Below are 144179 nucleotides of genomic sequence, written 5' to 3'. Positions count from 1 at the left end.
TACAGAATTATATCTAGTAGTTACAGTTTCCAGACTTTTGTGTGATGTGACTTCTATCAAGGCAGATGCTATCAAACTCACCTTGGAAATTATACAGCATCCATCTGGTGAGGGGTTTTTATAAGATATTGTTTTAATATTTCAAAACAAGTTCTCCATTCATTATATAATTAAAAGGTAACATTATGTGAGACTCTGTTACCATTGTATGCATTGTTGGCTATTCCATGAGTGCAAAGTGATCCAGAACCTCATGGAACTGAGGGCATTGTTTGTGGGGGAGTAGATTGAGTGAGACTGGTTTTCACTAATAAGTGCTTCCAAAGACAGATTTCAAAAAGTGATTATAATAGCCTTTCATTTAAGTAGCATCTTTCATCCTGAAGGATCCCAATGTGCTTTGTAAGATCTAGCACAGAGGTTCTCAAACTGGGGGTTGGGACCCCTCAGGGGGTCATGAGGTTATTACATGGGGGGTCGTGAGCAGTCAGCCTCCACCCCCAAACCCTGCTTTGCCTCCAGCATTTATAATGGTGTTAAATATATTTAAAAGTGTTTTAATTTATAAGGGGCTTGCTATGTGAAAGGGGTCACCAGTACAAAAGTTTGAGAACCACTGCTCTCGTGGTCCCTCACACTCTAGTAGGGAGGATTTCTAATAAGGCCTCACTACTGGTAGACTGCAAGTAACAGTCTTATAGGGGAGAGCTCCAGCCCCCTGTGTGGGGTGAGGCACAACACTCCTTAGCCCACAGACACCTGGCTGGGGAAGACAGTAATTAACAGCCTATAATTAGCCATCTGTGAGGGAGCTCTGGCCCTCTGGGCAAGGCAGAACCACAAACAGTCTTAAGCCCTCAGCCACCTGGCTGGGGCAGACAACACACAGGGCCTTCTGGCCTAGGAGTGAATAGGCTGCTACCTAAGGGGTGGGGGCTGACAGCAGGGGGTAGGGGAACCCAGGCCCACCCAACTTCACCAGGTCCCAGCCCAGGGCCTTAACAGTGGCTGAGTGCTCCACCACTGGGTCAGTGGGGAATCCAGACAACACACTGACTCACACTCCAGCAGCAGAACTGGACTAGAGTCTGGTCCCCTTGGACTATTTCCTACCACAGTCTGGGTGTAGGGTCCCACGGTCCAAAGATCCCCTGTCTCCTCAGGATATTCAGCTACTGGTAGCTCTGGCAGCTCCTTGGGGTCCTCATCTGCCTCCCCTGATGGCAAGGCGGCAGGGCTAGGCTAGGCTCTTGTAGGGGCATTTGCTCCCTAGAAGAGACCTCCACTCTCCTGTGGCTCAGCAGCAACTGAAGTCCAGGACTCTCCTTTTCTATTTCCTGTCCCGCCCTGGTACTTCCGGTGAGCAGGGGTGGGGTAGATTTGGCTCTGCCCACGCAGGGAGGGAGGTCACTCTGTCTCACTACATAAACTTAAACAGCGGTACAAATTATACTCAGAGCATTTTCTCCACCACTGAAGTGCAGCTAACTCTGGGGTAGAAGGCAACAACTGCTTAACTATGCATATCACACTAAACTGTGGGTTCAGGAGGGTCTGAAATGAAGAATAATAAATTGAAACTGTAAGGAAAATTTAGGAATGGAAAATGTAATTACTATGTAATAATAATACCAGAGTCAGAATTTGGCCTGGATTCCATGGCTAATACCTCTGCTCTTCTGTGTAGTGCTGTTGGATTTTTAGTGGCCAGAAGTGGTCAGAACTTGGTTTGTATCCTCTAAAAGATTCTACATTCCTTCTGTCATTATTAAACCAATGTCCCAGAGAGGGCCCTTAATTGCACCCTGGGACATTGGTTTAATAATGACAGAAGGAATGTGCTTCTTACTTCCCCAGAAATACTTGCAGCAGCCTGCTTTATTTTTTGGCAATCTCTGATTCAAGTAATTGCCCAAGCCTCACCAGGCTTAGATGGTGAGAGCTCTGATTAGTCTTTGGTGGTCTGGCTGCAGGCAGAGTACTACTTGTCAGGAAATCACATTTGCAGCCGTGGATGCTAGTAGTTAAACATTCGTGGCCTTTATGTTAGCCAGTGTTGCATTAGAAATCCAGTGAACCATCAACTTTCCAAAAATTTTAAAGCGATAAATTGAAGTTGAATATGCCTTAATATTTCAGCATCAACTTATGGCAGACTGAAAATTCTCCCTTTAAGATGCAGATAGATAGTGGAATGTGCAAAAGTAAAAGCTTCTTGCTTACATTTCCTGGTTCCATATTTGCACTGGAAAAACAGCTTTGACTATTTGATAAAACGTTTCTGGTGTAGCTCCTTTGGAGTAAATGAAGATGAAATTAATAGGCAGCAGGTTTAAAACAAACAAAAGGAAGCATTTCTTCACACAATGCACAGTCAACCTGTGGAATTCTTTGCCAATCAGTGGTTATTAGCCAGGATGGGCAGGGATGGTGTCCCTAGCCTCGGGAGCTGGGAATGGGTGACGGGATGGATCACTTGATGATTACCTGTTCTGTTCATTACCTCTGAAACACCTGGCTTTGGCCACTGTCGGAAGACAGGATACTGGGCTAGATGGACCTTTGGTCTGACCCAATATGGCCGTTCTTATGTTCTTATACAGCAAGGAGAAATTTAACCAACCTTGTGTTTATAGTTGGTGCAGTGATCCAGTAACTATCACTATTTTGTTTTGGCTACAATAAATACAAATTTAATTAAAAATAAAATTGTTTGGTGGGATGCACACTCAAATTAATTTCTCTTTTTGGCTTTAAACAGAATGAATGCCGCATGTTTCGTATTCAGTTTGGTGGAGATTCAAAAGAGCAGGCGCTGGAACACTGCTATAATTGTGTGCAGAAACTTGCAGACTATGTAACAGTTCAGGTAACAGATGAACAAAGCCAAGAGCTGCACCAAGGTCATAGTCAGCTGGCTAACAGTGAAAGTCAAGTGAAGGACTTTGAACAAAATACATCGATGCTGCATGGAGTAAGCTGGCAGAGTGTGTGTGTGTGAAACTAAGAAAAATAATGGTTGCCTTCTTTAAGTGCCATGTCCATATTCCTTTAGGCCAGTGGTTTTCAACCTTTTTTCATTTGAGGACCCCTACAAATTTCAAATGGAGGTGCGAACCCCTTTGGAAATCTTAGACAGATGTCTGTGGACCACAGGATGAAAACCACTGCTTTAGGCCCACAGCTTAGATGTGTAGTCTAATAAGAATATGGTCCTTGTGTGGTTGTTGGGTATGAGAGATCACTATTTTAATCCTGTTTCATAATACAAATTTTTGAAAAGAGGCATTTCATCTATGCATTTGTTCAGAAACAAAACTATGCTATCTGCTAATGTAGTATCTAATTGACAAGCAGACCGATATCAAGATAAATCCTTTATTATGAACAAGAACTACGTATAGCAATGAGGTAACAAACTTCCTACTACTCTGTGTAGCTTCAGACTGTGACTCCCGGATCCTGGGCTTCTTTGTTTCTGCCCAGCAGGAACTATGTCACATGACACTTTTTGATACTGTCTCACATGACCTCATAAACAAACTAGGGAAATATAGCCTAGATGAACCTACTATAAGGTGGGTGCACTACTGGTTGGGAAAGCATTCTCAGAGTAGTTATTAATGGTTCTGTAGCAAGGCGGTGTGGTCCCCTGCCCCCACCCCGGAGAGGGACGAGCCCCTCCAGACACCAAAGTGTCAGTGTGTTGTGGCCAGGATCCCCATTGACTCAGTAGCAAGCCTTCTGCCGCTGCTAGGGCCCTGGGCTGGGACACAGTGGAGTGGGTGGGCCTGCGTCCCCCCTGCCACCCAACTTGTGGGTGGCAGTCTCCCCCTCTCCCAGGCCCCTCTGAGCCAAGAGCCTGGGCTTGTTTACCTGCCTTTCCTCAGCCCCTGCCTGAGGGCCTGAGCCATTGACTCTCTGCTGCCCCACTCTGACCTAGGACCGGGGTCTGCAAATTACATAAACTGTTGCTCAGCTCCTGACTGAGGACCTGAGCCCTTGACTCGCTATTCCTGTCGACCACGGGCTGGCACGAATAACTGTCTGTGTTTGCCTTTATTACTGCCGTGGTGAGAGACTCCCACGGCCAGGCTTATTCCCGTCAACAACTGGAAGGACGTAGCGAGGCGGTGTGGTCCCCTGCCGCCCTGGATAGGGACGAGCCCCGGCCAAACCCCTCTACACATGGTGGAGAATGTGGGCAGTGGTCCCCCAATCCCTGTGAGTAGGGGGTCTTAGGAGGAACGTGCCCAGGACGACCATGGATATGGACCAGCTCATTAAGTTCCTGGCTGAGAGCCAGCAGCAGGCAGCCCAGCTTCAACAGCAGCAAGTGGCAGCCCAGCGCCAACAGGAGCAGCAGCTGGTCCAACAGTTAGGGGCACAGCAGCAACAGCTGATTTTGGAGCTGGGACGCCAGCACCTGGATCACCAGCAAAAATGCCTGCAGCAGTTGGCGACTCTGCTCCCCTGTCCTGCGGAACCCCAGCTGGGAGACGCTGTTGGGCCGTCCAGCATAGCCCCGCCGATCTGGCTGACCAAGATGGGCCCCAACAATGATCACGAGGCCTTCCTCGTGACCTTTGAGAGGGTGGCATTAGTCGTGGGGTGGGTCCGAGATCAATGGGCCACCCTCCTGGCCCCATATCTGACCGGGTCAGCCCAAACTGTGTACTGCGGGCTATCGACGGAGGAGGCTCGGGACTACACCCGGGTAAAGGCGACGATCCTAGATGCCTTGGATGTCAGCCTGAAAACCTTCCAGCAGTGGTTCCAGAGTCTGACCTTCCCTATGGGCGCCTGACCTCGGTTGGTGGCCCAGGAGCTGAGGGAGGCGTGCAAGCAGTGGCTACAGCCCGGGAGGCGAACCCCAGACAAACTCACTGAGCAAGTTATTATGGAACAATTCATCGACATCCTCCTGCGAGGAAGGGTCTGGGTGCTCTGCCATCGGCCTGCAATGCTGGCCGCCACCGTCACTCTGATGGAGGATTTCCTCATGGCTGAAGCCCTGGGGGTGGCCGGCGATTCAAGCCCACCCACCAGGGCCTGAGTGCCCTAACCTAGAGAAGAAGGGGAGCGCCCGGACCAAACTGCGAAACTCTTCACGGGGCAAGGAGTCCCAGTATAGACGACCTGAGGTGCCGGTTCGACAAGCCCAGCGACCCTTGAGCCAGGGATTAGGGGGACCAATTGAAGCCCCCCCAGGGACCCCATGGGAACGTCCGCCCAGCCTTGACGTCCAGAGCTCCGGACCCTGTTTCTACTGCGGGAAATACGGACACCTGCAATGTGACTGCACTGAGATGGACTGCAGCTTCGGTCACACGTACACGGGAGAAACCTGTGCCCAACGGCAGTACCCCACCAAGATTACGGTGCCAGTAGTCATCGGGGATTGCCTGACCCTGGCCCTGGCCCTTACTGATTCAGGCTGCGGCCAGATGCTAATCCGCCAAAGCTTAGGCTGACCCGCACCTGAGGATGATTCAACTGCAATGCATCCAGGTGATGTCCGGCCCTACCCCAGTGCCCGAGTCCGGCTAACCGTGGACGGGGTCACATGGTTGATGGTGGTCAGCCTGGATTCTCAGCTAGCCTACCCGGTGATCCTGGGACATGATTGGCCCGAGTTCCCAGAGGTCCTTCGCTCGAGTGCTGAGAAAGGTCCTGAGGTCACCCCAGCGTTGGAAGGGGGCTGCCCCGAGACCCACTCCGAGGAGGGGGAGGAACCAGACCCCAACGGACAGGGAGGAGAACCTGAGGACTCCCCACCGGGGCCCGCCATTGAACCCATGCTTAGCACTGACTTTTGTTGGGACCAAAGGGAGGACCCCACCCTCAGTCAAGCATATCAATGGGCCGTCAATGGGACCCTGATCGATCAGTCCCGGGCAAAGCAGTGGCCCCATTTCGAGTTGCGCCGTGACCGTCTCTATTGGGTGGAATGAGATCCCCGCACCGGAGAGCTCTAGACCCAACTTCTCATGCCTCGATGTTACCGATGAGCTGTAATGAAACTCGCCCACGGCATCCCGGCTGTAGGGCACTTGGGCCATGAAAAGACCCTCGCCCGAATTCTGACGCAGTTCTTCTGGCCCGGTGTACACCAGAAGGTGAGGAACTATTGTAGTTCCTGTCCAGAATGTCAGTAGCTGCTCCCTCACGGACGCCCAAGGCCCTGTTGATTCCCATGCCCATTGTAGAAACGCCGTTCGAGCAAGTTGCCATGGACTTGGTGGGACCCCTTCCGAAAAGTATTGCCAGATTTCAGTACGTACTGGTCATCGTGGACTATGCCACCTGTTTCCCTGAAGCAGTATCGCTACAGAACATCACCGCCCAAACCATCACTGACAAGCGCGTGTAGGTCTTCACCCGCGTGGGCCTGCCACGGGAAATCCTCACCAACCGGGGCAGCAACTTCACCTCACGGCTGCTGCGGCAGGTGTGCAACCTCCTGGGGATTAAGCAGCTGTGCACCTCCATCTACCACCTGCAAACGGATGGCTTGGTTGAACGGTTTAACCGTTCCCTGAAGGACATCCTGTGCAAGTTTCCCCCAGATGACCTACACCGGTGGGATCAGCTACTCGCGCCCTTGCTTCTGGCCATCTGTGAGGTGCCCCACTCCTCCATGAAATTTCCCCCCTTTGAGCTATTGTATTGACGTCGCCCGCAGGGGTTGCTGGACCTCATGTGTGAGACATGGGAGCAAGCCCGGTCACTGATCCAGTGCCTCCTGAAGTACGTCCTCCAGCTTCAGGAATGCCTCGCTCAGGCAGGAGCCCTAGCTCGGGAAAACTTGAAGGCAGGAAGCTCAGGCCCAAGCCTATAACCAGGACACACAGATCTGCGACTTCAAACCGGGTTCTGCTCCTCCTGCCCTCGAGTGAGTCAAAGCTACTGGCCCATTGGCAAGGGCCCTATGAGGTGGTCCGAAAGGCCGGGCCGTCCCCTATGAAATCAACCAGCCCGACCGGCACAAGAAAACTCAACGATACCTGAAGCCTTGGTGGGCGCGAGAGGGCCTATTAATTAACCCTTGCCCACCAGAGCCAGAGCTGGGCCCCCGTGCACCCCTGACAGAGGACCCTCCCTGTGGGCTCCAGCTCGGGAAGACACTTACCAAGGAGCAATGTAAGCAGACCAGTGCCTCCTGCAGGCGTTCCCATGAACCTTCACAATCCAACCGGGCTACATGACCCTAGTCCATTATACCATTCAGACGGAGCCTGGGGTGGTGATCCGGGAGCCGACCAGGCCCTCACCACATTCGGCAAGTCGTCGAGCAGGAAGTACAGGCTACGCTAGACCTGGGAGTCATCGAACCATCGCAGAGCGAATGGCGCAGCCCAATAGTGCTAGTACCCATGCCCGATGGAACACAGCGCTTCAGTATCAACTTCTGATGTGTCAACGCCATTTCAAAATTCAATTCGTATCCTATGCCCCATGTAGATGAACTGCTGGGCCGTTTAGGGGAGGCCCGCTTCTTCACCACCCTCGGTCTGAGCAAAGGTTACTGGCAGATTCCCCTCGACCCCGACTCCAGGGAAAAGACTGCATTTGCCACCGCCACAGGCCTGTATCAATTTACTCGGATGCCCTTCGGCCTCCATGGGGCACCGGCAACGTTTCAACAGCTGATGGACCGCATCCTCCAACCCCACCGAGACTACGCTGCAGCATATCTGGATGATGTGGTTGTTTACAGCTGCCATTGGGAGGACCACCTAGAGAGGGTAGCTGCGGTCCTGAGGTCCCTGTGGGCAGCCGGGTTGACAGCCAATCCAAAAAAATGCCGCCTTGGATGGCAAGAGACCACGAATCTTGGGTACACCATCGGGAGAGGACAAGTGAAGCCCCTTATGGGAAAGGTTCAGGCCCTGGCAGCCTGCCCGTTGCCCATCACGAAGCGCCAAGAGCGCCAGTTGCTGGGACTTGCCGGCTACTATCAGCATTTTATTCCCTGATTCGTGTCCATCACAGCCCCCTTGACTGGACTTTTAACCAAGGACAGCCCCCAGTGTCTGGTTTGGACCCCAGAGTGCGAAGACGCCTTTCAGACACTCAAAGAGAGTCCCTGCCACGAACCTGTTCTATATAGCCCAGACTTTGACCGGGAGTTCATCCTCCAAACGGACGCCTCGGAGGTAGGACTTGGGCCGTCCTGTCCAAGGAGATCAATGGAGAAGAACACCTGGTCATGTATATTAGCCGGAAATTGTTTCCTCGGGAGAAGAACTACGCGGTGGTAGAGAAGGAGGCCCTTGTGGTGAAATGGGCTTGTGATGCCTTGTGTTACTACCTCCTCAGGGACCCATTCACATTGGTCACCGACCACGCCTCACTCCAGTGGCTGGACAAAATGAAAAATAATAATGCAACAATAATGCAATGGTACCTGGCAGTACAGCCCTATGCTTTTACTGTTCGCCATAGAGTGGGTAAAGACCACGTGAATGCAGACTTTCTGTCCCGGCTGGGAGGTATGGAAGGGTCTGGCCCTGACAAGCGGGAGCCAGACTTGATGTGGATGTGTGTGTGTAGTGAGGCGGTGTGGTCCCCCACCGCCCCAGAGAGGGACGGGCCCCTCTGGACACCAAAGTGGGTGGAGCCAGCGAGTCCTGCACCCGCCCCTCAGAGGTCAAGGCACAGGACGGGAAGTATAAAAGCCCATCCCAGAGCTCACTGGAGGAGCAGCCGCCAGAGAGGCCAGATGCCTGCGACCTAGTTCCCAGTTGGGAGACCCCGCCAACCAGCAGCAGACCCGAAGACTGGCCTGCCCGACCAACACTTAACGCTGACCAGAGCCCAGAGGAGCTGCCAAGTCTGTCCCTCACCAGTTACCCAGAGGAGCTGCCAAGCCTACCCTTGCCAGTTACCCTGAGGAGCCCATGGTACTTGACCCCCCGGAGGACTCCGTCCAGAACCAGATACCTCTAGAGGGGGAGTTAGGAAATAGCCCGGGGGCAGCCGACCCGAGTCTGGCTGTAGCACTGCCAGAGCCTATGTCAGTGTGTTGCGGCCAGGATCCCCACTGACTCAACAGCAGGCCTTCTGCCGCTGCTAGGGCCCCAGGCTGGGAAGCAGTGGAGTGGGTGGGCCTGCGTCCCCCACTGCCACCCAACTGGAGGGTGGCAGTCTCCCCCTCTCCCAGGCCCCTCTGAGCCAAGAGCCAGGGTTTGTTGTTTACCTGCCTTTGCTCAGCCCCTGCCTGAGGGCCTGAGCCATCGACTCTCTACTGCCCCGCCCCGACCCAGGGCCTGGGCCTGCAAATTACATAAACTGTTGCTCAGCTCCTGCCTGAGGACCTGAGCCCTTGACTCGCTATTCCCGCTGACTACGGGCCGGCATGAATAACTGTCTGTGTTTGCCCTTATTGCTGCCGTGGTGAGAGACTCCCACGACCAGGCTAATTCCCCGTCAACAATTGGAAGGAAGTAGCGAGGTGGTGTGGTCCCCCGCCGCCCCGGAGAGGGACAAGCCCTGGCCAAACCCCTCTACAGGTTCACAATCAAACTAGAAGGGCATATCAAGTGGGGTCCTGCAGGGATCTGTCCTGGATCCAGTTCCATTGAATATCTTCATAAATTATTTGAATAATGGCATAGAGAGTACACTTATAAAGTTTGCAGATGATACCAAGCAGACGGGTTGCACATGCTTTGGAGAACAGGATTAGAATTCAAAATGATCTTGACAAACTCAAGAGATGGTCTGAAATAAATAGGATGAAATTCAATAAGGAAAAATTCAAAGTATTACACTTAGTAACCAATAATCAATTGCTGAAATACAAAATGGGAAATGACTGCCTAGGAAGGAGTACTGCCGAAAAGGATCTGGGGGTTATAGTGGATCACAAACTAAAAATGAGTCAACAATGTAATACTGTTGCCAAAAAAAGTCAACCTTGTTCTGGAATGTGTTGGCAGGAGTGTTGTAAGCAAGACACGAGAAGTAACTCTTCAAGTCTACTCAGCACTGATAAGGTCTCAACTGGATTATGATGTCTAGTTCTGGGCACCACACTTTGAGAAGGCTGTGAACAAACTGGAGAAAGTCCAGAGGAGAGCAAGAAAAATGATTAAAGTCTAGAAAACATGACCTATGAGGAAAGATTGAAAAAATTGGGTTTGTTTGGTCTGGAGAAGAGACAAGTGAGGGTGGATATGGCAGTGTTCAAGTATGTGTAAAAGGCTGTTACAGAGGAGGGTGATAAATGGTTCTTTTTAACCACTGACGACAGGACAAGAAGTAATGGATTTAAATTGCAGCAAGGGAGATTTGGGTTAGACATTAGGGAAAACTTCCCAACTGTCACGGTAGTTAAACACTGGAACAAACTATGTATGGAGGTTGTGGAATTTCTGTCATTGGAGGTTTTTAAGAATGGGTTAAACAAACAACTGTCAGCAGTGCTTAATCTGAGAGGTGTCGGGCTCAAGCTGGGTGGCCAGAGAGCAGTGGCCACTGGCTGAGTGTCCAGCTCTGAGGGCAGCGCTACTGCCAGCAGCAGTGCAGAAGGAAGGATGGCATGGTATTTCAGAACTCTTAACAGTGGTGCAGTGCTTGGGTTAACCTGTGATTAGAGGACAGAACATACCATTTAGTTTCTAATGAATCCAACTAGTAGGGTGCTCTGTGTTCTGCAATTCCAAGACCATGGCATTTGCCACAGAAGTCAGCACTTTTGTAGAATTTCCCTTTTTGCTTCAACCAGGTGTGCAATATTTTGTTCTGTCTTCCTGCTCTGTCAGGATCTGTGTCTTCTCCACTTTTCCCTATAAAGGGGAGTTAGATTACTGTTCCTTGGAACCAGGTAGTAGGAGTTTGGAAACTTAGACTGGAGTCCCACTTACAGACAAGTGCAAAGTGCAGGAAGTTCTGAGGCAGGCTGCTTAGAAATCTTTATACAGTAACTCCTCACTTAACGGTATAGTTATGTTCCTAAAAAATGAGACTTTAAGCGAAATGATGTTAAGCAAATCTAATTTCCCCATAAGAATTAATGTAAATAGGGGGGGTTAGGTTCCAGGGAAATTTTTGTTGCCAGACAAAAGGCATTATATACATATACAGTATAAATTTTAAACAATTTTAAAGGAACAATTTAATTCTACAATCATCATTGCTGAGTATGAAGCTTGGTTGAGGTGGTGGAGTCAAAGTGGAAGAGGGTGGATTGTCCAGCTGCTCCTCTTGCTGTTCTTGCTGAACTTTACAAACTCGAAAAAACACATCTAGAGATTGGTTTTTTTTATTTTCTTTTTTTTTCTTGGTAAATTTCTTTATAGAAAGTCATTAGATGACCAACTCCCCTAATCACTTTGGAACTGCGTTCCCTGTCAGGATCGTCATCACTAAGGATTTGCAAGCCAGCTTCAATCATTTGGAAAGCTTCTGTGAAGGCTGATTCCCCACTCTGGCACTTCGAGTGCAGAAGGTGGGGGACCGCAAGGATTCTAAAAATTAATACTGGCCACTCCAGGCTTGTATTAAATTCCCAAGGTTACAGCTTTACTTTGACCTTGGATTGGTAAATGCTGCCACCACCCAAGAGCAAAACCCCTTTCAGAGCCCAGGAAGGCGCACTTGGGAATTCCTTCCTGTGGGGTTCCCTTAAGCCCTTTAACCCCCCTTCCACGGAAGAGCTGAGAAAGAAAAAACAAAGGAAATCAGCTGTTGCCACCAGCTAATTTAAACAACATGTGCACAAACCTCTTAGACACAGAAATCCAATCCTGTTCTTAAAAAAGTAAAATTTTATTCAAAAAAAAAAGAAAAGAAAATACAATTGGAAACTCAGGCATTTACTAGATTTAAAAAAAAACAAACTACAAGGATTAAGCATCAAGAATAGTTTTCTTGAGGTCCAGGTTAAAGGTTACAAGCAAAACAAAAGAACCTGGGGTTAGCACAGAGGAGTCCATAAGACGTAAAGAAATAAAAAGAGATAAACCTAGTCGCGTCTTCCTAGACATTTCCCGATCTACTTACATATCTGGGGTTTCAAATGAGTAGTTTCTAGGTATGATACCGATGATTTTTTCATACCTGACCCAAGATTCTTACAGCATAACTCTGCCCTGTCTGCCTCTCCCCTGGAGAACAACAGCATACAGACAAAAGGGAAGTCTTGTTTCAATTTTAAAAAGTTCTAGCCTTCCCCATTGGCTCTTTTGGCCAGGTGCCCACTCACTTCCTTTTACCTATGTATAGCAGTGAGACTTTTTAACCCTTTACAGATAGAGCAATTAGAGAACAGCTACTAAGAGGGATTTTATAGCTTCTGGCTGGCTGGGTGTCCATAAAATGGAGCTTCCCCCCTTCATTTATCACAGCTTCAGAAAGACGTTTGGCAGTCAAATTTCAATGGGTTGGTTCTTCTTTTACTTCTTAGCCCCCTTCTTCCATTGCTCTCGTCACCTCTAGTTGCATCAGATCTTCATTGGTTAGCTCTTCTCCATGTGATTGCAGAAGTTGTGTAACGTCGGCTTCTTCCACCTCATCAAAACCTGCTTTCTTGGCCAAGCCAAGGATATCTTTCTTCATAGCGGGGACAACATCTTTAAATCCTTTTAAGTCATTGACACATTCAGGCCACAACTTCCCCCACACACCATTCATGCATGCCTGAGTAACTTCAGCCCAGGACTCACCAGTGTTATTGATCAGAGGGGTAGCCGTGTTAGTCTGAATCTGTAAAAAGCAACAGAGGGTCCTGTGGCACCTTTAAGACTAACCGAAGTATTGGGAGCATAAGCTTTCGTGGGTAAGAACCTCACGTGGGTAAGAACCTTCGTGGGTAAGAACCTCGTGGGTAAGAACCTCACTTCTTCTGAAGAAGTGAGGTTCTTACCCACGAAAGCTTATGCTCCCAATACTTCGGTTAGTCTTAAAGGTGCCACAGGACCCTCTGTTGCTTTTTACAGTGATATTGATGCACTTCAGGATGTTGTAGTCACGCCAAAATTGCCGAATCGTAGGTTTGCCTTCCCCATCGGTGCCTCTGATGAGCTGGTTGAAAGTACGGCGTAAGTAATACGCGTTAAATGCAGCGATGGCTCCTTGGTCCATGGGTTGGATGAGTGATGTGGTGTTAGGTGGCAGAAAGACAACTTAGACGTTTTCGCACAGGTCATCCAGGTTGATTGGATGAGCCAATGCATTCACAATAAGCAATAAAATCTTGATTTCAAGATTTTCCTTGGCACAGTATTCCTTCCATGCAGGGATGGCATAGAGAGTCAGCCATTCTGAAAAAATAGCTCCAGTTATCCATGCCTTCTTATTGGATCTCCAAATGACCAGAAGATGTTCCTTTTGAAAATCCCTTGAGAGCACGTGGTGTTTCAGATTGGTGCACTGTCAGCGATTTCACCTTCATGTCTCCAGCAGCATTACCACCTAGAAGCAAGGTTAAAGAGTCTTTAGCTGCTTTAAATCCGGGCACTGTCTTCTCCTCTCAGGAAATGTAAGTCCGCTCAGGCATCCTCTTCCATTACAGGCCCATTTCATCGACATTGAAGACTTGTTTAGGGGAATAGCCACCTTCCTCAATTATTTTCTTGAGATAGTCGGGGAATTTTTTAGCTGCTGCAGTGTCAGCATTAGCCGTCTTGACGTTATGCAGGTGGAAGTGCCTCTTGAACCGATCAAACCATCCCCGACTTGCTGTGAAAGTCTCTGTCTGTGACCCTTCACCTTGGTCTCTCTTCAAATTATCATACAAACTTTTTGCCTTAGCTTGTATCACTAGCAAACTTAAAGATATGTTCCGCTGGTTTTGGTCCTCTATCCACAGTGAGAGAAGATGCTCCATGTTTTCCAGCAAACTACTTCTTGATCAACTTATTGTAGTAACACTAAGCGGTGTTACACACCGAGCACTAGCCCTGATCTTGTCGGCATTATTCCGAATTGTTCTCATAGTGGTCGGAGTAAGACCTAGAGTGATGCCTATGTCTACTGCACGCTCGCCTACATCAAAACGCTTTAAAATGTCTAAGTTAGTACCCATACTAATGATTTTCCTGGTTTTCTTGGTGCTAGTGGTACTGCTACTGCTAGGCACTCCACTATCACTTGCTGGATGTTTTTGACTCATGATGCTGGGTGATGCTCCTCCAGATGGCACATGCATGTACTACTCTTCACTCCCTTCAGCCTGGAGTGGCCGGGGTCATACAGCATCAATCAACTATTGCAAGGGAAAGAATTTGGATAACCCATGTCATTCTTCATGGTAATCTGCTCCCCTACTGGAAGCCCTGTGGATTTAGGCTAGGACTAGTTATGGAGGTTCTTACTTTCACAGAAGCCCTGCTGGAGGACCAAAGGCCTGTCTTCCAGGGTGCCCTGGAAAACTGGCCCTGCTGTATCTCCCCTAGAACCATGCACTCAGCACCCAGGCAACATTGCAGCCAATGTAGTAAGAGGAGGAAAATAACATTTGCTGCAGGGCTGTGCCCCTCCCTGCTGTGTGCATGCAGGGGCTAAGAGATGCAACTGGCATTAAAGTGAATGGCAAAGCTCCCTTGGATTTTCACAGACTTTCATGGGTTCTGTGCATCTCTTTGCCGCATCTCCCTCTTGCTACAGCGAAGCAGGCACTGGAACGCTATTACTGTAACTTGCTTTGGGCAGGCTGCCACCCCCTGTGTTCTTACCCCCCTCCAGCGAAGAGTGGGGAGCGGATGGAACATTGTTTATTCAGCCGCAAGACAGCAAGGCAGGGCTGCTGCTGTGCACCCCCTGCAGCTGCTTTGCAGGCAGCTGGTGGCCTCGCAAGCACTTCGTGTAGCGCCCTATTCCTGAGCAGGGCGGCAGCTGGGCCATGAAGCAAAAGTGAATCGCTGGGGAAGGGGGGGGGGGGTTAGCGTGCACGTGGTGTGTGTTTACAAACATACATACTGTACCACACTGCACTGTAGTAGGGAGGTGCCCCCGCCTTACCCCACACAGTCACAGCCCACTGCAGACAATGAGGCAGGCAAGGAGGCTGAAGGTGTCATTGTAGGCTAGGAAATGCCTTGAGCAGCAGCAGCGGCAGCTTCCCCTACTGTGCAAGCACAGGCACTGACTTTGCCGGGGGGTGGCTCAACCTCTGGCTCTGCCCCAGGCCCGCCCACTCCACCCCTTCCCCCAAACTCCCACTCTTGCCCCACCTCTTCCCAGCCCCGCTCCACCTCCTCCTTGGAGCACACCTGGTCCTTGCTCCTCTCCCCCCCCCCAGCCTCCTGAATGCTGCAAAACAGCTGATTGCTGTGGGCAGGAGGCGAGGGAGCAGGGGGAAGGTGCTGATCCGTGGGGTGTGCCGGCGAGCGGGAGACACTCGGGGGGGGGGGGGAGGGAAGCTGATAGGAGGGCTGCCAGCCCACCCTGTTACAAGTTGTGCAATTGCTGCTCTTCTGGAGAATCCTGCAAGCCATGGACAAAGCAGGCGGCCAAACGATGTTATAAGGGAGCATTGCACAACTTTAAATGAGCATGTTCTCTAATGGAGCAGGGACGAAACATCAAAACAATGTTAAGTGGGAGCATGTTAAGTGGGGGCTACTGTAGTAGCCAAGGCTTGGAGAGTGGGGTAGTGGAGTGAAGTTCTCTGAAGAATATAACAAAAATACTCAAGTACCAAAAAAAACCAAAAAAAAACCCCGAGTCTGGTTAGTTTTTTTTTATAGTGGTCTTTTTACAATGTTCTCCAAGCAGCCTAGTTCCACTCTCCTATCTTCAGCACCATGGTGCTTTCTGGGTGGCTCAGTTCACATCCTCCTTCCCCACATGCATGGAAGGGGATGGGAGAGCTTGTAGAGCTTCAGCTGCTCATCTCCCAGGCTCATGTAATGTTCTATAGATAGCCTATACTTCTGGTGTTTCCCAGTCCCTGACTAATTTAGGTTAATGGAAATACAGTGGAAATGGACCTGGGGGATGAGGGAAGGGAACAAAGGGTATTTTCATTGAAATATTATAATGATGTTGAATTTAGGAGTTCTTGCCATGGAATATGGGGTCAGTATGCTACAGCATACACAGGGCTCGGTCTATCAGTACCACTATAACATCAGACAGTAATTATGCTCCTGATTAGCATATGCTCAGGTTAGAGGTGTAACTGTTTTGGTTCTTCTATGCTCATTACAGTGTGGGTTATTTCAGCCTGTGTTTCTTTTTTTCTTTTCTTTTGTTCTTTTTTTGATGGGGCTACAGTAATTATTTTGGTGGATCCTTTACTTGTACTTCTGGGAAGAAAAAATAGCATTGGCATTGGTACCTCTCTGAAAAGTACGTGGTTCACTAAAAATATGTAGATATAAGTAGATGAGTTAGCAAAGTGCTTTTTTGGTGCAGAGTACCTTAGATTGGAGATGTTAAAGTTTTGAACTGGTATAAAGTTTGGGCTTGTTATTTACCTGGTAAAATGAAAATAAAGCTTTATACATCTGTTATGCTGATACAATCAGGCTTTGAAAATTGGAATATTTTTCCTTTCAAAATTGATGTAGACCCCATATCTGCCTCTGGTACGCTAAGCACAAGGAGCAATTTACTTCAGACCATTTCTCCAGTTTGTCCAGATCATTTTGATTTTAATCCTATCCTCCAAAGCATTTGCAACCCCTCCCAGCTTGATATCGTCCACAGACATTATAAGTGTATTCTCTATGCCATTATCTAAATCATTGATGAAGATATTGAACAGAACCGGACCCAGAACTGATCCCTGCAGGACCCCACTTGATATGCCTTTCCAGCTTGACTGTGAACCACTGATAACTACTCTCTGGGAAGGTTTTCCAACCAGTTATGCACCCACCTTACAGTAGCTCCATCTAGATTGTATTTCCCTAGTTTGTTTATGAGAAGGTCATGCGAGACGGTATCAAAAGCGTAACTAAATTCAAGATATACCACATCAAATGCTTCCCCTCTATCAACAAGGCTTGTTGCTCTGTCAAAGAAAGCTATTCGGTTGGTTTGACATGATTTGTTCTTGACAAATCCTGACAGTTACTTATCACCTTATTATCTTCTACATGTTTGCAAATTGCTTGCTTAATTATTTACTTCATTATCTTTCCGGGTACTGAAGTTAAGCTGATAGGTCTGTAATTCCCCAGGTTGTCTTTATTTCCATTTTTATAGGTTGGCACTATATTTGCCCTTTTCAAGTCCTCTGGAATCTCTCCCGTCTTCCATGACTTTTCAAAGATAATCACCAATGTCTCAGATATCTCCTTAGTCAGCTCCTTGAGTATTCTAGGATGTATTTAATCAGGCCCTAATGACTTGAAGACATCCAACTTGTCTAAGTAATTTTTAACTTGTTCTTTCCCTATTTTAGCTTCTGATCCTACTGATCCTATCTTCTGATCCTACACTATGTTAGACATCCAGTCATTACTAACCGTTTTGGTGAAAACAAAAAGTCATTTAGCACTTCTGCCATTTCCACATTTTCTGTTATTGTTCTCTCCCTCCCTCCCTCCCTCCCCCCCGATTGAGTAATGGGCCTACCCTGTCCTTGGTCTTGCTTCTAATGTATTTGTAGAATGTTTTCTTGTTACCTTTTATGTCTCTTCCTAGTTTAATCTTGTTTTGTGCCTTGGCCTTTCTAATTTTGTCTCTACATACGTGTGTTATTTGTTTATATTCATCCTTTGAAATTTAACCTAGTTTCCACTTTTTGTAGGATTCTTCTTTGAGTCTCAGATCATTGAAGAGCTCCTGGTTAAGCCAGGGTGGTCTCTTGCAATACTTCCTATTTTTCCTATGCAGTGGGATCAAGGTGCCCTTAATAATGTCTCTTTGAAAAATGGCCAACTCTCTTGAACTGCTTTTTCCCATAGACTTGCTTCCCATGGAATCTTACCTACCAACTCCCTGAGTTTTCTAAAGTCTGCCTTCTTGAAATCCATTATCTTTATTGTGCTGTTTTCCCTCCTACCATTCCTCTCTACCATTTCATGATCACTTTCACCTAAGCTGCCTTCCACTTTCAAATTCTCAACCAGTTCCTCCCTATTTGTCAAAATCAAATCTAGAACAACCTCTCCCCTAGTAGCTTTCTGTACCTTCTGAAATAAAATAGTGTCACCAATTCATTCCAAGAACTTGTTGGATAATCTGTGTCCTGCTGTGTTATTTTCCCAACAGATGTCTGGGTAGTTGAAGTCCCCAGTCACCACCAAGTCCTGTGCTTTCAATGATTTTGTTAGTTGCTTAAAAAAAGCGTCATCCATAGGTCCTTACCAAACTCATGGCCATGAAAAACGCATCATGGACCGTGAACTCTGGTCTCCCCCTGTGAAGTCTTTTCTGCGCTTTTACCCTCCACTATACAGATTTTGTGGGGGGAGACCAGCGTTTCTCAAATTGGGGGTCCTGATCCAAAAGTGAGTTGCAGGGGGGTCACAAGGTTATTTTAGGGAGGGGTCATGGTATTGCCACCGTTACTTCTGCGTTGCTTCAACGCTGGGCAGCCAGAGAGCGGCGGTTGTTGGCCAGGTGCCCAGCTCTGAAGGCAGCATCCCGTGGCAATACCATACTACGCTTGCTTCTGCCTTCAGAGCTGGGCGGCCAGAGAGAGGTGGCTGCTGACTGAGGGCCCAACTCTGCAGATAGCAGCCTAGAAGTAAGGGTGGCAATACCATACCATGCCATCCTTACTTCTGCGCTGCTGCTGGCGGCAGCTCTGCCTTCAGACCTGAGCTCCCAGCCAGCAGCCACCGCTCTCCAGCTGCCCAGCTCTGAAGGCAGCGCAGCCGCCAGCAGGAGCGCAGAAGTAAGGATAGCAGTACCGCAACCCCCCCTACAATAACTTTGCAACCCCTCCAGAACTCCTTTTTGGGTCAGGACCCCTACAATTTCAACACCGTGAAATTTCAGATTTAAATAGGTGAAATCATGAAATTTACGATTTTAAAAATCCTATGACCGTGAAATTAACCAAAAGGGACCATGAATTTGGTAGGGCCTTACTCATCCACTTCTGCTTGGTTATGTGGACCCCTATCATGACATCATCCTGGTTTTTTATCCCTTTTATTCTTACCCAGAGACTTTCAACAAGTCTGTCTCCTATATCCATCTCAACCTCGGTCCAAGTGTATACATTTTTAATATATAAGGCAACACATCCTCCCTTTTTTCCCTGCCTGTCCTTCCTGAGTAAGCTGTATCCTTCTATACCAATATTCTAGTCATGCGTATTATCCCACCAAGTCTGTGTGATTCCAACTGTGTCATAGTTGTGTTTATTAACTAGCATTTCAAGTTCTTCCTGCTTATTCCCCATACTTCTCGCATTAGTACAGTAACTCCTCGCTTAACGTTGTAGTTATGTTCCTGAAAAATGCCACTTTAAACTAAACGATGTTAAGCGAATCCAATTTCCCCATAAGAATTAATGTAAATGGGGGGGGAGGGGGGGGTTAGGTTCCAGGAAATGTTTTTCACCAGACACATATACACAGTATAAGTTTTAAACAATTTAATACTGTACACAGCAATGATGATTGTGAAGCTTGGTTGAGGTGGTGGAGTCAGATGGTGGAAGAGGGTAGGATATTTCCCAGGGAATGCCTTACTGCTAAATGATGAACTAGAACTTGTCTGAGCCCTCAAGAGTTAACACATTGTTGTTAATGTAGCCTCACACTCTACCAGGCAGCATGAATGGAGGGAGGAGACACAGCCTGGCAGAGAGCAGGGTGGATAAAAATCAATGATTTAAAAAAAATGATTTTTTTATTTAAATCAGATTTTTTTGATAAAATGCTTTTTGAGGGAAAAAACCTATCTAAAGATATCTTAAAGCCATAATAAATCTTAATTAAAACTATCTCATCATGGAATGGGGATTATAATTTCTAATTCTATAGTATGAGACAATATATTCATGTAATATTTAAGAAAAGTTTTGTAAATGAGTTCCAATGGTTCATGGATTATGGACCCAAATTTATGGGGTTCCAGGGGCTTCTGTATAGATTATTTAGGTTAATCTTTCTATCTACCCAATAGGACTCAGTGCTCAGTCTAGAAGATACCATCAGAGATGCTTAGTTTTGCAGTTCTCAAATTCTGGATTTGTGTCTCCAAAGATAACATGCTTGTTAACAGCAAAAATGTTTTAAAATAAATAAATAATATAGAGAGGTGAGAAATAATAGACCTCAACCCTATTGTCCCTCTGCAAATTTGTGCACACAGAGTCAATCCCTTACCTTTCTCTAAAAGTGAAAAGTTTCAAAAAGTTCAATGAACAGAAGATTGTTGGTGGCGGAATAGATCTGGACAAGGAGAAGAAGTCTGAGATAAATGTGAGAAGGGAGGGACAGGCAGTAGAAACAAAAGTGAAACTGTTTGAGCAGCATATTCCAGGTCTTGAGGTCTTTCTGAGTGTAGCAGTCATTGATTTGAGATCTACCGTACCATTCTCTCACTAGAAGGGAAAACCTATAATGGCAGCAGGCCATAAAAGAGACCCAGTTTGGGAATATTTTAATGAAGTTCCTTCACCTGTGGGTAAGGCAGGCATGCGTGCAAAATGCAAACAGTGCAACAAAGAAATGCAAGGCCTGGTTGCCCGAATGAAACAACATCATGAGAAGTGTTCCTTCTTAGGAGGAAGCTGCGTTGAAGATGATGAAAGGAACATGTCTGAACCTGCAGGATCTTCAGGTTGGTAAACTTTTTCATTTCATACTTCTTTCTTAAGGACTGCCTGTCTTCCTTCTGGACTATTCTTGAATTCTCATGTTTGAGCAAAAACTATAGTTGTTACTCTGTGGTTCTATCATTTCAGATGCAGTTGTGATTAAAAAATAAATAACTGAAATAGGCAGATCTTCCTTTTACAATTTCACCTTTAAAGTAGTACTGAGTGTTAGTGAATGAAATGAGTAATACTAAATGAGTAGTATGGTAATAATAATTAAATAACTGCATTGACTTATTTTGTTTAGGAGAATCCATCCTCAACATACAGGATTCTGAAGACTATCCGCCTTCAAGATCACCATCATTTTCTATAGTTTCAGAGTTATCTGCCAATGATAGTGTTTCAGTCACATCATGTATGTCACATAGCCACAGTATATCACCTGTAGCAAAAAGAAAAAAAAATCTCCATCATCCAGAAACAACCATAGATAAGTTTGTGATAAGAACCAGCAGATTACAAAAAGGTAATTGATGAAAAAATTGCCCAGTTTGTTTATGCAACAGACTCTCCTTTCCGTATGATTGAGAACCCACACTTCATTAACACGGTTCAGTCATTAAGACCAGGATACAGTCCACCCAACAGAGCAGATGTTGCAGGCAAATTGCTGGATAAAGTGTATGAAAGAGAAATTGAGCAGTGCGCAAAAGATCTAGAGGGTAAAATTGTTAACCTGAGTCTTGATGGGTGAAGCAATGTCCACAATGATCCTGTTGTATGTGCTTGTGTGACAACAGAAGAAGGGAATGTCTTCCTTACAGAAACAATTGATACATCAGGAAAGGCACACACAGAATACTTACAAGAAGTAGCAGTAAAAGCTATAACAAACTGTGGAAAAATTGGTCACAGACAATGCTGCAAATGTATCCAAGATGAGAAGAAATTTAGAAGAGAGTGAAGAAAGTCCCAAGCTAATAACATACCGTTGCAGTGCTCATTTGATGAACCTCCTAGCCAAAGACTTCAGTGTTCCAGAAATAAAGGCTAATGTTGTTGAAATTGGAAAATACTTCCATAACAACCACTTTGCAGCAGCTGCTCTGAAAAAAGGGGAAGGACCCAAGCTAACTCTCCCACAAGACATGCGATGGAACTCAGTAGTGGACTGTTTTGAGCACTACATCAAGAACTGACCTAATCGGATGACAGTTTGTGAACAAAATTGTGAAAAAATAGATGACACTGTCACAGCCAAAGTTCTCAACATTGGGCTTAAGAGAAATGTTGAACACATGCTGAGTACCCTGAAGCCTATTTCTGTAGCCTCGAACAAAATGCAGGGAAATAGCTGTTTTATTGCTGACGCTGTTGAAATTTGGAAGGAACTGAGTGAGATCTTAAAAAGAGAAATATGCAATGACAGAGTTAAATTACAAGCATTAAAAAAACAAATGGGACAAGGACTATCTCCAGCTCATTTTCTTGCAAATATTCTCAATACTCGGAACCAGGGTCAAACCTTAACTGCTGAAGAAGAGGAGTTGGCTATGACATGGACATCCAGCAATCATCCCTCCATAATGCCAACTATAATAAACTTCAGAGCTAAGGGTGAACCATTCAAGAAATATATGTTTGCTGATGATGTTTTAAAGAAAGTCACACCAGTGAACTGGTGGAAGACACTTAAGCACTTGGATTCAGAGACTGTTGAAGTGATCATCTCACTTTTAACAGCAATAGCTTCTTCTGCCGGTGTAGAAAGAATATTTTCTTCCTTTGGACTAATTCATTCCAAATTGAGAAATCATTTGGGACCTGAAAAAGCAGGAAAGCTTGTTTTTCTTTTCCAGATTATGAACAAACAGGACAGTGAAGGTGAAGACAACTGAGTTAGCTGCAGAAGCCAATATTTTAAGTTTCTCATGTTGACCTGGCTGACATAGTCGATTTAATTTTTTTTTAAATATTTCATTTAACTATTTTAGTTAAAAACAATTTTAACAAAAACAAACCTGATTTTAAAAAACTTGAACGTTTAACTAAATTCAAAAATCATATGCTTGTTTTGTTAAAATATTGTATGTTTGCTGTTGAAGAAAAAAATCCAGAATACATAACGTTGTTGTTTTAGTTAAATAAAACAATTTAAATGTCTGTCTGGTGATGTTCTTCTCCTAATACAGCATGGCAAGAAAATCCTCAAATATTAATGATTAATCTGTTGAATTGGAGATAGTTCACCTCCCAGTGACTTCATAAATATCTGCTTCAATTACCTTTGGTAAATGAAATAACCAAACAATCATTCATTTTTTGATATAGCTGTAAAACTAATCTGAAAAGTTTTCAAAATAAATCACTTTAAAAATGTATAGTGTGTACCTTCTAAAAATGAAACCTACACCTATCTCTGAGTTGTGAAGAATATGTATTAAGGTTATAACAACCAACAAGAATGCACTTTTATGTAGAAATCCATGATTAAATCGAGCGTTCCTGACTAGTGATTTAAATCATGATTAAGAGATTTAAATCAAATCCACGAGTGATGTTTGCTTTTTTTGCTACAGTGTTACACTGTTGACTCATATTTAGTTTATGGTCCACTATAACCCGCAGATCCCTTTCTGCAGTACTCCTTCCTAAGTAGTCATTTCCCATTTTGTATGTGTGCAACTGATTGTTCATTCCTAAGTGGAATACTTTTCATTTGTCCTTATTGCACTGATTGAACTGATCCTTATTAATTTAAATTCTGTTTTGATATTTTCCAGCCAAGTCACATTACAGATAACCCTCCAGCCCAGTCATGCACAAGCTTTCCAGAGAGACAGAGATCCGTGACAGAGCTAGCACAGGTAGAGTCAAACACTGTCCTATGACAAGACACTGCATTTCTCTGGCAGGGAGAGACAGTTTATGGTAGGCTGTGTGATATTAAGTTTTTCCTATGCTGATGATGTACCAGCTTGTTCAGTGAAACAGTAACTTGCAGACATTAAGACAGAAGCACACAAAGACCATACATTGAGAAAAGGGCAGGACCTTGTGTGTCTGCTGTTGAATAGCCATGGACTTGCCTGCAGAACCTGAGCTTTCACTGTAATTAACATTCAGGCCCTTATGGCTAGAAAGAAAACTTGCCCAAATATTAGATGCACTTAACCCAATCTAGTGTGCTGAGACAAATTCCAATTTTTACTTATCAGCTATGGGCTGGTGTATACATTAGGAACACATACTAACCTTGATCCAGAACTGCCGCTGTTATCAATGGAAAGTTTAAAGAACAAGGTAGAATGGCATGTATATGTTAACTATATTTTGTTATTTGTTGAGTACCTTATCACATTCAGTATCAGTAAGACAACATGGCACTATTATTCTTGGCCCTTGTTTCTCTGTCTTCCTTCTACACTTTCTTCCTAGCAATAACTCCCAATTCCCTGTGGGCTTCACTTCTGCCCGTTTACCCTATTTCCACTGCTCATGTGAAGGGCCGTGGAATAGTAAAACTTTCCCTAGATGTCATTGGCTTTAGAGTTGATAGTTCGGTGACATTAATAGGAGCCTAGGAGTTCACCCCTCTCAAAGCTATTGATTCCCATAGACATCAATGCATGGGTTAGTGTCTGTTCGTATTTGGAAGGTTGTTATTGCAACCATGAACCCTACACTTTTTTTAAACAGAGTGGAGATTTTTGCATTAGGTGAATGGCATATGGGCCTCAAATATGTCACAGCCTAGATCTAGCACACAGGCTGTTTCTCACCTGTGTACTGGTCTGTTTGCAAACTATAGAATACAGTACTTCCATCAATGCTAAAGTCTAATGCTAATTTGTCAGCTGTAGTATCTGAGGGAAGAATGTGGCCACTGTCCACTCCTTAAGATGACAGTTGGGAGTGGGCCACTGATTCTTCCTCAATGTCAATCTCAGTTAGAGCCATTAATTCTGAAAGCAGAATGGGGTCTGCTGTGGAAGTTGCCTTGATGTGGTAGGTTAGAGGCTCACCAAGAACAGTAGATGTACTGTAGATAGCTATATATGCCTGTGCAGCACGGGGTGGAGGCAAGCTGAGGGTCAGCTCTATTGCATGGCTCTGAACTCCAGTGCACCAGACACACTCTCCTCTGACCATCTTCTCCTCCCCCCACCAGCTTCTGCATGACACTCTTAGTAACTAGATGGGCTCCCAAAGCAGCCAAAAGAAATTGTCTAAACACAGACTAAACTTTTTAAAAATAAATATATCATCCTAGTCTAATCACACGCGTGTCTGAGACTTCTAATACCTGCTCCAGGTCAAAGCTTTTTGGTAGCAGGGCAGTAGCAATTAATGAGACTTTTCTTGTTACATACACAGTAGTTACACACTGTAGCCATTACTACAATTGCTAGAACTTTTAGATGGCTCTTACTTGACTATACCAGGTAATGTTCTCCGTTTTGGAACAACAACTGCTTTTCTATGTCCACCCAGATTGTATCAAGCAGTCAAATAATCCTTTACTGGTTTGTATGCCTTCGAGTCAGCTGTTAACATATTGTCTACTTATATAATGAGGTTCCTCACCTTTGGCACTTTGGGCCACATGGCTGCTGACCAGCAAGACCTTTCAAGTTTTTGGCTTTGTTTTCCAACTCTACTGCATTTTATAGAATTGTAGAGTCTCCTTCAGCCACTTTATTTTGCCCTGAACTTAGACTTCGGAAAGGCCTCTTTCAGTGTGTGTGCTTTGAGAGCTTCACATCTGCTGAAATGTGGTAGTTGTTGCCACAAACTGACCAGGTGGGGTGTTTTGTGCTAGCAGCCTTTATCTCAGAGGTTTGAGTTTTAGAATTAGGAGAAAATCTGCTCTCTCTCGCACTAGGAGAACAAGACCAGAGAATGAGAATACTGCAGCGGTGAACATTCTTTGTGGAATCCTTCCCCTGAAAAACAAAGATTTAGTTGTTTTTTTAAACCCCTTGAAATGAAGCAGTTTCTTATTTAAAAGTTATAGTCCAATGATGGGAGCAGCTTATTGTACTGCTATGCAAGAGCAAATCTGGATTCTTATTTTTCTCATCTTTGGTCTTGAGAGTAGAGGATTCAGAGAACAATGGCACAAGTTGCAGCATCTCCTACTAGCTGATCTGTGGAGAGGTGACTGTAAGAGACTTCACAGAATCATAGAAATGTTGGGTTGGAAGGGACCATGAGGAGTTGTCTTAGTGCATGTGGCTGTAAGTGACAGGACCAAGTCTACCAACACCATTCCTGAGAAGTGTTGCTCTAACTGGTTCTTTAAAAACCTCCACTGATGGGGATTCCACAATTGCCTTTGGAAGCCTATTCCAGAACTTATAGTTAAATAGCTTTTCCTAATATCTAACCTAAATCTCAGATTTAGTAATGGGCAGATTAAGCCCATTACTTCTTGTCGTACCTTCAGTGGACATGGAGAACAATTGATCACCATCCTCTTCATAACAGCCCTTAACATATCTGAAGATTTATCAGGTCCCCATTCAGTCATTTTTTCTCAAGACTAAAACATGACTAGTTTTTTTTAACCTTAGCACATAGGTCAGGTTTTCTAAACCTTTTATTTTTGTAATTCTCCTTTTGACTCACTCTGGCTTATAGATTCATAGATTCTAGGACTGGAAGGGACCTCGAGAGGTCATCGAGTCCAGTCCCCTGCCCTCATGGCAGGACCAAATACTGTCTAGACCATCCCTGTTAGACATTTATCTAACCTACTCTTAAATATCTCCAGAGATGGAGATTCCACAACCTCCCTAGGCAATTTATTCCAGTGTTTAACCACCCTGACAGTTAGGAACTTTTTCCTAATGTCCAACCTAAACCTCCCTTGCTGCAGTTTAAGCCCATTGCTTCTTGTTCTATCCTTAGAGGCTAAGGTGAACCAGTTTTCTCCCTCCTCCTAGAACACCCTTTTAGATACCTGAAAACTGCTATCATGTCCCCTCTCAGTCTTCTCTTTTCCAAACTAAACAAACCCAATTCTTTCAGCCTTCCTTCATAGGTCATGTTCTCAAGACCTTTAATCATTCTTGTTGCTCTTCTCTGGACCCTCTCCAATTTCTCCACATCTTTCTTGAAATGTGGTGCCCAGAACTGGACACAATACTCCAGTTGAGGCCTAACCAGCGCAGAGTAGAGCGGAAGAATGACTTCTCGTGTCTTGCTCACAACACACCTGTTAATGCATCCCAGAATCATGTTTGCTTTTTTTGCAACAGCATCACACTGTTGACTCATATTTAGCTTGTGTCCACTATAATCCCTAGATCCCTTTCTGGCATACTCCTTCCTAGACAGTCTCTTCCCATTCTGTATGTGTGAAACTGATTTTTCCTTCCTAAGTGGAGCACTTTGCATTTGTCTTTGTTAAACTTCATCCTGTTTACCTCAAACCATTTCTCCAATTTGTCCAGATCATTTTGAATTATGACCCTGTCCTCCAAAGCAGTTGCAATCCCTCCCAGTTTGGTATCATCTGCAGACTTAATAAGCGTACTTTCTATGCCAATATCTAAGTCGTTGATGAAGATATTGAACAGAGCCGGTCCCAAAACAGACCCCTGCGGAACCCCACTTGTTATACCTTTCCAGCAGGATTGGGAACCATTAATAACAACTCTCTGAGTACGGTTATCCAGCCAGTTATGCGCCCACCTTATAGTAGCCCCATCTAAATTGTATTTGCCTAGTTTATCGATAAGAATATCATGCGAGACCGTATCAAATGCCTTACTAAAGTCTAGGTTTACCACATCCACCGCTTCTCCCTTATCCACAATATTCGTTATCCTATCAAAGAAAGCTATCAGATTGGTTTGACACAATTTGTTCTTTACAAATCCATGCTGGCTATTCCCTATCACCTTACCACCTTCCAAGTGTTTGCAGATGATTTCCTTAATTACTTGCTCCATTAACTTCCATGGCACAGAAGTTAAACTAACTCGTCTGTAGTTTCCTGGGTTGTTTTTATTTCCCTTCTTATAGATGGGCACTATATTTGCCCTTTTCCAGTCTTCTGGAATCTTTCCCGTCTCCCATGATTTTCCAAAGATAATAGCTAGAGGCTCAGATACCTCCTCTATGAGCTCCTTGAGTATTCTAGGATGCATTTCATCAGGCCCTGGTGACTTGCAGGCATCTAACTTTTCTAAGTGATTTTTAACTTGTTCTTTTTTTATTTTATCTGCTAAACCTACCCCCTTCCCATTAGCATTCACTATGTTAGGCATTCCTTCAGACTTCTCGGTGAAGACCGAAACAAAGAAGTCATTAAGCATCTCTGCCATTTCCAAATTTCCTGTTACTGTTTCTCCCTCTTCACTGAGCAGTGGGCCTACCCTGTCCTTTGTCTTCCTCTACTTCTAATGTATTGATAAAAAGTCTTCTTGTTTCCCTTTATTCCCGTAGCTAGTTTGAGCTCATTTTGTGCCTTTGCCTTTCTAATCTTGTCCCTGCGTTCCTGTGTTGTTTGCCTATATTCATCCTTTGTAATCTGTCCTAGTTTCCATTTTTTATATGACTCCTTTTTATTTTTTAGATCATGCAAGATCTCATGGTTAAGCCAAGGTGGTCTTTTGCCACATTTTCTATCTTTCCTACCCAGCGGAATAGCTTGCTTTTGGGCCCTTAATAGTGTCCCTTTTAAAAACTGCCAACTCTCCTCAGTTGTTTTTCCCCTCAGTCTTGATTCCCATGGAACCTATCAGCTCTCTGAGCTTTCCAAAATCCGCCTTCCTGAAATCCATTGTCTCTATTTTGCTGTACTCCCTTCTACCCTTCCTTAGAATTGCAAACTCTATGATTTCATGATCATTTTCACCCAAGCTGCCTTCTACTTTCAAATTCTCAACGAGTTCCTCCCTATTTGTTAAAATCAAGTCTAGAACAGCTTCCCCCCAGTAGCTTTTTCAACCTTCTGAAATAAAAAGTTGTCTGCAATGCAGTCCAAGAATTTATTGGATAGGCTTGGTCACGTCTTTCTTAAAAACTGAACACAGTACTCCAACTGAGACCCTACAAATGCCAGACAAAGCAGAACAATTACTTCTTGTGTCTCACATACCAGACTCCTCTTAATACAACTTGGAATATTAACCTTTTTCACAACTGCATCATATTGACGACTCATCTAATTTCTGATCTACTAGAACGCCCAGTTACTTTTCAGCAGTACTACCACCTTGCCAGTTATTCCCCCTTTTGTAGTTGTGCATTTGATTTTTCTTTCCTGAGTGTAGTATTTTGCACTTGTCTTTATTGAATTTAATCTTGTCAATTTCAGACCAGTTCTCAAATTTGTCAAGGTTGTTTTGAATTCTAATCCTGTCCTCCAAGGTGCTTGCAACTCCTCCCAGTTTGGTGTCATCTACAGATTTCATAAGTATATTCTCCATTCCATTATCCAAGTAATTGAATAGTACTGACAGACTCCAGAAAGACCCCACTAGATACATCCTCCTAGTTTGAATGCAAACATTGATAACTGTTATTTGAATATGGTCTTTCAACTAGTTATGTAACCACCTTATAGTAATTTCATCTAGACCAATGGTTCTCAAACTTATTTGATCGGGCCTCCCTTCTTTGTGTCTGTAGTCATTCACGTGCCCCTCCCCAAGTATACATACTGCCATCCAGCTCTGAAGGCAGCGTCACACTGGAAGTAGTACAGAAATAAGGGTCACAATGTGAAAAGTGATATTCAATATTACTTTTCACAGCAGACTTAGCGCCCCATTACTACCCTTACTTCTGCACTGCTGCTGCCACCCCGCTGCCTCCAGGTGAGGGGTTTGGGGGGAGGGGAAGGAGAGCCTGAGCATGGGTTGTGGGGCTCTGGCTGTCCCCTTTATCCTTATCTCCTGGGTATGCATGTCCTTCTGCACGAGCTCCAGCCACTCAGGGCTGACAAAGCACACAGCTCATGCCTCCCATGGGAGGCCTGCCCCATAGTTTGTGAACCGCTGATCTAGACTACATTTCCCTAGTTTGCTTATGAAAATGCCATGTGGGTCTGGGTCAAAAAAGCCTTTCTAAAATCAAGGTATGTCATGTCTACTGCTTCTCCCCATCCACTATGCCAGTAATCATGTCAAAGAAGGAAATTAGGTTGGTTTGGCATGACTGGTTCTAGACAAATTCATGTTGGCTATTACTTATAACCCTATTATCCTTTAGGTCCATACAAACTGTTAATTTAGTGATTTGTTCCAGTGCCTTTCCAGATATCAGAGTTGGGCTGACTGGTCTAATTCCCCAGGTCCATTTTGTTCCCCTTTTTAAAGATTGCTTCACCTAGTTCTGTAAGTACATTAGGGTAAATATTCTTTAATCTGTTCTTCCCCTATTTTAGCTCCTGATGCTTCCCCCTTGTTATTACTATTAATTGTGTTAAGCATCTGATCACAATTAACCTTTTTAGTGGAGACTGAAGCAAAATAGGCATTAAACGCTTGAGCTGCCTTGATATCATCCGTTATTAGCTGTCCTTCCCTATTAAGTAGTAGATCTGCACTTTCCTTTGGCTCTGGCTCCTAATATATTTATAGAACATCATATTACCTTTTATGTCTCTTGCAGGTGTAACTCATTTTGTGCCTTAGACTTTTTAATTTAGTCCCTACATGCTTGTGCTGTTCTTTTGTATTCATTCTTAGCAATTCACCCATAGTTCCACGTTTTGTAAGATTCCTTTTTGATTGTCAGGTTATTAAAGAGCTCCTGATGGAGTCATACAGGCCTCTTATTATTCTTTGCATCAGGATAGATTGCTATTGTGCTTTTAATATCTCTTTGGGAAACTACCAGCTCTCCTGAACTCCTTTTTCCCTTTAGATTTTCTTCCTATGGGACCTTACCTACCAGTTCTGAGTTTATTCAAGTCTGTTTTTTTGAAGCCTCTGTCTTTTTATTTTTCTGTCTTCTCACCTTCATTTCTTAGATTATATTATATCATTTCATGATCACTTTTACCCAAGCTGCCTCGTACCTTAAGATTTTCAACCAATTTCCCCATTAGTCACAATCAAGTATAAAATGGCTGCCTCCCTCACCTTCTGAAACTAGTTATCCACAGTACATTCCAAGAACTTACTGGACATTTTGTGTTTTGTAATATTACTGGTCAAACAGCTATTGGGGTAAAATTCCCCTTGGCTAGCAGCTCTTGGGTTTTGGCTATTTCTGTATTTGTTCTAGAAATGCCTCATCCACCAACTTCCACCCTTTTATCTTCACACACAGACTTTCAAGTGGTCTGCCTCTTACCTCCATCTGGAACTCAGAAGAAGCGTATACATTCCTGGTGTATAAATAATACAACACAACCCCCCTTTTCCCCCTGCCTATCCTTTCTTCATTAGAGAGGATGCTGGCAGTGACCCTGGTATTTAGGTTGCATATTATCCATTATGAAAGATACTTGAAAAGCTCTAGCACCTGTATTGTTTGCAACAGGCACTTGCAGTTTAGAAAGCTCCAGGGACAGAAGTGTCTTTTCTTTGCCCCAGGAAAATCTGTTCCCATTTGATTGAGATGTAAATGTTCAAATTGCCATTTCCCCCACAGTGGTTTGTGTTCCTCAGGAAGTTTTGGCAGCATCCCAAAATAATTGAACATGCACGTTTTAAAACAGCCGGCGTCACACCACTGCCAAAATAGTAACAGCACAGGGAATCCTGGGAGCTGCCTCCTCCATACCCCTCCCTAGACCTGACACATGGCCCCACTCTCCCCATCACCACATGGGACAGGAGGCCCTATCTCCTGCTGGAGGGAGGTGGGCCCGTGCCCTCCAATGCAGCACGTAGTGCCAGTAGGGTGACCAGATGTCCCGATTTTATAGGGACAGTCCCGAGTTTGGGGTCTTTTTCTAATATAGGCTCCTATTACCCCCTACCCCCTGTCCCGATTTTTCAAACTTGCTGTCTGGTCACCCTAAGTGCCAGTTGCTGATTATTTCCTCTCTGGACCCTTCCAGGAATAGCAGCCGCCTTCTGCTGCCAGCTGTGTAGTTCAAATCCTATTGATGTTATATGATTTTTTTGTTTGGCATTATTACTGTTGTAACTTGTGCAAGGCTTTTTTAAAAGAAAAGTTACCTTAAAAAAAAAAAAAAAAAAACGCTGTTGAGACGATATTTAGGCTGCAGAGTCAAGGAAATGCCAGATTTATGGCTTGCCAGGCAGCCTTCATCTTACACCCTTGTACACATGCACTGATAGTACAGAATCATGTAATTAGACTTTTTCCCCCCATAGAATAGACTCCTAGTGGAGTCAATACTCTGTGTCAAGCAAGCAAGTTTTCTGAGAGTTTGGAGTACCTGTGATCAAGTGCTAGCTTTGAAAACATTAATCAAAAATCAAAGGGGTAGCCATGTTAGTCTGGATCTGTAAAAGCAGCACAGGACTCTTTGCTGCTTTTATTAATCAAAAACGGTTTTCAGAAAAACCTGGAGACGGGAGCTATATTTCTGGACCTGACAGCAGCATATGACATGGTCTGGCACAGTGGTTATCAACCAGGAGTACACGTTCCCCTTGGGGTATACAGCGGTTTTCCAAGGGGTATATCAGTGCATCTAGATATTTGCCTAGTTTTACAACAGGCTACATAAAAAGCAATAGCGAAGTCAGTACAAACTAAAATTTTATACAGACAATGACTTGTTTATACTGCTCTATATACCATACACTGTACAATATTTATATGGTAAAAATGAGGAGGTAAACAATTTTTTCAGTCATAGTGTGCTGTGACACTTTTGTGTTTTTATGTCTGATTTTGTAAGCAAGTAGTTTTAAAGTGAGATGTAACTTGGAGGTATGCAAGACAAATCAGACTCCTGAAAGGGGTACCTCTTCTGCAACAGATGTTTCCAAATGCACATGGGAGACAGAGTTACCACATGGAAAAGACAAACCAACGGTCCTACCTCAAGGCTCTCTGCTGGCACCAATGCTTTTCAACCTGTACACGAATGACATTCCACTCACCCAGTACTGCGTGCTCCTGTATGCAGATGACAGCATTTGCTTAGGCATCCAAGCAAGGTCATTCCCAGAACTCTAAGATGCCCTAAATTCTGACTTAAGATGGACAATATTGTAGTCAGTGGCATTTACAGCCCAGTGTGACAAACAGTTTTGAGTGTATTCCATGTTTACACCATCAGAGCAGGCCAGGAACTAAATATCTTTCTCAGTGAACATCACTTGAAACATGAATCCCACTCACTCAACCTCAAAATAAACCTAGATAGATGTCTCACGTATCTTAACCCCTGAGGAAAACTGCTGCTAAGGTGAGGATGCATAACAGCCTTCTAAGCAAATTGGCTGGCACTTTATAGGGAGCAAACCCTTAAACTCTGATCATCCATATTAGCCCTCTGTCACTCTGCAGCAGAATGCTGTGCTCCACTCTGGCTCCATTCATCTCAAATTGGCTGACACACAACTACACTCAACCCTGCGCATCATAACTGGGACGATTCTACCCACATCAGTACTGTGGCTCCCTGTGTTAAGCAACATCACTCCCAGATATCTGTTGTGAGGATGCTGCAGCCAGAATGATTGAGAAGATCAGGGCAAACCTGAACCTACTAGTATACACCAACCTCTTTGACCATCCATGTGTGCACTAGTCATGGAGGCACCTGTTTGTGGGCCCATTTGCCCTGCCCCGATTTTTCTGCAACATCGATGTAGAATGGTCTGCAACTGATATCAGAAACCAGTCTCTTATAATGGACCTGACTACGCTGCTCACAGGCACTTCTGAATCGATTTCAAAGGAGCCAGGGTCAACGTGCAGCCAGCCTTCACAGTTAGGGCTAGTGCGAGGATCCCCACATGCAACTAGGGCCAAAGACACACTATGTCACACCTCACTGATGACTACCCTCTGACCAGATTTGATAGTGGTCTGAAGGCTGTGCACTTTGCTGATGAGGCTGCCACAAATTGGCCTGGCAAGCTCTGCAACAGATAAGAATAGAATCCTTGCCTCATTCAATGTACAGGATGGACATACAGGTGGTGGAAATAAGGTTGCAACTGTAAAACTGGCATTTCCTAATTTTTGAGTTCCTGACTTAGGGAAAGAGATTGGAAAGAGGTCAGAGAAAGACTATTTCCATGAAGGAAAAGGGTGCAAATATCTTTTCTTGTGTGCAGAGGTCAAACATACATTAAATGCTATTGTTTGGAAAATACTTTAAAACGGTGACTGCATCTGAAACAGCCTAGTATTTAGATGTTAGACCATAGCAAGCAAAAACTGTAGATTTGTCTTTTTTAACATGTTAGCAATTAACATAAAAGGAAGATCTGGCCTAGTTGGACTGTCATACTTGTAATGAACAGGTGCCATGTAGATTTTTAGTGTGCATGTGTAGTAAAACAAGCATTTCTGTGAACCCACGAATGCTACTTTCAAAAACATACTCAATTGCACTGACGATGAAATGTACCTTAAATAAAATCACCTTTGCCTTTGTTTTTGTAGTCTGTGCTGAAAACTACCTTTGCCTTTGCTTTTGCAGTCTGTGCTGAAATCATCAACATTTGAGCTCCCCCTTGCATATCAGCATTCCGTGTGGCGTGCTGAAGAATTAGGGCCTTTTATTCGCCTATGTCTCATGGATCAGAACTTCCCAGCATTTGTGGAAGAAGTTGAGAAGGAGTTGAAAAAACTGACAGAAGGTTGAGGAAATGTTAATACAGTATTTCAGGTAATAACAAGTAGAGTGGATACAAATTTGAGAAAGTCTGGGGTTTTTTTGGTCAGTGTTTTATTTTTAAAAACAGGTGAATCCACTTTTTATACATCATTGCACTTCAACAAATACACAGAACACAAGTTCATGCATCTACAGTTATGCACGGCATGAGAACCCTGTTAGGTCTGTAATTCTACAATCAATCTTTAAATGAACATGAGAAATTACAGTGTCAAACTGAAGAGTATTACTAGTTGCATAGAATATCACCATGCTGTAACATTTCAACATCATTTAAAACAAAAAAAGTAAATTATAAAAGTTGCCTGAATTGAATGTACAAGAATATGTTGAACACATCAGTGCAAAAGGATTTGAGAATTTACATGATTTAACAAAACAAAACAAAAAATCACTTAAAAAGCAATCTCATATATATATATTTATAAACTGAAGTTTGTACTACAATTCATCACCCTTTGTTGGACTGTTCCAGCTTTTAAAGTCTTTGATTATAGGACACCCAAATCTTTCTATATAGGTTAAGCCCTTAAAATAATTTCAATTTATATTACTCCTCTTTAAGTACCAGAACAGTATAATTCTCTCATCTCTCAGACATACAATATAAGGAATGAATATCAGCAGCTTAAAAATGAAACATTTACTGTATTTTGGTTTTCCTCTTCCCAAAAAATATAAATATATATTGTATATATTTTTAGGTTTTGCTGTACTTTACAAAAAGTTATCACTAGATGGCAGCAGTGCATTTTAGAGCTTTGCCAATTTAACAGCTACATTAAGAAAGTAAAAAATGGCGCATGCATGTTTTGACTTTACTTCTAATGTTTAAATACCTTAAGGGAAAAAAGCAACATTCACAGCACATCAAGCCCAAAATAGTTTACACCTTCTACACTGAAGCATTGTTAAAATGTGTCTGGGTACGTCATCCTTACAGGACAGGCTAAATAAGGCATGCTTTTTTAGACAGTCATATTGTTGCTCACTTGAAAGGAAAAATCAAATAGAACTGGAGTTCTAGAACCAAGAGTTCCAACCATTATTTTAGCAGGTTATATTGCCATCAGTCTCTCAGAAACTTAAAGCTCTATGGAAAAAAAAGAATTGAGAACAAAGATATTAGTCAATGATTAATGCCACCCTGATTACAGTATGCCATAATGCACATAATAAAACTGCTGTCAGATTTGCTATTAAGATAAAGTCTTGCCTATTGTTTCAACCTAAAAACATCAGTTTCATACCATATCCTGGAACCGCCACACCTAGCAAGGAAATTTACTTTTATGGTATAAAAGAGTGAGAGAGAGTGAGTGAGTGTGAGTGTGTGTGTGCGCGCGCTTCCTTTGCTGCTGAAGTGGCACAGGTAAGAATCATGTTAGAAATTGACTAGAGTTGTGTGAATATGCACTAACTACTGAGCCTAGGCTATTATGGCAGGGATCTTTTATAAAAATCCTGAAAAAGATACACTACACAAGTATGGAAGAGTTCAATAGAAATGATGCTTTATTCAGAACAGTTTCAGATAACTTTGCAAGTCACTGAAATACCTACACATGGCTTGTTCGATCAGTATTATTTTTTGATTATTCCTTACATTTTTAGTTCACCTTAATGAAAGAACAGAAGTGCTTAAATAGTAAGAATATTTCTTAAACATCTAAAAAGTCATACTTACATTATACGCATTATTTTTAATTTGTGTTTCTCTGGCGTAAGTTTTTATCTTTGTGATTGTTTGTAGAATTGCTTTTCCTTTAGAGGGAAAAAAGTCGCATCAAAATTGTTGAAAACATAGCAGCAGCATGGTTAAGAGACAAGTCACTCACAATATGCAGTGTTGTAGCCATGCTAGTCCCAGGATATTACAGAGACAAAGTGGGTGAGTTAATATCTTTTATTGGCCCAGCTTCTGTTGATGAGAGAGACAAACTTTCGAGCTTACACAGAGCGCACAAGCTTGTCTCTCCCCAACAGAAGTTGGTCTAATAAAAGATAATGTTTTCACCCCTCAGCTCACATTACCTCACCCACCATGTCTCTCTAAGTCATTCAAGGTAAGGGCCAGGAGAGCTCTTCTGTCTTGAATAATCTTGTCAATATTTGCTTCAACTGATTTTCACAACACTTGCTTTTGCAGGAAAGTTCTAGCAAATATAATCTCCTTCACCCAAATGGTCATGAATAAGCAAGTAAAAAGGTCTGGGGGCACAAATACCAGTGAAAATCAGCAGGTTTTACTAGTAAGGATATTTGCAAATATTTTTGCTGTATTTGTCCAGCTCTGTGACTAAGCCCTTCATACCTCTCACATCCATCTGAATTTGTATTGCTCTTCCTGGCCTGGGAAGGAAAACCAAAGTAGGTGGCCTTAACCCACAGGCTCTTTGGGGCAGGAAGTATTTTCTTATTTGCTTAATACCATCTAGCACAATACTCCAATCCCCATTAGAAACCGAGTGCTACAATACAAATAGTAATTGCTATCATGCCTAAATCTAGGTTTCATGCACTACAAAATCCTGTAAGCCACCAAGCTCTTCCACTAAGCAATTTTAAGCTACAAATTCAGGAATAGTGACTGAACTAGATAAAACTATCTTAATAAATTCAGATAAAAGTACTTACATTGGCCCAGCTGGTTCGTCGTCTGCAGCAAGAGTTCCATTGTGATTCAATGAAAGACAAAGGAAGGAAAGAGAGTGGAGTCAGGTTCTGTATTAAACCCTAGCTGGACAGTGAACAGCAAATTGATCTATCTATGCGTTAAAGGCCATTCCACTTGGTAGTGCAAAGGTTCATGAAGTTATTTTTCTGGATTCAAGTTTTAATGGCAAGTATGTTGTTTCAATGGTTTGAGTTAACACTTTGAATGCTCGTCATGAAGAACTGCAACTGTAGCGGACAGAATGTTGCAATATGGTCATACTCATCTTGTCCCCAAGTTCCAGTGGTTCAATCTTATAAATCAGATGAGAAGACAAACCAACATTTCAGTTGTAAAATCCTGCTGTTTGTTTTCTTGCATTAACTTTTTTTTAAAATACACATTCATCAACTCTTGATGGGCAAGTAGCAGTATATACGCAAAAGGTATATACCATCTCTTCTCCCCCCAAGGATTATACAACCCATTTCATATTCCATTTTTCCAGATATCTAATCACGTTGAACCAGTTTTGGGGGAGGTGGAAGCTGCAATATTTTAACGTGACATTGTAAACAAGTGCAGTCCCTTGCATAGCAGCAAGCACTGTGCATGTGTGTATCAGGATAAGACTCTCATAAACCACCAGGAAAAGTTAAATGGTGTTGCAACTTCCCTAGAGACCACAGACTTCAGCTACAAATAGACTGATAGCACTGATCTGCCTGTGTCTCTTCGCAAAAACACCAGAAAAAAGTTCTATCATTTAGAAATTGAAAAAAATCCAATAATTTGTGATGTTTCAACATATGCTTTCATGAACATTTTATTCTTTAGGATTTATAAATGCCTTATTTTGCCCTCAGGCTGTACTATAGAGAGTAGTAATTGGGTACCTAGTGTCATAAAAATTAATCCACAAAGTTGTGTTAGTGCTCCTTGTAGAACTACTGTTGGGGAGCAATTGCTAATCCATTGTTTTAAGCATCTCAATTTTTTTTTTTTTTTTAAAGGTTTAATGATTTTTTTCACTGACACCTTTAAGAAACTCTCAGCAGGATTCCACAAGGGGGCTTAGTGCACATGAAGCAGTTATGGAAGTTACAGTCTTAACAGTGTAGGCATCTGCATGAGCACACACTAGGAGTAATGTCTGTCAAAAATAGGACATTACTCCACCTGTACCTTCAAGGCAACGGATAGGCAAAGCCACTGCCAGCACAAACAGTGACCGGAACAAAAAAATATTTCAAAAAAATAAAGAACTAACCACAAACCAACAGCTTTACAGCCAAAGTAACACACTAGCGACACACCAGTGTCCACGGAAGTCCATCACTAGCAACAATACACTATATCAAGACAAAGTACAGAGAAAACTAGGACTAGTAAGGACAACCAGACATCAATGTGCTGTATATACAGTGGAGATATACAGAGACACATCCAGGAACTGAAACACAAAGCACAGTAGAGTAAACCTAAGTCCTGCCTCCGCAAACATCTTCGATTCCTAAAAGATTTCAAAACATACGATGCTACATACTCTACAAACTATAAACTACACACTATTTGGGAGCCTTTTAATGGAATCGGACAGACATCAGTGAGTCCTTAGGTTTGTTTTTTGTTTTTTTAAAGGATTAATATGGTTAGTAATGCCATGTGAAAGCAGACATTCTACTTCAAGACTTTGTCATCTCAGCCTTCTATAATATATACTACTATATAATGAACATCTCTGGGAGTTTTGCTAGACTTCAGAAAATAAAACTATACTAATGGGATGCAAGCCATCTCTTGTTATGGTAACCATTCTGTGATCTTAACTAAAATAAATGTAGCATGGATGCAGATTCCAGATGAATAGTTGTGTTAGACTAACATTTTTCTGATTTACAAAGGCTACCAGTGGGTGTTGTCTTGGCAAAGATCTAATTAACTATAGGAGCTGTGCCTGTAAGAATAGTCACAGTTAAGCATAAACTCGGAGACTGATAGCTTCCTCCCATCACCCATCTAGATTCTATAGGTTCAATATAAAACAAATTAAAGAAAATGCCTTTGTATGTCACTAGCTTGTTGGTCAGCCATTTAACTGCTACAAAATCTTCCCCAGTACAGTACAATACAGTACAGACAAAGGTCCAAAACCCTAATGAAAAAATCAGGGTGGGGACAGAACTACAGAAAAATAAGTACAAAATTAAGAGTAAATAAAGATTAAAAACAGCAAACTGAAATCCAAATTAGTTGTGAACGTGAATGAAGAAACTTTAAGAAAAGTGTTAACATTATGAACTGTGCATCGTATAGACTGAAGCGGAGATTAACAAACTCCAAAGCATGCAGATCTCTCACTTACCACCATTTTTTTAAGGGTTTGATGCAATTGAGGGGGGAAAAAAAAGAAGTCATAGTAACCGATAAATATCAATATAACCCAAATCCCTCATGCCAGACGGCCTGCTCTAGTAACTGATTGTCTCTAACTCACTAGTATTTGAAACCAATGGTCAGAGAAGATGTGAACATGTCTCTTCATTCCATTCAAATGTGTGCAGATGAACAATACTGTGCCAGGCTCTTGAAATACTGTGACTCAGTCTTCAGTTGTATAAGCTAACTGCACTACACCCCTCACTCTTCAGGAATTTGCTTTTTAATCTGGAGGATCTGCAGATTCAGTGAATCATTATTTATATAATGCAAGATTAACAACAAACCTTGCTTGTAGGTAAAGTGATTATCTGCTTAACATTGCCCTGAAATAGTGTATTCCGAAATTGAAAAGTTTATAACCTCTAGTATCTATACTTAACTAGACCTCCTGCACATTGCAGTGTACATGGCTAACAGTGCTGAGGTCATCTGTAGTATGTAGGATGAGCAGAGAAACTAATACCATTCAGCTCCAATTTCCTTGCTTGTCACTGTCAACATTAATTTAATTCTATTTTTTTCATTTAATTTCTCATATTACCCAGTTATTGTGTGTGTGTGTTTAAGGAAAGTATGTTAAGAACACAGAATGTGGGTCCTTTGGAACAATCACACTATAATGCCATTATTTGTACTGGGTTAATACTTAGTGTGGCCCGTTATGAGGCTACTATAACATGGACATAACAAATTTAACATTTCTGATGTACTCAGTGTCTAGTTTCCTAATAGGAATAACTTTTTTTTTTTTTTTATTATTATTATTATTATTCTTGGGGTCATTGAGAACTAATTTTCAGAAGTGGATTTTTTAAAAAAAGTTAACAGCATAAGTAAATATTTTTCTCCATCAAAGTCCATTTTGCTGCTGAATATCCCTTTACCTAATGCAACTCATGCTGATGCTTCAGTTTAATGTTTCACTGAAGCGCAGTTTCAGAAAGAAGCAGCAGCATAAGAGATGAACATTTGTCAGATAGACCAGAGTCACAGGGCAGCAGTCAATTCTGCTGCCTTACTAAATACTCATAACCCAAGCTTATGACCAATTTCAACTCAAGTACTTGTTTATTTTTTTCCTTCTTTTAAAATGGCCAGTCTAAGCCACTTGGAAGTCTGGTTTTAGAATGGAACTGCTTATAAAACTTTATAGCAGCTCTGTAAAATTGCTACAAAAGGCAGCACCTAAGTGTAAAACTGGTTTAATATTTTGCCTTTCCAGGAAGAGAAATAAAATCAAAACAATCTGATGAAAAATTTGAACATTCTACTTCCGAGAGAACTTATCATTGAGAAAAGTTTTAGACTTTATTTATCCAATATTAAGTTTTTGTATTTTATTCTTCAGATTCCCAAAAAGCATGATCAGTATTCAGGATGATTTGATGACTTCCAAAATGCAGGATGATATTGTGTTCTTAAAAACTAGTAATTTTCTGGAGATATGCAAGCTTTAGAAGAGATGCGAGTTAAAACCCTTCTTATTAACTGTCAAGGCCTTTTGTTATACACGAAGATTTAGAGGCAACATTTACAGCCACTAAGTCCCAAGTTTGCAACAGGAATTGTTTTAATGCTATTTTTTTATCATGCTGCATGACCAGTAGGAAAATGGGATAAGGGACTCATGGGCTGCATAAAACGTGCATATTAGTGAAGAGTTCATGTACCAAAAAAGCAATCAATCTGAAATGAAATGTAGTCATAAATATAGATTTATAACAAAACATATGGCCAACAGTGGTCAAATCAGGCATATAATGAATTCTGTTCCTACAATAGCATCTAACAAACCTATACAGAGCTAAAGGGCAAAGCCACCTGAGAAGTGATGCGATTTGGCTGTCACTATGCTACAGTAATCCTCAGTGCAGGTATAGTTAACTCCTATGCATTCTTACAGTTTGTGTCGGACAGTTTGCTCTCCTTGGTGAGGTTAAGTGTGGGGGAGAAAGATGAAGGGTAGTAGAAAATTTTAAAAAATTGTAACAAGATAAACCATTTTAGTGAAATAAACATATTTGTTCTTTAAATTACTACTTACAGTAATAGCAGTAGCATAGAAAAGCAAGAAAAATAAGTATTAGAAAAAATGTGGGGTAATGGAATGCAACTGCTGCACCGCTGGAGCAGAAATATTTATGGAAATAGTTTACTTCTGATTAAGCTGACAAATGAAAAGGGAAGAAAGAGAAGGCACATGTTATAATAACTAAGTTATTTCATGGCTTTAAACTAAAGAGTATGTAGAAAATGGATTTGGAAGTAAAAACTGTTCACTTGCTACATTCTTCTGTAGGAATGTAACCAAGGAGTTTTTACTTTCTACTTACCCAAGAACACACCCTCTTAAAAAGTAAAAGAACTTTCTTCATTTAAAAGCCTTTAAAATATTCCAGAGGTCACAATGGCTGATTTCTATGACTGTCATTACAGTTTCAAAAAATTAAGCAGCTTAAACTACCAGAGAGCTATTTGCCTCCTTTCATTGTAAAATGCCCACCAACCAACATATGTACTGGGCAAAATGAATCAGCACTGCCTCACTGAAAACTTTTGGTCATACATGCAGTGAAGGGTCAGCACTCTGGGCCTGGACTTGATATGTGACTTTTCAGCAGCTCCTGATGTTGAAAGCTGCACACTATTCAACTACTGTATGAGAGCCTAGGAACCCTGACAGCTATTTGCAAAAAGAAATGCATTGGTGGGTCATGGGGGAAGCAAGGTCAGGTTTTTCTTTAAAAATTATGAAGGGGATCAAGCACAGTCTCTCCCTCCTGAAGTGTTTACTGAAAGAATCTCTTATTGTGGGATGCGAAAGGATACCCCTAATCAACAAGGCACTACAGCAAAAATTGTAAGAACTCAGACACTGTATTCACATTTCCAGTTGGGAATACAGTTTTCACTGGATTCAGAGACTGGTTTTCCTCTTTCTGCTACACAGCAGCAGCAAAAAGGTGAACAACATGAGTATGTCAGTAAAGAAATATTAACAAAGGAGCTTTACACTACTCTCTTCCCCTTTTCCTTGGAATGGGAGACATGATTAAATTAAATGCTAAATGCTATGTTCATGCAGCACTGAGGCTGAATAGACAGGAACTCAAGTCAGGAAATGCCAGAGTTAAAGACTGTAGTGAGTTTTGTGTGTTTTTATGCCAGCAACACACCTACATGTGTGTGCATCCTGGCAACACCAATATAGGCTATGGGGTGAGTCTTCCTTGTTTATCAAGTAGCCAGTCTGGGGAAGAGCACCAAATCATCCTTTTCAGCAATGATACTCCCCGCCCCTATTCCTTGTCCATCAGAGTCAGGGTTGAGCTGAGGGATCTTGAATGTATGCTGTTTCACAAGCTGGTTTAGACTCTTAAGATACAGAATGTGGCATAACTTTCCAGGCCTCTGAAGAACTAAATATCAAGTACACTCTTTTACTCCTATGGTCTGGGAAGAGGATGCTGATTTCTGAAAGATGACATTGGGCTGGGGGTAATGAGAGGGAGGGAGTTTATGATATACCCCTTTTGAAGTAGTAGGAGCATTCAAGACATTGAAGTAATCCTGCTCCAGCTGTTTGGCAGGGTTTGTGCCTTATAAAAAGAAAGTTGCTGGAATTTGGCACTGTTGAGTTTCTATGTAACTGGAAATATTCTAGCGGAGAAAAAAAAAAAAAGATGTTTCTTTCTCCCTGATAAAGATTATGAGAGGTCTCATTTGCATTCAGTCGCAGAGATATATTATGGAGAGAAATTCACATTCCTGAGATCTTCTTACAGAGACAGTCCATCAGGTTACTAAAAAGCCTTGGGGATCTTTAAAAGAAGAGGAGGCTGGACACAGATCTCCCCTCCTCCACCAAAGCCTACCTTCAGGGGACTCTGAACTGGGATAGAGTATATCAGAAGGTTAGGCTATAGATGAAAATGCTGTGTGCTGAGTCACTCAGACTGTTTATTACTAGCAGCCACTTGATAAGCTAAAGTAGGTAGCCTGGAGCAGACTAAACTATCTGGATAGATCTTGGTGACCTATGAGCATACAGCTCTCAAATTAAGACACAAGTGGCCATGTCACTCCATTCAAGTGTTCTCCTGACTGCCTCTCCTACTTGTCACTCCACAGCAAAATCTCTGTTAGGAACGTGACTACAGTCACTTCACCCTGGAATAAAATAGCCAAAGCTCAAGAAGGAGGTAGCTTGTAGAGTCTGTGGAAAGATTTTTGGTAGATCTTGGGGTGAGAGTACATCCCAGAGTCAAAGGCCGTCACTGAGGACCCCGTGCCACTAATCCTCCTCTTCGGTAAGCCAGGAAGGACTGATAGATAGCTTAAGCACCTCCACTGATTACAGCTGCAGTAGTATTACATGGGGAGAGATAGCCAGGAACCAAGTCATTTAGGACTTCATAGATCAAAATGAACACCTTAAAACAGCCCTAAGGAAGTTAACTGATAGCCAGTGAAGATTATGGATCACAGTTGTGTTTCCAGCTTTTAATATAATTAGTGTTATTTAGAACAAGATGCATTAATGAAATGCTACACAATGCTCTGGCATATGGTACACACGGGTTAATATTAACTTCTTCTTTAGCAGGTTACATACAGCTCACTGTTTAGCACTTCCATAGACTGATGCGTAGAGAGGAGAATAGTACTACATGGATTTTAGATGTAATTGAAAGTTCAATGCAAATGGCACACACAAAGGCACAGTTAATGTTCACCCTTAACTTTGGCATTTCATGACTTTAGTGTTCAAAGGAGCAGTCAGTTTAAAAATTGCTTCTCCTTGGAATGTTTTGCTTAATATAACTGAAAGCTCAATGATCAGTGACTTCTCCAGATTTTTCATTTTCTTTATCATGCATTTGACAGCACTGTCTGTACAGTCACTTTCCCCTGCTTGTGAGGGGCTTTTCCACAGTAGCAGCAGAGAAAAACTTTATGGTGCAATTGTAAAAGCACAGGAATAGCCAGGGGACTCCAGGACACACGTCTGACCCAGAACTAACTGTTTTTGAAGTTGAGTGGATTTCAAGCTCATGGATTTCCTTTATCTAGGTAACCTTAATGGCACACACATGGAGACATTTACATTTTATTTCCTCCCCTAGAAAAGGAAGTGGTAAGAGGGAGGAGAAGAGAAGCATCTTGAGGGCCTTGAGCTTAGTTGCCTTCAGAATAGCAAACAAAACAAGCAAATTCAGTTATCTCAACTCTTTGGCTTATCATTACCAGAATGTCTACTGGAGGAGATGATCTTGGGGATTTGAGAAGAGTGGCCAAACCAAATGAGAACACTTCATGGGAGCCTAAATTCACTATACTTAACTGTTGACACATACATCATTTTAGGTGCACACTTAATGAGTTTAAGATAATGTCATTACAAATGCTTGGAACTTGACCAAATGAACACCAGTTTCCTCTGGAATAAGTCCATGCACTGCTCCTTAGTAAGGACTGTTTTCCATGACAAATTGCAAGTGTTAAGATTCTGCTGTAACCTCTGATCAGCCCTCACTAGATAAAGGGTAGAAAAGTGCAATGAATTCTGAAGAGCCACCAATGGAAAAGGTGGTACTATAACACAGGCTATTCTGGCTCCCAGCCTAGTGCATATTCTGCTAAGCAAAGAGGGGTTTGTAAACAAAGAAAAAGACTAGTAAAGAGGAGACGTTTTTTTAAAAATTAAAAGTTTATCAGCACACATGTACAGTTTTGTGGGCTGGTTGAGAGCCACCTTGGGACTAGTTTAGAGTTTTATACTGCCACCCATCACTACAGTGAGTATGCATCACTGTGCACCACTTTGCTGAGCTTGTTAGAAATGCACCTAGGGACAAAGTCTCTGTGCATGCTTTGTAGGCATTTTTTACATTCACATAACTTCGCTGAACCAAAGCAGATTTTCTCAGAACCCAGGGTATGCATTGCTCCATGTCAGATTGAAACTTACAAGCCTCTGCTGTTTTGATATGAGGCTGTTTATCAAAAAAATTCTTTTTAATGAAGACTTTCTGTTCTCCAAGGTATTACTCAGAAATGGTAGAGCTATTTTCGCTCAAACTTTGCAAAGAAGTTCACCGTTGGGCTCAGAAATTTTCATCCCAATAGGTGAATGTTTGAAGACCACTGAATAATCAATCTGTCGTACTGCCTCAGCTACAGTAGTTATTGTTGCATAAGCTATGGTACACTGGAGCACTGTGGTACCTGTCTGATACACGAGAAGGATTCTCCAGTATTATAAAATGATAGTGAATTATGATATGGATATGGTCACTGCCTGCTGCACCCACTTCACCTGATCCATTACTTGAAAACATCACATCCTTATAGTGAGCAATAAGTTCCTCACTAGGACTCCTTAGGTAGGCTTTTGACAGACAACATTGTAAGCAACTAGTTGTTACGTTAAAGTCTGTTCACCAATCTGTCTCTTTCATAAACCAGTTTCTCCTCTGAAACTGTCCCTCTTCCTTAAAGAGAGGAAGATATAGTGCAAAGAGCTCAAATAAGGATAAAATAAAAAAAACTCTACTTTTTCTAAACACTGTACACACATTAACTAATGAATCCTACCACCAGCATGGAAGGCAGATAACCTAGCTCCTTTCAACTTGGAATTTAACCCAATGGATACAGCTAGACTAAAATCTCCACAACATTCCTTAATTACATTATGTAACCTCAATTACATAAAACACACAGTTAAAAACATTACTGATGCTTTCAGCAGAGACCAGGATGCAAAACACGTATTACGAGACCAGAGTCTTATTTAAATATCAAATAACTGATGAAGGACTATAAGAACAATGAAATCATTGTCTCCCTATGATCATTTGAAGTCAAAATTAAGATCCCTTTAATGTGACATGAAAACCTATCCCTGAATGTTGCTCAATCCAACACAGCTTGCCAGATTTAGGAGGACACATTAAGAGGGACTCGGGGGGGGTGGGGGGGGGCGGTCGTCAGTTTATTCTCCTATGCTGCATGACTAAGTGTCAGATCTAAGAGCTATAGCAGGGAAGAGAGATGGAACCATGGAACCACTACCAGTTTTACAATGAATGTTTCAAAGATCCAGTAATAACTGTCCAACTATAGCATGAGGAATCAGGGATAAGCAAAGCTAGGAATTAATGTACAGATTCTGCAGAGCTACTGTGAAGGGCCTAATAGTTGGAGAGAGAACAGCTGCTGAAATGAGAACTTCTGAGAACTCTTCTTGGACTGTGGTGCTTATTTTCTCTCAATGACCTGGTTCCATAAGTTTTACAAGTGGCTCTGAGAACACTCTTACCGTCTGGGACTTCATCTGGCCGCTTCCTCTTCTCATAAACCACTATGATAACAATAAGGATGATAATCTCTGCCAATATCCCCAAGAAGGGCCAGAGAGGGGCCAAGTGGCTGCGCACTCGCAGGATGGTGGTGGCAGAGGCAGAGCCAATTGGATTGGTTGCATTGCACTCATACTCGCCGGGATCCTCACTTATCTGGAGGTTTGTGATACTCAGCTCAGTGTAATTGTCTTTATTTGTAATGAAGAATCGGCCAGAGGAGTTGTTGATTTCCTGTAAAAAGTAGAAAGGGAACAGAGGGGGATGGGAACTTTGAGTAAGCCCAGGTGATAAGCTGTTAGGGTATGTCTACACTGCAAAGAAAAACCTGTGGCAGCAAGTCTCGGAGCTCAGGTCAACTGACTCATTCTCGTGCTACAGGGTTAAAAATAGCAGTGTAGACATTCTTGCTCGGACTGCAGCCCAGACCCTGAAATCTGGTGAGGTGGAGGGGTCTCAGAGCCCAGGCTCCAGAGGGAACATCCACACTGCTATTTTAGCCCTTATAATGCGAGCCTCAGTCAGTGAGACTCACTGTCGCAGGTGTCCACCCCCTCCCCCCTCCCCCCCCCCCCACACCCATTGCAGTGTAGACATACAGTTTCCATTCAGTTACTGTGCAAGGTGGGAAAATTTAAAGAGATTCTTGTAAAAGCGAAGAGGCTGGTTACTTCAGACTGTTCAACAGTCTAATGTTTAAGCGTTCAGTCTTAAAAAGCTCCAAAATATTTACAAAGCTAAAGTCAGTCTCCAGTCTCTTAAAATGCAGTTCTGCTCTGAAAGGAATATAAAAATGGCACCTTAAATCAGCAGACTTGCTCATTGCAATGACAAAATTTACCTTTTTTTCACTCCTTTTTACTACTGTCAGACATGCAACACCAACACAGCCATGATCATGTAAACAGAATGCTTTTCTGGCTTGTGTATCAGTGGAATTGTCAAGTCCCAATCGTCAACTCTAAGCAATAAGCTTGCACAGATGGAGCTAAACTTCAGAAATTACTACTGATGATGTGAAGGTATATTTGCAGGGCTAGCAGGTAAAACACATTTTGATCTGAAAGTCATGTGAGGCTGCAAATTTTTTCCATGCCATTTTTATCAAGTCACTTCTGAGAGTAGCCCAGCTGGATGTCTGGACTCATAAGACTGGACTATGTAAAAGAGTTTTTATTCTATGATGCAATTGCTGGGTATCATTCTTCCACCTAACTTTACAAATTTATGGACCCTATTACTTTGGTTCAAATTCAACTGAAGTCAATGCACAGCACACAGATTCTCTAAGTAATTTCCAAATAAGGGTAGTATACATAAGCCCACTCTCAGTTTCAGGGATGAAAGATCTCACCCTTTCACATTCAAGGCTGTTTCTTAAAATTACAACATCTTGGAAATGGGCCTTTTACTTCAGAGAGTTGAGTTCATGTGCGACTGAGGGCTTGTCTACACTGGCAATTTACAGTGCTGCAACTTTCTCGCTCAGGGGTGTGAAAAAACACACCCCTGAGCACAGCAAGTTTCAACGCTGTAAAGCTGTAAAGCGTGGAGGTGGTTTTTTTTAAGAGCACTGGGAGAGCTCTCTCCCAGCGCTGCGCCGCGACCACACTAGGCACGTTAAAGCACTGCCGCTTTAGACTAGCCCTTAGGTCACAAGCAAAGTGAGTATTGTCTCAATCTAGCCCATAGGGGGACTCTGTCCCCATTGCAAAGTCAGCTGCGGAATCTGCAAACACTGGAAGAACTGCAGGTTAAGGTCAAAGGTGCCAGGGTAGAGTTGTGGGGGAAAGGGACCCAGGCCTGGAAATACAAGAAACTCTGTGGGTTAGGATTGAGGTGCATCAGATTTGCTTGCACCAGGTCCAGCTTGGACTTGATATATCCATTTTTGGTTTTCCTAAGAAATAATTAATGTGGCTTTCCCCATCAAAGAGAGAGTTGGGAAATTTTCACTTAAAAGAACAAATGTATTCCATGATAGGTATATCGTGATATTTTCTCTACTTATAAGCATGTTTCTGACTCACAAGCAATGTGTAAAAGCCAGGACAATCTACAATTTCAACCACTTGTTAAATCTTTTGCCCAAGAGACAAGTATCCACATGGAAAATATGATTGCCAAAGCTCTTACTGCCACCCTCACAGTGAACTTAATGAATCAGCTTCATAATAAGAAAATCAATCTATATTAGTAGATATCATGGGAGAACGGGACCATTTTGCACTGTTTTGGCTGAGATGCTTTACCCACCATGGAATGGCTTGTGTTATTGCTTTTATCACCACCACTGCAATAAAATGCACTATACTACAATAGCACAGAATGTGCATAAAATTAAAGAAGCCAGTGATATCAACATTAATCTTGCATTCTAATATAGATGTGAATAAGCTTAGCTGTAGCTTCTGTCACACATGTGAATGCCAAGGGTCATTTCTTTACATGGTATAATTGGAAAATTGGATTTCCAGGGTATCTGGAGAACCTGCTTAAAATGAAAGCAAATGATAAAATGCAGATGAGATTTTTTTTTTTTTGGAATTGGTATTCTTGCCCATTAAACACAGATTGGAAGGGACTTTCAGAATGTGTCCTGTTCAAGTTGCCCACTGCAAATTACACCATCCTTCCATGTTCTTGGCAGTTCACTTAGTGGTCACACCCAGCAGCAGTGTAACAAGCAGCTTTGCTTGCATAGGAATGGAGGATATAGACCAGTGGTCCCCAACGTGGTGCCCGCTGGCGCCATGACGCCCGCCGGGGCATTTATGTGCGCCCGCCTACTGACAAGGGAGCGCTTCCGCCGGACAACCTGCCGCCGAGGAGCGCGGCTGCCAGACAACCAGCTGCCGAAATGCCGCCAAGAAGCGTTGCCGCCGAAATGCCGCTGCTTCTCAGCGGCATTTCGACAGCGGCACTTCTCGATGACGCCGCTTCTCGGCGGCATTTCGGCAGCTGGTCGTCCAGCGCCCGCCACACTCTTCTGGGAACATGAATATGCTATTGCAACAGAAAGGTTGGGGACCACTGATATACACAAAGGAGACCATTTTAGAAAGCTATCAATATTTCAGCTACTAACTTTAAAGGTAAGCAGAATTACTTATTTCATTATTAAGCAAATCATTTCAGCTCCAGTTCAGTAAAGATTCAAACAGACACCCCTCCCTCTTCCCCCCCAATCAGTTTTTCAAAGAAGTTACAAGTCATTAGAGTGCCCAACACTGGGAATAAATAAGGATTCCAGTTCTTTCTCCTATCAGAAGCTACAGCAGGTTAATTCAGGCCTGCATACTGACATTATGGCTCTCACTCACCGCAAATACTCCATTGACCTTCTTGCGCCACACCCAGTCGGGGTGGGGGAAGCCCACAGACTTGCAATACATGACTGCCTCCTGCCCTTCATTTTTGTTCTCACTTCGCTTGTGGACAGTGATCTCAGGAATAGCTACAAAACACAAACAGAAGTTCTGCATTTACAAACCATTCCTTTCAAAAGTGATTATTTCAAGCTCAGAGAGCTTGAACAGATATTTAAATTATAAAATGCCCAAAGAAGTGGGCACCTGCCCTTCCAAGCCAAGTCCAACTTACAAAATGTAAATCACATAAAATAATAAACTCCCACATCTGTCCCGGTTAAGAAGTTCAGGCTGTAAAGACTGGGGGTGGGGTGAATGGATGGGACACAAAGTGTTGAGGACTACTTACAGTCACAACAATCATCTTCTGACTAGGCCCTTTCCCTATTAAGGGAAGAGGCTTATAAGGCTGAAGTTCCTCCACTGATCTCAACTGCAGCAGAATCACACACAAATCAATTCCAGTTGTCCTGCAGGGGCTTTCATATTTAGGGACAGATTTACAAGTTCTCAGAATAGTCTCCCACCTGCTGGAGCATCAATAATTGAGGATTCTGAATGGATTAAGTCTTCTTTGAATTCTAATTTGCAGGAGTTCCAAGTCATGCCAAGGTAGCTCAAAAGCAAATTTCCCAAGGCTTGAAGGAAGATCTTGGATTTGACCTGAGACCGAGATATAGGAACCTGGCTGCTGTTCAGGCTCCTGCCACCCAAGTGAGGACTTTTTACACCATAATAGGGATGGGCTTAGAAAAAGAAGTGAAGAGAATTCTAACCACCACCATTAAACAGACATGATTTAGAGCAGGGGTAGGCAGCCTGCAGCACGCAAGCTGATTTTCAGTGGCATTCACACTGCCCAGGTCCTGGCCACCGGTCCGGGGGGCTCTGCATTTTAAATTAATTTTAAATGAAGCTTCTTAAACATTTTAAAAACCTTATTTACTTTACATACAACAATAGTTTAGTTATATATTATAGACTTACAGAAAGAGACCTTCTAAAAACGTTAAAATGTATTACTGGCACGCGAAACCTTAAATTAGAGTGAATAAATGAAGACTCGGCACACCCCTTCTGAAAGGTTGCCGACCCCTGATTTAGAGACTTCTCACTCTCACATGGGGTGGTACCTGCAGTATAGAAGGGCTTGCAGATACTGGAATCTCTCCTTTATCTTGGGGTTCTCCAATCCATCCTACCAATAAGCCTACATTCCACAGGAGGTCATGGATAAGCGTGGGAACTATGTACCCAGAATGGGGCCTTTCCACCGGAACACACCATGCTGGCATGCATTTGTTTATAAATAATACTGTTGCCATCACTTTGCCAGTTTTGCCACTGCAGCCTGTTGCTCTAGAATACCTTGAGAGATTAGAATGGATCAATGGACTGCCTGAGCTGAACCTTCACTTAGCAGATGGGTTGGTGTGCTGCAGTGACCACCACCTTTAAGAGCCATTCCCTTTCTAGCCTGCTAATTATGTCACACGTGGCCTGCTATGTGATTGCTGGGCAGTGAACTGTTAATCCAGTCAAAATCCAAGCCAAGTGCTCCAGCAACAGACTCCAGACACTGGAGATTATTCCAGGGCTCACTCAATGCCAAAGCTTCCTTTGCCACTCTCCACTTTGCTCAAATGAGCACTGGACAGTCATCCTTACAGAAGGAAGGGTAGAAAATCTGTGTTCATTACAGCACATGTGCAGCTGAAAATTAGTTTGGGAAGCTAGATAAATGTGATTATTCAAGTCAGTCCAGCAAATGGAATAAACAAGACCTCCAAAATGACTGATAAGTAGAGGCTGAATCTGCCCTTTGCTGGCAAATAATTGCATCACGTCGTTTATTGTGAAAATACTTCTCAGCCAGAATGAGCAGCTCATGATCTCAGCATGACAGTTATTTTGCATTGTATCACTCAAACAGCATTTTCTGGTATTTAAATGGGCTGCATTTCTAAAGTGAAATTCTGTTTGGAAGGTAAAGAAACAAAGTGATTCCATTTATTTGGCAAATGAAATTTAATGTGAATAAATGTAAAGTAATGCACATTGGAAAAAATAACCTCAACTATACATACAATATGATGGGGGCTAATTTAGCTATAACTAATCAGGAAAGAGATCTTGGAGTTATCGTGGATAGTTCTCTGAAGACGTTCACGCAGTGTGCAGTGGCAGTCAAAAAAGCAAACAGGATGTTAGGAATCATTAAAAAAGGGATAGAGAATAAGACGGAGAATATCTTATTGCTCTTATATAAATCCATGGTACGCCCACATCTTGAATACTGTGTACAGATGTGGTCTCCTCATCTCAAAAAAGATATACTGGCATTAGAAAAAGTTCAGAAAAGGGCAACTAAAATGATTAGGGGGTTGGAACGGGTCCCATAGGAAGAGAGATTAAAGAGGCTAGGACTTTTCAGCTTGGAAAAGAAGAGACTAAGGGGCAATATGATAGAGGTATATAAAATCATGAGTGGTGTGGAGAAAGTGAATAAGGAAAAGTTATTTACTTGTTCCCATAATATAAGAACTAGGGGCCACCAAATGAAATTAATGGGCAGCAGGTTTAAAACAAATAAAAGGAAGTTGAACTCTTGCCTGAGGAGGTTGTGAAGGCTAGGAATATAACAGGGTTTAAAAGAGAACTAGATAAATTCATGGAGGTTAAGTCCATTAATGGCTATTAGCCAGGATGGATAAGGAATGGTGTCCCTAGCCTCTGTTTGTCAGAGGGTGGAGATGGATGGCAGGAGAGAGATCACTTGATCATTACCTGTTAGGTTCACTCCCTCTCGGGCACCTGGCATTGGCCTCTGTCAATAGACAGGATACTGGGCTGGATGACCTTTGGTCTGACCCAGTATGGCCATTCTTATGTTCTTAAAAAGTAGGGTCAGAAAAGAAGAGGTCTTTGAACTACAAAATAGGAAGCCACTGCAACACCCAACCATTATCTCCTTCAAGTGAAGAAACCAACCAGCTGATCGTCACTGCAAGGACAGCATCACAACCAAACACTCCCATCCAGAGAGAGAGAGAACCATTCACCTGGTTTCTTGCACTTACATAGTAGTTCTCTTTAAAACCTTTACAAGCATTAATCCTACTAGCCAGACAGCTCTACCAAGATTGCCTATCTAAAAAATGGGAGAAAAACGAACAAATGGCTTGCTCAAGGCCCCTCGGTGAGTTCAGTGGCAGACCCAGGGTTAGATCTCAGGAGCTCCTGACTCACAGTCCCATATTCTTGAATGACCAGAACATGCTGCCACCTCCAAACAGGAAGGGAGCATAGCTATTATTGTGTAGAATTAGTTTAGTATATCAGTTGACACTGGATACTATCCCTAAAAGAGGTAAAGATTAACCCAGAGGTCCCCAAACTGTGGGGTGGGCCCCCCTAGGGAGGTGCAAAGGAACGTTCAGGGGTCGGGGGCTGGGTCCCTAGCTAGCCCCCATGGACGGACGCACAACCCAGTTCCACTCCTGGCCCTTGTCCTGGCAGCTGAAGCTGCGCCCGGGGCTCCGCTCCTGGCTCCTCGCCCGGGGTCCTGGCTGCTGACCCAACCTTCCACTGCTGGCCCCATGCCTGCCCCCAGCTGTGGCCACAACCTCGACTCCTTACTTCTGTTTGTGCCCCCCCCAGTCAAGGCCCCACTCCTGGCTCTGGGGGTGGGGTGCAAACAGGGGCAAAGGAGGGCGCTAGGTAAAAGTTTGGGGACCACAGAGTTAACCTGAAAGAGGCTTACACTCTAATAGAAGAATACTGGCAACTGGAATTTTTTTTTAAAAATTGAGTAATATGAAAAATTCCAGAAGTTTCTGGTAGATCCCCATTTTAAACAATAAGCTCAGAGTTTAAAAACAATCCTGTAAAATAGTAAAGAGGTTTTCACCTCCGATTTCAATTTAGTGGTCTCTTCAGCATGGGAAAACTGATTATCCATGATAAACCATGAGACAGACTATATCCAAAGGACAGTCAAATGCACAAAACAAACTAAAGAAATAAAGGAGTTAGCAACATTTTTCTCCCTCATTTATAGTGATTCTAGCTGTTACCTGAGACTATGATAGGCACTAGACTTTCAGACAAATGGGGTTTTCATGTTGAGGGTCTCTAAACAGCTAAGGGAAAGATACCTTCGTGCTCTGCACTGCCATGTGGGGAAACTAGGTTCACTGTCTACTTACAGTCTCCTCTTGTGGACACACCACAGAGCCTCCAGCAGGAACGAGGCACTTGCTCAGCAAGAGTCTTTTCTACTGCATGGGACACCAGTTCTTACTAGCAGAGTTCTGAAAGGGGGTGGACAAAAGGCAAGGGCCTGTGGAGCATGTGGGAGGATTCACAGGCCCCCTAACTGATTCGGATGTCACCTCCTTCCCACTAGTTTGGAAGCTAGCAACAGGGAAATTAAGCAAAGGCCAAACAGTCAGGGTGAGCCCTAGAGACATTCCTATGTTGTGCACTAAGAATGTGAGATGCAGGGTTTATGTCCCATTTCATGGAACAGAACAGGCAGGAGGTAGGGACAGAAGAGAAAGGCTAGCAGGAAACAAGGTGATAGTCCCAAAGCTGGCATCACAGGATTATCGAGAGTGACTGTAAATTACTCCCATTAGGAAAAGGAGAAACAGGATTCATCGGCTTAAACTGCAACCTCTCATAGTCTCCATCTGTCAGCACTGAGCTTTTCACTGCCATATATCAGCAGAGAGGAAAGCAGGGCAAAGCCTTGCAGAGGAGGAAGGTGCAGTAAATCAGCACTGCTAATGCTGGCCCACTTTTACTGCATCAGCAAACTGTTAGAAAAGAAGGGGGGGGGCAGAAGAGGGGTTTCTAGGACAGTCACTCCAACTGCAGGGTGACCTAAAACTCTCCTAGAGTCAGGAGATAATTATATTCCTTTAAGGAGAGGACATTTGTGTTGGGTTATCCCAAAGAGAGTGTTGGGGTCCACTAGGCATAGCTACCAGGTAACTCGGGAGAGCGGAAGACCAAAGTGTCGATGAAACTCTCTTGCTCTGGGCCTATCTGAACCCCCAAACTCCATCTTGTGAACTCTCACCTACTTCTGTGTTTACTGCTTTACATGCTCTGTAGCAGGCTGAAGCAGAAATGTATTGGTCAGCGTTTCTAGCAGATGGCTGCAGTTTTACTCACACTAGCAGAAATAATAGAGATAAGGAGGAGGGAACAGAGGGGTAGTTAGTTTGCAGAGGTCTAATTCAAGGTCGCAGAAACTGGGAAAGTTTTCTCACAAGCTTATGTAGAGCTTATTGTAACAGTTGTCTGGAAGGGAGGGGTGAGGGGGAACAGCCAGACAAAGAGATGTATGCAAACAGTTTGGGGTATAAAAGGTAAAAGTTGTTTGTATTTGTTGCACTGGATTTGAGACATGCTGGTCTCCTAGTGCCATTTCAGAGCTCTGAAATAAACTTGGCTTGCTTTCTCCCCTCGGTGTCTTTATTGGTGCTAAGCACACCGGGCCACGGACCTTTGATGTCCCCTCGAGCCCCTTGAGCGGCCAACAAGAGCATAAGTGACAAGGCTACATTCTACTTTATTGCTGGATGTGCAATTTACAATTCCACTAGGACAAAGACTATTTCTAGCATGCAGTCTATTGAAGGGAGCATGATATGGAATATTAATATTCCAGAGCCTTCTATGCTAGCTGGTTTTCAACTATGGCTGAGACATTAACCCAATGATTATTCTGCCAAAGAGCCTTGGCTAACTGGCAGTTGTGTTTTACTGTGCGGATTGCAATTAAGCAGCAGAGACCATACTGGTTCACCTGGATCAGGAATTTAGCAATAGAATCATAGAAATGTAGGGCTGGAAGGGACCTCAGGCGATCATCTAGTCCAGCCCCCTGCTGGACTGCAGTAAACCTAGACCATTCCTGACAGCACCACAAGTGATGGGGATTCTACAGCCTCCCCTAAAAGCTTATTCCAGGACAATTTAGTTTTTCCTAATATCTAACCTAAATCTCCCTTGCTACAGATTAAGTCCCTTACTTCTTGTCCTATCTTCTCTGGACATTGAGAACAACTGATCACTGTGCTCTTTTTAACCATCCTCAACGTATCTGAAGACTGTTATGAGAGGTCCCCCCATAGTCATCTTTTCTCAAGACTAAACATGTCCAGTTGGGTTTTTTTTAACCTTTCCTCATAAGTCAGGTTTTCTACATTTTTAATCATTTTTGTTGCTCTCCTCTGAACTCTCTCCAATTTGTCTACATCTTTTCTAAAGTGTCACTCCCAGCAGTTGACACAGTACTCCAGCGGAGGCCTCACCAATGCCAAGTAGAGTGAAACAATTACCTCCTGTGTCTTACATACGACACTCCGGTTAATATACCCCATTTGCCTTTTTTGGAACTGCATCACCTAAATGATGACTCTCATTCAATTTGTGATCCACTACAATCCCTAGGTCCTTTTCAGCAGTCCTACCACCTAGCCAGTTAGTCTCCACTTTGTAGTTAGGAAGGAAAAATCAAATGCACAAATTTAGTTCTTTTCTCTTCACACTGGATTTAGATTTCACTTACGCTTTTCAGCAGCAGTGTTTATCTGAAAAGCAGAGGACTAGAAGCCACACTGTAATCCCTGCTCAGATACTGACTTGCTGTGTGATCTTGGACAAGCCACATGCTTTGCCTCAGTTTCCCCATTCATAAAAATGGGCTAATTGCTTTCTCATTCATTACACCTCAGAGGTAATTTTTGTGAAGTGCTTTTATGCATCTTATTTTTATTTCTACATCACAAAAAAGAGGAAAATAGTTCCTCAGTTTGAAGAACTTTTTAAAATAATGTGTAAGCAGATCAACAAGAAAGAGGGCTACTTTGAATTATATTTCACTTAATAATAATTTTGTAACTAACAATTACGTTTGAGCGGCGAACAGCAGAGGCTAACAGAGGGAGTTTGCCTGGGAGCTGTCCGAGAGGAGGTACGCTAAGTGCTGCATTGGGGGGCTGTGTTGGTGAGTATCTGAGTGTCTGTTGCTGGGACAGTTTGTCAGTTTGACCGTGTGCTTGATTGCTTGCTTGTTTGTTTGTTTGAAAAGTGTGAATTGGGAGTGCTTTGTTCCAGGTGGGCCTGACTGGTATATAAGGGCAGTCAGCAGCGAACCAGCTGAGCGGCGAACAGCAGAGGCTAACAGAGGGAGTTTGCCTGGGGAGAGCTCACTGAGGCTTTCATCTGTGGGTTTCTCTGAGTAGTTCTTGCAACAGCTGAGGAAGCTCTTAAGAGGAAGGTGATATGGAAGGTGAGCTATCAGCTGTTGTAACCTGCACAGGTTGTGCCATGTTTGTCTTTCTTCCACAGGACAGAAGCAACTTTGTCTGTACAAAGTGCAAGCTGGTCTCCATATTGGAAGAGAAGGTTCGAGGTCTGGAGAAACGAGTATCGACTCTGCGTTGCATAAGGGAAAATGAAGATTTCCTGGACAGACGTCAGGAGATGCTTCTACGGCCACAATGTTCTGAAGATTCAGAGCAGGCGCAGCAGGGACAGACGGATGAAGAAGAAGTTTGGCAGCATGTGACCTCCAGAAGGAGAAAGAGGAGCGTCCATGTACCAGCAATGGAGATACAGGTGAGCAATCGTTTCCATGTTCTCTCTACAGGTACTAATGCGGAGAGTGGAGTAGATGACCCATCTGAGGGAAGGGAGCAGAAGGAGACTCCACCAATTGGAAGGCAAAAGATGCACTGTCCTAGGGATGGGGGTTCCACGACCACCACTCCCAAGAGGAGGAGGAGGGTGGTGGTGGTCGGGGACTCCCTCCTCAGGGGGACTGAGTCATCTATCTGCCGCCCCGACCGGGAAAACCGAGAGGTCTGCTGCTTGCCAGGAGCTAGGATACACGATGTGACGGAAAGACTGCCGAGACTCATCAAGCCCTCAGATCGCTACCCCTTCCTGCTTCTCCACGTGGGCACCAATGATACTGCCAAGAATGACCTTGAGCGGATCACTGCAGACTACGTGGCTCTGGGAAGAAGGATAAAGGAGTTTGAGGCGCAAGTGGTGTTCTCGTCCATCCTCCCTGTGCAAGGAAAAGGCCTGGGTAGAGACCGTTGAATCGTGGAAGTCAACGAATGGCTACGCAGGTGGTGTCGGAGAGAAGGCTTTGGATTCTTCGACCATGGGATGGTGTTCCAAGAAGGAGGAGTGCTGGGCAGGGACAGCTCCACCTAACGAAGAGAGGGAAGAGCATCTTCGCCAGCAGGCTGGCTAACCTAGTGAGGAGGGCTTTAAACTAGGTTCACCGGGGGAAGGAGACCAAAGCCCTGAGGTAAGTGGGGAAATGGGATCCTGGGAGGAAGCACAAGCAGGAGAGCGCAAGAGGGGAGGACTCCTGTCTCATACTGAGAAAGAGGGACGATCAATGAGTTATCTTAAGTGCCTATACACAAATGCAAGAAGCCTGGGAAACAAGCAGGGAGAACTGGAAGTCCTGGCACAGTCAGGGAACTATGATGCGATTGGAATAACAGAGACTTGGTGGGATAACTCACATGACTGGAGTACTATCATGGATAGATATAAACTGTTCAGGAAGGACAGGCAGGGCAGAAAAGGTGGGGGAGTTGCGTTGTATGTAAGAGAGGAGTATGACTGCTCAGAGCTCCGGTATGAAACTGCAGAAAAACCTGAGTGTCTCTGGATAAAGTTGAGAAGTGTGAGCAACAAGGGTGATGTCGTGGTCAGAGTCTGCTATAGACCACCAGACCAGGGGGATGAGGTGGACGAGGCTTTCTTCTGGCAACTAGCAGAAGTTGCTAGATCGCAGGCCCTGGTTCTCATGGGAGACTTTAATCACCCTGATATCTGCTGGGAGAGCAATACAGCGGTGCACAGACAATCCAGGAAGTTTTTGGAAAGTGTAGGGGACAATTTCCTGGTGCAAGTGCTGGAGGAACCAACTAGGGGCAGAGCTTTTCTTGACCTGCTGCTCACAAACAGGGAAGAATTAGTAGGGGAAGCAAAAGTGGATGGGAACCTGGGAGGCAGTGACCATGAGATGGTCGAGTTCAGGATCCTGACACAAGGAAGAAAGGAGAGCAGCAGAATACGGACCCTGGACTTCAGAAAAGCAGACTTTGACTCCCTCAGGGAACAGATGGGCAGGACCCCCTGGGAGAATAACATGAAGGGCAAAGGGGACCAGGAGAGCTGGCTGTATTTTAAAGAATCCTTATTGCGGTTGCAGGAACAAACCATCCCGATGTGTAGAAAGAATAGTAAATATGGCAGGCGACCAGCTTGGCTAAACAGTGAAATCCTTGCTGATCTTAAACGCAAAAAACAAGCTTACAAGAAGTGGAAGATTGGACAAATGACCAGGGAGGAGTATAAAAATATTGCTCAGGCATGCAGGAGTGAAATGAGGAAGGCCAAATCACACTTGGAGTTGCAGCTAGCAAGAGATGTTAAGAGTAACAAGAAGGGTTTCTTCAGGTATGTTAGCAACAAGAAGAAAGTCAAGGAAAGTGTGGGCCCCTTACTGAATGAGGGAGGCAACCTAGTGACCGAGGATGTGGAAAAAGCTAATGTACTCAATGATTTTTTTGCCTCTGTCTTCACAAACAAGGTCAGCTCCCAGACTGCTGCACTGGGCAGCACAATATGGGGAGAAGGTGACCAGCCCTCTGTGGAGAAAGAAGTGGTTCGGGACTATTTAGAAAAACTGGACGTGCACAAGTCCATGGGGCCGGATGCGCTGCATCTGAGGGTGCTAAAGGAGTTGGCGGATGAGATTGCAGAGCCATTAGCCATTATTTTTTGAAAACTCATGGCGATCGGGGGAGGTCCCGGATGACTGGAAAAAGGCTAATGTAGTGCCCATCTTTAAAAAAGGGAAGAAGGAGGATCCGGGGAACTACAGGCCAGTCAGCCTCCCCTCAGTCCCTGGAAAAATCATGAAAAATCATGGAGCAGGTCCTCAAGGAATCAATTATGAAACACTTAGAGGAGAGGAAAGTGATCAGGAACAGTCAGCATGGATTCACCAAGGGGAAGTCGTGCCTGACTAACCTAATTGCCTTCTATGAGGAGATAACTGGCTCTGTGGATGAGGGGAAAGCAGTGGATGTGTTATTCCTTGACTTTAGCAAAGCTTTTGATACGGTCTCCCACAGTATTCTTGCTGCCAAATTAAGGAAGTGTGGGCTGGATGAATGGACTGTAAGGTGGATAGAAAGCTGGCTAGATCGTCGGGCTCAACGGGTAGTGATCAATGGCTCCATGTCTAGTTGGCAGCCAGTTTCAAGCGGAGTGCCCCAAGGGTCGGTCCTGGGGCCGGTTTTGTTTAATATCTTTATTAATGATCTGGAGGATGGAGTGGACTGCACTCTCAGCAAGTTTGCCGATGACACTAAACTAGGAGGCGTGGTAGATACACTAGAGGGTAGGGATCGGATACAGAGGGACCTAGACAAATTAGAGGATTGGGCCAAAAGAAACCTGATGAGGTTCAACAAGGACAAGTGCAGAGTCCTGCACTTAGGACGGAAGAATCCCATGCACAGCTACAGACTAGGGACCAAATGGCTAGGTAGCAGTTCTGCAGAAAAGGACCTAGGGGTCACAGTGGACGAGAAGCTGGATATGAGTCAACAGTGTGCTCTTGTTGCCAAGAAGGCTAACGGCATTTTGGGCTGTATAAGTAGGGGCATTGCCAGCAGATCGAGGGACGTGATCGTTCCCCTTTATTCGACATTGGTGAGGCCTCATCTGGAGTACTGTGTCCAGTTTTGGGCCCCACACTACAAGAAGGATGTGGAAAAATTGGAAAGAGTCCAGCGGAGGGCAACAAAAATGATCAGGGGTCTGGAGTGCATGAGGGAACTGGGATTGTTTAGTCTCCAGAAGAGAAGAATGAGGGGGGATTTGATAGCAGCCTACAACTACCTGAAGGGGGGTTCCAAAGAGGATGGAACTCAGCTGTTCTCAATGGTGGCAGATGACAGAACAAGGAGTAATGGTCTCAAGTTGCAGTGGGGGAGGTCTAGGTTGGATATTAGGAAACACTATTTCACTAGGAGGGTGGTGAAGCACTGGAATGCGTTACCTAGGGAGGTGGTGGAGTCTCCTTCCTTGGAGGTTTTTAAGGCCCAGCTTGACAAAGCCCTGGCTGGGATGATTTAGTTGGGAATTGGTCCTGCTTTGAGCAGGGGGTTGGACTAGATGACCTCCTGAGGTCCCTTCCAACCCTGATATTCTATGATTCTATGATTCATTCTGAAAGCAAGAGAAAATTCTTTATATTACTAGCACCAATTTCCTGTTAGTTAGATATTACATCTCTCCATTTACAGTGTATCCTGGAAGATAATCCAGTGACAGAGAGAGATGCACTCCTAGGAAGACAAACTGGGTGTGAGCCCTTTCTCACCCCCATATCTTCAAACACTTAACTATGTAACAGCCACACAATACACAGCACCACAGGTGTCTGACATGGTATGTTTAGAACTGATCCCTGAAAGAAAAATTCCTTCCAAGCACAAGGCATATAATGCTGCTTTTGACCTGTGGATGGAATTTGGTCTATAGCTTCCAGTGAAGAGAAAGGGAGCTGTATGCACATATCTGTGGGTAGAAATTGACAAGTAGGGAGTGCTGGTGCGCAGAAGATCAGTTCACAACCATGCCCCGATTCCCTTAATTCTTTGAATTTTTAAATGGGAAAAATTACATGTCAAGCAAGCAGCTAAAAATACAAAGGGTTATGGGAATACAAAGGTGGCCTAGTAGAGGAAAAGAGTGGGCCCCAGTGCTCTTTCCATATTTACTATGCATAAAGCAAACCTGAAACATGTTTTAGTCTCCCCCCAATCGCATTAAAATTCTGGTCTTGTCTAAGCTGAAAAACTGAGTGGAGAATTCAGTGACATCAGAATAAAAATCTTTGCCCATTAATTGCTCAACTTTCAGTAAGGCAACCCCAAAACATAGTTTCAAACCTATTTAACTTCAGTAACTAACATTTTGGATAATGCCTTTGTTCAAGTTTCCACACCCTGACTCCTTCAATTAAGAAGTTGGAGACTGCAATAAACATCCCTGAGACCTTGTAAAGGTCTTCCAGCTAAAACTAGGGAAGACTGGATGTGACTTTCCTAATCTTGCTGAGGTAAATGCAAACAGGAAATAAACAGCCATTCTTTATGAAACATTTTGAAACAGGAGAACTTAAAAAAAAAAAAAATCCTTTACAGTTCTCCTTTAAAACCATGAAGTTGGACTTAGACATTTTCATGCTACAGCAAAAAATACATCTTAAATGTAAGTCCATTCACTGTTCATTTAACCTGTTTTTTATTCTAAAAGATTATTTACATCTAAAGAACTTTCTAAAGTACAACCATCTCTGATCCCAAAAGCATAAGAAAAGATTTCTTTCCTTGCTAATAGTTTTTCATGATTTGGTTTCTACCAATCAGGACAAACGGAGCAAGTAGTCTTATTTGTCAGTCAGGTGGGTGGTAACCAGTCCAGATGCAGGATTCTGGCTCCCATTTCCTATTCCCCCCAGCATACAGGCAGGCTTTCCCATTGGAGAAATTCCAGAGCTGAGGAAAAATTATGGTTAAACCTACACTACATAATCTCTTTTCCCTGAGCCTGATCTCCCATCGAGGTGCCCTAAGGTGGGTATCTACAATTCACAGAAAACAATTAGTGATGTAAGAGAAATCTGTTCTTTTTTTTTTTCTATGATGTGACTGCCATCATCTGGACAAATGGGTGGCTAGCTCTGAGCATACCAAGGGAGAGGAACTGTACAAGCTAAGCAGTGACAGAAGGAGAGAAAGAGACCAGTCAGTCTACTGGTGTGAATGGATCGCCTCCTGAAGGCTGTAGCCCTCTGGCTGTCACAGGTATTTGCTGACTGAAGGCTGCATCAATTGATGTGGAAGTTCAGCAAAAAGCGTCTCGAGAAGGCATGAGCTGAGTGCAAGGTGGGTTGGAAAAGCTGACTTGAGGGGTGCCCAAGACATACCACTGCTGTGACAGAGTGAGCTCAAAGCTACTCTGGGCAGGGGTATGCAATGGAATGGGAGTATCTGATGCAGCCAGAAGATTATTAGGATACCTGCTCTCCTTTGTGAAGCCCTTCGAGAACAAACAGGGAGGGAGGGATGGTTCAGGCTAGGCTGACCTAGACTTAAGAGTCTGGCTTTTGGATTGGAGCAGGAGTTGGGAAGCAAGCTCACCTAGTTAAAGGGGGAAGGCAGAGACCACATTGGGGAAACAAGTGGAGTGTTCCAAAAGCTAATTTGTTGAAAATGAAGTACTTGGGTTTGCAAATCAGGGTTGAGATTACTGCCACTAGAAAGGTCATTGGACTACGAAAATCAAAGCATTAATTCCTTTCTTCAGAACCCACTTCAATTAAGGAGGGAAAAGTGTCAATGCAATGACTTACATCCCCCACCCATGCACCCAAACTTTAGGGTCTATATCTGCTGCAGTATCTCAGAACTAAAGCCCATCATAAAGAAAGCAATTGAGGTAGGCTCTGACCAGATCAGTACCAGAAGGACCACTTTCTGGATGGAAGGTTTCTGACTCAGCCAATCTGCCCATAGATTCAAGCAGTGACATTTGAGATTCAAGCAGAGCCTAACAGGGCACAATGTTCTCTCTACCTACTAGAAGAGTGTGTTTGATTCCTTTTGCAGCAGTTGTACAGCCATGTCGTCCAACCCAGGGCTTTGGAGCTGTGCTCCGGCTCCGCTCCAGCTCCAGGCAAAAACCTGAAGCTCCACTGCTCCGGAGCTGCTCCGCTCTCCAGCTCCAGGCTCTGCTCCAAAGCCCTGGTCCAACTTGATCAAGATGTGGTCAGCAGGAATTTCCAGGACCTTGAGAGACAACCTGACTTGTCCTGAGCACCAGGATGCTGATGTGGAGCTTTTGTTCTTGAGACGGACCATTTCCTGAATGGACTGGTGAACTGCAAGTCCCCCATCTCTCATGTGCGGAGGCTGCTATCCATAGAGACGTGGAGACTTTGGGAGTCCTGAAGTGGGGATGCAATCTGTCAGCCACTAGTGGAAATGCCCTCGCTGAAGGAGGGAATTAGACACTCCAAGTCATGGCCATGTACATCCAGAGGGATGCTGAGATGTGGATTGAAAGATCAATTAGGGCCTCTAAGTTGGAGATTTTGTCAGGGAAAGAAGCGACAAGTGTTTGCCATGTTTATCATTACTCCAAGCTGCAGCAGTGTCTGGGCAGGAATCAAAAGCCTTTTCCTAATTCACCATCAGGACAATGTTGTGAAACAGCTGCACAGGCTTCCTGGAAGTCAGAACCAGACCAGCCAGTCACCCAGGTGCAGAATTAGACACTCCTTCCTCTGAGGGCTGCTGCAATGACTATTCATTTTCTTGATAGCCTTGGAGCTAGAGATGGACCAAAGGAGAGTGTAGAACTGGAAGTGCAAGTATCATGTAGAAAATCTAAGGGCTTCTGGTGCATTTGAAGTGTGGGTGATGTGAAGGTAGGCATTTTTCAAAGCAGCAGTCCTCTGGATTTATGGCTGCAAGCATTGAGTGGAGACTACATTGAGTTTTTGTTGCTGTACAAACTGATTCCCTGAGAACACTGGAAAAGTCAGGGAGCTCTCAACCTGGTCTCCCTTCCAAAATATCAAAGGTTCTTTTGAGGGGGGGAGGGGGGAGGAGGCTGGATGGGAGAGGCTGCAAAAGCCCTATTTATCCAGACCCGTGTACAAAGGACTTCCCTTGCAGTGACGATGGCAGGGCTGAGAGAATGCTACCCCCTATCTCCAACATATCATATTATAAGCCCTCTTAGCAGTCTTGGTTCTCATGGATTTCCTCTCCTCAGATGTCCAGGGGGAACTGGAAGGTGTTGTCTGCTTCAAGGCCCATCCTGACCCTTCTTAGAACTGGTTGTGACAGTTCCACTGTGGCCTTGTGCTGAAAGAGGATTGGGATAAGCAGAACACATCTGTTTCCAAAGGTTACAGGGGAGATGAACAAGAGGGATTCTTTTGCCCCCAAGTTTTATTGGTTACCCTGGGAGAAAGTTTCTTCTATACTCCCTTCTTTTGTGTTATTTGGGAGCTCTGCTGAAACCTGAAAGAATGATGGTGCCTCAGCAGAAATACACCAGATGTTTCCAAAAGGGTAGGGATACAACTGTGGACACTTATGTGCATTCCAAGAAGAGAAACTAGGCTTGAAAATACTGCATCTGGACTGGCTACCACTCAGGCAGGCAGGAAGGCTCACCCCATTTGTCCATAGTAGTGATAGCCATATAAAAGAATATGGAATTATGATCTCTTATAGCAACAGAGCTCAGTAGACTAACAGCAACACTGGAGGGAAAGGCAGGAAAAAATCCCTATTCAAATAAATATCTTCAATAACAGATACTAGCCAAGAAAATGTCTATACAGGGGAGTCGCATCTTACGTGGGGGTTAGGTTCTGAAGTCAGCACGCAAGGCGAAAATCGCGTATAGTCAAATGCTCATTGAGTGGAATGGCGGGCGGAATCGCCCGCACTACAGGTACAGTATTTAAATTTTTGTTTTGTTTTGCCGAGCGCGTATAGTTAAAATCGCATAAGTTAAATGTGCCTATGATGCGACTCCATTGTATGTTTGTATTTATAAATGGCTTTCACAGCTCTAAGTAAATATGCTTATTCAAATTTAGCGATTACCCCTGCCACAACTTCCAAAAAACTAGAGACAAGTCATAAGTGCTGTACTAAACATGGGTCCCACCCAAAAGAAAGGTTTATTCACCCTGTGCAGTAACTGTGGTTCTTCGAGATGTCCTCCTATGGGTGCTCCATTGTAGGTGTATCTGCATCCCTGCACGTCAGATTGGAGATTTTAGGTAGCAGTGTCTGTTCGTCCTACATATGCGCTCTCACTATCTCATGCTCTGCCTCAAGGCTATCTAGCGCTGCACAGGCAAACCACCCTCAGTTCCTTCTCTACCACAGAACTTATTATTCAGAGCTCTGACAGAGGGGAGAAGGATAGTGGCGCACCCATACAGATACATATCTCGAAAAACCAGTCACTGCATCAGGTGAGTAACCTCTTCTTCAAGCAGTGATCCTATGGCTGCTCCACTATAGGTAACTCTACAGCAGTAACCCTAATGGAGGGGTGGGGCTTTGGAGTCTAATCTAACATTGATCATGATACAGTGGGGCCAAATATGGCATCGCATGCTAAGTCATGGGTGATTGCATAATGTTCAGCAAAAGTACAAGCAGATAGCCAAGTTGCTGCTCTGCACATTTCTGTGATGGGAACGTTTTTGAGGAAGGCTACAGAAGTGGAAAGAGATCTCATGGAATGTGTTTGAACTCCAGATGGAGAGTGTAGGTACGATAGCAATAGATAATGCAGTCCAATATCCATCTAGAGAGTCTTTGCTTAGAGATTCAGGATCCTTTAGATCTCTCTGCACTAGAAAGGTATAGTCTAAGACAGTGTTTCTGAACTTTTTTGATACTACAGACTAGCATGCTGCTTTCCTAAACTGTGTCAGGGAGATCTCAGGGACCAGTATCAGTCCACAGACAAGTCATTGAGAAACACTGGTCTAGGAGATTTTCTGAAAGGTTTAGTTCTATCCAAATAGAAGGCCAGTGCTCTTCTGACATCGAGTGTATGTAATATTGCCTCTCTCTTGTCCTGGGGTGGCTTGGGAAAGAAGGCTGGGAGGTGGATACATTGGTTTATATGGAAAGCGGAAGATATTTTTGGGAGGAATTTGGGGTGTGGTCACAACGTAACCTTATCTCTGAAAAAAATTAAATGGGGGTGTGCCATTAGAGCCCCTATTTCTCCGATCCTCCGAGCCGAGGTGATGGCTACTAAGAATGCCATTTTTATAGACAGATGTGTAAGCAAGTATGTGGCCATGGGTTTGAAAGAAAGCCTTGTAAGGCACTTGAGGACAAAGCTGAGGTCCCACTAATGCTAGAGCATAGTAGTCTAGATCCAGAAGAATGATTTTTAAGTCTTGGTTCCCGAACTTTTGAACTACTATCCCATCACAGTATGAATATTAAAAAACTACCATTGAACTGGCAACAAGGTTGGTTAGTTGGGAGAAACCGGTATACTCCTAACATACAAACTAGTCACTTAGTGACATTCTACATTTAAGAGGATGCATATATGCTCAACCTTTTATACAGTGGTTCTTGCAGTAGCAATAACCTTAGTGAGTAATCATTTTCAACATAATAAATTTATATGCAGTTCTAGGAAAACATTGGTTCTGCAGTTAAACCCTGTAATCACCAGTAGCTTAGAAAACTCTCCTAAATACAGTCCTATGTAGCCACTACGTAGGGAAATAATTTATATTGTACAAAAGTTTTGAGTTTTCCTTCAACTAAAAATATTTGCCTGCCACAGTTTGCAGGATGTTTAACAAGAGTTCTCCCATTACTCCACACCCCATACTTTGTATGTCTACAAATTTGTTTAATGCCTACTGGTCTAGGAATTATCATGACATTGTATGGAGTGGCTTCAGAATAGGGTCTATGAGTCCTCTCAAGTTACTGACTGCTGTGCAATCTGCAAGTGTAGCTCCTCCCGAGAGAGGTGCTTAACAGCCATTAACTTATAATTGGTAATGATTACTCAGTCACAGGTATTTATACATAATTTCCATGGAAAGTGGTTAATGTAATTAACTATTGCCTCTACCCTTTGTGCCAATGGTTCAATCCAGGAAACTGAGTTTATCACTACCACTGCTCAGTAGTACCACCAGGTTTTCTGCATGTCTGCAACTATCCTTGGGCAGCACAAGATTAGGCTAGATAAGTTCATGGAGGGAATGGTTTGATGGGATAACGTGATTTTAGTCAATTAGGCAATAAAGTGCCATCGCTGGTAAAATGAGGGTCCGGCTGGAGATTCTTGCCTGTATGCTCAGGGTTCTACTGATCGCCATATTTGGGGTCGGGAAGGAATTTTCCTCCAGGGTAGATTGGCAGAGGCCCTGAAGGTTTTTCGCCTTCCTCCACAGCATAGGGCAGGGGTCGCAAGCTGGAGGATTCTCTGCGACTTGAAGTCTTTAAATCACGATCTGGAGACTTCAACAGCTGAGTTAAGGGAAAGTGGGTGGGTCAGCTTTTGTGGCCTGCATCATGCGGGAGGTCAGACTAGATGACCACAATGGTCCCTTCTGACCTTAAAATCTATGAGTCTATGAGCACAGTAACAGCACTTTTGGTGAATGCACAGCAGACATGCCAAACCTGCGGGGGGAAAAAAACAGAAATTGGGCTTGTTTTTGGCTTAACTGGCTTGTGAGTTCCTTGTTGGCTTGTAGCTTGTTGCTTCTTTATTTTGATCAGCTCCCAGCAAGCAGGGAAAAGGGGAGGAGAGATCAGCGGTGCACAGCGGGCCCACCACAGTCCCAGACTGCACGCCGGGGGGATCTAATCACATTGAGTGTTGGGGTTCTTAGGGACTGCTTTGTTTTAGCTTGATTTTTGGCTTATTGTGAAAGTCGGGGTGCTTATTTACCACGTGAAAGTTGCGCACTCTGATGCACAGCCCCATGCTGCATCTTTTGACAGAGTGCTCTAGGCTGGCCATCTTTTGCCCCTTATCAAAGCTAAGAAGCTTTCCTTCTCTCTGGAAATGGCTTGTAAAGGTCATCCCTAAGAGCAGCCTAATTCAAAAGTTATTTTACGTAAAGCAATAATTATTTAGCAAGTTGAGCAAAATCACAGTAAACAAGATTAAGCAGTAAATAAAATCACAGCCAGTCTAAATCCTGGAAAACAGGCTCACTAAATACAGCACAACCTTCTATTAAATTGATTCAAGCAAAGCAATAGAACTTGCATTCTTAGAGTTGTGTGACTCTGCTCACATTTCACAGTCAGACTCCTGATCAGCAATGAATTTCTTCTCCCTCTCCCCTCCCACACAAAATGCCCTCCTGCCTTCCTAATTACGTTTTCCTAATTATATATTTTAGAGAGCTATCACCACTTTCTCCTTATGAGCACAATACCCAACATTTAACAAAAATCCACTATCTCTAGACAGTCTTTATGTAAAGATCCTCTCTCAGAGCCCTCTGCAAAAGGAATCCTTTGAACAGAGACATGCATTTGACAGTATTTTTTCATACATCTTGATCAGAATACAATCTTTTTAACATGGCAATAGTTTTAAGCCTCAGGAAATTGTTTGCTTTCTTGGTCTGAAGTGTTAGAACAATGTAACTCACTTTAAACCATAATTTTACAGTTATTATGTTTTCTTAATTTTATTTTAATATCAAATAAGTTGTCTCTTGGACTGCACAGTCTGTTACCTCCACTTTCCTGCTATGCTTCGTTCAGTAGCTCAGCCATACAACATATCTTCAGTCGGGGCAGAGAAGTTCCTTATGTATCCATTAACAGTGTTTGCCTTTGCCAAGGGCCTTCCTTAGGTAATATCACAGGAACATATCAAATAACTGAGGTCAGAAGCTACCCCCAGGGATGCCAAAAAAACCAACAAGCCATTTAGAAGACAATGATTTGTCTTCCCTTGTTACTTGCCATTAGGACTGGAACAGCAACAGACAAAGCTTTACACTTTTTAATTAAGCTTGAGGATGGATTGGAAACAGAACCCCTTCAATGTAAGTTTAGGGACTCAGTATATGACAGACCTATGTAATGGCAAAGGGCAATACAAAACCTGAAAGGGAGTGAGGTTTACATAGTTGGTTATGAGGATTTTGTACCTTGCAGACTACTTAGCTGCCTTTTCTTCTGACTGACCAAGCTCTAATCTGTTTTTTCATTAGTGCACCAAGTCCAGTTTTAAGCTCTGAAGTAGTTTATACAACTACTGTTAAATGGATAGGGCAGGAAAAAGGGCCACGTGTGGGGAATAACTGAGAAACTAGTGCCAATATTTGGTACAGGTAACCTCTGCAAACTGAATCCGTACCTTGCCACCAGTGGAATGAAGACCCTGGAGAGAAATCTACAACGTGACAACCTAAACTGGTTTCCTTTAATTAGTTACTGGGTTCATACCATGTCCATTCAGTATCCACAAAAGGCACAGAAAAGTTATCACTATACACTGCAAAAGCAGTCATAGTGGGGTACAGTGTACTGTAATGCTATGAACCAAAGGATGTGCCTCCAGAAGTCATATGAGCAACTATGATGCCAGTGTGAATGCAGAACATTACTTTGTGAGAAGCTAACACAAGGGAAGTAACTCAGGGGAGGGTCATTTGAGTTAATTATGTAGTATGGACACACCCAGAGAGGACTCATGACAAAGAGGACCCAGAAGAGAAGAAAGGAAAGAGCACTGCTCAGACATAGTTTTCAGGAGAGAGAAAAACCAAAAATACCTTTCACTTCTATAGTGGCGTTGGCTACAGGCGAGTTAGCAAACACGAACACACATAAGTATTCCCCCGACTCGTCTGCTCTGAGTTTCAAAATCCTGTAGGTACAAGGAGAGAATGTGTGTTAGTGGCATTGGGAATTATTTTTAGCAATTGAAAGGTGGCAGGCAACCAAAGTATATTGGAGATTTTCAGTTTTTAATCTGAATTTCAGAATGGTATTACAAACTGGTAAAATTGTGTTGGGTAATTATGATTTTATCCTGCAATATAAATATATGTTGTATTTGCAGAGTATTCCCTCAGCAATATAATACACAAACTAACACACTAGAATGACAATCAATATTAATATTTCCAGAGAAACTTCTCTTTTATTGTAAAGCAATAGGAAGTTTCAGCATCACTCCTACATTAAGTGGTGTGACCAGTTTCACACAAATTATTCACAAATCACAATTCTAATTACCTCCGTGGCATCTGCATTCATTGTTAGCAATAGGCAGAGATTGCTTCACATGGGGAACATGTACTTGAGATGCAATTTATACATACGTCTGCATCATAAACAGTTGAGGCACAGCCATTTAAGACATGATTATAGTTAGAGGGACAATCAAGATTGATAAGACCAAACCATGACCCTCTCATACTAGAAATAGTTTTGTAATAGGGCATTCAACTGAATTAAAAAAAAAAAAAAAAAAGACTATTAATTGTGCAAATGGGGCTTGGCAAAAATTCCATCCTCTAAGCTGGCCAAACCACATAAAGAAAGCAATGTATTAAGTTTGCAGTGACTGAAATGGGGACAGAGGACTGATGCAAGCACACATGAGGGCTTTTCACGGTCTTCTCCATTCCCTCTGTTAGCTCTGTTCTTGTGAGCCAGCGAGGAGAATGCTACAGTTCTAGTTTTGGAGACTAAAAACATCAAAGATATTTTATACTTAAAGCCTAGGAACCTTCAGTGTCACAAGAAAAGCTTAGACTCAATTGCATGCAGTAAGTTCTGCATCTAATAAAGAGTATTTGCTAAATTCAGTTGATATTTAACCTACAAACAGCTTGAGGGTCAGGAAAATAAATGTGCTTTGTTCTGCAGTATTAAACACAGAAGCCACATATCCACCCTGCCTAAAGCAAATGTTGTTAATGTTTCTCCCACCCCCCTCTCCCTTTACTAAAAGGTACCCAACCCTCTTACAGAAAGGAAGTAATGTGCAGATGATCAGAAAGCCTACAAAAAATATTTCCAGTAAAAGAGTTATTGAATAGCACAAGGCAATTGTCAAGATTCTTAGAAGCAGCCAGTGAATTTAACATGATACTTTGCACTAGCTTCTTTTATCAGAGAATCTCAAAGTGCTGCATCAATATCAAGCCTCCATACGCCCTTGACCCAAATGAGTAATGTACATATTTTACACAGAGGTAAATTAAAGGTTCTTCTACACTAGAGAAAGAATGGGTGCTTACTATAGTACCTATGGTTCTTAGAGACAATTGCCTTCATGGATTCAGATTTCAGGCAATGTGTAGCTTGGGGGGCACAAACTTGAAACTTTGAACTTTGAACAACACAGTCCAAGCGCACCCTGCCGATATCCTTGTACCACAACACCCAAGGACATAGTGTGACAATTCCAGCCAATCATTAAATATCAAGAATTTATGGTAAGACTTGGAAATAATGGGGAAGAAGGGCAGGTAACACTTGGATCCATACAGGCAATCACTTTGAAGAGCTACAGTTAGTATCGTAAGCAACAGTTTTCTTTGAGCACTGCCTGCATGAATCCCCACTGCAGGAGGTTGACAAGCAGTTCCCAGACCTAAAGGAGATGGGTTTGAGGAAGCTTACTTGAATAAAGATTTCCAGAGTTCTAGCATCTAATCTAGAGGCTAAGGGGAGTCCAGAGACTATTAACATATGAAAGCATGGACAGAGCTCTAGCCATTCAGATCTCCGCGATGGAAACAGTTTTGTAACATGCAGCAGAGACTTCTTTACACCTGGTGGAATGTACCCCAACACCTGGAATCCCAATTAGTTGTTAGCCTCTGGTGGAAATGGACTGACTTCTCATACTATTCTCATGAGTCACAAATACTTATGATTTTCCAGATCACACTGCAACTTAGAGCCATGTTAACAAAGAAACCATACAGCTGACCCTCTCCTGATAACGAATGGCGATTTACTTCAACCTTCCTGTTTCTCCCCTCCCCATCCCAAAAAAGAGATACCCAACTACTTTATAGAGAGATTTGGGGTATTGAGGAAGGACCAACTTTCACCATGAAAGGCTATGGATCAGCCTTTAGTTCCTGGATCTCAGGATCCTGAGCCAGCATGATCGGCACAGCCTTCCATGAGATGATGATAAAAGGAACATTCTATCAATCACTCAGTTGGCTGTTAATTTAGGAAGTACTATATTTGAGTCCTAGACCTTCCTGGAGAGGATGAAATACATGAAGCAGACCCTTTTAAAACTCAATGTAGGATGAAATAATACAGCAGACCTTTATACCAGTGAGAGAAAGTGGTGCATTTACTAAACTGAAGGAGAGACCTAGTTGTTTGAAACTGTAGCAAGAGCATGTATGCAGAGTCTGAACAACGGAATGGAAGCCAAGGGAGGACCAGATCCTTTATGTTTGACCCAGGTCGAAAAAACTTGCTCGCTTGGCTCCAAGTGACCACCAGCACTGGTTTTTCTACTCTCTGCTGAGGCTGTCTGCCAGGATGATGGAAAGCTATGCCTGTACCACACCAGGTTACACAGGAGTACCAAATGGGGACTGCTCTGCTGCCTAATACATCAATGTTGTACAGTCATTTAAAATTTGGAGAGGTGCCCTTCAAATGGCCAGTGGGCTGCTCTCCATTCCAGGATGTTTATATAGAGATTGGTCATTTCCTGTGCCCAAAGGCTTTGGATTGTGAGCTAATCTGGGTGTGCTACTCATCATTAACATAGCAGACAGTGGAGATGGCATGAAAGGGACGGAATGCCCTTGAGAACATGTTCTGTTTCATCCTCCCATAACAGGGAGAGTACCACCATGTAAATGTCAGACCAGGTCACCTAGATGAGGCCAGTTCAGGGTTGGTTGGAAACAGTGCAATGGTCTCAGAGTTTTGCCAGAGAAGTGATAAACTGTAAAAGACTAACAGTAATAAAACTATGTTACTAGATGTTTTTAAACAGCAATATATACAAAACTACACTTTCCTGAAAATGACTGATGGGAAAGTGATGGACACTGCTGAAAAAGATATTACTTACCAGGAGATGTTATTTGAGCCCCCTGGTGTCTAGCCGTAGAACTGTCTTGAAAAGCCATGTGTTAAGGGATGCATGGAAGATCTTGCACTAGAGTGATGGCATCACCCTACTTTAAGGAAAGGAGCGCACTCCCCTATGGCCTCATTTCCTTCTCCCTAGCCATAGAGCCCTGATGGTCTCCGGACAGAACTCTTAGGTGGTTGGGAAGGTGGGCGGGTAGCATGAATATGCAGAGGTAACTCATGAATAACTACAGGCAAGTCAACTTTTTCTTTGAGGACTTGTGTGCATTCCCTCTTGTGGAAGATTAACAAGCAGTGCGGTTTCAGGACGACGGTGGGTGAGGTGTTCTTAACTAAATATGGACCCGTAGCCCTGTTCTCCCCATCTGGGTGCAATGCTAAATTGAGGGAGGTTGTCTGGTGAAAGTGTGCAACAAACTCAAAGCTGCTGAATTGCATTGCATATCCCCACCTGCTTAAGCCACTGATGCTGAAGTGGCTCTTGTTGAGTGGCTCTCATGGAACAGAACTTTGAACCAAAGGGCCATGGTTTCCTAGCTAAGATGTAACAATACTGTATTCAGCTCCTAGATCAGTGTGACAGTGTTTAGTAATGGGTTTTCCCTGGCACCTCTCCCCACATACTACAAATAACCAGTTAGATTGTTCAAGGACTAAGTCTTTTCCAGCAGTATATCATCTTCACCTAGGAGTAGAGAGACATGTATCCCCTGGAATGGGCATGGGGAAGAACATGGAGGGGGGAGAATGGGACACATTGAGATAGGTAGAAATATGACAAGTTAGGCATGAAGCTGGGACAGGACTTCATGCTGCCTTTACCGTATAAGTTGGACTGACCAAAGAACTAAGCTCACCCACCCTCCTAGCAGATGTAAATTCTATCAGAAAGGCTGTTTTTATAAGTGGTTGAGAAGTACTTATGCAAGAGGCTCATAAGGAGGGGCCACCAGCGTCATTAAGACAAGATGCAGGTCCTTTGAAGGCAGAGGCTTCCATACTGGAGTATGGAGGTTTGAAGAACATGTTTACTATGCCCTTAAGAACCTGGAGACTGTAGGATGAGAAAATGAGTTTGTCCTTAAGATAACTGTGAGAAGCAGATAATATTACTGTCAGCTGGATCTTTAGAGAGGCTAATTGCTCAGACTGAAGGTGTAGAAAGTATGGTAGGACTGCAGCGACCCAAGTTTGAGATGGAGAGAATCCTTTATCAGTGGCCCAGATAGTAAACCATTTCCATGTTTGTTTATAGCATTTCAAAGTGGAGCCCTTCCTGGATTGTAAGGCCTTCCTTGATGCCTCCAAGAGAAGGAGGTCTGGAGTCTGTGCCCAGGACAACTGTGCCAAAGGTACCAAGAGGGCGTTTCTTGTGTTGTCACCAAGGCTACTGAGGCCATAATATGTGGTGCCAGTTTGGTCATTGGTGCCACTTTTGATTTAAGCAGCGCTGAATAAGGGATCTGCTTTCAGCACAAGGAGATTCTGTTCTCAGGCGCATGATGGAAGGCAGCACCAAGGCCAAAAGGTCAAAATACATCTTGCACCCAGTGTCAGAGGAACCTCAGCATGGAGCATGGAGTCCTGATATACTCCAGACCCACCATTGGTGGGTCTGGAGTATATCAGGCTGGAGACACTGAGAAACCTGGAGTCTCAAGTCTCTCTTCCCCCCACCAAAGGGAGCAAAGGTGCAGCACTGAGTTACCGAGTGGGTCTCACCCAACTACAGAAGGCACCAGATGTGGGCATCTATCTCTGGGCCCAATGTGGTTCTGGACATACTATGTACACTAAGCTATCCTATACTACTCTACGCTAACTACAAGGAGATCAATTAAACTAAGGAAAGAGCTAGCCTGAGGACACACAGGAGAGTTCTGTATGCCCTCTTTTGGAACAACAAGGGAACTGAGGCAGTTGCGCTCCCATACAGAGAGTATGTTGATGACATCACCACTGCACAAGATGTCTTGTGCACACCCCCAATGGATGTGGCTTTTCAAAGTAGTTTCACAGCTCAGTGCCGGGGAGCCACACTTTACAAGAATTTTTCCTTACTGCAATCATACAGAAGGACATGAGTGGGATTTGAGGCATCACCCTCTTAGGCCTGGTCTACACTGGGGAGGGAAAGGGGAAGAATCGATCTAAGTTACGCAACTTCAGCTACGTGAATAACGTGAATAACATAGCTGAAGTCAACGTACTTAAATCTACTTACCGCGGTGTCTTCATAGTGGTAGGTTGACTGCTGATGCTCCCCCGTCGACTCTGCTTCCGCTTCTCGCTCCAGTGGAGTATGGGAGTCGACGGGAGAGCACTCGGCCGTCGATTTATCGCGTCTAGACTAGACGCGATTAATCGACCCCCGCTGGATTGATCGCTGCCCGTCCAGCACGTAATGTAGACGTGCCCTTATACACCTTTGGACAGGAGATGCAAGGACAGAGGTATGGTGAGCATATTCAAAATTCCAATTTCATGAGATCAACGTGTGCACGCCAATCATAGAGGGAACTCATGAAAATAATGCTTAAAGAATACTGGCATGTAATGGCATCAATTCAAGCATATGGAAATACTATTCACAAACATTACAGGTTCCAGTACTAATGCACGAGCTCTATAGGTTTGCCAATTTTGGTTGGACATATTCCTGGAAGTTTCATCACATGACATAATCTTTAATTAAGGATTAATCTTTAATTCCTGGAGACTCCAGGACAAGCCTGGAGGGTTGGCAACCATAAACTCTGAGCAGAGTTCAGTCTAAAATGTTACTGTGCTGACAAAGATGAGAAGTTCAGGTAGTGCAGCTGCACTAGTTCAATTATCTCATCATAATTAGCAACTCCATAATACTCCTGCCCAGTGATGAGCTGCCAAAATCTTAACAACCGGTTCCCTACCGGGTCTTCGGCGGCAGGTCCTTCATTCGCTCTGGGTCTTCAGCAGCACTTCGGCGGCAGGCCCTTCAGTGCCGCCGAAGACCCGGAGCGAGTGAAGGACCCGCCACCGAAGTGCTGCCAAAGACTTGGAGCGCCGCCCGGTGAGTACAAGCCCGTGGTTTTTTTTAGTCATCCCTGCCGGAGCCCCGTCAAAACTGTTTGAATCGGGCCCTGCACTTCCTAAAGCCGGCCCTGCACATTGGGGTTGCAAAATTGTATCGGGGCTGGGTAGGGAAGGCTGTGCCTCCCAAAACAGCCTGTCCCCCGCATCTGACACCCCCCCCACATCCTGCCCCCAACTGCCCCCCTCAGAACCCGCAACCCATCAACCCCCCCCGCTCCTTGTCCCCTGACCACCCGCTCCCGAGACCCCCCACCATAACTACCCCTCCCCCAGGACTCCACCCCCTACCCAACTCGCCCCGTTCCCTGCCCCCTGACAGCCCCCCCCCCGAACCTCACTGTTGAATAATAGCTGACTGCATCTCCAAATACAATACGTATGTAGGCAATAAGTCAGATTTAATAGTCTTTATTGGATTCTGATATTTATTGCAAAATTGAACTAAGTGCTTTGATGAAGCAGTTTTTACAAGCACTAGTATGAATGGAAGCTAGCAGTTACATTAATTTAATCTCTGTTCTGTGGATATGATGAAAAGCTTGGCAAGAATTTAGACAGTAGCCTTGGCAAATATTACAGAACACCATTGTGGGTAAGGGATTATATAGCTACTGCCAGTGGCTGTAAACAAAAGAAATTATGTTTTAACAGTTAGCCAGTGAGAAACCATAGTATTTCCATTATTATACAAACAGGTCTTAAAGTCATTGCCTTTCTTCCTGATGTGCTAAAAGCAATTACATTGGTTAATAAAATTCAAAGACAAGTTTTGTTTTTCCTATTCAAAGTGTAACGGACAGATCCTCTTTAGAATGCTGGGTGATATAGTCTTACCATTATCTCTCCAGCTATTTTTCTAAGTAAAATAAGTTACATATTTAACCCTGTCTGAAACAGAGAGACAGATTAACATGAATAAATAATATAGGCTTTAAAAACAGAACTATAAACTGGAGAAAATGAGGCAAAAATAGAAAGGAAATGTAGAGGAGAGGATTTTGCTAGGGGAACAACAGCTATTATTTAGAACATACAGACAGGCAACTCACTGCCCCCCGGGATCCCATGCCTCTCCCCCCCCCGAGCCTCATCACCCCCCAATTCCTCCCCCCCGAGCCTCGTCACCCCCCCGATTCCTCCCCTCCCCATCTTACCTTGGGCTCTGGCAGGCTGAGAGCTGCAGTCTGATTCCCCTGCAGCGGCGGCGGCTGCTGCTGCTCGGAGACACCTTGGCTCTGTGCAGCTGAAGAGCCGAGCGTCCTTTGCCCGAGCGCTACCTTCCCCCGGTTTGCCGCACAGCCCCCCGATTCCTCCCCCCAAACCTCGTCACCCCCGGATTCCTCCCCCCCCCCAGCTTCATCACCCCCCCGATTCCTCCCCTCCCCATCTCACCTTGGGCTCTGGCAGGCTGAGAGCTGCAGTCTGATTCCCCTGCAGCGGCGGCTGCTGCTGCTGCTCGGAGACACCTCGGCTCTGTGCAACTGAAGAGCCGAGCGTCCTTTGCCCGAGTGCTACCTTCCCCCGGTTTGCCACGCAGCCCACATACCTCCAGCCCGTGCGCCGCTGGCCGTGCGCTTCCCCCGCGCAACAGCAGCCGGAGCCCGGGGGGCGGGAAGTTGCTTCCCCGCGGTGGAGAACGGTGGGAAAGTTGGAGTCCTGGAAGGAAGTGGCTGCACGCTCGGATGCCGCCCGCCACCTCTGTGCCCCCGCAGATCGCCGGAGTTGTAAGTTGCAGCCTCTCAGGATCCCCTTATGCCTCTCTATTTTCCCGGACACGTTTGGCTTTTTGGAAATTCCTCCTGGACAGGGATTTGAGAACCAAAAAGCCGAACATGTCCGGGAAAACACGGACGTATGGTAACCCTAACAACCGGTTCTAAACCAGCTTCTAAATTTAACAACCGGTTCCTGCGAACCGGCTCCATCTCACCACTGCTCCTGCCTATACTTCAATGACAGCTCAGAGCACTGGCTTTCATCTGTCAAGGTGCAGAGTACAGCCAAGTTGGTGGTAAGCTGGTCTCAGCTCAGACCAGCTCTTCTGTTCAGGCACAATATGCACAGATGCAAGAACACATTCTGCAATGTATGTAACAGGATATTGTACAATATATAGTATGCTCAGCTGAGAAAGGAAACCATTATCTGTACTTCTATCCATACAATACACACCTGCTCCAAGAAGTTCTAAAGAGCTGTGCCTGGAATTATGTGGATATGAACTACTCAGGATAGCTATGGAGAACACAGATCCCTTTCAGAATTAGCTTTTTCTAGAACTATTTAGTTGTTCAGTTTAGCCTAGAAATCGCACACCCCTCTACTGCAGATGAATCTCATGCAAACTGTCCAGCCACCCTGTAGCAGAGCCATGAACAGAACCCTGAAATCCTGACTTTATCCCCTACTTTAAATCATAAGGCGACCACGCTTGATGCTATAGTGAAGAGACGTCTCCTCTTACAGACTTACTTGTGCTCTGTGGTGTTGGAATTCTTCTTAGTGCCAGAAATTTCTTCCCCATTCTTCTCCCAATAGCTGTAAGTGAGGGGGCTGGGACTTGTGGTGAGGTTACATTGCAGGATGATGGGAGAACTAGACTGGTGAATGTGCACATCCTCGCTGGCATTGATCCTGGGCTCTGGAACAAAGTGCACATTAAAGAGAGTCATAAATCTCAGCTAACAACTGCACCTCGAACCCAGGTCTAATGTTCAGTTGGGAGATGGGGAGGGAAGAGACTACTGCTTCACTAATTTGGGAGATAAAAGAAAGAATCACAAACAGCTGACCACTAGTGAAGGCAACAGTTTAAGGACCAGTTCCCCTATATAAAAAGTAAGAATTTTAGATTCTTCACTTTCACACTTCAAACAACCTCTACACACCTCAGAGTAAGATTTTTACAAATCTTTTGCATATGGTGGAATGCAAAGAAGTAAGCTGCATATTTGGTGACTGCAAGCAAAATCAGCTTCTTTTCCTCACCTCCTGAAGGAAGTAAGTCATTGTTTCTGGGCAATATAATGCAGTTTTATTCATTCAGAATAAAGCAAACCCTTTTCTATATGCAGAAACTTCAGGCAAAAACAGTCTGCTTTGGCGAATAATATGCATCTCTTTGGGTACCCAGTTCCCAGGAAAAACAACACATGTCAACAGTCTTAGGAACAAGGCCATGTCTACAAGGGGGATATGCTCTCATTATTGCCATCAGTGTAGCTGCAACAGTATAAATCCCTATTGGAAATGGACAGAATTGCTTTTTCTGCTGGTAGATCTTATTCCCGCTTGAAATTAAGGGTAGGCTGCACCAGTGCAAACTGGTTTATAAACAGTTTTTATCCTGTCCACATGAGGGTGCAGCTTCACTAACTGGTAGCCTGTGAAGGCTGAAATTGGAGCAAATTCCCAACCGTAGACAAGTTGCAAGTCACAAACTACAAAAATCTGAGGTGGGGTTGAGAAAGTGTTGCCTTTAAAGTGCATAACACTAAATTTGCGTTGCTATGTAGCATACGTTGGTCTCTAGAGTGTTCAGTCATGGGACACATGGGTGTCATGTCTACAACCTTCTTGTGGTGTCCTCCGTGAGTAGCATAAAGCGAAATGGAAGCAGAAGAAATGTGGAATACAGGCTTGATCACATCAAATAAATGATATAAAATTCAGGAAATGTGCAGTTTAGGTTCCAATTCTAATCTTAAAGATGAACTGTGAAGGAAAAGAGATTCCATTTAAGCATCTATGTTTCTCCTATTATGTGTAATTCCTTGAAAAGGATTTGTATTCTGCTTGTTTTTTCATATTGGGAATTCAGATCTTGTGCATTCTTGCATACTATGGACAACCTGAGAACTAGAAGGTTTTTTTATGAAGGAGTGAACAAAGAAATTAAAGCTACTTGAGCAGAAATGTAGTGTTTATTCACTGTTTAAACATGTTCATTTTTATTAAAGCAATTTTATCTCAGTCTGAAGAATGTTGCTTCGTTAAGAATTCAACACAACACTCAATACGATTCAAAGGCCAAAGCCCCAGTCCTCATTTTAGTCATCCAGTAAGTCTTCCCATAAAGTGGGTAGACAAGACTTGACATTCCTGATATTTTTAAAGTTAAAAACCTAGCAGATTTTTTAAAAAGAAGCTTTTAAGCTTTCTTTATACATTGTAAAGATAAAATATTCTCTCTCTTTTGCAGGCCATCTTTAACTCTGGCCCTATAATTGCATTCCACATTTAGGCCAGAAGACCCTGATCAGTTGTGTCCATGACACTCAGCATTGTGCTGTTGCACACAGTATATGAATTACAACAGTATGCAAGTTAGTTGCACAGTATAATCCACATTCATCTTTTCAGCATGCACCAAGAACTGGAGAGGAAAGGGGAATCTCTGGCTCCTGTTCTTTTTTTTTTTTTTGGGGGGGGGGGGGGGGGAATGCAGAATCTCTGGCCATAAAGAAAAAGGAAAATTTGTTTTCTGTTGACCTCACTAGTTGACACAAGTTGGCTGAGAAGGGACTGTATGACTGGGTGGAAGGGCAGCCAACAAGGGGGATGAGTTGGAACTTTGTAGCCCATACTGGAAATAGCATTTGTAGTTGAGGGAAGAATCTCCCACTTGGTACAGTAGTTGGAGGGTGAAAAGGTTTTTGTTTTTTAAATAAAGGGGGAAGAATATATTTCCTACCTTTACTCAATTGAGTTTGACTGGCAATGTCCTTAGTTTTATTTAATAGGAAACATTTTCTTGTTCACTTGAATAGAATTTGCTTGCAACATTGAGTCCCAGTGGTACACGTAAGGGTTACATGCTCTGCTGACATGTTTTTAGTTATTTTCTGAAGCCTTGAATATCTCACATTTCAATCCTGAGTGGCAGTGTGAGAACTTATAAATTGTACGAGTCCAACCATATATATGAGGCCTTTCAGAAATTAGCGTTGGGAACTTGGACATTATGAATTTTCTCCTTAAATTTGAAAGCGGCATTATGCACAATTAAGGGTTAATATCCACAACCACCAAATTTTGAAAGCTGGCCATTGGAGCTATGAGTGGACAAAATGCTTTTCCCAAACTGCAAAGCAAGGAATTTTTCTACTGAGACTAAGAAAAGATCTTATCTACCTTCAAACTAAAAAATTATTAAGCGTGAGAAATCACAGGTTTAAAAGATGAGAGAACTTTTGGTGATTAGGCTTGGAAAAATGCTAATATCTCAGAATACAAGAACTTTCTTTGCATTCCAAACAGTAGGAGAGGAAACTGCAGATGGGTTGCCAAGTGTGGGTGTGGTTTATACAAACACATTCATATAATTCCTAATTAACATTTCGTAATGATGTCAAAGTCAAAGAAGAATATTGATTCCAGTTGGTTCAATATACCTTGCTGACAGCTATTTTAAAAACATTTGGAGTATAGATTAAGTCACACCATACAGTCTTCTGAAGTCTCATCTGTAAAGCACTTGGAAAGCAAATTATTAAATTGAATCGGGAAAAAAACGAGGCACCATGAAGGTTGTATTGTTATTCATAATGGAACATTAATCTCTACAATAATATAGTACTTCCCCTTCTTGCTGCTGCCCAGCGAGGCAAAGTGAGAAATCTTACTACTGATGACCGATAAGCCCCTTACATCACCAAAGATACGTGTATATCTTTTCTTCCTAATTCTACTAGGTTGGCTATGCAAACTCCCTCTTGCAGTTACTTAGAAGTCCCAGTATTAAGCACCCCATCCCAGATACAGTATTGCAGCTATCAAAATGCTGGAGTTCCTTCTGTCCTTTCTTGTAGAAACTTTATTACTGTCCATCAGCTGCAACTCTGCCCCACTATGTTCTGCAATAGGAATTTTACCTGTGCAAGGACCACAAGATCAGGTCCTAGATGGAAGAAAATCATTTGTTTACCACTCCACCACTATTCTCCTCTCCTTTCATACCCCAATATCATCCCCAATGAGCAAGCACACAAGATTTGTTCACCTAAACAAAAAATACTGTCAATTATGAAAATACTTTGATAGAAATAACCCTTTGAAGCAACATTAACTCAATTTCTGGGAATTTTGTAAACAGACATCAGCTTTACTAGAACTGACTGATATTTGCTTCTGTTTTACAGATTTTCATTCAATATGAAAAGAAATATCTTCAGTTTTATTTATGTCAATGAACTATAAATAGCATTTTCCTGTCAAAAGAGGAAACTGGTCAAACAAGTGTACTGGCCACTGTAAAAGTGAACTGGATATTTTTAAACAGAGTCAATAGTAGAGGCAGTCTGATGCTGTCTGCAGTACACTGGACAGAAGCCATGGACACACTATGGTGGTGGTTAGAGGAGAGCGCACCCTGCAGTGACTCTGGAATGGAAAGCATATATGCTGCCATCAGAGAATGTTACAAGCATCATACCTCCAAAAAGCAAGTAATGGAAAACAGTTTTAATCTAGTCTACAGAACTAGAAAATTTGTGTAATAGAGACTTATCCAGAAGTGCTTTGGGAATTGCTTTATTTTCCAACTGTTTTTCATATTCAGCCAATAATGGACCATTTTAGGTCTGCTTTTCAAACTGTAAGTTGATGACCTGGAGCTCAGAACAAACAAGCTAATTGGGACTTTAATGGCTATCTCTGCCAGTTTAGACCTATTCTTACCCACCTGTCAGTTACATAGTAATGTTTGTGATATTTATAGGTGGTCACTTAAAAGTTTGTGGAGCTGAATGAAATAATGGGAACCAAGTGAATAACAAGGCTTTTTACAGGACTTGTTGGTTGCTTTCATACCTATCCTGAGAATATATGAAAATTACTAAACACAGATGTTTGAAGCAAGAAGAGTTAAAGATTGAGAATGTAACTTAGAGTTCCCTGATGGTTGACCACTTTAAGTATTAAAATGTTAGCAGAAGACACTAATGTTTCATCAATCTGTAAGAAAGCAGAAAAGCAAGCAGGCATTGCTGTTTAGTTCTGAGGAGCTCATGCATGGTGGGTTAGGTGTGCACACACAAAAAAGCTGTCCCACTCCAAAAAGGAACATCCTGAAGATTCTCATGAGGAAAATCCTTCCCATACCTCACGTTTGAGGTGTCAATTGTATATAAGCTGTGGTTTTAAAATAAGTGCATCCAACTGGAATCCATCATCTTGTGGAAGGGCAGTATGGGAGCCTTAGTGTCTAGTTCAGGGGTGGGCAAACTTTTTGGGCCGAGGGCCACATCTGGGTGGGGAAATAGTATGCAGTGCCGGGGCAGGGGGTTGGGGTGCCGGAGGGAGTGTGGGAGGGGGTGTGGTGTGCAGGAAGGGGCTCAGGGCAAGGGATTGGGGCAGAGGAGGGGTGCAGGGTGTATAAGGGGGCTCAGGGAAGGGGGTTGGGGTGCAGGAGGGGTGCGGACTGCGGGAGGGGGCTCAGGGCAGGGGGCTGGGGTGCAGGAGGGGTGCAGGGTGTACGAGGGGACTCAGGGCAGGGGGCTGGGGTGCAGGAGGGATGCAGGGTGTACAAGGAGGCTCAGGGCAGGGGGCTGGGGTGCAGGGTGTACGAAGGGGCTCAGGGCAGGGAGTTGGGGTGCAGGAGGGGTGCGAGGTGCAGGCAGGGGGCTTAGGGCAGGGAGTTGGGGGACGGGGTGCAGGAGGGGTTCGGGCTCCGGCCACGCTTACCTCAAGCGGCTCCGGAGTGGCAGCGGCGCGCACTGGGGCCAGGGCAGGCTCCCTGCACACCTGCCCTGTCCCCGGCCCCACGCCGCTCCAGGAAGCGCTGTGGCCCCTGGGGGAGGTGGGGCGGAGGTACCTTCCCCAAAGCTCCCATTGGCCGCGGTTCCCCATTCCCGGCCAATGGGAGCTGCGAGGGGCGGTGCCTGGAGGCAAGGGCAACGCATGGAGCCCTCTGCCCTCCCCGCCCGGGGGCTGCAGGAATGTGGTGCCGGCGGCGCCGTGGACTGGATCCAAAGCCCTGAGGGTCCAGATCCAGCCCGCGGGCCGTAGTTTACCCACCCCTGGTCTAGTTGGAAACCAACTTCCAGTTCTCCTAACTGTTTAACTTTTCAAATCAGTATTCAGTGCTGCTTTTCACTGCATTCTGTTTTGATATTAACAATGACATTTTGTTTTAGCCACCACAATTAAAGCAGGCTCTACTAGTTTATTGTGTCTATTTTTGAATACCCAAGATGGTGTCAAATGAGATCAGTGGAAGAGTGACCACCATTAGCTGAAGACTCCAACACCATTTTAATCAGAAGCCTTCATTTCAAATACAATTTAGTTAAGCTATAAGATGCATCTCTCCTAATGGAAAATTACAGAATAGTTTCTACTCAGTGCACTACTGTATTCTGCCTTTGCAAGCTTAAGCACTCTGGGATACTTCATACTTGTACTCCTGCCTTCTAGGTACAGGTTCAGCTTCTTTAGCTAGGTCTCCCTTAAGCTCCATTTCCAATGTGCAGTTACCTAGAGATTAAACCTTAAGAGCTCTGCTTCCCACAAACTACAGCAGTTCAAGCCTCCCTTGTGGGCACAGTACAGTTGTTTAAGTGTTTGAGTACAGTGTTTTTCTCACCAATATGAAACAAACAAAAACAAAAGTGTGTCCTGAACACAAGGCACTTGGCAATATAGTCATAATTCACAATCCAAAATTAGGAAACATTGGATAATTGAACTGCAGGCATGCAAGAGACAAGACAGGTCTTTAACTGGGGATGGAGATGGAAGCTTAGAACCTCCATCCCAAAAAGTACATTCAGTTACAAATGACCTATTTGAGGGAGATAGGAAACACAATTTGAGACATTTCATAAGGACTCTATCAAATATATGCTTCAAGAACTTAATAATTAGCTTTTCATTCAAAAAGGTTCTTCCCCCTCCCCAAAAGACTACTAAAAGGAGACTGGGTAGGCAAGGAATAGAGACGGGAAATACAACAGACCTTCATGGGCAGCAGAAGCAGGTGATCATATGAAATAGGAGAGACAAGGTGCGTAATATCTTTTATTGGACCAACTTCTATTGGTGACATGAAGAAGTGCCCTGTGTCACTCGAAAGCTTGTCTCTCACCAACTGAAGTTGGTCCAATAAAAGATATTACTTCACCCACCTTGTCTCTCTAATATCCTGGGACTGACTACACTACACTACCAGCTACAACTACACTGTATCTGAGACAGGAACCAGACTTCCAGAAGTTAAACTTGCTGCAGGACAATTCAGCTTTGTCTTGAGATAACACCATTCCCTGAAATCTGAAGGCTCTTGCTGCTGTGATTGATGTTAATAACTTACAGGTCTGAGTCCACTGTGACCTCTACGGGCTACGGAGGGGTCAAGTCCTAGGACTGGAAACTGAACAGGTTTATCAAGTCAAACAACCCAATGTTTTTTAGGTTTTAAACAAATCCATGTCATTGGGTTAATTCTGTTTATTTTTCCACATACATTCATGTTCTTTCCATTTTCCAGAGGCAGGTTCTCTGATCCATCAGTACTGACTGAAGCAAGTCGCTTGTTTTCGTCCATAATCATTTTCATATTGCAGCTCTCTTCTGTAATACTGTCAGATAGTTCAGCTTGGTACCCCACTTGAGCACTAGCTACCAGGTTTACATCTGCATGGGGTTCCTTCAGATACCACTACATCGATTAAACAGATGTCACTACACGATCGGAGAGCTTGAGTTATGAAGCTCAATATATGCAGCGAGAAATTACATTTCTATGCTATCCTGGTTTATGTATACAAACACTCAGAGTAGTGTTAAAGATAACATCCATCCTCTACTATTCACAGCCCTAAAACAGTGAAACATTTACACTAACAAATCAAAAAAACCTCTTCTTTACCTTCTGCTCTTCACATTTGTACACAGTCAAGTCACTCTCTGCATGTATTTCATTTTGAATCTATGTAGATGCAAGCTGTATATCAATCACTACATCTAAGAGAAAGCAAACAGTATTCTTTCTATTCAATGTACATAAAAATAGGATTGTGTTAAAATGGTTCTGAAAATACCAGAAGCAAAACTCGTGTGGAACCTAATGAAGACAGCAGAAAGCATGTACAAAATCTATGACAATAAATGGAACAAATAGCAATTGAGAATCAACTTATCCTATCCAATATAAGTTTTTAAAAAGGGATGTTACATTCTCAGTGGGGAGTCATTTGGCTAAAGCTAGCGCACATTAAGTTGATAACATCCCTTCACTCTGAGTGGCATTCACTTTCACACCACCATGTAAGAACAGCTGTATCAGTAATGTGCTGCTGCATCAGAGACTCTGTTAGGACACATACTGTTGTTTAGAAAAGAAAAGAAGCTCCATGACTTTATGGAAAAATCCAGGCTTTAAAGGTCACATGTAACAACAAAATCAAAATGGGAAGGATTTGTACAGAAGCTTATGAACTCAAAACCATGTAGGTAAGGAAGGTATTTAGAGATTCCAAGAAAAAAAAAGAAATAAAAGTGGTTAGATCAGGAAAGAATAAAAACCAAAATAGAAAGGCACTCATGAAGAAGCCAGCGATAGGATGCAGGAAACCTACTATAAAAGTAAAGGGTAGTGGTAGAAAAAAAAAAAATCCAACACTGAGCTTGTTTTCACACAGGAGCTATAGGATAGTTCCATAGATTTTCCCAAGTCCTTTGATCCTACGGAGGAGAGAGAGACAAGGGGGGGGAAAAAAAAAAAAAAAAACGGTGGCAGACACACACAAGCACTACAACTGGAGGAATAATCTTGGGTTCAAAAAACAAGACAAAGGGTGGTAATATCAAGGGTCATGGGAGAGGGAGAAGGGTCACTGGACTGCCTCTAGTTACTACAGTACTACTACTGTAGGGTGCTGAACTCACTCTGAAGGACGCTTATCGTAGCCTGGGCTCGAATCCACGTTATGGAGGGATTTTGCCTCAAGTCATTCCTCCTGGGATCGTTGCTGGCCCTGCACTCGTAAGTCCCAGAGTCTTCCAATGTAAGGCGGGTTATTCTCAGCACACTCACGCCGTTCGCCCCGTAGGCAGTGTTAATGGTGACACGGCGCTTCCGAGCACCATCCCACAGCTGTTTGAAAGACTCAGCCCGGTTGACTTCAGCATACCACCACTGGATCTCTGGAGTGGGTTTCCCAACCACGTCACAGTACAGCTCAAAGGCATCCCCTGTGAGTTTAGTTTCTGACATGGGCGACTTGACAAACCCAGCTAGAGGGAGGGGCAGCAGAAATGCAGTGATAGACCAGCAGAAAATAACAGATGTTATAAAGAACAAAGCAAGTGAGTTGCAGAAAATAGACAAAGGATTAGATAAGACATCATAATTTACAGCAACCAGGTGTTAACAAGACTTTTATAGAAAGAAAGCACAACACACAGAGCACTTGCTAATTTTGTTGGCTTGAAGGTGTGTTATAGTTTTCATAGCACAGCACACCCTCTCAAGGAAGAGGAGTTCTTGGGAAACAGATTACCAGGATAAGCATTTTATCATGGGTTTTCTATAGTGTCAAACTGGATTATAGGAGGCTGCATCAGGGGAACCATATACAGCAAACACACATCACCTTTTGGAACTGGAAAGCGATGAAATGGCACCAGGGAGCTATGGAAAAGCAGACTGTGAATTATGGTGGTCCTTTTCTAGCTGCTTGAACTGTTTGGTTTATACAAGTTAAATGCCCAACAGAAGCCTTTCCCCTGTTCATTCTCAGCCTTCTCATTAAAACAGAAAACGGATCAAACACCAACTACAGAAAAAAATAGCAAGCTTCTGTCCTATATACCACTCCACCATGAACTCTACTTTGACCTTTTCTTCCACCTATTCTGAACTTCAGAGGCAGGGAATTCCCTGAGATATAAGTGACCTACTTTCTGGCGGTAGCTAGATCACTGCAGCTGAAAGCAGCAGATTCTCACAATCCCTGTTAAATTATGATAGGGATTTTCATTTTACACATACAGAATGACAAAATTGAGAAACTCACAGCATTGAGTAACTAGATATGTTACAAGGGAAGTCCTTCTGTATCTTTGTAAAAGATGCATAGTTGTAATTCAGTACCAAAACCACTGGAGCCCCTTCTGTGACATAAATTTCCCTGCTATTTACCAGCATTACTACATCAGTGCATTTGACTTTGTTTTAAGTTGCCCTCCAAAGCATATTTTGGAAGTGACCCACTGAAAATAGTGCAGATTTAAAGCAAGTCTATTTTGTATACTGAAAATTTTAGAAAAAACAGCTGGCCAGCTAGATTATGCAGCAAAACCTGTCAGATCTATGTTGAATTCTCTCTGGGCACCAGGGATCAGCAACAGCAGCAAGCAGGGAGGGCAGACAGTGTTACTGACATCTACACCACTGATAAAATAGACTGCTTCACCCCACACATCCCCACACTCTTCTCCCACCCCCAAACACAATCCATTTCAGAAAGAGGTGTAGGGAAACAAGCCTTTGGTCTCCGTTATAAGGGAGAGGAGGAATGAGATGCTTATTCCATTAAACTTTCCATGCACACTGATTAGATGAAATTTTTCAGTCCCTTGTCAGACAGTTTGGACCATATCCTTTTATTCTTGTTCCAAGGTTCTCTCTTCTCTGCTACTCAATAGGTAACTGATGAACTGCGGTAAAATAAAATTCAAGTGAACAATAAATGTACACTGGAAAGCTAATATTATAACAAGTATTTCTGTAGATTTAGGAGGAATTTTGTATTCATGTTACTCAGGCCACAGGCAGTTGAAGTATGGACAGGAAAAGCTTTTCTTGCTGTTCTAGTACTGGTTCCTCCAGAGCAATTGAGATAATCCATTACAACGGTGTATAAACAAGGCCTAAAATTCTACATTCACATTTAAGCTAGGCATAAACAGTGTCCATCCAAGGACCATTTTAGTAATTTGCCAGGAGCCCTAAGGCTACACTTTTATATTAAGTAGATATCAGCTGCCTTCATCTTCAGTAGAAGAGTGCTGACTGTGAGATTATAGGTCCCAATACAACGTGCCATCTTGATCTGTGTAACCAGATCTGTAATCTCTACAGACTGTTGCTCCATACTACAAACTGCTTTTTAGAACTCCCTGAGATGTATTTGGGTTCCCCTATCTGAAGCAGCATAGCACAGAAGTTGCTGCAGCACACACTTCAGTTAAATACAGATTAACATCTCCCATTGGCATTCTACACAGTCATGCATTAGACCACAAATGAAGAAATAATGAACTACTTTCTACCACACAAGATATTTGGGGTTTGCAGAGAGCTCCCCCCACAAAAGGATGGAGCCCTGGAAGGATTTAGAAGTGAGAGAAGTCATAGGAAACCTCCCTATACAAAGCATATTGTGAAAATGCCTTATTAGTAAGGGACTAGCTGCATGATTAGAAATGCCATGCAAGTCTATCAACTTTTATATGTAACTCAGCGCTTTGCATTTTCACTAATTCATTACTAGCTACACAACACCAAACAGCATCAGCAAGTTTCAGGCAGTACCTTCAGCGAGCCATTTCCGATAAGGAAAGAATTCCAAGAAGAAGCTACAAGTAGAGGTGAAATCCATCCACACCCCATGGATTATTCAAAAAATGGAATGCACACTAAACAGAACACTTTCCATAATGGAAAAGACAAGACTAGAAACTTATCTGGAAAACTCATGCTGTTTGGCAATTATGTCAACATTTGCCATAAGTGAAACAAAACCAAGCAAATAGAGAAAGAATGTACAGATTTCACTGCTTATACAAGAGGCTTCTGAAGCCAGAAAGTTTCCTTACTTGGTTTTCCCCATGGCATGTATACACTGGGGGGGTTTGTAGCATTTTGCATAAAGACAGATATTCAGGAGGTAGGTGCTAGAGAAAGAAGGAATAATAACTTATTCTCAAGAAGACACCCCCCAAAAGACAATCTCTCTCTCAACAGATAAAGGAGAAAAATAGGTCAAAGTGTACTGATCTTGACATCTGTTTACATCTGAAAATTGCAATCAACAATTGTGACAATTGTGACAATAACAATCAAGAACTGCCCTTTTGAAAGACACCACAGTAAAGATGACACCATTCTCGGAAATACTGGTGCTCCTACTGAAGGCTCCTGCTGTTCAGCTTCTTCACTTTTAAGAAGTAACTGGAACTTCTCTTGAACCTTATTATTGTATTATTGCAAGATATTATGATCTATGGGCAAGACTGTTAAGATTTCCTCTAGTGATTATCTTACCACCACAATCATGTGCCTGCAAATATGTAGTAATTATAAGAAAGGTAAATTTACGGAATTCAGACCCTGAATATTCCCCATTTGCTACAATAGTTTGAACAAGCATGGGATAAGCACCCCTTTACTCATGGGTTCCAAGCTTATGTCAGTCTGTTGACTATTGTATGTTTTCAGAATGTAACATTTGAATAAGAATATTATCAAAGCAAAATGCATCCAAATATGATTTTTACTGGAGAGAGATTGTAGTCAGAAGAACACAAAACAGGTTAATGTTCAACTTCATTTACAAGTGACAAAGAACTTCAGACTTAGCTTAGTATGGGGCGGGGGGTTGGGGGGGAGGAAATAAAGCCATTTTCTGCTTTGTACACCAAAGATTCTGAAGCACTATTTAATTGCCAATTTTGTTGATGGTGCACAAGGCATAGGAATCCTGTTCATTCTTCGGCAGTTTGGCTCAGAGGAGCGGACAGTAGCTGATGCAGTAGTTTGCAAGAAGGATTTGCAAGACACTAGTGACAGATATGGATAATGAGATGCTATTTTTACACAATCACGCTTCTCAAACATTCAGAAGTTCCTAACACAGCCACCATTTTCTGTCCAGAGCAAAACAGCACATTTCACTTCCAATGCTTGCTTTCTTAAACCCAGAGTTACCAAGGGTATATTTACACAGCATTTTGGACTGAGCAGGAGGAATCTGGGTCAACAGATTCAGGCTAGCACTCTTAAAATAGCTGTATAGACAGCACTTGAAATTGTGGCTTGGGCTGGAGCTCGGACTCTGAAGCCTGGTGGGGGTGGGCTTCAGAGCCTGAGCCGCAACTTCAAAGCACTGTCTACACAGCTATTTTTAGAGCATCAGCATGAGCCCCACGAGCCAAGTCTGTCGGCCTAGCTGGGAGGCTTGCTCCCGTTCACTCCAGAATTCTGACCTAGAGATTCAAATAAAAGAGCGGAATCCAGTGCTTGTCTGGCTCCAAGCTCCAACTGAGCTGACTCGTTATGTAACCTCAGGACAGTCATTTTACTTCCTTATGCCTCAGTCACTCCAGATGGAAAAGTGTTCAAAGAGATCCTGCCCAATGGAAAACACAGATTGTATGAGTTGTGTTTTCATGAAGTTTAAATACAAGACTATGGAGTTTGCTGTAGCATGAAGATTCAACATCTCAGTAACAGGAAAAGCAAAAGACTAAAACAGTTAAATATTCTTGGTACAACTATCCTGAACAGGATCTAAAGATAGATTAAGATAGCACACTGTTCAGTACATTAGAAAGTATACACCCTAGAGACATTAGCTAAAGAAATTAGAAGACATCAGTCAAGAACCACCCATAGACATCTTTTGATTTAGTATTATCAATATATCAAGCTGCATAGGAGATGCACAGTAAGACAACTCAAGGGTGTGGACTAAGGCCTGGTCTACACTAGGAAATTAGATTAGTATAACTACATCACTCGGGGATGTGAAAAATCCACACCCCTCAGCACTGCAGTTAGACTGGCCTAACCCCTGGTTTAGACAGCGCTAGGTCAACAGGAGAATTCTCCCATCAACCTAGCTACTGCCTCTCAGGGAGGTGGAGTACATATGCCAATGGGAGGGGATCTCCCGTCGGCATAGATAACGTCTTCACTGAAGCGCTACAGCAGTGGTTCTCAAACTGTGGGTCGCGACCCTGTTTTAATGGGGTCACCAGGGCTGGCTTAGACTTGCTGGGGGGCCCAGGGCTGAAGCCTGAGCCCCAGTGCCCGGGCTGAAGCCAGAGGCACTTTGGCCCCTCCACCCAGGGCCGCGGGTGGGCTCAGGCTTCGGTCCCCGCTCCTCAGGTCGTGTAGTAATTTTTGTTGTCAGAAGGGGGTTGCGGTGCAATGAAGTTTGAGAACCCCTGCGCTACAGCACTGCCGCAGTATTTTAAGTGTAGACAAGCCCTAATTGTAATAAATGCAGACTACTACTTTCAAAAAGGTTTGTTTAGCTGTGTAATATTTTGATCACAATCTTGCTTAAAAGAGCTGCACCCAGTTTCCTCAGCCCAACAGTTTCTATAGGAAGCAGTGTTGTACATAAATGGCATGCTGTCAGTGAAACTAGTTTGATCAAAGTGTGCATTTCAGAGATTTCAGCAAAATGGCTGCACATATACCACGGGAGGGATTGACATTTGATGCAAGCAGTGAGCCCGTCACTAGAGACTAATGGAAGCCAACTTACTGTAAGAAATGTAAGTTGAATATTCAAGTACTAAATTCCTTTAAAAGGATTTTTCTAAACATGAAAAGGGAAAACAAACTGGTTTATACTCCTTACACTGGCCACAATATTGCTAGTATCACATACCTACACTATGGAAACTTGTCCAGCACTATCTGTGCAAACCAATGTATTCATCACAGAAAGTTAAATTATACATAAATGGATTAGACAGTCAAAGAATCACAGGACTGGAAGGGACCTCAAGAGGTCATCTAGTCCAGTCCCCTATACTCATGGCAGGACAAAGTATTATCTAGTATTACCGGTCACCAACCGGTCGATCGCGATCCTGGAGACTCTCCTAGTCGATTGCGATCTCCAGCCACGGCGTGTGGTATAGCGGGGCTGCCGCTAAGACAGGCTCCCTGGCTGCCGTGGCCTCACACTGCTCCTGGAAGTGGCCAGCAAGCCCCCGCAAGCACTGGCCCCACAGCTCCCATTGGTCAGGAACGTGTGGCCAAAGGGAGCTGCGGGGGCAGCGCCTGCAGAGAGGGGCAGCATCTGCAGAGTGCTCCCCGTCCCTCCCCCAAGGAGCCGCAAGGGGGGGATTGGCCCCTTCCAGGAGCAGCGTGGCCACGTGGTGCATTACTGGCTGGCTGGCTGGGTAGGGGGTGGCCTGGCTTGTGATGGGGAGGTGGTGCCAATGTGCCTGAGTGGGGCCGGGGCAGGCAGGGAGCCCCCCAGCGGGAGCCCACACACTAACCCCCAGCCCTGAGCCCCCTCCCAGAGCCAGTACCCCATACCCCCTACTGCATCCCAACACCCTTCCCGGAGTCCACACCCTGCACCCCCCTCCTGCACCCCAACACTGTGTCCCAGCCCGGAGCCCCCTCCTGCACCCAAACTCCCTCCCGAGCTTGCACCCCTCACCCCCTCCTGCATCCCAATCCTCTGCCCCAGGCTCAGCCCAGAGTCCCCTCCCACACTCCAAACCCCTCAGCCCCAGCACAGAGCCTGCACCTGGCTCTCGAACCCCAACCCCCTGCCCGGTGAAAGTGAGTGAGGGTGGGGGAGAGCGAGCAACGGGGCGGGGGGGGGGAAATGGAGTGAGCGGGGCAGGGCTTCGGAGAAGGGGCAGGGTAGATCCTGGGTTGCACTTAAATTCAAAAAGTGATCTTGTGCATAAAAAGGTTGGATACCACTGATCTAGATCATCCCTGACAGTTGTTTGTCTAACTTGCTATTAAAAATCTCCAATGACGGAGATTCCACAACCTCCCTAGGCAATTTATTCCAGTGCTTAACTATCCTGACAGTTAGGGAGTTTTTCCTAATGTCCAGACTAAACCACCCTTGCTGCAATTTAAGCCCATTGCTTCTTATCCTATCCTCAAAAGGTAATGAGAATCATTTTTCTCCCTCCTCCTTGTAACAACCTTTTATGTACTTGAAAACTGTTATCCTGTCCCCCTTCAGTCTTCTCTTCTCCAGACTAAACAAATCCAATTTTTTCAATCTTCCCTTATAGGTCATGTTTTCTTGACCTTTAATCATTTTTGTTGTTGTTCTCTGGACTTTCTCCAATTTGTCCACACCTTTCCCGAAACGTGTCATCCAGAACTGGGCACAATACTCCCGTTGAGGCCGTATCAGCACAGAATAGAGCAATTACTTCTTGTGTCTTGCTTACAACACTCCTGATAATACTCCAGCAAGTCAAAATAGTATGGGCTGGATGAATGAACTATAAGGTGGATAGAAGGTTGGCTAGATCATCGGGCTCAACGGGTAGTGATCAATGGCTCCATGTCTAGTTGGCAGCTGGTATCAAGCGGAGTGCCCCAAGGGTCGGTCCTGGGGCCGGTTTTGTTCAATATCTTCATTAATGATCTGGAGGATGGCATGGACTGCACCCTCAGCAAGTTTGCAGATGACACTAAACTGGGAGGAGTGGTAGATACGCTGGAGGGTAGGGATAGTATACAGAGGGACCTAGACAAATTAGAGGATTGGGCCAAAAGAAATCTGATGAGGTTCAACAAGGACAAGTACAGAGTCCTGCACTTAGGACAGAAGAATCCCATGCACTGCTACAGACTAGGGACCGAACGGCTAGGCAGCAGTTCTGCAGAAAAGGACCTAAGGGTTACAGTGGACGAGAAGGTGGATATGAGTCAACAGTGTGCCTTTGTTGCCAAGAAGGCTAACAGCATTTTGGGCTGTTTAAGTAGGGGCATTGCTGGCAGATCAAGGGACATGATCAGTCCCCTCTATTCGACATTGGTGAGGCCTCATCTGGAGTACTGTGTCCAGTTTTGGGCCCCACACTACAAGAAGGATGTGGAAAAATTGGAAAGAGTCCAGGGGAGGGCAACAAAAATGATTAGGAGGCTGGAGCACATGACTTATGAGGAGAGGCTGAGGGAACTGGGATTGTTTAGTCTGCAGAGGAGAAGAATGAGGGGGGATTTGATAGCTGCTTTCAACTACCTGAAAGGGGGTTCCAAAGAGGATCTAGACTGTTCTCAGTGGTACCAGATGACAGAACAAGGAGTAATGGTCTCAAATTACAGTGGGGGAGGTTTAGATTGGATATTAGAAAAAACTTTTTCACTAGGAGGGTGGTGAAGCACTGGAATGGGTTACCTAGGAGGTGGTGGAATCTCCTTCCTTAAGAGGTTTTTAAGGTCAGGCTTGACAAAGCCCTGGCTGGGATGATTTAGTTGGGGATTGGTCCTGCTTTGAGCAGGGGGTTGGACTAGATGACCTCCTGAGGTCCCTTCCAACCCTGATATCCTACGATAACAGAATGACGTTCACTTTTTTTTTTTTTTTTTTTTTTGGGGCAATGGTGTTACAATACTGACCCATATTTAGCCTGTGTTACACTATGACCCTCAGATCCCTTTCCACAGTACTCATTCCTAGGCATGGTGTCAAGTATCAGGGGGTAGCCGTGTTAGTCTGTATCTACAAAAACAACAAGGAGTCTGGTGGCAAGGAGTCAGATGCATCTGAAGAAGTGAGGTTTTTACCCACGAAAGCTTAATAAATCTGTTAGTCTTTAAGGTGACACCAGACTCCTTGTTGTATTCCTAGGCAGTCATTTCCCATTTTGTATGTGTACAACTGATTGTTCCTTCCTAAGTGGAGTCCTTTATTCAGTGTTTAACCACCATGTCAGTTAGGAAGTTTTTCCTAATGTCCAACCTAAACCTCCCTTGCTGAAATTTAAGCCCATTGTTTCTTGTTCTATCCTCAGAGGTTAAGAAGAACAATTCTTCTCCCTCCTCCTTGTAACAACCTTTTATGTACTTGAAAACTGTTATGTCTCCTCTCAGTCTTCTCTTTTCCAGATTAAACAAACCCAAAAGACTTAAAGAAGTGGTTACGCTGACAAAATCAATGCTCTGCTACATGGTGAAAAAAGAACACAAACTCAGTCTACAGCTTCTTGCCTGACAGGGCTTGGGAGTGCTGCAGCAGTAGGATATTTGCCTCCAGAGAGTAAGAGAAGGGAGGTGAGAAAAGATATGTACCATCAGTCCCTCTCTAGAAACCTCCTCCATTCAAGCAAATAAAATGTTTCATTTGATCTGAAACAAGATTTTCAATTTTAAGTGTCAGGGGGGGAAAAGCTAATTCCCCCCCCCCCCAAATTGCTAGTAGAAATGGGGCACTTTCCAGAGCCAATCCAACTCTTTCTAGCTACATGGGGGGGTGGGGTGGGGAGAGAAGGGGGGAAATCACTGCAGTGGAAGACGAGGGGAAAAGGCTTTTGAAAAGATATGGAGCGCCTCCCCTGAAACGTGCCCTCCTACCAACATGCAGCAACACAATCCAATTTATTATTTGTCATAGAATCTGCACAGAAACTGCCCTAAAAAGTAGGATTGAGTTTTATTAAATCCATGTAGCTACTAGTGAACACATGCGCTTGTGCTGAACTGTATCCTTTGAAAAAACAGTTACTAACCTTTCTGTAACTCTTGTTCTTCAAGATGTGTTGCATGTGTCCATTCCAATGTAGGTGACTAGCAAGTAGTAGACTGGGAGGTAATTAAGGACAAGCCAACTGTAGAACCGCACTGCCCAAGCAGGCGTCATCTCTAGCCTGCTGTGTGATAGCATAGTGCGCCAAGAACGTACGCCCAGAGGACCAGGTCACTGGTCTGCATATGTCCTGGATCAGGACCTGCACTAGGAAGGCCACCGAAGGACCTTGTAGAGTGGGCAGTTAAGTTCGATGGAAGGGGAATGCCTGCGAGGTTGTGGCACGTTCTTATGCAGGATGTGATCCAAGACTAGATCCTTTGGGCAGAGACAGGAAGCCCTTTCATTCTCTCAGCAATCCCCACAAAGAGCTGTGGTGACTTACGAAACAGTTTGGTCCTTTCAATGTAAAGGACACATCTGACGTCCAGGGAATGCAGGCATTTTTCTTCCCTATTTGCATGAGGCTTGCGGTAAAAGACTGGCAGAAAGATAGGCTGGTTGTAATGGAATTGGGACACAACCTTCGGAAGAACTTTGGGTGCGGCTGAAGCTGTACCTTGTCCTTAAAGAAAATCGTATAGGGGGTCTCTGCCGGGAGGGCTCGAATCTCTGAAACCTTCCTGGCTGAAGTAATCGCCGCCAGGGAGGCTGACTAACATGAAAGATGCAGTAGACAGCACATCACCATCGGCTTGAAGGGTGGCCTCATTAGTTTCGTGAGGGCATAGTTTAATTCCCATGGAGGAAGAGGTTCTCTTATCTGAGGAAAAGTCTTTTCTAGACTTTTGAGGAAACGAATCACCATTTCATGTGAAAACACCTACTTACTGTCAACCTTTGGGTGGAATGCTGAAATGGCCACCAGGTGGACCTATAGAGAGGAGAAGGCCAGGCCCTGCTCTTTCAATGATAAAAGACCAAAGGGAGAACAGTTTCCATTTTGCACAGTAAACTGACCTTATGGAAGGTTTCCTACTGAAGAGAACCTTGCGAACCTGTTCTGAACAAGCCCATTCCTTGGGGTTCAGCCACGCAGATTCCAGGCTGTCAAACGCAGGGAGCTGAGGTTCAAGTGGAGTAACTGACCATGGTCTTGTGAAATCAAGTCTGAGCACAGAGGAAGCTTGATCGGGGCCTTGCAAGAGAGACGGACAAGCAAGGTGTACCAGTGCTGCCTGGGCCACGCTAGAGCTATCAATATGACACGAGCCCGATCCTGCTTGATCTTTGTCAGCACCTTGTGGATTAGTGAGATGGGCAGAAAGGCGCAGAACAGGTTATGAGACCACTTCATCAAGAAGGCGTCTGTCATGGAGTCAGGGCTGTGACCCCTCAGGGAGAAGAACTGATGGCACTTCCTATTGGACTATATGGTGAACAGGTCTATGTGGGGAAATCCCCATCTGTGGAAGATGATCATCGCGACATCTGGGCATACAGACCACTCGTGATGAGTCGAGAAGGACCTGCTGAGCCAGAATGCAAGCTGCTTCTGTACTCCTGGCAGATATGAGACCTTGATCTCGATCGAATGTTCGATGCAGAATTCCCCTAGATGTACTGCTTCTCGACACAGAGGACAAGAATGAGCCCCTCCCTGTCTGTTGATGTAGTACGTGGCTGATGTATTGTCCATGAGGATCAAGACTGTTGTGTTCGCAATATGGGGTAAGAACACCTGGCATGCCAATCGGACTACCCTGAGGTCCCTCACATTGTTCTGAAGCGATAGGTCCTCCGCGAACCAACAACCCTGGATCTTGAGCATCCCTAGATGGGCTCCCCAGCCCATCTCTGAGGCGCTGGAGATCAGGTGTGCCAATGGCTTAGGTTTTGTGAAGAGAATCACTTCACAGACCACTTGAGGATCCAGCCACCATGGCACAGAGCTGAAAATATGAGGTGGCAATGTGACTGCCTTGTCCAGATGGTGTCTTGAAGGGGAGTAGACTGTAGCGAGCCACGCTTGGAGAGGTCTGAGTCTCAGCCTCGCGTGATGAACGACATATGTGCATGAAGCCATATGGCTGAGGCAGCTCAAACAAAGCCTGACCTTGGTGATCGATTGAGACTCCACGTGACGTATTGACTCTGTGATCACTTGGAAATGATTCTGGGAGAAGAGCCCTTGCCAGCTGGGAGTCTATTCTGAATGTTAATCAAAAGGCCCAATTCCCAGAAGGTTGACTGAATGCGGGCGATGTCCAACTGCACTTGCACTCAAGGGGTGCACTCAAGGGGGGTGAGCGCTCTGGCTGGGGGTGCGGGCTCTGGGGTGGGGCCAGAAATGAGTTTAGGGTGCAGGAGGGGGCTCTGGGCTGAGGCAGAGGAGTGCGGGGCGGGGCGGGGTAAGGGCTCTGGATGAGGAGTTTGGGGTGTAGGAGAGCGCTCCGTGCTGGGACTGAGGGGTTTGGAGGGCAGGAGGAGGATCAGGGCTGGGGCAGGGGATTGGGGCACGAGGAGAAGCTCAGGGATGCAGGCTCCAGGCGGCACTTACCTCAAGCAGCTCCGTGAAGCAGCAGCATGTCCCTCTCCGGCTCCTATGTGGAGGTGCGGCCAGGCAGCTTTGCACGCTGTCCCATCCACAGACGCCACCCCTGGAGCTCCCATTGGCTGCGGGTCATGGCCAATGGGAGCTACGGAGGTGGCACTTGTGGCAGAGGCAGCATGCAGAGCGGAGCCCCCTGGTTGCCCCTACACGTACGAGCCACAGGGGGGACATGCTGCTGCTTCACAGAGCCGCGTGGAGAGGCCCCCAACCCTGCTCCCCAACTGAAGCGCCGGAGCACAGTAAGCCCCAGACTCCGCTCCCCAGCGGGAGCTCGAGGGCCAGATTAAAACGGCTGGCGGGCCAGATCTGGCCCGTGGGCCGTAGTTTGCCCACTCCTGCCTTAGATGTAATGGAACCTCCTACACCATTCCCATGCTGAGGAGGAACTGAACTTCTTGCTCTAGCAGAAGCTTGTGAGAGGGGTCCCTGAAGAGGGACTGGGAAGGTGGAGTTGAAATAAATTGGGAGGGTATAAACAAATTCCACTGTATTTAGAACCCAGCGGTCGGAGGTGATCCATTTCCAGACCTCTAGGAAGTGGGAAAGACTGTCAGAAAAAATAGGGGTAACTGAATCCAGATCGTGAGGAACTGGTATACTGTCCTTGACAAACCCATCAAAATGGGTGTTTCAAGGCACCCGAGTGACGTGGGGCCAATTATGCCAGGCCTCCAGAGGAGGAGGAGGAAAGTGGGGGAAGTCTACATCCCGAGCTCTTGTTCCTCCGTCTCCTGTGGTCGTAGCAGTTCTGGTTGGGATAGAAACGACTATTTTGCTGCAGCCTATATTGCCTCCTAGGCTGTGACTGCAGACCCAGGGACTTCAGTGTTGCCTTGGTATCTTTGAACCCATGGAGCCTGGCATCGGTTTGCTACGAAAAGAGCGAGGGTCCCTCAAATGGCAGGTCTTGCACCAATTGTTGTATTTCTTGAGGGAACCCTGCTGCCTGCAGCCACGAGCTCCTACGCATAGTCACAGCTGTGGCCAAAGATCCGGATGCTGAGTCCACAATGTCAAGGGCTGCCTGCAAGTAAGCTCTCACCACTGTCTTGCCCTCATCTACGAGGGTTGAGAACTCCTGTTGACTATCATGTGGAAGCCTGTCCTTAAATTTGTTCATATGGCATTAACATGTGGGAGTCTAACAACCCAGAAACGCCTGCTGGTTCGCTATCCTTAGCTGAAGCCCCTCCCGTTGAGTATGCCTTCCTCCCCAGAAGGTCCATTTTCCTGGGAGGATGCGAGAACAGAAACTCGTAGCCTTTAGCAGGCACAATGTATTTTCTTTCTGTTCTCTTGGCCGTGGGAAGAATGGAAGCAGGATTCTGCCAGAGGGCCTTGATCAGTCCCATGATGGTGTTGTGCAAGAGGAGGGCAACCCTTGCAAGAGCTGTGGCCAACAAAATATCCAGGAACCTATCTGCTGGTTCCTTGACAACCTCCGCCTGCAACCCTAGATTGGAGGCCACCCACTTTAGAAAGTACTGGTGGACTCTAAGGTCGTCCTGAGGCAGGGAGGACCTATCTGGGGAAGATGAGTAGCCATACACTGCCATAGCATCCAATGCAACCGCCTGCCAAGGAACTTGTTCTTGTTGATCAGCCCCGGTCCTAGCCTTGGTACCAGGGAGTAGTCCCAGGTCAGTGCCAGGTTCAGTAGTGGGACTTGCTCCGGTGTCTGCATCAGAGATTGGTATCGGGAGTCTCCCAGTGCACCCCTGGTGCCACTGTGGTCTCCGAGCGCACCGAGCAGGAGCACCATGAGCTGGTGCCCTGGCGAAACCCCCACAGGTTCCAAAAGGGCCACTGTAGCAGTGCCGGACCCCACGGTCCCATGGGCCAGGTATTTTGTGCCATCACTGTTCCCAGCGCCCCCAAAGGAATAGCTTGGTGTGGGCATTGATACGGACCCTCCCGCCAGTGCCAGCATCTTGAAGTCATACCCCGAGTCTGAACTGGAAGAGGACGAGGAGGATGACGACCGCAGTGACCACAGCGGCACCAATCCCCCCAGTGCCAGTGATCAGTGCCATGGTGACATCTCTGGCAAGGCAATGAAAGGGGGCTTGCCCCTGGAGGCTGGACTTAAGACCAGTCTAAAGCTGGTCGATGCTTAAGTGCCGCTGGGTGGTGGCGGTGCTGTATCCTGCCTCCTGGCCAGGCTTGATACCAGTAAAGTTAATAAATCCTTCGTTGTCACATAGGCCTTCGGGGGCGATGGTACCACGAACTGGTTGGCCCAGTGCCAGGCAGCTGACTGGATATCTGGTGTCTGCGGTCCCGGTGCTGCCATTGCTACTGGCATTTGCCACAGTGCCGGGGAGAGAGAGCGGCCCAGCTGGGGTCTCGCTCTATCCCGTTCTGTCCGCTTACCTCCCTTCGGTGCCGGAGAGTGGGTCTTCTCCCGGTGGCCTCGAAGTCTCTTCTTCGGCACACACACCTAAATCGGAATGGACATGTGCAAGCACTCTAACAAGAACAAACCAATTCTTTTGTTGGGCCAAATTTCTATTGTGCTCTTGTACTTCACTTGGTATTCTTCTTTTATCATGTCTGTTACTATAACATGCATTTGTTTTAAGTGTAGTTGCTCAGAAAAACAAACCAATAAAATGGCACCATGTAATCTGACATATCTGGTCCATGTGCCCTTTGAGGCACACCAGCTTACTTTTACTCCTGGGGAAATTCTGTGTCACTGTGCAATGCAGAATTTTGCAGAAATTAACGTTGTGCATGCAGAATTTCCTTTCCCCCTCATAAATGGACTGCAGTGCTACTAGCCACCACTAAGGGCCACTGGACTCAGCAGAGCCCAGCTTGCACACAGAAGACACTGCTGGGGGGAGGGAGAGGGAGATAAAGTCAATTTATTAAGTAATAAATACTGAAGCCTACGATGTAATTTTTTAAACACCTTCCAAAGTATAATTACACTTTGAGTAGTAGTCCCTGTAGTAAGTGTTCTGAGCGTCCTCTGAATATTCACTTGTAGGATGTGTTGGCGGGTGCAGTTCTATGGTGGAACCCACTCATAATCTGTGATCCCTCTAAGCTGCGCAGTCGCCCAGAAGTGATTAAAGTACCACACACTTGATTAGCAGAGCTGCGCACATCCGGCAGCGTGTATTCAGGTGCCCCTCTCCATGCTACTTTGCAGCCATGTTGCTCCTGCAGCTGCTCCCGGGACCCTCCTGCTGGTTGTGCAGAACACGGGGGAGGAGGGGGGTTATGTCCGGGTGTTCCCCTCCCCCTGTACCCTATCTCCACAGAGCCGGGGAGAGGGGACAGGGCTCAGGACTTGGAGCAGGAGAGAGCTGCTGCAGTCTGAGGTCTGAACGAGCCTTCCAGGCAGTGAGTGAGTGAGTGCCTTAAAGAGATAGCGCACGGTCGCTCAAGGACATCCCCAGCAGCCAGCTCACACACTTTCATACACACACTTTCACACACACACTTTCACACACACACTTTCACACACACACACACTCTTACCCTCCCCCCGGCCCATGTACCCCATTCTCTGCAGAGCGAGGGACGGGGGCAGGGCTCAGGAGCAGGGGAGCTTTCAGTGAGTGCCTTAAAGAGAAGGTGCATGGTGTCTCTCAGGCCTGGTCTACACTAACCCCCAAATTCGAACTAAGGTACGCAACTTCAGCTACGTGAATAACGTAGCTGAAGTCGACATACCTTAGTTCGAACTTACCGCGGTTCAGACGCGGTCCACACGCGGCAGGCAGGCTCCCCATCGACTCCGCGGTACTCCTCTCGCCGAGCTGGAGTACCGCAGTCGACGGCGAGCGCTTCCGGGATCGATTTATCGCGTCCAGACCAGACGCGATAAATCGAACCCGGAACTTTGATTGCCAGCTGTCGAACTACCGCGGTAGTGTAGACCTGGCCTCAGAAACTTCCCTAGCAGCCAGCATACACACACAGTCTCTGTGTCACGCACCCCCGCGCACATGCACACACAGTCTTTCACACTCACCTCCCAACACTTGTATTTGTATTGTTGTTACTTCTTGGTACTTCCTGAAATGCACATATATTCTCTGTAATTTTATTCTTTCAAAGTGTGTTATTTTAGTTTTTTGGGTGGTCTATGCATTTCATAATTTTTCTCTCTTACACTTAAATTTAATTCTTTGAGTAGTGAGTTCTAAAATGCCTAACCTGTCCTGACTGGAGTAATTATCCCTAAGGTAACTCTTTAAAGATATTATATCTAGGATTTTTGTTTCTGCTGGTGGTGCACATCACCTCAGTGCACATACAATTTATTCCGCATGTGGATGGAAAAAATTAGAGGGAACATTGCTCATAACAGAAGCTGTTGGAACATTCATGGGTCCCCTCCCTCCTCTTCCCTCTCCATTCTTGAAGGATTTCAGGACGAGGCTATAAAAGGGGATGTGGCACTCCATCCACCTCAGTTCCTTCCAACTGTAGCAACACATGGTCATGAACCTCTCTGAGTCCACTGGATCCAGATCCTTTGTAGTAACCCTGACCCTGGCACTAGCACCTGCTGAAGCAGCATAGAACGCTACCCTACGGAGAGAGGCAGCCAAGGAGACAGCAGATCAAGCTGGGGAGATGACCCCTAAGGGGGCAGTTGGAAAAAGATGTTAGAGAAAAAGAAGAGAAGCAGAAGAATCGAGATGCTGGGTTAGCATATGAACTGGAGCTGGGATAGGAGGCGAAATGATAAAGAACAGGAGGGATCTGGTAAGCGAGGAGGAGGAAAGAAGGAAAATAGAAAAGGTTTCAGGTCAGAAGAAGGAAATGTGTGAGTAATGTGAGCAGACACTATTAGAGAAGGGAATAGAGGAAAATAAAATCTACAGACATACTGGAGAGAGAGTATCAAGGGAAAAAACTGAAAGGAAAAATATAATTGGGGGAAGAGGGAATTGACCAAAAAGCTGTGTTAGATGAAAACAGATCCTGAAAACAGTACACAAGAAGTCCACCCACAAAATAACTAAAGTATATGAACAGAGAGAATGACTGTTCGATATCTATTGAAAGAATACTGATCAGAGGTTCTTAACATGGACAAATGAGGGCCCACCAGGGTGAAGAAACCCCTCTTGTGGATAAAGTGGGTGAAGAGAGGTACAGTCACAAGAACATCAAATCTAAGGAGCACTTCAAGTGAAAGAGAAGCAAAGAACAAGACAGCAAGAGTGGAGCTGGACTTACAGCCAAGGGGGAGGGATAGCTCAGTGGTTTGAGCATTGGCCTGCTAAACCCAGGGTTGTGAGTTCAATCTTTGAGGGGCCATTTAGGAAACTGGGGTAAAAATCTGTCTGGGGATTGGTCCTACTTTGAGCAGGGGGTTGGACTAGATGACCTCCTGAGGTCCCTTCCAACCCTATTTATGAGAGGAAAAGTTGGTTCCTGAACTGACACTATATTATGCTGAGTAATCTCTTTTGTTCTTTTTAATACCATGCCATTTGGTATTAACTGCACAGAGTGAAGAAGAGTATCCTGTACAAGCTCACAAAGGTTAATGTATTGGTTACCTATAGTTTATTATTATGAAATAGTAAGTACTTGGTAATGATCTATATTATTTATCCTCTGGTACAATTTTTGGGTTTTCCCTTATAAAGTTCTAAAAATTTAAAATTATCCCTTTTGTCTTAGTTTGCCTCTACTTCTCCTCACAGTTAGCACAGCCTAGCCTAGCCAGGTCATTGCACCTTCTCTTTAAGAAGGATCAGTGCTTTATCACCTAAGAACAACATTAAGCTAATCGGGGTTCTTGTTTACTTCTATATTTATTGTTTATATTTTGTTTTTAGATTAGATTACTTAGTTCAGATTTTGATTCTGACAACCAAACCCATGGCAGACATCAAAGCTCAGAGAGCTGGCTTCAAGAAGCATGCCTCTAGCCCATTAGTCTTTCCGGCATCAGATGCCCATACCAGATGCCTGGTGTGCCTCAAAGGGACATTCTCTTTCACAGTGCTCAATTCACAGCACTTTTACCATGAGGCCCTACAAGGAACGCCAGAACAGGCTACAAGCTTTGTATTGCAATAAGCTCTAGCTGCAAAATCTCTCACATCCAAAGGACCTTGGCTGTAAGTGAGATTAAAAGGCCTTAGAAACAAAGAAGATTAAGAGCGGAATGCAGAAGGGACCAATCTCTGCACCAGAGTCTGGATCCAAGATGGATCCCAGACCATCGGATTCAATGTCAAAGCACTCAATGAAACAGTCTGTGTCAGCCTCTGGAATCAGATCAAAAACATAGGAGAAATCTTCGGATCAGTCTCTCTCTGGTCTGAGAAGAGCTACTAAGGTCAATAAGGCTCCTGTTAGAAGACCAAGTCACATTCAGGAGAATCCTGAGACTCAAGAGCACGGGCTCCTACACCAAAGAATAAAGATGTTGTACTGGGTTAAGATTAATTTTCCTGTTCTGAAAAGTTTATCTAATTCATAGAGTCCATGGCCAGAAAAGATCACTGTGATCTAGTCTGACCTCCTGTATAACACAGGCCATAGAACTTCCCCAAAACAATTCATACAGTGTACCTTTTAGAAAAACATCCAAGCCGGATTTAAAAATTGTCAGTGATGGATAATCCACCATGACTCTCAGTAAATTTTTGTAGTGGTTAACCACCCTCACTGTTACAAAATTATGTAATATGTATGATCTGAATTTGTCTATCTTCAACTTTCAGCTATTGGATCATGTTATATATTTTTTCCTGCTAGTTTGAAGAGCTCATTATTAAATACTTGTTCTTGTTGTAAGTATTTATAAACTAATCAAGGGCCTCTTAATAGTCTCTTTGTTAAACTACACAGATTGAGCTCCTTGACTATCACAATAAGGTATGTCATCTAATCCTTTAATCATTCTTGTGGTTCTTCTATGAACCCTCTTCATTTTATCAACATCTTTCTTAAATTGTGGATACCAGAACTAGACACAGTATTCCAGCAGCTATCGTACCAGTGCCAAATACAGAGCTAAAATAACCTCTCTTACTCCTACTTGAGATTCCTTTGCTGGTGCATCCAAGGATCATATCAGCCCTTTTGGCCACAGCGTTGCACTAGGAGCTCATGTTCAGATGATTGTCCACCATGTCCCCCAAATCTTTTTCAAGGTCACTGCTTCCCAGGATAGAGTCCCCCTTCTTGTAAGTATGGCCTACATTCTTTATCCCTAGATGTACATGTTCAAATTTAGTCATACTAAAACACATATTGTTTGCTTGCACCCAGCTTACACCAAGCTATCCAGATCACTGTATTAGTGACCTCCTCATTATTTACCACTCTCCCAATGTGTGTGCCATCTCCAAGTTTTATCAGTGGTGATTTTATGTTTTCTTCCAGGTCATTGATACAAATAGCATAGGGCCAACAGATCCCCATGGGTCTCTTCTAGAAACAAACCTGCTCCATGGTGATTCCTCCTTTACAGTTACATTGAGACCTATCAGTTAGCCAGCTTTTAATCCACTGAATGTGTGCCATGTTAACTTTACATCATTCTAGTTTGTTTGTTTATAATCAAAATGTCATGTGGTACTAAGTCAAACACCTTACAGAAGTTTGATCTTCATCAATCAAACTTGTAATCTGATTTTTAAAAAAGGTATCCAGTTAGTCTGACAGGATCATTTTTCCATAAACCCATGTTGACTGACAACTGTATTACTGTCCTTTAATTCTTCATTAATCAAGTCCTATACCAGCCACTCCATTATCTTGCCTGGAATCGATGTCAGACTGTCAAGCCTATAAGTACCCAGGTTACCTCATTTACCCTTTTTAAATATTGGTACAATCTGGAACTTCTCCAGTGTTTCAAGACTTATGGAAAATCAACATGTTTCTCTGAACCACTTCTTGATCCAAAGAATATTCCTGATTATGTTCTTGTTCACTCATCCATGCTGCACCAACATTTACAGTGGAAGCTCAAGTGCAATTTAACAATGGATCCAAAAGGTGCAGTTGGGTGGGAAAGATTGTATTATTCTCCAAAGAGCACCCGGGGGGGGAGTGGGGAGACAGCGCGGGAAGAAAGCCCCTGGTTTCTCTATTCATAACTCCCACCAGAGACAGAAGAGGCAGTCAGATAAGTCACTGCAGATATCCCAACGTTTCCCTTCCACCCTCTTACATACCTACAGGCTCATCCAGTAACATTTTATGCCTCTCAATAATACATGCCAGGACTTGTAGTTTCATCCATAGTTTGAGCTGGATCCAAGATCAGAATCACAGTCCAAAGAATAATTGGAATGCATTAGATATATGTCCTAAATTCCATTCTCACAAGAAAAAAAATGCACCTCAAAATAAATATGGTTCCTAGAGAATGACGTGGAACTTCAATTTGGCATGACTGGTCCTATTGGCCCTTTCCTAGGCAGTATAGGAATCTTCCACATTCTCATCCAGATAAAAACTCCTCTCCTCGTAAGGGTCAGAGAAAGTCTTGCTCCTCATATCAGGACCCCTGGATCAATTGACTTCGCCTCCTTATAGGAAGTATTCTTCCACTATAATTTCTGACACTACCAGAGGAGAAATGGCAGTCTGCAGCACAGGCTGAATATCAGGAGTTGGAGACAAAACCTAATGATGAATCTTTCCCAGACAAAAACATTATGGTTGCTTCTGCATCCTCTCCTTCTAATGTTGTGTTACAATTCTACTAACATGCACAGAAATGCAATAACGTTGAAACTTCCTTCAGTCACAGTGGAAGAGACCTCCCAGCCCATTTTTGACATCCTGTGTCATTCATTTAAAAATAATAATCTAGACAATCTAGCCATATAACATACCTCTCTCCAGGTGTGAAGAATGGAAGGCATAGAACAGACCTCACTTCCTTCTCATCCAGAGGGTAAAGACAATGCCAAAATATTTTTTGTTACTCTAACACAGGCAGGCAACAATAGTTCTTGGAACACATTCAGTTCTCCAAGGCAGTATCAAACTTTTCCCTGTGTCCCCAAACTTAACACAACAGGCAGGTAGAATTTATTACCTGGACCTCCTGTCCCTGCACCTAATTGCACAGGCTATAGGCCTCTACTGAATCTTGTGAAATCTTGCCCATTAGAAGTGCACCAGGTATTGACTAACTTTAGGAAAGTCAACTAGAAGGCACTATGCTCTCAAATAGGTTTGTAAAGTAGACAAATGAAAAAAGGATATACAGATCTACCAGTGCACAAATTCAGTCTACTCTTGAATACTTCAGTTTAAAGCTCTCAGGACTTCTATATCCTCCTTGAAAGTTCACTTAGCAGTTGTATCAGCTCACTATGCATCAGTAAAACAAAAGCCAGTCTTTGCGCATGATACAGTGAAGAAATTTACTAGAAGACTTGTCAATATGTATCAACCAGTAAAGGATCCAGTACAGTTATGGGATATTAAATTAATTAGCTGCGTAAAGATTAAGCTTCCCTTGAGGCCCTGGGAGAGAGTGTTTTTTGTTCCACCCATCAAAATGGCTTTCCACAGAGCCATATCATAGGCCACTGAGTGAACTACATGCCCTCATGGCTAATCCTCCATTCATTATCTTTCACAATGATAAGGTAGTGCTTCATCCTGATTCCTCCCCAAAGTAGTATCTGACTTTCACCTTAATCCAACAATGAGTCTGCCAGTATTTTTTCTTAGATCGGATACTCATATGAGGGAGTCAAAGCTGCACACCATGAATGCTAAAAGAACTTTGGCTTACTATCTTAACAGAACCAAGGCATTAAGAAAGGCTCTAGTCCCTTATGGATGTCTGTCTATGAAACGAAGAGACACACTATCTCACTACAGATGGGTTAGAAAGTGCACAAAAGAAAGCTATAAACTGGCATCTATTCTACCTTTTGTAGAGGTTAGGTCATATTCCAGAGCAATGGCTGCCTGTTTTAGGTATAGTCCAACTGCAGCAAATGTTTACAAACCACTACTTCCTAAACCTAGCATTTAAATTGCACACTCATTTTCATAGAGTAGTACCTCAATCCCTATTCAATTAAGATCAGATTACAACCTTCCTTACACGATGCACTGGTTGTCAAACTATCTGATTAGCAGGAATACACTTTTCTATGATGCCTACAAAAAACTCAAGTGTTACGCTGCTGGTGGGCTGAGACCAAAACTTATAATGACCAGTATTGTCTCATTATTTCCTTGCACTCTGCCATTGGTCTGTCTGGATCCATCTGTTGTCTTGTCATACTTGATTGTAAGATCTTTGGGGAAGGGACTGTCTTTTTGTTCTGTGTTTGTACACTACCATGAACAATGGGGTCCTGATTCATGACTAAGGTTCCTAGGCATGATGATAACACTACTAATAGTTTCCTGTAACTGTAGTTCTTTGAAATGGACTCTGCATATGCACACTCACCACACACCTTCCCTTCTTCCTCAGAGTTCAACAGAATCATAGACCTGAAGAAGCAGTGGAACAAAAGAAGATGGCTAGGGCTCCACATACCCCTTTTATAACGTCATTTTATAACACCATTCAAGAATGAAGAGAGGTAGGAAGGGCGCATGAACACTGCAATGGGTTCTGCTATGAGAATTAGCCTAAAATTAGTCTAGAGAATTAGCCTAAAACATGCCTACAAATTAGTCACAATGAAGACAGCAATAAAGTATGACCCAAAACAACCAATAATACTAAACAAGTTTTTTCAAATGTTATATCCTAATTAAAAATGTAACCTACTAAACAGACTGAGGGAATATCTTCCTGTAACAGTGATAATGTTGCAGAAGGGTAACATAACTCTGCTAAACCATTACTAAAACACAACCACATAAAGCCTTTCCCAAGCTAGCTTCAAGTAGCTACTGAAATATACATAATCTTAACTTAAAAATGAATGCCAGCAGGCTCAACCTTCTATTAGCTTTCTCACTGTTGTATACCAGAGCATAATTTCCCAGTCACACTAAAAATTACTATTCTACATAGCCTATCCGTATTTTTCCTAATTCATTTAGTCAGGTGCAGCACTAAAGACTTTAAAAAATAAGCGAGTTTCTGCCTGCCTAGGGGCACAGTCATTAAACAAGTTGCCTGAAGTGAATACCAAAGACCGTGATCCACTCAGATCTCACAAACTAAACTGAGCAACACCTTGTCAGATGGGAACCCAAGAAAAAATAAATGGGCTGCAGGAAGTGATGCTGGTGATTCTATAGTGGGTGTTCTTCATTTCCTGACAGTGCTGAAACAATGCCCAGTATTATCAGGTTATATCAATATGACATACCATTTATAAGATGAGACTTAAAACAAAGTTCTGATGAAATCATGTTCATTGGCGATCTCATAGTATGTTTTGGAAGAGTACTGATGTTAATGCAGATGATCTGCCCCATTCCTTTCTACCTCCCTCAACTCCACCTGCTGTATTAATTAAAGAGTTATATTTGAACTATTCCGCAGGGCAGTGTGCTGCGCACTGTTAAACAGCTGCTGCATTCAAATACAGAAGTGGCTGTAGGAGCATGTGAAAGGAGGATAATCTTCATCAAAGAATATTAAAGGAACTGGCACATGAAATTGCAAGCCCACTAGCAAGAATTTTTAATGAATCAGTAAACTCAGGGGTTGTACCGTACGACTGGAGGATTGCTAACATAGTTCCTATTTTTAAGAAAGGGAAAAAGAGTGATCCGAGTAACTATAGGCCTGTTAGTTTGACATCTGTAGTATGCAAGGTCTTGGAAAAAATTTTGAAGGAGAAAGTAGTTAAGGACAATGGTAACTGGCACAAAATACAACATGGTTTTACAAAAGGTAGATCGTGCCAAACCAACCTGATCTCCTTCTTTGAGAAGGTAACAGATTTTTTAGACAAAGGAAACGCAGTGGATCTAATTTACCTCGATTTCAGTAAGGCATTTGATACAGTTCCACATGGGAAATTATTAGCTAAATTGGAAAAGATGGAGATCAATAAGAAAATTGAAAGGTGGATAAGGAACTGGTTAAAGGGGAGACTACAACGGGTCATACTGAAAGGTGAACGGTCAGGCTGGAAGGAGGTTACTAGTGGAGTTCCTCAGGGATCGGTTTTGGGACCAATCTTATTTAATCTTTTTATTACTGACCTTGGCACAAAAGTGGGAATGTGCTAATAAAGTTTGCGGATGACACAAAGGTGGGAGGTACTGCTAATACAGAGAAGGACCGGGATATCATACAGGAAGATCGGGATGACCTTGTAAACTGGAGTAATAGTAATAGGATGAAATTTAATAGTGAAAAGTGCAAGGTCATGCATTTAGGGATTAATAAGAATTTTGGTTATAAATTGGGGACACATCAGTTGGAAGTAACAGAGGAGGAGAAGGACCTCGGAGTATTGGTTGATCACAGGATGACTATGAGCCGCCAATGTGATATGGCCGTTAAAAAAGCTAATGCGGACTTGGGATGCATCAGGCAAGGTATTTCCAGTAAAGATAAGGAGGTGTTAGTACCATTATACAAGGCACTGGTGAGACCTCATCTGGAATAGTGTGTGCAGTTTTGGTCTCCCATGTTTAAGAAGGATGAATTCAAACTGGAACAGGTACAGAGAAGGGCTACTAGGATGATCCGAGGAATGGAAAACCTGTCTTATGAAAGGAGACTCAAAGAGCTTGGCTTGTTTAGCCTAAGCAAAAGAAGGCTGAGGGGAGATATGATTGCTCTTTATAAACATATCAGAGGGATATGTATCAGGGAGGGAGAGGAATTATTTAAGCTTAGTACCAATGTGGACACAAGAACAAATGGATATAAACTGGACATTAGGAAGTTTAGACTTGAAATTAGACGAAGGTTTCTAACCATTAGAGGAGTGAAGTTCTGGAACAGCCTTCCAAGGGGAGTAGTGGGGGCAAAAAACATATCTGGCTTCAAGACTAAGCTTGATAAGTTTATGGAGGGGATGGTATGATGGGATAGCCTAATTTTGGCAATTAATTGATCTTTGATTATTAGCAGGTAAATATGCCCAATGGTCTGTGATGGGATGTTAGATGGGGTGGGATCTGAGTTACTACAGATAATTCTTTCCTGGGTGCTGGCTGGTGAGTCTTGCCCACATGCTCAGGTTTAACTGATCGCCATATTTGGGGTCAGGAAGGAATTTTCCTCCAGGGCAGATTGGCAGAGGTCCTGGAGGTTTTTTGCCTTCCTCCGCAGCGTGGGGCACGGGTCACTTGCTGGAGGATTCTCTGCACCTTGAGGTCTTTAAACCACGATTTGAGGACTTCAATAACTCAGGCATAGGTTAGGGGTTTGTTACAGGAGTGGGTGGGTGAGATTCTGTGGCCTGCGTTGTGCAGGAGGTCAGACTAGATGATCATAATGGTCCCTTCTGACCTTAAGGTCTATGAGTCACATTTTAAAAATATTTTATATAGAAGTTTTACTACTGCAATGGGAGGGCCTATGATTTACAACCTGCTGTGACATGCACTGAAATAACTGATATTTCCAAGTAGCTGAAGGGCTTCCATTGCCAGCTTCCTGGGGACAAAGCCCGTTTGTGCACAAAGAACAGAACACCAGTTTGGGCCTCTACTGATTTACTTTTTTACAGACAATACTAGGCCATAAAATGGAGAGGAAGAGGCAATGCAGAACATCCTTATTTGTATCATGGTATTGCCTGACTAGTCAAGAACAGGACCCCATTTTGACAGGCCCTATACAAAACAGAGTAATAGACGATCTGTTCCCCCAAACAGACTTACAGTCTAGACAAGACAGACACAGGTTAGGGGAAAGGAAGGTAATATACAAGCAGAGTGAACAGTGAAAAGAATGACTGTTTGCAGATGTCATGTTAGTTCCATGTTTGTTTGCACTGCTGTAGCCATGTTGATCCAAGGACACAGACACACAAGGTGGGTGAAGTAATATCTTTTATTGGACCAAGTTCTATTGGTGAAAGAGACAAGTTTTTGAGCTCCATAGAACTGAAGAACTACTCTGTGGAGCTGAAAAGCTTGTCTTTTGAAACAACCTTGGAGAGAAATTTAGGATGGAGGCAAAAGGATATCTTTTACTTGTGAAAAACTGTACAAGGAGGGTCTGTCATGATGGTTCCCAACTCGCTGACCCTCCTGGCCAAAGTGATTGCCACTAAAAATGCAACTTTCATAGACAGGTGGGGCATGGAACATGTCACCAAGGGTTCTAATGGTGGTCTGTCTGGTGAGTACCAACCGAAAGAGATTGATGTCCCCTGAGGTGTAGGTTTGACCACTGGCAGGAAGGTACTAATCAGGCCCTTCATGAATCATACTGTAGTTGGGTGGGTGAAGTCCGTCTACCGGAGGGAGGAAGACACTAATTGCTGCAAGGTGGACTCATAATGAGGTAATAGAAAGTCCTGAGTTGTTCGGGTTTTTTTTTTTTTTTTTTTTTTTTTTTAAAAGAGACAGGAGATAATCTAAAATGACCGGCATATCTGCAGTGACTGGATAAAGTTGTTTCTCTGCCTGGGTGCAGCACAACCACCTTCATTTAGCTAGATAATAGGACCTATATAAACCTTTCCTACTTTGGATAAGGACAGTCTGAATGGGTGATGAGCAGGAGCATTTTATTTCTGACACCTATCCAAACGTTAGGCCATGAGGTGGAGCGAGCCCCGATTAGGGCATGTGATTCTGTCCCTCTCCTGAGTTAGGAGGTCCAGGAAGGGGTGGATCTTGATTGGAGGGTGGGCTAAGATGGGAGTTCGGGGAACTGAAACTGTCTGGGCCATTGGGTGCTAGGAGAATGATGCTGGCCCTGTCACGACATACCTTTATTAGGACCTGTGGAATAAGGGGAATGGGAGAAAATGCATATCTGAGATAGTTTGTCCATGACAACAGAAGAGCATTGCCCTGGGAGCAGCAGCCCATAGCTTTTCTGGAGCAGTACAGAGGAAATTTTCTGTTCATTTGGGACACAAAGAAGTCCCACTGAGGTGTACCCCACAGTGTGAATATTTCACTCCGACAGAGTCATGGATCTTCCACTCACAGTCCACAGAAAAGTGCCTGCTCAAATTGTCTGCTAAGGAGTTCTGAATACCTGGGAAGTATACAGCCTGGATAGCGATGTGGTTTCTGATGCACCAGTTCCAAAGCCTGAATACTTCTAGGCAAAGGGGAAGAGATCGTGCTCTGCCTTGTTTACGTAAAAGACCATGGTGATACTGTCTGACATCACTTGGGTATGGAGTGAATGTATAAGCAGGAGGAAGGCCTTGCAAGGGAGGCAGACAACTCTCAGTTCTAGTATGTTCATGTGTAGTCTGGCCTCCTGTGGGGTCAAAGTACCTTGAGCAGCATGGCTGTTCAGGTACACACCTCACCCCAGAAGGGAAGCATCTGTTATAATCGTGGGAGTACTGAAGGGGATGCCCACTCTGCCTTTTTCCAGGTTTGATCACCAAGTGAGGGAGGCGATGACTAGTGGGAACAGTAACCTTGGAGTTGATGTGATCCTTGTTCAGTGAGTAGACCAAGCAGAGCCAGCCCTGTAAATATCACACATGAAGCCTGGGGAACGGTGTCACATAAGTGCATGAGGCCATACGGCCTAACAACAATAGGCACATTCTCACTGTAATTAGAATCATAGGTTCAAAAGGGACTGCAAAGGTCATCTAGTCTAACCCCTGCCAAGAGGCAGGATTTGTTGAGTCTGAACCATCCAAGACAGATGGCTATCCAGTCTCCTTCTGAAAACCTCCAGTGAAGGTGCTTCCACGATCTCCTGAGGCATCTGTTCCATTGTCCTACTCGGCTTACAGTTAGGAACTTTTTCCTGAGATTTACTTTAAATCTGCTATGATGTAGTTTGAACCCATTACCTCTTGTCCTGCCCACTATGGCAAGAGAGAACAACTTTTCTCCATCTTTTTTATAGCAGCCTTTCAAGTATTTGAAGACCACTATCATGTCTCCCCTCAATCTCCTCTTTTCCAAACTAAGCATACCCAATTCTTTCAGCCTTTGCTCAGATGACTTGCATTCCATCCCTTTGACCATCTTTGTTGCTCGCCTCTGGTGATCAAAGTTGGGACACAATACTCCAGCTGAGGCCTACTCAGACTGAGTAGAATGGTACTATCACCTCCTGTGACTTGCATGCTATGCCTCGGTTAATGCAACCTAAAACTGCATTTGCTTTTTTTCCTTTTCTTTTTTTGGGGGGGGTGGAGGGGGGGGTGCAACAGCATTGCATAGGTGACTCATGTTGAGGTTGTGATCCACCACAACTCCCAGATTCTTCTCGGCAGTGCTGCTGCCAAGCCAGTTATTCCCCATTCTGTATTTGTGCATTTGGTTTTTCTTCCCTAAGTATAGCACCGTGCGTGTGTGTCTTTGCTGAATTTCATTTTGTTGTCTTATAGCCCAGTTCTCCAATTTATCAAGATCCCTTTGAATCTTAGCTCTATTCTCCAAAGTTTTAGCAAGCCCCACATAGCTTTGTGTCATCAGCAAAACTGATCAGTATGGCTCTCTATTTCTACATACAGTTCCTTAATAAAGATGTTAAGCAACACCGGACCCAGAACAGATCCCTGTGGAACCTCACTTGAGTCCTCCCTCCAATATAACATCATTCCATTAATAGTTATTCTTTGTTTGCAACTGTTTAACCAATTAGGTATACATTTAATTGTAGTTCTATCAAGCCCGCATTTCTCCAGCTTACTTCGCAGAATGTCATGTGGGACTGTGTCACAGAGCCTTGCTGAAGTCCAGCTATATTATGTCCACCAAACCAGTTACCCCATCAAAGAAGGAAATCAAGCTGGTTTGGCATGATTTGTTCTTGGTAAATCCACCATGGCTGCTAGTGATTACCCCTTCATCCTCCAGGTATTCGCAATCTGAATGTTTTATACATTGCTCTAGTAGCTTCCCAGGCATCTAAAGCAGACTGACGGTCTAGAATTCTTGATCTGCAGGAAATTCATGAGATCGGGGGGAGGGATAGCTCAGTGGTTTGAGCATTGGCCTGCTAAACCCAGGGTTGTGAGTTCAGTCCTTGAGGGGGCCATTTAGGGATCTGGGGTAAAAATCTGTCTGGAGATTGGTCCTGCTTTGAGCAGGAGGTTGCACTAGATGACCTCCTGAGGTCTCTTCCAACCCTGATATTCTATGATTAGGCTGCTCATTAAGGAAAGCTCTTGCAGAAATAGAGTCCCAGTGTTGCTCCATTAAAGTTTATCATCTTTGTGGGTGATAAAATGGACTTTTGTTTATGCAAATGCCCAGGGCTGCTAGAAGATGAATCAGAAACTACAATCGCCAGCTTGACCTCCTGGCAGGAGCAACCTACCAAGAGCTAGTCACCCAGATAGGAGAAAACTGTGTACCTCTGATGTCTCATTTGGGCTGCCACCATGAAGAAAACTTTTGTGAACATTCTGGAAGCTGTCACCAACCCAAAGATAAGGACTCTGAACTGGAGATGTTCTTGGCCAACCACAAGCAGAAGGAATGCCCTGGGGAGGGATGAATGTCTAATATGAAAGTACGTGTCTATCATGTCAAGAGCCCTGAACCACATTGCCTCCTGTAGGGAGGGGATTATGGATGCTAACGTAGCCATCCTGAATTTCAACTTTCAAATAAAGATGTTGAGCTTGTCAAAGGTTCAGAATGGGTCTCCACCCTCCGTCTTTTTTGGAGACTAGGAAATATAGGGAATAGTACCCTCTCCCTTGATAGTGAGCTGAGACATGATCTATTGCATGGAGGGAGTCTGCCTCTTGTGGAAGAATCACCACATAAGAGTCATCCCAAGAGGAGGACCGGGAAGGGGGTTTGTGAGAGGGGAAGAGTATGAGACGGCCCCCAAAAGGTGATGGGAGAAGAAGAGGGTCGCAGATGGGTCTTAACCAAGATGCCAAAAGTAGCCCTTTGCAGGTGGCTGGGAATGGGTAGAGGTCATGGTTGTAGAGGGGACCAAGAAGCAAGGTCTCTGAACATTCTGACATTTCCACGGGGGCTCGGCTGCACACTGGTAGTAGAACACGATACTCCTGGAGGAATTCTACTCCAAAAAATTAAAAACAATACAGACAAAAAAAGATTCAGGAAATGTTTGACAAACCGATTCCTTACTAGGCATATTAATACAGAACTCTGAATAATAATTCATTTAAACCACAATACAAAACTGTATTTCCCGCACCCATTAGAAGCCGTGCAAAGGTTTGGGGGAGTCAGGGATAATGGAGGAGTTGCAGGAGTGGGAAGTAAATTGCTGGGAAGGAGCCTGGGTGTGCACTTGGAGAGTTGTTGGGAATGGGTGGAAAAAATATGGAACAGGGCTTTTTGGGGAGGCTGGGGGGGGTTGTTAGGGAGCTTCCTTCATGCAGACCCTGGCTGACCCCTAGCCTGTCCCATTCAGTCAGGCACATGTGCCCTTAGCCCCATGTGTTCCTGCACCCCCATGTGCTCTTGCACCCCCTGTCCACGTGTCCCTCCACGACCACTCGGACACCCACTCCCCCCATCCCGTGTCCCTGTACCCCCTCCACGTCCCCATGTGTCTCTGTGCCCCCACCCAACCACTCCCTTCCCCGTGGCCCTGTACCCCCTCCTCCTGTCCCAATCTGTCTCTGTGCCCCCACTCAGCCACCCTCTGTCCCTATGTAGCTCTGCATCCCCTCCCCCATCACCATGTGGCCGAGCACCTCCCTCCCCCCTCTGGCCCTGTGCCTCCACTCCCATTCAGCCCTAGCCCCAGTCTGTCCTCCCCTACTAGCCCTTATGAGCCCATCTGACATGCCTCCCCCCCGCAGCAGCCCCACACTGTCTCTCCCCATAGTCCCTGTCTCCTGACCTGGCCTGACAGGCACTGCAAAGAAGGCAGGCTCTTTCTCTTCCCTAGCTGGCTGGGAGCTGTTGCTGTGTTCTATCCCCACAGCGCCCTTTGGTGGGCAAAAAGCAGACCTGCAGCAACATTACAGCAGAAGCTTTTTTTCTGCAAAAAAAATTAAAAATATGTGCAGCTCATTAATTATGCACACACGCAGTAGCGCAAAATTCCCCCAGGAGTAACATGAGGTGGTGGTCTTGGTTTATAGGTTTGTCTCAGGTGTTTCCTCTTCAGGACTGGAGTGTAGATCCCAAAGGTGCGTACGGTCAAACTCGAGTCTTTTAATGAGTGTCGGGACTTGTCTGTTTGCTTGTTTAAGAGATTTGACTCGTCAAAAGGAAGGTCCTGAATAGTGTTCTGGACCTCCCTAAGGAAACCCAACGATTGTAACCAATAATCTCTCCTTGTGACTATACCAGTGACCAGTCCTCTGGATGTTGTATCTGCTGCATCCACTGCAGACTGAAGATATGTTTTAACCACTGACTTGCCCTCCTCTTTGAAGGACTAATATTGAGCTCTCTCCTCAGGGAGGAGCTGGTCCTTAAAGTCTGTTAATCTGGAATAGTTGTTAAAGTCATATTTCACTAACAAGACCTGACATTTAGCAACACGGCTCCCTTAGTGGGAACAAAATAACTCCTCTCAGCTCTTTTAGGTGTGGGGAACCAGGATGCTGGAGTATGCCAGACCATTTAGCCAGTTCCATGAGGGCTGTATGGTGCTGTAGTTTGCAAAATATCCAGGAGCCAGTGTTGTGGGTCCTAAACATCCTCCAGTGGTATCTGGAGGTCACTGGAAATTCTTTGCCATAGCTCCTGGTACTGCCTATAGTCAACTGATAGAGATGGAGAGGAAGGAGCAACTTCACTGGGAGACAAGGACAAGACTTCTGTTGGTACCACAGGTACCTTTGGATCTGGGTCAATATCTTCCTCCTCATACACTGACGGATCTGGTGGGTGCCAAGAAGAAGTGTGGTAAGATGCGTGGGTGGATCCCGGGCATCTGCCATAGGGATATCACAGTCCCTAATAAGGAAAGAGGGCTAAACCATTTGTGGGGGACCCCATGGTATTGGGTACCAGCGGTCCCTGGGGAAGTCGTAACTGGAGAGATAGTGACCATAACTCCTTGGATTTCCTGTCAGGGCTCAGCTCTCTCCAAGGAGATACAGGAATAGCCAGCATGTCTGATTTGTCCAAATGTGAAATCTATTCCCCTTGTAATGGCAGGGTCGTCGGCACTGGGGCTTCTCCTGCTTGATGGCTGGAGAGGAGACAGTTCCTGAGACACCAAAGTAGTATCATCCTCCAGTGTAGTAATGCAGGAGTCATCAACAGCTCTTTCTTCCTGAACATTTTACCCTCCAGCCTGGGGATTTTCCAGCACTGCTGGTCCCTTAGGGTCTGCACACAAAGGCTCACCCAGTCTCGACAGGCTCGGGGAGGGACTGCATCCTTGATAGAGAACTCTCCTTGTGACCATGAGAATGCTCCCTACTCTCATGGGAAACCTTGGAGAAAGAATCCTTGGGCTTAGGTGGTGAAAAATCCGCTCCTAAGCATGTTCTTTGAGGAGCACTGCTCATCTGTTGGGGCCGATGTACCGGAGAGGGAGGGGAGAGGTCTCCCTGACCCAGACCAGAGAGTGGCCTCATAGCCTTCTCCATCAGGTGTTAAAGCTTTGTGAGCTCTTGGTGGAAATGAATGACCAGTACAGCACTTTGCAGAGATATGAATCTCACCCAAGCAGTAGAGGCAGCATTGGTGATCGCTGCAGACACAGAAGTTGTGAAGGCAAGAGAGACAGTTTCTGGACTCCAGGACCCTGGCCATAGTCCCAGATCACAGGGAGGAAGTCCCCAGCAGGAGAAAACAAGATACACTAACAATACTATAAAACTCTAAATACACTAATACAAGGCTTAGATGTATAAAAAGTATTTACAGATTTATAGATTCTATCAAAAAAGCTGGAGCAATCTGAAGACGCAGGATTCCAACTCAGGTCATGCAGCGGTAAGAAGGAACTGGAGAGGTGTTGGCCCACACTGCCGCTTATGACCTCGGTCGGGAGCATGAGGACACCTACTGGGCATGCGCAGGCCAACAGACACTGCTTTTTAGAATTTCTGGACTCAGGTACAAGGCACACATACGTACCCACATGTGGAATACACATAGGGACTAGCACTCTAAGAAGAACTATGACATTTAGTTATCTCGCTACGTAAACACACTTGTATCTCTGAAGATAAAGCAAGGGGTTAAGAAACATGAGGAAGGGGGTGAGAGAAGGTTGCACAGGGGAGAGAACATTTAGAGTGGAAACCGCAAGCACTCTCATATCAGTGTCCAAGGATCTCTGCTGAGGCTACTTCTCATGTTTGCTCCAGACAGCCTGAGTTTCTACACGTCCCTCGCCAGAAGAGAAGAGGTTTCACTCTGCATAATTCTGGGTCCAAGAGGAACTGAAGATATGCAATATATTGTACACGAGGCCTCATTTACAAAGGAGCAAACCGGCCATATATTATGTAGCACTCTGGTGTGCCAAATTAGAAACACTGCAGCAACTTTCTTTCAGCTAAAAAAGGGATTAAATATGAAAGTGAATCATCACAACAGTTATTTAGTTCAATATTAAATTCAAGTCTTCACATTGAGTTGAGCAAATGTGACAGTTCACACCTCAAAGTACTTAAGTCAGACTGTCTGCTGATCCAAGAAGAGACCATTGCATCGCTTTACACTCCATTCATGTTTCCAAGGTTATTTTCAAAACCACAAGGGGCCAGAAAGTTTTATAAATGAAAGGTTAGATTATGGAGCACAACACTGTGGCAAATTCCACACTTGCAGAATCACAGAGTACAGTGTACCCTGACTGCATCAGTGGTGCCATATTTATTCTTGTCAAATAGGCCCACTGGATACTATATAGAGGCTGTGAAAGACCAAAATGCAAGTAACAAAGTTTCATGGTAACAAGCCCATCTCAGACAGCAAACATCCTGGCTTGTAGGAAGAAGTGGGTACAGGAATGTCTAATAGAAAATATGTGGCAGTAGGTTAGGGAGTGACGTTTTTACAACACCATAACATTCTCACAATTGTTCCATCCCTCACTGCAGGTTATAGAACAGTCAGCAGAAAGGGAGGTGGAACAAAGTTCAAATATTTCTGAAAGAGCAAAGGAGAGAGGTGATAGCTCCAGACTATAAAGAAAAAGGTGAAGGCAAGATGGAGTGCAATGAAAAGAGGGTTGTAAAGCCATGTCCAGAACAGAAAGAGCCCCAACGTTTAAAAAAAAAAATTAAAAAAACAGCAGCAGCTGGAAAAAGTCATCTAAGCATAAATAAAAACAAAAAGCATAAATATCAGAAGAGAAGTTTGATAAAAGCAATATTAAAGGAAGAGTAATTTAAAAGAAGAGAGTGTGAAAGCAGGAGAATCAAGCAAGAGAAATGGTTAGAAACTAAAGACTGCTGCCATCAAACCCCACAAAGATGTAATGTAAAAATCAAGATGTTAGATATTTAGCATGTGATCTTTTACAGGCATTTGTTCTTATAAGAAATATGAAGAACTTCTACAGACATTAACTGAAGTACCTCAGTTGAAATTTCATCTGAAACATTTGGAGTCCTAATCTGGATGTCTGTAAAAGGTATTTTAATAGGAAAAATCCAAGGAAACCGACTCGTCCAGAGTAATTAAGGTGAGTGCTAGAAATTAGATACATGACCTTAATGTCGCAGGTCGAATCCGAGACCTTAATGCAAATATGGGTGGGGGGTGGAACTAGGTTCAGAATGACTTAAAGCATGATTAGCATCTGACTATTTGTACATTAAGCCCCCAAGATATGATTGCTAGTTTGTGACTTTAAGATAAATCTGTAATTAAAAATTCTTGCACCACAAGTCAAATGGTCCCATATTTACTTTTCTAGTTTTAATTTTGTTTACTAAAACAAGCAGAGCTCTGATTAGCCGTTGGCTTCAACAAAATTGAGACTTCCATTACAGGTGCATTGGTGGGAGTGAGCCATTAAGTAAAACAGCTCAGAGCATTAGTAATATTAATGGGATATGGAGCCTTTTTGGCTTCAGATGTTCAAATCTAGCCCAATTTAGTAGCAACTGAAAATATTTGCCATCTGATGACTCTTCTTAGGCTTGCGCAAAATTAGCTGGTGGTCTCCTTGGGTATGTCTACACAGTCCACGGAAGCAAGCCTCCAAGCCCAGGTCAACCGACAAGGGAAGCAGGACTTGCACTGGCGCTTTAAAAATAGCTGAATAGATAATGCTTTGAATTTGCAGCTCAAGCTCTGAAGCCTAAGGAGGGAAATGGGCTTCAGAGCACTGTCTACACAGCTATTTTTAGAGGGCTAGCATGAGATCCACTACCTGAGCCTGTTGACCTGGGCATGGAGGCTCACTTCTGCAGGCTGTGTAGACATAGTCTTAAGTTCCAAGCAAACAGGTATCCACATTGAAACACTAACTCAAACTGAAATAATTGGCATGGTTAGTCTCCAAAGACAAGCATTCCATAGGCATCAAGAATGAACCATGCCGACCCTTAAGAGGTCCTTCCTAGTAGGAATTAAAGCACATTCGCAATTTGGCAGTGTGGTGCAGGGAACCGTATACTACTACTGCCTATGTTCTGTGGATATAAAACTATCCTTTCCAGTACTATCACTCCAACACCAGCACTAAGCTTTTTCACCAGCACTAAGCTTTAATAATAATAAAAGCTCTTTCTGACCATCTTTTTAAAAAAATGGAGCATGCACAATTGCACTACTTGTCCCTGGCACCACTTGTCTCTGGTCTCTTTAGACTGCCCCTGAGAAATACCTGTATTCTTTTCCCCAATACCAACCCAAAATAAGCCCAGGTCTGAACTGTGTTTGCTACCAAAACACTCGCCTATCAACTGATGTGTTACATTTGCTGCCAAGCTGCATAGTGTGTAAAAAAGTTACTGTATGTCACATTTTTTAAGTGTAAAAATGTAGCAACATTTTATCAAACCAATGCTTACCTCTATTTACTGTATCAGGTGCCATTAAAGGATATTGGGGAGAAGACTTTCAAAGGCACAAAGGGCAGCTGGGTACCTAACTCCCATTAACTTTTCATGAGACTTTCATGCCCAACCGCTCTGGGACTCTGAAAATATCCCAAGAAGTCCCTCTTTCCTGTCAAACTAGTAACTCCACCTAATACAGTTCATCACCCTTAGAACTGGAGAACTCACTAGCTAGCCAGCCTTGCAATTACAGCAAAGGAGATTACAAGAAACCCAGTACAGAATGCAATACCCCAATTTCCTGGATGCAAGCCCTGAACAAATCAACATGTCCATTCTGACCTTCTCATCCACTTCCTGCAGAGATTAAGACAGTTTAACCATCCAAGTAAACCCTCTCTATTGATGGATCCCAGATTCAAGAGTTTTCAGTTACACACTGTTCTACAAACATAGCATAATCCATCATGCTAAGAATATTAAAGGTTTGCTTTTGTGATTCTGTCTTTGTGGTTTTGCCTTAATTGGTAACTATCTGGTTTACAGTACAGCTGCAATTTCCATGTTCATTATTTCATTCCATTATAAGAAATTCAGATGGAAGAGTCTTACCAATACAAATTAGAGGAACTTTGTCAAAATATTTGGAGTCCCAAATTTACTCTGCTGTATCTGAATATCCTGTAATGTGCTGTTTACCCTTTGCTTCCTCTGCTTGATCTCAATGTCTCTTTCAAGCCCTCCTTGATCCCCATCAGAATGTTTTCCAAACCTCTCCATTTCACTAAAACTGCTCTGACACACCAACAATTTAAGACTTCATCCTAATTTGCCATTTCTTTGCTGCCTTAGACACTCTGCTTTCCTCCACACTCTCTATTCTTGGTTTCCAGAACTATGCTCTTACCTTGCTGACCATCTCCCTTAATAGCTGGCTCCTCACTCTTCCTCCTACCAGCTGGCATTCTCAGGGTTCTGCTCTTCGTCCTTTCTTTGTATTTCACCAGCGCCACCTTCATCTACTCCCATTATTTGAAATACAAGCTTGATACTGATGATTCCTAAGTTTACCTCTCTAACCTTGACATCTCCTCTCGGCCAAAATCTCACATCACTCTGCCTCAAACACTTGATGTTCAACTGCCTTCTAAACCATTTTTCCCCAAAAGCAAATTTGTTTCCACCCTGTCCCTGTCCCTCCCCTCTGCTTTTTTCCCCCTTCTCTATTGACACCTCTATTCTTCCCATCTCCCAGACCATACTTTTAATGTAATCAGGCTTCCCTCCTCCACCATATCCTGTTTCTTGCTAAATCCTGCTGATCCTGCTTCTATAATAGCACCAAAATCTGCTCTTTCCTCACTCACATCATTGCTAAAAGATACCTTTTTTTCAAATTGTGGATATCTCTCACCTCGATCACTTAAACCTCTCTAACCTCTGCCTTTCACCTCCTCTTCTTTCTGTCCTAAACACTGCAACTACAATGACCATCCCCTTCCTCTGATCAAATCAGCCCCTTTCTTGAATTTCCCATTGACTTCTCATCTTAATCCAATTTAAGATACTCATCTACAATGCCCTACATCAGGGGTGGGCAAACTAGGGCCCGCGGGCCACATCTGGCCCTCCAGACATTTTAATATGGCCCTTGAGTTCCTACCAGGCAGCAGGGTCCGGGGCTTGCCCCGCTCCGGTACTCCAGCCGGGGAGTGGGGTCGGGGGCTTGCCCCACTCCGCACGGCTCCCAGAAGCAGTGGCATGTCCCCCCTCCAGCTCCTATGTGTAGGGGCAGCCAAGGGGCTCCACATGCTGCCCCCGCAGCTCCCGTGGCCCATGGGAGCGGCCAGGGCAGAGCACAGAGCCACCTGGCTACGCCTCCGTGTAGAAGCCGGAAGGGGGACATGCTGCTGCTTCCGGGAGCTGCTTCAGGTAAGCATCGCCTGGAACCTGCACCCCTGACCCCCTCCTGCACCCCAACCCCCTGCCCCAGCCCTGATCTCCCTCCAAACCCCTCGGTCCCAGCCTGAAGCACTCTCCTACACCCCCAGCCCTCACCCTCCCCGCATCCCAACCCCCAATTTTGTGAGCATTCATGGCCCGCCATACAATTTCCATACCCAGATGTGGCCCTCGGGCCAAAAAGTTTGCCCACCCCGGCCCTACATAGAGTCTTGGCCCTACCTGTCTGCCCCAATTCTGTGCCCCTCATCCCACATCTTGCACTCTTCCCAATATGTTTGCTTTACTCCATATTTAGTCTCCTTCTCCCCTCTCAACAGCACCTTCTGTCATGTTGTTCCCCCATAACTGAAACAGCCTCAAACTTCCCTTGCCTGCCAAGAGCCCTCTCCCCCTTTCAAGCTCATCTCTTCAAGCACCCCCGCTGCTCGTCCGCAATGAACCCCACATTCTCCTTTTCCTAAAATTCTATCCAATTTTTCTTGTGTTTGTTTTCTTTCTTAAAGAGTAAGCTCTTCAGGTCATGAAATATGTATTAATCAAGGTTAGTAAAACCATGTGTACAATACAGCACTATATAAATGTGCTTTTAAACATTATATCTGGATATGGGACAACTTTACTTTAGTGAGGAAGAGGGTAATTTGCTTTTCCCATCCCATCAGATCCAGGATATATTTAAAAAGCAAACATCACATAGTATAGGTCCTACATCAAAAGATTAGTGTATGTGCTTTCTAAATCCAGGAGAGTGTACGTACATTGATTTGTTTATGATTACTAATCCTTGGACTGATTAAAATCAGCTTTTTTTTTTTAAGTTTATTTCCAACTTAAAAGTACAACTTTAAAGATGAGCTGAGTGTATTTTAATTAACTACCTAATTACCTAGGTGTTTTTTTAGTTATTTATACAACATGGAACTTTATAGCCAAATAAGATATGGCCCTGCCCTAGCTTCAGTTGAAACGTAAGTTAAAATGTGTGTTTGGGGAAGAGGACGACATAGTTTGCAACAATAAGCAACTGGTTGCTTTGGACAGTATCACAAGCAATTTGAGGGTTCTTCAAGGGGCTTCTAGGCACAGGGACCACAAGGAATAAAGCCCAGAAAGTGAAAGGAGACAAAGTGGAGGTTAAATAAGACATGTAGTTTGGGTGTGACCAAAAAAAAAAAAAAAAAAATGATTGCCAATGAGACACCCAGGAGTCAAGCTATGTGAGCTTTGAAAGACAAGACTTGAATTTGATATAGAAACCAAAAGGAAACCACAATGAATGAATCTGAAGAGGAGATGGACACCAATCTAGTGATGCAAAACTTATTATTTTTTTCCATGAACAGTAGGGGCATGAGGTATGGGGACAAGGCTACAATAGTAGAGATGGGATACAATCATGGTTCAAGTAACAATTTTAGAGCAACGTCCAGTGGGATTTAAAGATAGGATTGGCATGGATGAGAAGAAAAGAATCAAAAGTGTCTACGCTTGTGAACCAGAAAGGATGGTGGAAACCACTAGCCCTTGCTATGCAAGAAAAGGCGTTCCAATTAACCACCACGGGTGGTAAGAAGGAACTGAAAGGGCATAGAGCTGGCGGCGCCTGATATACCGACGCATGAGCGTGGCACTCAAGGGAGCGCCACAGCTGGCCCTACAGATACACCTCTACCCCGATATAACGCGACCCGATATAACACGAATTCGGATATAACGCGGTAAAGCAGTGCTCCGTGGGGGCGGGGCTGTGCACTTCAGCGGATCAAAGCAAGTTCGATATAACGCGGTTTCACCTATAACGCGGTAAGGTTTTTGGCTCCCGAGGACGGTGTTATATCGGGGTAGAGGTGTACCACTAAGTCAAAAATCTCTGATGACTGCACACATGTGCGCGTGAACACCTAGAATGGAATTGACATGAGCAAGCACTTGAAGAAAGTTTATTTCCATCACTGCATCGCATCATATAATGTGTATTTTGAATAATAAAGAGAAACACAGGATACAGCACAATTGGGAAGTTGTTTCCAAACACAATTTCTCAATACATCTATTTATATCAATCCATGATGAAAATCCACAATTGTTGTGACACAGTGCACCTCCCATCTCATCCATAATTAAAAATCATGGCAATCACTCCCCAGCCCCCATTCACTGCATACAGTGACAGTTCCTCATTTACTGTTAACATTGTTATACAACACATTCCGAAACATACTACTCTCCCTCTTCCATTGGCCCATGCAAGTCCATAATATGGGAGCACAGACCATCCCTGATTTGTTGTCCAGGCAGATCCTACTCTAGGCAGTGACAGGTGAACTTTCTGGCTGAGTGTACCAGTTCAGCAATCCATTACTGTCAGAGGTGCATTCAGGGGCAAATGGCGCACCTTTGATTTCACAAAGCTTGTGAAGAACACAGCAAGCCACAGTAACGCAGACAGCACTGATTCCACTGGAATCCAAGCACTTCTGTAAACGGCACCCTGCCAAATACACATTCAACAACCATTCTACCTACTGAGAGCGTAATTAAACCTTCGTTTGCCAGGCCCCCTGAGATCAGGATATGACTTCATAAGCCAAAGCAAAAGGGGATAGGCAGGGTCCCTAGAATAAGGGTACATCTACACTACCCGCCGGATCGGCGGGTAGTGATCGATCTATCAGGGATTGATTTATCGCGTCTAACGTAGACACGATAAAATCGATCCCCAATCGCTCTGCCGCCGACTCCGGAACTCCACCACGGCGAGAGGCGGAAACGGAGTCGACGGGGGAGCAGCAGCGGTCGACTCACCGCCGTCCTCACGGCCAGGTAAGTTGACCTAAGATACGCCGACTTCAGCTACACTATTCGCGTAGCTGAAGTTCCGTATCTTAGGTCGACCACCCCCACTAGTGTACACCTAGCCTAACAGTGGGACAGTAACTCCATTTATGACAATGTCATTTGGTGGAAACAGCATCCCAGCCTGACCATGGAGGTAGACTCCCAATCAGCGGAAAACCCTAGTATCATGAACTTTTCCAGTACAGCCCATGCTGGCATCCATAAATCAGCTTCTATGGTCCACAAGGGCCTGCATATCAATGGGGTAGTATCCTTCACTTCAAAGTATCCCTTGGGGGAGGGATAGCTCAGTGGCTTGAGCATTGGCCTGCTAAACCCAGGGTTGTGAGTTCAATCCTTGAGGGGGCCACTTGGGGATCTGGGGCAAAATCAGTACTTGGTCCTGCTAGTGAAGGCAGGGGGCTGGACTCTATGACCTTTCAAGGTCCCTTCCAGTTCTAGGAGATGGGATATCTCCATTAATTTCTAATTTCACAGTTTACATACTCACATGCTCCTTCAGGAGGGCAAACTATGGGTACATAAGTTCCATAAACGTCCCCAGCGTAGTTTGGAAACCGCATTCTCTCAAAACTAGCAGTTACTTCAGAGATATTGTTTATGCCCACCACCTTTGGTTAAATCACATGTTTCTGAGGCAACCACTTTACCCACAGCTGTCTTTCTAATACCAAAATGGATAGCAACAGACTTGTAGTAGTCTGGGGCAGACAGCTTCCTGATGGTTATAGCCCCCTGCTTCTGGACAGGCAAGGCAGCCTTCATGCATCTGTCGTGACGCTGGAGAGCTGTGGTAAGCTACTCACATGGCTCCAGAAATGTAGCTTTCTGCCTGAGAAAGCTCTGGACCACTTCAGGTCATACCAGGTTTGCATGACAATGTGATCCCAAAAGTTTGTGCTTGTGGACCTGCTCCAGAAGTGCTGGTGTACGTAGGGGGTATCAGCAGCTATACCAGGAGTCACGAGCAGCATCAGCCACATCGAGTTTGCCATGTCTGCATACTCCTCCTTCTCCAAAAGATGACTTCAGTAGGGTCATAAAACACCACCTAAATGTCCACCAGTGTCTCACAGATGCTCTGTCCATATCCTGACAACCAAGACAAGTTCTTCAAATGGTGACTCTTCCATGTTGCTGAGTGTGTGCAGACCCAAAAGACAGCATGGCAGAATATGTTGGCAGGCTGTGACAACTTCCTGCGAGGTGTGGGGTAGACAGTCAAGTTTTCCCACACTGCACCACAAACAAAGGGCTAAAGCAGCTACAGCTGAGGAGGGTACTAGGAAGCTCAGGATAGGCTGGTTTGACTCAGGTCTGTGTAATGCAGTGTCAACGCTCAAGCGTGGGTGAGAGACCTGGGTTCAGAAATTCTAAACCTAGGGTCAATATTTAGTGTGGACACTCAAGCTCAGGCTTGCAATCACTGAACTAGTGGGCTTGAGTCCCTCTGACCCTTAGCTGACATTGCGGAATAGACATCCACTCAGTCTTGCAAAACCTGACAAGTTTCTCCCAGGTATTCCCAGCATGAAAGTTTAAATTGCAAGAATGTCAATTTCTCTAAATGCTTCAAATTTGATACATTTTTAGAATCTGCACACACAATCTTAAAAAACACTTTAATAATTTAAAATTCTATTGGAGCTTTATAGGAATAATAAATTATTATTCCCCATTTAAAGAGGACATTTCACGGTAATTTTTTTTAAGTTCACCCTACAGAATAAATGACAATCTTTTGTCTAAGACAAAAAGCAGAGATTTTCTTGCCTGTGGCCATTCAAGACTCCATAGCATTTTTGGAGGAGCAAGTTGTTTCATCAAAATACTGTGGCAATGTCTTCTTCAATTTCAACTGCTATGCTACCTTTAACTTCCTGTCCTAAACTTTACAGTGTTTCACAGTGCACAGCAACACTGTAACCTTTTACTACAGGGATGACTAGGTTTCAAATAGATAGTGTGATCCCTAGGTATAGTTCGTAAAACATTTTGGGATCCTTCAGCATGATAGGCATGAATACAATATTTATTGTATTTAAAAGTCACGTTTCTAAGCAAGTTATCAAACTGAAAATACTTAAGTAGACCTACTCAAGTTGTACAGTGATTTGTTTTTGTTGCATTTTTAAGTCACTGATCTTTGATTTTATTAGTAGCAATGCACATTCTTTAAGAAACAAACCAGTTTCCTTCTGTGACATTAAGGCTATAGCTACAGCCGTGCCACTAAAAGTCATGCAGTGTAGCCACAGTTTGGCGGCTCTCCTGCCAACAAAAAACTTCCACCCCCAAAAGAGTGGTGTTCGCATTGTCGGCAGGAGAGTACTCCTGCCGACAACGCACTATTCACACTGGCGCTTGTCGTGGCAAAACTTTTGTCTTTGGGGGGGGGGGGGGGCTAACACCTCTGAAAGACAAAAGTTTTGTCATTCAATTGCCAGTGTAGACATAGGTAAGTTGAACTCTGCAGTAAGACTATCTACATTTCCTGCAACTGAGCACAACCTCAAGGCATCTCTCTAACCTATCAAATACTGGGACAACCTCATTTATTCCAATTGAAAAGTTGGGATGGGTGCGTACTAAGTAATAAATATTCTAATTAATGAGCTTAGTCCACTCCATCCAAACACCACATGCCTGAACTAGGGTTCTAGTTCTGTGACTAAAAGGACTTGCTTTATGCTAATGCCTGATACTACCTGACTAGCTAGGCCAGGGGTCTCAAACTCAAATGACCATGAGGGCCACATGAGGACTAGTACATTGGCCCGCGGGCCGCATTACTGACACCTCCCCTCCCCTGCCGCCCTCGGCCCCGCCCCCACTCCACCCCTTCCAAGAGGCCCAGCCCCTGCCCCGCCTCTTCCCACCCCTTCCCTGCCCCCATTCCAACCCCTTCCCCGAAATCCCCAACCCAACTCTGCCCCCTCCCTGCCCCCAGGGGGTGCAGGAGGGGTGTGGGGTGTGGTGGGGGCTCAGGGCAGGGAGTTGGGGTGTGGGGTGCAGGAGGGGTGAGGGGTACAGCAAGGGGTCAGGGTGCAGGGTGCGGCACGGGGCTCAGGGCAGGGGGTTGGGGTGCAAGGGGTGCAGGGTGCAGCAGGGGGATCAGGGCAGTGGGTTGGGGTGCAAGAGGAGTGCAGGGTGTGGCAGGGGGTTCAGGGCAGGGGGTCAGGGTGCTGGGTGCAGCAGGGGGCTCAGGGCAGGGGTCAGGGTGCAGGGGGGTGCAGGGTACGGCAGGGGGTCGGGGTGCAGGAGGGGTGCGGCATGGGGCTCAGGGCAGTGGGTTGGGATGCAGGAGGGGTGCGGGGTGAGGCAGGGGGTCGGGGTGCAGGAGGGGTGCAGGGTATGGCAGGGGGTCGGGGTGCAGGGTGCGGCAGGGGGCTCAGGGCAGGGGGTTCGGCTGCAGGAGGGGCTCGGGGGGCAGGATCTGGCCCGGCGCATACCAGGGGCAGGGCAGGCTCCCTGCCTGCCTGTCTGCCCTGCCCCCGCAAGAGGCTGGAACGTGGGGAAGGGGGGGGGGGCGGAAGGGCTGTGTGTGGCTGTTGCTTGAGGTACTGCCGCCAGCAGCTCCCATTGGCCGCGGTTCCCCGTTCCCGGCCAATGGGAGCTGCTGGGGGCGCTGCCTGAAGCAACAGCCACACACAGCCCCTCCGCCCCCCCTTCCCCATGTTCCAGCCTCTTCCCGGAGCTGCGCAGGGCAGGGCAGGCAGGATGCCCTGCTCCTGGTGCACGTCCGGCCGGAGCCGCTCTGGTAAACACTGGGGAAGGGCGGGGGGGCTGCGAGGGGCTCGCGGGCCGCAGAAAATCACCCCGCGGGCCGCAGAAAATCACCCCGCGGGCCGCGTATTTGAGACTCCTGAGCTAGGCCTTTATGCCAGCAACAGAAATCATGATCAGTGCACTACAGGGCTAAACACTTTAGCCTGCCCTAACCCCAGTTTTATGTCAACATTCACTAATCTGAAGACTGGTACTCACTGTCACAAAGGGAACATTTATGCTGCAGATCTGCATGCAGTCTATATAGATTTATACCCAATCCCATCATTCTACATCCTGCCTGCCATTTCTATGAAACAACAGCTACAAGCACATGGCCCATTTAACTCAATGCTCCCCTCACTTCACATACATAAAATAGAAAACATAACAGAGAGACAGATAAACCCAATAGAGATGACACCTGGAAAGTAATCAGACCACAAAAGTCAGACAGCATTTCTCTGACAGAAGGAAGGTCAGACTTATCCACAGCACATTCCAACCAGCATTTTTACAGGGATCTGAGGAAGTTAGGTGCCTATTCCCCATTGAATTAGACACCTAACCCCCTTAGACTCTCTTAAAAATCCTAGCTTCTAGCTTTGCACATTTTTGGTCTTCCAGGAAAGCCTACAGTTTTCATCCATTTTAAATGGGTTCTGAAAGGTTGGGGGGATTTCTAGCCACATTATAAGATTCAGCAGTGATGCCATCTCTTCTGTTTTCAGACTTCCAAACCTGGCAATATAGGTTAAAGATTTCATATCTTCTCCAAGTGTCCATTCATTTATTTATTTGGCAGAGGTTCTCAAATAAGCGTGTTAAGGGACCTTCACTAGTTATTCTAAACCAACAATTCGTAGGAGGCAAGTCAACGGAACTGACCTATGTTGACAAGATAATAGTCGCATCCCTCTGCAAAGTAAATGCTATAAACAATAACCTTTGCAAGCCAGAAGAAAACATTCCAAACCAGGGACTTATAGTTAGGGCTACGATTTGTGTCACGGAGGTCATGGAATCCGTGACTTCCAGAGACCTCCGTGACTTGAGCTGCTGGGCAGAGGCAGGGGTGCCCTGCTGCTCCCAGATGGCAGGGCTCCTGGGCACTTCCGGGGGCTGCCCCGCAAATCCCGGCCCCCCACTGGCACCCCGTAGCATGGAGACACCGCAGACGGCGGGGGTTCCCTGGAGCATGGAGCCGCCATGGGTGGAGGAGGAACCCCAAAGCTCTGAGCCAACGCAAGCGGCAGGGTTGCGCTGGAGCTCCAAGTCACTGCAGGTGGCAGGAGTGCCCCAAGCTTGGAGCCACCAGCGGTGGGGGGACCTTGCAGCTCCGAGCCAGGCCCCCCTGGTGGTGTAGGGAGTATGAAGCTCCCCATTTTGTCATGCATATTTTTGGTAAAAGTCACGGACAGGTCACTGGCTTCTATGAATTTTTCTTTATTGCCCGTGACTTTTACTAAAAATATGCGTGACAAAATCTTAGCCTTACTTATAGTAAGTGATTGCCTTCCTTTTAGATCTATATTTCAAAAAGTGCATAGATCCGCAGTCCCATCTTTCTGCACTAAAACCTCTAAGCCCTACAGCATTTATACCTTCAACTATGTCTTAATATATACTAGCTAATTTTTACAGTGTTTTACAACTGCACTTGTATACTTCCTAGGTGCAGAACCCACCTAGATAGATAGATAGATAACCAGTTCAACTGTTCACAAACTTTATTGGTTCATGTATCACATAAAACATCTTGGGTTTTTAGACAGTGAATCAAAAGCATCCATTATTAATTTATATTGGTCATGTTACTCAAATTATAGAAAACAATGAAATATGTCAAATGATGTTTTGATATATTTTGATATGCCGCTAAATTAAGTTCATGGCTTGATTTTTTAATTTGTCTAATTTAAATTTGAAATTCCTGCTTAATTCTAATCTGGATTATTGTTGAACATGAGCCAAAATTTACTTTGTTTACTTTTTACAAAGTTTAAAATCAAGAAAAATATTAAACATTTTGAATAGCTCAGAGAAAAATTTAAAAGTGCCATTAATGAGAAGGGTGTGCTTGCTTCACAGAATATACAGTAGTTGCTATGTTAGGTGAGATACTAATAAGTTTGTCAGAGGTCCAGTTCTACACTGAGGTTTGTCCTATACTTGTTTTTAATCTCAATCGGTGGGGGTGGGGGGGGGGGGGAAATGCTTGCACAGATACCTAGTGCTGAAGGGCATCAAAAAATCCCAAAATTCTGTCAGGTATCAGACTAAAGTCCTCTCTTCTTCTTAACCACAAGTTACTGAGCAGCACTTCGTTAAATTCAAAATTGAGTGCCCCACCCTATGACAGTTTAATCATCTCTTCCTTTTCCTTGACAGGAAGCCATCTGGACTGATTTCTATTGACAATAAATCCCCGATTCTTACCTGGGCACCAGGAAACTTCAGCTCCAATTCACCCTTGTTCCAAGGCTTCAGGTTCCCAGATCCCCTCTTCAGTTCCCTCTGAGCCAGGGAGCTCTGTCAGTCCCACTGCAGGCCCTAGCCTCAAGGGACAGTCTTTCCCACAGGTCTCCTCCTGCCCTGGTTATTGGACTGAATTCCTTCCCCCTTCATAAAAGCCCTCCTTCATGGAGCTGTGCTGTGATTCAAATATGCTTCCCCAGCCCACCAGTGTCCAAGCTCCAGCCCTAGATCATAGAGGCTACTGTGAACTTTGGACTCTCATACTGGGTCCCTCTCCCTTCTCCTTAGAGCTGGGCTATGATTCAGACAGGCTCCCCCAGCACACCAATAAGAACATAAGAACGGCCATACTGGGTCAGACCAATGGTCCAGCTAGCCCACTATCCTGTCATCTGACAGTGGCCGGTGCCAGATGCTTCAGAGGGAATGAACAGAAGAGGGCAATTATCAAGTGATGTATTCCCTGTTGTCCAGTCGCAGCATCTGGCAGTCACAGGCTTAGGAACACCCAGAGCCTGGCTAACCGCCACTGATGGACCTATCCTCCACAAACTTATCTATTTCTTTTTTTAACCTAGTTATACTTTTGACCTTCACAACATCCCCTTGCAACGAGTTCCACAGATTGACTATGGGTTGTTTGGAGAAGTACTTCCTGTTTGTTTTAAAACTGCTCCCTGTCAATTTCATTAGGTGACCCCCAGTTCTTGTGTTACATGAAGGAGTAAATAACACTTCCTTATTCACTTTCTCCATGCCATTCATGATTGTATAGAACTCTATCACATCCCCCCTTGGTTGTCTCTTTTCCAAGCTGAACAGTCCCTGTCTTTTTAATCTCTTCTCTTATGGAAGCTGTTCCATACCCCCCCATCATATGTTTTGCCCTTCTCTGTACCTTTTCCAATTCTAACATACATTTTTTTTAGCTGGGGCGACCAGAACTGCACACTGTATTCAAAGTGTGGGTGTACTATGGCTTTATATAACGGCATTATAATATTTTTTGTCTTATTATCTATCCCTTTCCTAATGGCTTCCAACATTCCGTTAGCTTTTTTGACTGCTGCTGCACATTGAGCGGAGGTTTTCAGAGAACTATCTACAATGACTCAAAGATCTCTTTCTAATTCAGCTAATTCAGACCCCATCATTTTGTATGTATAGTTGGGATTATGTTTTCCAACATGCATTACTTTGCACTATCTCCCTTCTGCTTCTGGTTCCCATCCCAAGGAGCCTCCCTCCTGACTCAATGCTCCCCTGCAATTCTCCTCTCCAGGCTCTCCTCCTGAGCCTCAACTACCCACTGGATGTTACGTTAAGGAAGTATCTACCTGATTAACAGATGGTGCCAGTCCATTGCTCTCTTCAACACCTGTTTCCTTAAAGAATCAGGTCACGGAACAGGGGTTGGCTAGCCCCAGGTTCCACCTCTTTAAAGGGGACAGAACACCCTGTTACAGGTTTCCAGTTGCAACAAATTCACATACCACAATTAGGGAACCCCTGCACTAGCTTTAGGATCACATCTCATCATGTCACATAGGCCCATCAATGGCTATTAGCCAGGATGGGCAGGAATGGTGTCCCTAGCCTCTGTTTGCCAGAAGCTGGGAATGAACGACAGGGGATGGATCACTTGATGATTACCTGTTCTGTTCATTCCCTCTGGGGGACCTGGAACTGGCCACTGTCGGAAGACAGGATACTGGGCTAGATGGACCTTTGGTCTGACCCATAGGGCCATTCTTATGTTCTTATTCATTTTTGTAAGCTCTGCATGACCTTCCTTGAAATGTTAATGTTTCACTCATTTAACCCAGCCTCTTGGCCCTGCTTTACACTGCCACTATCATGCACTCACAACAGGGAGATGTTTGCTATGCTAGATTTAGCACACACTACCCTATGAGAAAACAAACAGTTTTTTCTTTATGGTCCTATCAGAGGATCTCTCTTTGGTTGCTAAGAAACTACAATTTTATTCATTATAAATCATTTAAAGCAGCTCAGCAGATGCAGATTTAGTAGGCGGACAGAGACATTCCATTTTACCAGGAGCACCTCACATGCTGCATAGGACATTAAATGCCTCAGAAGCTCCTTGAGATACAAAAATTCAGAAAGCAGCTGTGATTTAAAGCTATGGTTCTTGACATTGCAGACTGTATTTATCTGAAGACACTGGCCTTTCCATTGACTGTTTAAATAATATTTCCACTGCATGAACAGGTTATGCTATTAAGAACAGGTTCAAAAGGGCCATCAGAGATTTTAAGTGGAGTAATTGATCCAAGGCATCATGTTTTCACATAGCTATTAACACAAATATACTTTTTAAATTATATAGTTATATCTTGGCAGAGAGTATTTAAAGTGGTAACTGCTGAACTCAGCCTCCTCCCCCCCCCCGTGCCCTGCTCCGCTCCCCAGCCTCCCCCCTCCCCCGCTCCCCAGACCCCCCTCTTCCTCCTGCCCTGCTCTGCTCCCCAGCCCCCCTCCTCCTCTCCCCAGCCCCCCCATACCGTGCTCCGCGCCCCAGCCCTCCTCCTCCCTCATTCCCCTCCTCCCCCGTGCCCTACCCTGCTCCCCCGCCCCCCCCCTGCCCTGCTCCTCCTGCCCTGCTTCCCAGCCGGCCCGCCCCTCCTCCTCCCTCCTGCCCTGCTCCGCTCCCCAGCCCCCCACCCTGCTCCCCTCCCACTCACCGTTCTGCGCTGCGGCGGGACCCGAGATGAGGCTGGCGGCGGCCAGCAACAGGCAGAGCGCGAGGGGGAGCGACCCGGAACCCGACATCCTCCTCTCAGGCCGGACACAGCGCGACACGGCCCGGGGCGGGAGGAGAGGCGACAACGAGAAGCGAAAAGGGATCGACTCCGTCCTTCTGCCTCCGACCTCCTACCGCAGCGCCAAGCCTCGCGAGATTTCGGAACGGGAGGGAGCGAAGCTCCACCCACAGAGCTGCCTGCTCACGTGACGGGGTCTGGGAGACAGTGACTTGTGTCACGTGACAGCACGGGCACCTAACCTGCTCGGCCACCCTGCTGCAGCCCCTTAGTGCCACCTCCCCTCCCACAGCTCAGAGCCCCCCATCCTTCCTACAGCCCCTTAATGCCTCCTCTCCTCCCCAGCTCAGCCCCCTCTCCCTGCTGCAGCCCTTACTGCCACCTCCCCTCCCCCAGCTCAGAGCCCCCATCCTTGCTACAGCCCCTTAGTGCCTCCTCCCCAGCTCAGCCCCCTCTCCCTGCCGCACCCCCTAACTGCCACCTCCCCTTCCCAGCTCAGCCCCCTCTCCCTGCTGCAGCCCTTACTGCCACCTCCCCTCCCCCAGCTCAGAGCCCCCCTCCCTGCTGCAGCCCTTACTGCCACCTCCCCTCCCCCAGCTCAGAGCCCCCATCCCTGCTACATCCCCTTAGTGCCTCCTCCCCTCCCCGAGCTCAAAGCCCCCCCCCCCATCATAAGAACAGCCCTACTGGGTCAGACCAAAGGTCCATCTAGCCCAGTATCCTGTCTACAGACAGTGGCCAATACCAGGTACTCCAGAGGCAGTGGACCAACAGGCAATGATCAAGTGATCTCTCTCTTGCCATCCATCTCCATCCTCTGACAAACAGAGGCTAGGGACACCATTCCTTACCCATCCTGGCTAATAGCCATTAATGGACTTAACCACCATGAATTTATCCAGTTCTCTTTTAAACGCTGTTATAGTCCTAGCCTTCACAACCTCCTCAGGCAAGGAGTTCCACAAGTTGATTGTGCGCTGCATGAAGAAGAACTTCCTTGTATTTGTTTTAAACCTGCTGCCTATTAATTTCATTTGGTAACCCCTAGTTCTTGTATTATGGGAATAAGTAAATAACTTTTCTTTATCCACTTTTCCACATCACTCATGATTTTATATACCTCTATCATATCCCCCCTTAGTCTCCTCTTTTCCAAGCTGAAGAGTCCTAGCCTCTTTAATCTCTCCTCATATGGGACCTGTTCCAAACCCCTAATCATTTTAGTTGCCCTTTTCTGAACCTTTTCTAGTGCCAGTATATCTTTTTTGAGATGAGGAGACCACATCTGTATGCAGTATTTGAGATGTGGGCGTACCATTGATTTATATAAGGGCAATAATATATTCTCAGTCTTATTCTCTATTCCCTTTTTAATGATCCCTAACATCCTGTTTGCTTTTTTGACCGCCTCTGCACACTGCGCGGACATCTTCAGAGAACTATCCACGATGACTCCAAGATCCTTTTCCTGACTTGTTGTAGCTAAATTAGCCCCCATCATATTGTATGTATAGTTGAGGTTATTTTTTCCAATGTGCATTACTTTACATTTATCCACATTAAATTTCATTTGCCATTTTGTTGCCCAAACACTTAGTTTTGTGAGATCTTTTTGAAGTTCATCACAGTCTGCTTTGGTCTTAATTATCTTGAGCAGTTTAGTATCATCTGCAAACTTTGCCACCTCACTGTTTACTCCTTTCTCCAGATCATTTATAAATAAGGTGAATAGGATTGGTCCGAGGACTGACCCTTGGGGAACACTGTGACAGTGTACCCCATAAGGCTTTATGGTGAGGGGGTGCTTATAAATGTATGTATGACATAACTGGAATATGTTTTGTGCTGCCTGTGCCAGGTAACATATCTCCGTAAAGGTTATGGTCTGCTATATCTATTCATCCTATTTGTACATATATATATCATTTTCTACTTGAGGTTAAGAATATGGGCTGTATGCTTGCTTGGTTTCTAAGTAAGCTTTGGGAGGCATTTGGTCAGCTTCTTTAGGAAGGAATTCACCAGGTTAAGTACCTGATCAGGAAACACTTGGAGAACAATGCATCTTGGAATGCTCCAATCCACATGAGAAGTCTTCCTGGAGACATGCAAGATACCATGTGGACAATGGCGTCGGCCTGTAAAGACTGAGTCATGCAGGGGCAGGTGACTTGCCCAGGTGACCCCAAAACTCCATCTTGGAGCTGGACTTTGCATAGGAGGGAGGTCTCCACCCACAAGAGAGAGTCTATTTAAACCTGTGGGAGACCCCTCCATTTTTGTCTTCAGCTGGCTAAAGAAGGAGCCTCTCCACCCCCCCAGGATACTTGGAGGAAACTAAAACAAAGGACAGTAACTACAGGGGTTGTGAGAGATTGCTGGACCCAGGCTAAAAGGAGATTAGCCTGTAAAAGGGAGCATTCTGGAACTGGTGAGGAACTTATCTGTATTTAGTTTGATTAGACATAGATTTGCGCATTTTATTTTATTTTACTTGGTGACTTACTTTGTTCTGTCTGTTACTACTTGGAACCACTTAAATCCTACTGTCTGTATTTAATAAAATCACTTTTTATTTAGTAATTTACTCAGAGTATGTATTAATACCTGGGGGAGCAAACAACTGTGCATACCTCTCTATCAGTGTTATAGAGGGCGAACAATTTATCAGTTTACTCTGCATAAGCTTTATGCAGGGTAAAACGGATTTATCTGGGTTTAGACCCCATTGGGAGTTGGGCATCTGAGTGCTAAAGACAAGCACACTTCTATGAGCTGTTTTCAGGTAAACTTGCAGCTTTGGGACAAGTGATTCAGACCCTGGGTTTGTGTCTGGAGCCAGACGGGAGTGTCTGGTTCAGCAAGACAGGGTGCTGGAGTCCTGAGCTGGCAGGGAAAACAGGAGCAGAGGTAGTCTTTGCACATTAGGTGGCAGCTCCCAAGGGGGTTTCTGTGATCCAACCCGTCACAAACACCACTAGTTACCCCTCTCCATTCTGAGAACTTACCATTAATTCCTACCCTTTGTTCCCAGTCTTTTAACCAGTTCTCAGTCCATGAAAGGACCTTCCCTTTTATCCCATGACAACTTACTTTACTTAAGAGCCTTTGGTGAGGGACCTTGTCAAAGGCTTTCTGGAAATCTAAGTACACTATGTCCACTGGATCCCCCTTGTCCACATGTTTGTTGACCCCTTCAAAGAACTCTAATAGATTAGTAAGACACAATTTCCCTTTACAGAAACCATGTTGACTTTTGCTCAACAGTTTATGTTTTTCTATGTGTCTGACAATTTTATTCTTAACTATTGTTTCGACTAATTTGCCCGGTACCGACATTAGACTTACCGGTCTGTAATTGCCGGGATCACCTCTAGAGCCCTTTTTAAATATTGGCGTTACATTAGCTAACTTCCAGTCATTGGGTACAGAAGCCGATTTAAAGGACAGGTTACAAACCTTAGTTAATAGTTCCGCAACTTCACATTTGAGTTCTTTCAGAACTCTTGGGTGAATGCCATCTGGTCCCGGTGACTTGTTAATGTTAAGTTTATCAATTAATTCCAAAACCTCCTCTAGTGACACTTCAATCTGTGACGGTTCCTCAGATTTGTCACCTACAAAAGTCGGCTCAGGTTTGGGAATCTCCCTAACATCCTCAGCCGTGAAGACTGAAGCAAAGAATCCATTTAGTTTCTCCGCAATGACTTTATCGTCTTTAAGCGCTCCTTTTGTATCTCGAGCGCTCCTTTTGTATCTCCTTTTGTATCCCCATCCCTGCTGCAGCCCCTTAATGCCACCTCCCCTCCTGGCCGCTCAGATCCCCCCATCCCTGCTGCAGCCTCTTACTTGGCCCCTCCCTTCGCCCTCCCCCACTGGCCCACTCAGAGCCCCCCATCCCTACTGCAGCCCCTTATTGCTATCTCCCCTCCGCCTCCCACCTGGTCAGAGCCCCGATCCCTGCTGCAGCCCCTTAGTGCCCCCACTTCCTCCCCCAGCTCAGAGCCCCCCAACCCTGCTACAGCCCCTTAGTGCCACCTCCCCCAGCTCAGAGCCCCCCAACCCTGCTGCAGCCCCTTAGTGCCACCTCCCCTCTGCCTCCCCCTTCCGCCCATTCAGAGCCCCCCCGATCACTGCTGCAAACCCTTACTTGCCACCTCCCCTCCCCCTCTCTCAGAGCCCCCCTCCCCATCTCTGCTTCAGCCTGTTAGCGCCACCCCCCCCCTTAAAGCCTGCTGAGTATTATTATAATCATCATGGTGCCTGGGAACCCCAGCCAGGGACCAGGACCCCATTGTGTTACATGTTATACAAATACAGTCAAACCCCGCAATAAGGCGCCCTGCCATAACGCAAAATCGCATATAACGCGATCACAATTTGGCCCCCCTTTAAGACACACAGTAATACAGTACTGTATGTACTGTACCAGTGGTCCCCAACGCCATGATGGCTCCCGGGACATTGATGTGCCCCCACCTAGTGCCAGGCAGGGGAGAGAAGCTGCGGTCCCGCGCCTGCCGGGGACAGTGAGCACCGGCGCCCCCAGCCCTGGAGCTCTCTGTCCCCGGCAGGCGCAGGGCCGCGGCTCCTCTCCGGCTTCAAGAGGAGCTGTGGTCCCGCGCCTGCCGGGGACAGAGAGCTCCAGGGCTGCGGGTGCCGGTGCTCTCTGTCCCCGGCAGGCGCGGGGCCGCAGCTTCACTTGAAGCCAGAGAGGAGCCGTGGCCCCGCACCTGCCGGGGATAGAGAGCACCGGCGCCCGCAGCCCTGGAGCTCTCTGTCCCCGGCAGGTGCGGGGCCGCGGCTTCTCTCCAAGCCAGAGAGGAGCCGCGGCCCCGCGCCTGCAGGGGACAGAGAGCACCGGCGCCCGCAGCCCTGGAGCTCTCTCTCCCTGGCAGGCGCGGGGCCGCGGCTCCTCTTGAAGCCGGAGAGAAGCCGTGGCCCCGCACCTGCCCGGGACAGAGAACAACAGGGCTGCCGGTGCTCACTGTCCCCGGCAGGCGCGGGGCCGCAGCTTCTCTCCCCTGCTAGGCACTAGGCGGCACACATCAATGCACCGCCTTGGGGACCACTGACGGGCTTGAAACCCCGCTATACCGCAACCCCGCATTTAGCGCGATGTAATTTTTTGGACCCCAAACATTACGGTATAGCGGGGTTTCACTGTACAGGACAAAAGGATGCACAAACAGCAGGAGTGTGCTGGTAAACATGGCTGTGAAATCTTTCAGTGCTTTGTAAAGCACTGAGAGATTTCTGGATGAAAGGCCCTAGGGAAATGCAGAGCAGAAACAGTGGGATCCCTTGGGGCATAGCACTCCCCATTTCTGTACGTAAAGGAGTGCATGGCACTGCTCCCAGTCCCAGATCCATGGAAAAACCTCTGCAGGGGCAGGGCTCCATGGGGGGAATTCAAGAGGGAAAGGTGTGCTGTGTGTCTCATCCTTCTTTCCATCCCAGTAGGCCTCTGGGGCAGTTGTTCCCAAACTGGGGTTCATGAACCTCTAGGGGTCTGCGAAATGTTACAGGGAGTTCTCGGGGGAAAAAATCCCTAATGGTGCACAGAGCTGTCCCTACGGACCCCGGGCAGCACAGGGCCAGCAGCCCGGAGCTCCTGGACTTCCAAGAGCTAAGCAGATCAAAGCAAGCATATCTATCACACTGAGGAGATTTAAACTTCAAGACTCCTTATAAGAAATGGAAAGGGAGGTAGATATTTTTTGCTGTTTTTAAAATTAAATAGGCAGCTAGTATTGTTTTTAAAATTATGAAGAACAAGTTAAAGATATGTTGTAACATGCGTTGTTTGCCTGGACTGCTCAAGACCTGAATGCTTGTGTAGGAGGAACTCTTTGAGTTGGCTTCTTAAATACCTTCATGCTGTTTCACATCTGATATTCCTTGATGAAACATAGGAGCCTTGTCTTATAACAGGCTTATTCAAAGTGATACAAGCTACAAAAGTGAGATCTTGGAAGAGTTGCACTTTATCATGGAGTACAAATGGCACCTCTCTACATGGATGAATAACTGGAGTGACCTACTTGTTTATCCAGATCATGTGTGTGACCGTGCCCCCCATAAGGCTTTATGGAATATGCTTATGAATGTATATGTGACATAACTGGAATATGTTTTAGGCTGCATATGCCATGTAACACATCTGCAAAAGGTTATGATCTAC

General features: G+C 44.6%; 1 protein-coding gene across 1 annotated transcript; it reads right to left on the bottom strand.

The window, feature by feature from the left end:
• Window positions 1-34518: 34518 nt before the first annotated feature.
• On the bottom strand, window positions 34519-138113 carry NPTN (neuroplastin). The gene is made up of 8 exons (XM_065411630.1): window positions 137918-138113; window positions 79618-79786; window positions 70755-70849; window positions 50261-50394; window positions 46898-47171; window positions 37113-37134; window positions 36163-36239; window positions 34519-35568 (listed from the first exon to the last, which is right to left on the bottom strand). Exons 1-7 carry the CDS (start codon window positions 138003-138005, stop codon window positions 36179-36181), a joined length of 843 nt encoding a protein of 280 aa, XP_065267702.1. The 5' UTR covers window positions 138006-138113; the 3' UTR covers window positions 34519-35568; window positions 36163-36178.
• Between the last annotated feature and the right edge of the window lie 6066 nt (window positions 138114-144179).

The sequence above is a fragment of the Emys orbicularis genome, chromosome 10, assembly GCF_028017835.1.
Source record: "Emys orbicularis isolate rEmyOrb1 chromosome 10, rEmyOrb1.hap1, whole genome shotgun sequence".
NCBI lineage: Eukaryota > Metazoa > Chordata > Testudines > Emydidae > Emys > Emys orbicularis.
The sequence above is the reverse complement of the archived record's forward strand: the minus strand, read 5'-3'. Positions and strand labels throughout refer to the sequence as shown.

Coding starts and splice junctions, on each gene's coding strand:
- NPTN (XM_065411630.1), bottom strand. CDS start 138,005: ATGTCGGGTTCCGGGTCGCTCCCCCTCGCGCTCTGCCTGTTGCTGGCC. Junction 70,850..79,617: donor TCCAACACCACAGAGCACAA/GTAAGTCTGTAA, acceptor TTGTACCTACAG/GATTTTGAAACTCAGAGCAG. Junction 47,172..50,260: donor AGGTCAATGGAGTATTTGCG/GTGAGTGAGAGC, acceptor TACTTTTTACAG/GAAATCAACAACTCCTCTGG.